Source organism: Sminthopsis crassicaudata, chromosome X (assembly GCF_048593235.1).
Source record: "Sminthopsis crassicaudata isolate SCR6 chromosome X, ASM4859323v1, whole genome shotgun sequence".
NCBI lineage: Eukaryota > Metazoa > Chordata > Mammalia > Dasyuromorphia > Dasyuridae > Sminthopsis > Sminthopsis crassicaudata.
The window spans coordinates 42,920,532-43,042,427 of record NC_133623.1 but is presented as its reverse complement, the minus strand read 5'-3'; the positions used below and the strand labels follow the sequence as shown (position 1 = coordinate 43,042,427).

General features: G+C 37.7%; 1 protein-coding gene across 10 annotated transcripts; it reads right to left on the bottom strand.

Moving 5' to 3' along the window:
• Positions 1 to 6,295: 6,295 nt before the first annotated feature.
• On the bottom strand, positions 6,296 to 86,079 carry MAP7D3 (MAP7 domain containing 3). 10 transcript variants are annotated; one of them, XM_074278456.1, is made up of 19 exons: positions 85,584 to 86,079; positions 66,362 to 66,460; positions 66,186 to 66,266; positions 57,179 to 57,342; positions 53,219 to 53,333; positions 52,502 to 52,597; positions 46,928 to 47,029; positions 42,085 to 42,210; positions 39,264 to 39,409; positions 35,515 to 35,642; positions 34,744 to 35,006; positions 27,923 to 27,989; positions 20,474 to 20,657; positions 18,629 to 18,733; positions 17,200 to 17,253; positions 11,899 to 11,986; positions 10,744 to 10,939; positions 9,204 to 9,487; positions 6,296 to 6,774 (listed from the first exon to the last, which is right to left on the bottom strand). In XM_074278456.1, the coding sequence occupies exons 1-19, from the start codon at positions 85,696 to 85,698 to the stop codon at positions 6,767 to 6,769; spliced, it is 2,421 nt and encodes an 806-aa protein (XP_074134557.1). In that variant the 5' UTR covers positions 85,699 to 86,079; the 3' UTR covers positions 6,296 to 6,766. The 10 variants fall into 10 exon arrangements, with proteins under 10 accessions (XP_074134557.1, XP_074134559.1, XP_074134558.1 ...); XM_074278458.1 differs by having other exon boundaries at positions 39,264 to 39,385; XM_074278457.1 differs by having other exon boundaries at positions 52,514 to 52,597.
• Positions 86,080 to 121,896: the final 35,817 nt, after the last annotated feature.

Here is a 121,896-nt window from a genome sequence, read left to right as displayed (position 1 = left end):
AGTATTAAGCAAGGAGCAATTCTAGGGCAAGAGACAAGGTTATTGTTGGAAAAAGTTCGACTGAAAGGATCGTCAAGGTACAACAGGATCGAAGCGGCTAAAATCTAAACAGAATTTAGAGTCAAGAGAAGGAAAAAAGCTGGGGGGGGGGAATGAAATACAATATAAATCTAACAATTATTATCATAAAGTGGACGAAGTCACTACATAAGAGAATGGCTGGGTTTTACATTTGCCCTCTCATGGCCTTTGTGTGCTAGAGTTTAAAAAAAAAAATAAACAACCCAAAACCATACTGGCTAGCTTCTGGTCATTAGCCTAAGGATAAATGTAAAATCCTGCTTAGGGTTCTTAGAACAGGAAGATCAATGGACTGAGAGAGTAGACATGACATTTCTGGGAGTTTGGGAGAACTTCCAGAGGGGAAACTGGCTCCACTGCTATGGGTCAGCAGCTCGTCTCTGTAACTTAGAATTGCTTGACAAGTAGAAATGATAAGATGCAATGTCTGCTCAAACAGCTAACATATTCAAACTGGGACTTGAACCCAGATCTTCTTGATCATGTGCCTCTTCTCATCAATACAACAGGGATAACAACAAACCACGTACCTCACTCTCGAGGTTGTTGAGAACAAATCATTTTGTGAACTGCAAGTTGATAGATAAAGGTGAACTCGCTATCTGAGCTGGGTCTTGAAGGACATGCCATTTATGGGCATGTTGCCACACTGAGATCTACTTATTTGGAAAATCTCCAAAAACCACTGAAGAGTTATGGGAAACAAAGAGCTGACCCCACATGAAGCTCTGGTTTCTTCATCTTTAAAATAAGAGGGGTGAGCGGGAACAGACGATCTCTAAGGTCCACGATGGACCATCCACAACCTCGGCCTAATGACATAACACTGATAACAATTAACATAAACAGTCTTCTGCCTGTGGATCATCCCAGAGGTCACTATGTCATTTTAATTTTTCTATCTGCCAATACCTAACACAGGGCCTTGCACATATCTGGTGCTCAATGTTTAATTCAATGACCATTTAAAAATCTAGGACTAGCCTTCCATGCCCATCCAGCTTACCGGACATAGGGAAAAAAAGAAATCTGGTGCCCCTACCTACAACTACTCTAACCTAAATGTCTCTTGGTGTCCTTCTCAAACTACCCTCAGATTATGGGAAGGGGAAAATGGAAGAAGAAAATGTGTGTGTCCTGGACCCTGCCTTATCCCAAGTTTAAACAAAGATAGTGTGCAAAGAAAGTTCAATTTTCCTGTCTTTACTTACTCACCGTTCCTGTGTGTTAGGAAAAGCTGATGGTACCTGGTACTCCGGAGTTTTCTTAGTGGTAATCTCTCTGTTACAGGCCTAGGTCTTCTGTGCAATGTCTCTTGGTCACTGCAGGTAAAGGTAAGGCCTATGACTTATGCCACTGGCAATCCCAGAAATCCAATTCCCAAAGCTCCACTTTATTTGATGGCTGCATCTCTCCCCCAGTGCCAAATAGCTTACAGATGTCTTAAGAGCAAAAGAGGCCAAGGGAAAGGAAGACCTTCTCACCAAATATGACTTCTCCCATCTATTCTTCTATCCCTGTTCCAAGTATATTCAGTACTGTTCTGCTTCCACAATGTGTCACTGACTCAGGTCGCTTTATTTAAGGGCTCTAGAGGAAAACCTATCTGGCTCCCAGAGAGGTTAACTGAGTTGCAGAAATGCACTACCCAAAAAATTGTTTCACACCAGTAACAAGTATTTCCTGTTTCAGTTGATTCTAAAAAAATTGGAGTTGCAATTTTGTCATCAGAGAAAAGCAAAAGTAGTAAAGATTCATACTATCTAGAGAGGAACATGGAAATCACATCATATGTAAAAATACCATAGACAATAAAACAATATTATTAAACACACCTCAAATGGCAGAGAATCTAAATTCATAAAGGAAAAGCTAACCATACTATAGAATGCATAGATAGTAACAGTAACTGTAGAATATGTAATACTTACTCTTAGAACTAAATAAGTCGAACAAGAATTCTTAAAAAAGAAAAATATAGAACTGAACATTGTTGGAAAATTTAACTTCTGAATAGAAGCATTAATGAACATACCTATTTCTTAGCATCACATGCTACCTTTACAAAAACAAACCACGTACTAGGACACAGAGAAATTGTCAAACAAAAAACAAAAAAGGACAAAGAGGTAGAAATAATGAATGTGTTTTGTAGTCCATAACGATACAGAAATTAATACAAGGAGTACAAGCAAAAAATACAGACCTAAAAGAAGAATAAAGAAAAACGTTCTGAATAGTGAGTGGGATAAAGAACAAAGCACAGAAACAATCAGGAACTATGCAAAAGAAAATGACGATACAATATTGTAAGATTTGGGGAATGAAGGGTAAAGCAGTCCTCAGAATTAAAGTTATGTATCTTTAGAGATTTAAAGATATTTCACAGTTAAACTAGAAAAAGGGAGAAAGGCTATTAAACTGAGTGTACAATTAAAAAAAAAAAAACAAGAAAAAAAATTTTTTTTTAAAAACCTAAACTAACCCCCCCACCCAAGTCTGACATTGTAAAAGAAAACCAATAGAAATGACCAATATACTAAGAGCTGTTTTTTGAGAAGATGCACAAAATCAAGAAAGTTTAAATGGATCAAAAAGAAAAAAAAAAGGAAATCAAATTACCAAAGTAAAAAAGGAACAAGATGAATTCACAACTAACACAAGAAATATAAACAATTATCAGACAGTGCTACCAAAAATAGGAATTGAAACAGGGCTTTGATTTCATTCATAGGCATCTCAGGGGGTACAGTGGATAAGAAAGCAAGACTTAAGAGTCAAGAAGACCTGAGCTCCAATCCTACCTCAGACAGTCCCTACCTGTGTGCTTCTTCACAAATCAACTTACCCGTTCTGTGTCTCAGTATTCTCATCTGTAAAATGGGGACAGCCTCTACCTCACAGGATTGTGATGAAGAGAAAATTATTTAATCACATTTGTAAAGAATTTTGCAAACCTTAAAACTCTATATGAAAGTACATTATTATTCATTAGTATGGAGAAATTCATTACCAAAGAGGAGTGGAGGGAAGGAAGAAAAGAAACCCTGGTCCAGATGGATCAAGTGAATAATACAAAATATTTAAAGAATAATTAATAATTATGTTAAAGAGTCTCACTATTTAAAAAAGTCAGCCTTCTGTCAAACTCGTTTTATGAAACAAATATAGTACTGCTGCCCATTTGATAGAGCTATAGATCAATGTAACTAACAACCTATGGTATAAATAATTTAAATAAAATCCTGTTCTTATTCAGTCACTTCAATTACATCTGACTCTTTGTGACCCCCTTTGGGGTTTTCTTGGACAAAGATACTAAAGTGTTTTCTCATATCCTTCTCTAGATCGTTATATAGATGAGAAAACTGGGAAAAAATTTAAAAAAAAAAAAAACCAACAACAACCAAACAACAAAAAACCCCAGGGTGAAGTTACTTGCCTGGGGTCAAACAGCTACCAAAAGTGTCTGAAGGTGGATTTGAACTTCCTGATTCCAGCTGAAAAGCCTGTAGATGCTCTATCTAGTTGCCCAGGAAAAATATTATAGAAAAAAAAAATTCAATATGACTCAGATGAATTCATACCACGAATGCAAGGATGGCTCAAAACGTAGGAAAACAATTAGCATAACAATGAACAACAAAAACCATCTGATCAAAAGCTTTTGCTAAAATTTAGTACTATTTATCTCCCTTTAACTTTCTGGATGCCTTCTATTTTATGTGTGTATCCTATATAACCAATTTCTCAAAAAGCTAAGCAAATCTATCAAGTGAGACAAAACAGATAATAATATTTAAGCTATTAACTTTTGATAGCTTAAAAGTACATTAAGATTGTTGAGATACCACATACAATACTGTATATATCCATAGCCTACCACTTCTCTCTCTCTCTCTCTCTTTTTTTTTTTTAAGGGAATTCCTATAAGGGATGAGATTAAGCCCTGGGAAGTGATTACTGTGTAAAAACTAAGCGCATCAATAAATCACATGAACAACATTAAGTCTAATATATTGACATAGGGGCATCAGTCAGAGTTCCTGAGCTCAGCTTTCTGGGTTCACACTTCTGCTCATGAAGATCCTAATCAAACAACCTCAAAGAGAGACTGGCTGACAAGTTAAGGTAGCATGGAAAGAGGGAACATTTTGGACCTGGGACGCTCCTATATTCAAATTGGAATGGAGAAGTTAGAGAGTCAGTTGAAAGAAAAAAAAAACTGAGTTTGTTTTTGGACATATTGCAAGTTTGAAGGTACTTGAAAATTAGTGACATTCCTGTAGGTTAACATGCCTTCTATTCCAAATAAACGTTTATGTGACGCAGAATGGACAGTGAACACCATTACTTTGTCAATAAATAAATAGGCTTGGATGGCAGAAATTCAAATTTCTGTAGTACTTTGAAGGGAACTGCAAGGAGCCTCCTATGTTCTATGCCTACAGTGTCACATTAAAGATATATTTGGATTATTTTGGATTTTAAGCATAAAAAAGATTAAAAACAAAGAATCAAGCTTCTAAAGCAATTTCATCTTTTTCTTTTCCTTGGCAGAGCCCTTCTTCCCCTAGAAAAGGGTACCTAGTAAAAAGAAAGAAAATTTTATCTGACAGTTATGGGAAGTCTAGAGTTGAACTGGAAAAAGCAGGAAAAGTATTAAGGACAACAAAAAGAAAATCCCAGAATCCAGGGGCCAGGAGGGGCTTCAGAGACCAGCTGGTCCAACATATACTTGACCAAGTATCCGATTTCCAACAAAACCCAAATTCAAAGTAGAACGAATATGCAGTTCTATATAGAATCTGATCGTTCATGACTCAAAATGATGCAGCTGAAGCATGAAATATGAATCAGGAGATGGAGAGAACTTCTGGATCTGCTACTTCGCACATTGGGTGTCCTAAAGTCTTCCTCCTCCTCTAAAATGAGGATGGAGGTTCTACCCAGTACCTTTCCAACTCTATTGGATACTAGAATCCTAGCAATGCAAGATACAAACTAAGGAGAATTACAACACTGCATTTTACACCATATTTTGTACAGGAAAGGGTGGGGAAAAAAGCATGGAAAGAGGGAGGGCAAACATCCGATAGTTATAAAACACAATTACCCAAGAAATTTGAGTCTAATTTATTGAATCTTGCTTCTGCACTTGATCATGACTGTTAAGAAGTGGCGCTATTCTCACAGAATAACTATGTTAAATGGTAAAATGATCAATGCCCATATGCAAAGTATAGTGAACATATATATACATATAGTTGTAATGGTTTTTCAACAAATAATCTAGGTGCAGAAAGAAAACCTGTATCTTTTCCCTTCAAAAGATTGTCTCTGCCAGAATGAAAGAGCTAGTATACAAAAGCACACGACTGGCTGACCTACAGCACTGTTCTCACCTCCAACAATTCCTCCGAATTCTGAAGGGCAAAGGTCCCCCCCTCCTCGTTCAAGATTCGAGAGAGGAACACAGTTCAGCCTCAATAAGCTGGTGATTCAACATTAACAGTTAAGATGATTAATTCATACTCAAGTTATCGGGCAATGGTTTAAGTAGGATCAGATGAAGCAACTTTCATAAACCACTTATTCATTATATATGTATAGATAGGATGGTAATGATGAATATATGTGTGTGTGGATGTATTATGGACTTAAGACTATCAGTGAGTTTCTTTGCATCTGTTTCAAAGGAGGCAATCCATCCCTTCATGCTGTAGAAAGGCAGGCAATTTTTGGTTAAATAGCCCTTACTGCAGCTTTTAACAGGTAAGGGAATAGAGCACTGTAAACACAACAAAAAAAATTAAGTCTAGGACCGATGAGAGGTAACAAACCAACATCACGAGGCAATGGCCGTGCTACTGGTTTACATATGGGAAAATAATACTTGTATGTTTGTGAAGACACAAAGATGCAATTTGAAAGGAAAGACTTAAAAAATCACGGCAAATTGTAACCATGTTAGGACGAACACTTCCCCAGATCTCATATTTTGGAAGGTAGAAGGAGGAGTAGGGGGATGGTGTGTGTGTGACGGGGAGGGGGGGTGAGAGGGGAAGGAAGGGGGGCAGAGAGGAGGTACAGACTGCAACGTAACATTTTCCTGAAAGTAAAGATATATAAATTACGGTAAAATATAATATGCCGAACTACGAAACCGCCAAAACAATTGTATTAAACACAAGACAGTGCTCCTGAGAGAGTATTGGGTCATCCAGGATCTAGTAAGCTTGTTCACAACATTGAATCTCTGAGAGTCTAACAGTAAAGGGATGAGTGTTATTTAGGGGTTTTTAACAGGGGCTGGAAGCAGATTCTTTCCTCCTTAATCACAATATTACCAGTGTGTAAGTCAGTTTGGATGCTTCTTTACTACTTTGCATATATCAAGGGGAAAATAAAACAAGCCACAGAAAGCTTAAAGAAAATTATTAAAGGAAACAGAAATAACACTGCCAAGAAATCCTGTCACACTGACAGTTCCACAACCCAAAGGAAAAATAACATACACAATAAGACCCAGGTGACCCCATGAAAGTACCCAAGGTGACCGTGGAGTAGTATCGCCTCTGCTAGGAGCTTGATTTTAACAGGGTTGAACTGGGATAAAGGCAAGAAGCAGCTTCCTGAAGAAAGATCTTTAGATGGGATCCAGTGACTTCCGGGAGCAGAGTGTTTAGAGATCTGGCCAAAGAGAAAACAGTGAGAGGAAAGACTGAGTCTGGAGGGTTCTGGTTACACAGCACCTTGTCTGCCCCTTAATTTTTACTTCAGTACTACTCAAAACCTTTCTCCCTGTCCCCATTGTCCCACCCCCCACTTCTTCACTGCCAAAGCAATACCCCCAAGAAAGAAAACCAAAATTACTTTGGAGAGGGCAAACCGGATATTGAGGGAACCAGGACCCATGGCACCCAAACTGGGTCAGCCAAAGGAAGCAGGGATGTTTAGCCACAAGAGTAGACTTGAGGACCTGAAGAGAGGTTTCAGGGGCTTGAAATATTTTCACCTAGAGAAAGATTTTAACTCTTCCTGCTTGGCCCCAGGGATAAGAAATTTGACATAAGAAATTTCAAACAATTAAAACCATCCAAAAAGAAAATAGGATGCTTCTTTGCTCTCACTGGAGGCATTCAAAGGCAGCTAGCTGGTATAGTGAATAAGGAGCAGGGCCTGGAGTCAGGAAAACCTGAGTACAAATTTGGCCTCACACACTTAAAGGTTGTGTGGCCCTGGCTGAATTACCTTACTTCGGCTTGCCTCAGTTTCCTCATCAGTGAAAAGGAGATAATAATAGCAGCAGCTACTCTTCAGGTTGTGAGGATTAAATTAAATTTGAGAAACGCTTAGTGCACTGGCACACGGTAAGCACTTACAAACTTATTTGATCATTTCCTTCCTTCCTCCTTTTTGTGAAGACACAAAGATGCAATTTGAAAGGAAAGACTTAAAAAATCATGGCAGACATCTGGGAGGGGGGGAAGGAGAGGAAAAATTGGAACAAAGGCTTTGGTAATTGTCAATGCTGTAAAATTACCCATGCATATATCTGGTAAATAAAAACTATAATTAAAAAAAATCATGACAGAAGCAGGATGACTCTGTATTGGGGATACTACATTAGGGGACAGGGAGAGGCCCCGTGATTTCCTTGGTACTGGGAATTCACAGACGAGGAGACTTCTACCACAACCGGCAACAAGTTTTCTGTAACTTCTAAGGCTAAAGAGCTGGGGAAAATCGAGAGGTTCAATTAATTGTGAGGCGATCCACAGCCATAGAGAGGTAGAGACAGCACTTGAACCCAAGTAATCCTGGTTGTGAGCCCACACCTCTGTCCACTAGATTATATTGCCTCTCTCTCTGAGGATGCACCAAAAGGATTACTGCTCCTCAGCCTTTTGGGAATGACCTCTGACAGCTCTGTATAAGATATACCCTAAGAGCTTAGAGGACCACAAGGTACAAGTTGAAAGTTGGGCTAAGAAGCTGCTCAGAATATATACCTGGGTAATGAAGGTGGGAGAGCATACAGAGAATAAGTAAGCTATTTTTAAAAATAGCACCATTGGTATTCCAACAAGCACCAGGGACTTGTGTTTTAGTAAGAACAGACACCCAAAGGAAATCATCTGTAGGTGATGGAGTCTCACCTAGGAGGTGATGGGCCACGAGGGCCTCAATCTTCTCTACCGTGTGCACACTAAACAAGAAAGACCCCAAACACTTTCCAGAAACCAAGCAAATCCATTTTCTATTACCCTTGGCTTTGTTTATTACAAAGCTTTTTCTCTTTCCTGATTTCAATTTTCTTAACTAGACACTTTCAAAGATGTGTTACTTAAAGAGGATACTCCAAAGGCTCATTTTCACTATAATACGTTTACATTCTGTATTTTCATGTTTAACGAATGTACTTAGTTTATTGACAGAAAAGGAATCAAGATATTCCCACAAAACCCTAATGTCCTGAATGAATTGAAGCAATCACCTCACAATCATTTTTCTGTCCTTATTTATGATGCAGAAGCCAGGTGGGGTAGAAAGAGAACTGATAGAACCAGAGTCCTGGCTTCTATTCCTACCTCTGCCACTCATTTCTCATAAGACCTCTGGCAAATAAATTCTCTGGACCTCAGTTTCCTTGTCTGTGCTATCTCAGAGTTGCTATGGCAACCAAATGCGCCAACATACATAAAAGCGCTCAACTTCAAGGATCAATGAGTCCGTCCTGCACTGATGAAGATCACCACCTAGCCACAATGCAGCACATTTTCTTTGGAAGCTGCTGTGGCTGAAAAGATCATTACTCTGTGGCAAACTTGGTCATCAGCCTCTCTCCAAGCTTAGCTGGACTGAGCCTTGGAAAGACAGATGCAAAGTCCATTGCAAGCCTCCCTAGCTTGGTATTCCCTGCCAAAGCTTATGCTTCATAGGCAGTCTTTGAGCACCTAGGCTTCCCTTCCCTCAACACTAGCACCAAAGGACAACTTTTGGGAAAGTTGTATTGGACCCAATACAAACGTAAGCTATCATCATTAAAATACAAAGAGAGAAATCACAAGTGAAAGAGACAAATGATTTAGCTCTATAGAAAGCAGCCTTTGTGTTACCTGTATTGTTTCCTCTAGTTGTGGTCAAAGAATTAATCACTACATCCTCCTCAAAGGCTACCTTGGGACCTGGAGCAAACGTAGCAGCATCGCTTGATTTTTGAGGACGGCTATTGGAAGAAATGTTGCTGTGATTCAATTTGGAAGATTTGGCATTAACTCCACATTCGACAATTTCCTCAAAAGTCCATGTGTTGGATTTTCCATTCAGGTTTGATGTGTGCTCAGTTTCCTCAAGGGCCACAATTTCTGAGTTTGGAGTAACCGTGTCTTTGGCAGAAAAGCTGGAGAAAGATGCTTTGATTAAATGTCTTATCTAGTCAAATATCAATATCTTATTGGGGAAAAAAGCCCTTTGCCCTGTGACTGTATCCCTAATATGACAATCTAAAAATATGAATGTGTGGTCCCATCACAGATGGGCCTCAACTTACAAACAGGACAAACAATGCAATAGATTAATCCCATAAATATTATAAAGGGGAAGGCTGATTTCCAGGCCAACACCCAAAAGCTCATTTAACCCATAATGAAACTGAGCCTTTTCTAACATTGTTTCTATAGGGAAAAGTATCCAGAATTTATTTAGGGATGCCAAAAAGAGATCTCTCCCTTGCCAAAGTCCTAAAGAGGAATTATATGAGAATTCTAAGGGATGCAGCAGCAAAGTAGGCTGGGACTGAGGACAAATCTAGCTTGTCACAGGAATGGGGATGGAGGAAAATGTACGAGATAGGAGCTGGGCCTGGGGAGCTTCTAGCAACTTCCAGGTATTGCTCCATAGGAAAAGAAATAAGCAGAGTGTTCCATAGTGTGTGTGGCAATCCCTCAGCAACTGATTACAATGAAGGTTGTGACATGGGTGAGGGGGGGAGAATTCTGGAGCTGGGAAGGCAAGGGCTATGAAAGACTATCCATTCCAATTTCCACAGCGTCAGTGGCCATTCACTCAGTTTGCTGAGGGAATAAGTAGCCTACTGTCTATTTTAATCTGACTAGAGTAACAAGTATATAATGATATTATACCAAGATACCATTAAATATTCTGAAATCAGAGCAAACTAACCACAAATAGGGAAAAAATGTTTTACGATCAGTGTATATACTATAAAGATGACTTAACCGGCTATGCTAGGGCCTGGGGATCTAAAGCAGAGGGAGTATTTCCTTCTAAGGAGAGCAAGAAGCAAAGGGAAGTTGTGCTTTCCCTGTTTCTGAAAGGCAGGAAAAGAAGCAAAGACTCTATCCCAAATAGAAGCTTCCACAGAAGTATATTTGAGAAAAAAAAACTGCTCAAAACAGAGCTTTCAGAACTGTCTTTAAGAAGTGAAAAGTGTTGCTGTGAACTCTTAACTATTCTCACTGTCTCTGTCAGCAGAAGGCTTTGCAGGAACTCCCTGATAGCCATTACTTACTTTACCACAGTCAAGTCTTTTTATCATTTAAAAAAAAAACCCTCAAATAAGTGAATTAATAATTTCATGAAAAACATCTCCTCCTACATCTCCCCAAAAAGCTCTATTTTCTAAAGGTGACTAACCTACGATCTGTTGCCAGAGTCATATGCAAATAGTCCCTATTTCCTGGCTCTGCGGCCATCTCATCACCATTAGTGACGAGTCCTTCGATCTCATCGCTGGCTGCAGTTTCAGCTTGTTTTGTGTAAGTCAGGTTCTGAGCACGAAGCCCTCTTGAGATCTTGACATCACCAGGTGAATTCATCTCAGTGACCTTGGCTGAGAAGAAAAAAAGATGAACAACATCTCATTTGAGTTTCCAGATCAACTATAATAAGATACTAGGCAGATGGTAGTGTTTTATTAGAAGAGAGGTAAAATAAGGAAGCTGGAGTTGTGCTTAGGAGCAAACAGTACTACCCCAGGGTAGGCCTCTCATCAAATACTGATGTACCCTCTCTAGGTATGCAGCAGTACACGGGACAGAAGACGGTTATTAAAAGCTGCCCTCAAGAACCAAAATATGACAGGGACCAATTATGATCACCGCCTTTCTGATCCCACAAAAGACATCTATGATGGACCTGTCCATTTTCTCCCTTCTGTACAGAATGTGGAAAAAGCCTTCAGGTTTTTTGTGTATGACTACATTTCTTTACACCAAGGGCTCTTAACATGGAGTCCACAGACACTCAAACATCTGTAGATTAAGGGGATCAACAAACTTTATGGGCAAAATGTGTATCTTTTCACTAACCTCTAAATAAAATCTGGGATCCTTTTAGTTAAATTTTTTTTAAGATGTCATTCTGAAAAGGGTTTCCCTATGTGGTTAAAGTGGTCCAGAAGGCAAAGGACCCTGGCTTTTTTCTTGAGATCTCAGAGCCTAAATACTTGCATGGTAAAGAATGAAAAGGAGCTAGTCTTTACTTAACAATCCCCTTCGTCCTCTGGGTAGGCCATACTTAATTTGTCAAACTTTATACAGATACAGTCATGAAAAGCTTTATCTGGTAAAATATAGTCTCTAACCTATTAAATTACTTCAAACTCAGTAATGTACAATTTCCTCATCTGTAAAATGGGAAGTAATAATACCTCCACTTCCAACTACCCTACACGACTTTTGCAATCCTTGAAGCACTTTGCAAACAGAGGTTATGATTACTATGATTACAATCATTCCCCAGCATTCTAAATGATTATTACAGGAGCCAAACAGGTAAATGGAGGCATACCCAGTGGGTCCACTGTTTCCAAACTTCCTTCGTCTGCTTCATCAGCATCGTCCCCGTCAATGGCCTCATTCTTGGACTTCTCTTCACTCTGTAACCAAGTAACACAAGACTGGGCTCAGGAACTTCTTGCTATCAAATTATCTCTGTTACTTCAGTGTTCACCTTTTCTAAGGTAATTGAGCATTTTCTTCATTTAGATTAAAAGCTAATCACCTATGACTTGAAGGAAGCAGGATGTGGCCCACTTAACGAGTCCCAAGAGAGCAGCAGCCAGGGTTCTAGTGACTGGACTACAGGGGTAGTTTCAGTCTGCCAGAATTTTAAGCTCAGCCACAAGCAGAGGGAATAACCCAATAAAGGTATGTATATTGAGACACTAGCCAGGTGGTTTTTCCATGGCAAGAGGGCAGATGCTTTTGTCCTAATGAAAAACACCTGGTCCTCAAAGTTTTTCTGGAAGGTAGTGCTCTTCTACCTGCAATTGTACACAGGTATTGCTTTTCAGAAATAAGCCAGCAGAATGATGGTTGACCATTTTTATGAATTAGAAATGGGGAAAAAGCCAACACATACAAAACTAAGCTACACCGCAAAAAGAGACTTGCAGGTAGAAGAGCAGACAATTCTGCAAGCTCTGTCACTTCCCCATGTTGCAGTCTTATCATCACAACTCCATTCACTAAGAGCGTGAGCATGGTGCAATGGAAAGAAATGCCACAGAATCAAGAGGTCAAGATGTGACTCTCAGGCACATCACTTCTCTGAGCCTCATCTATAAAACAGGGATGATAAGAACAGAGGATTTAGAGCTCAATTTCAATCCAGAGCATCTGACTCCAAAGCCAGTGCCCTTTCTACACCACAATACCTTAGAGACACATTCTCACTATTAATTCACTGATATATAAGGACATTACAAGTGCAGAATGTAACCAACCTATTTTAAGGGAGCATCTTGTGGTGTAATAGAAAATCCAAGAGGCAGGAAGACCTGGATTCAAGTTCCCTCTTGTACAAATCCTGGCCAGATGACCATCCTCTAAGCCAGAGGTTCACCAGACAGGCAGAACCAGATTAAAATATAATTGGGAAATAAGAAAAATACAAATTGTGGTTTTCTAAGTTAATACATGGTCCACAGGATTGATACCGTTCAGTTCAGTTGCCCCTTTTCCATTTAAGTCTGACTCCACTGCTCTAGGGGGCCAACCTACATTAGCAAAAAGAATTCTGGATAGCCAGGGACTCTCTGAGAGTCCAGTGAAATCAGAGATCTAATCCTTAACCTAACTCCCTAAGCATAGGTTAAGAACTTCATTCATCTTACTACAAAGTTAACTTCCGATTTAAAAAAAAAAAAGGCTTTAAATTGTCAAGTTTGCAATGAGAATTCACATTTAGCACGCTAAAACTAATGAAAAGATATTTTGATTTCACTTGCTTTCCCGGATGGCTAGAAAGCCCCCTCCTTCTTCAATACTCTGTCTTTCTGAATAAAAATTGTCCTGATCCAAACTGGGTTAGGTATAAGGATGATCAAAAAGAGAAATCAAGTAAAGCAGAGAAAGACTCCATTGATGTTGAGGTATTTAATGTCTCTTTTAGGAAGAAAAACTGATGACTAAAGAATAGGACCAAATTAGTCAGCCTCACTCTATTTAGAAGCCCGAAATGAGTGATTATAATTAAACCGCCCATCTTACAAAGCACTTTCCCTCTACAGGTATAGTAAAAGAGTCATTATCCCTATTTTCCAAGTGGGGAAACTGAGGCTCAGAGAGGTGAAAGAACTTGCCCTCAATCACATGGCAAGAATTGTGGAAGCTAGGAATCAAAAGACTAGGGCCATTTGTAAGTCTCCAGTCAATATGCACTTATTCAATGCTTCCTATGTGCCAGTTTATTTCCTAAGCACTGGGGATACAAAGAAAGGCAAAAGCAGGGGTCCCTGACCTCAAGAAGATCACATTCTGATGGGAAAAACAATATACGAACAAGTGTTCATACAAGAGAAAGAAGATCAATGAAAGATCATCTGAGGGGAAAGTCACTTGGAACAGGGGAAACTGCAAAAGTTCCTCAGGAGATGGGATTCAAGTTGAGTTCTGAAGGAAGCCAGCGGATAAAGAAGGAGAGCTTTCTGGGCATGGGATACAGTCTGGAAAAACAGTGTTAGGAGGTGTTTTGTTTCTAAAAAGAAGCATAAGGGCCAGTGTCACTGGAATGTAAAGTACATAAAAAGTAGGGGGACTGGAAAGTAGTAAGGGCCCAGAGGAAGATTTGGGAGTCCCAAATGGAATCTATCAAGCAAAGGAAAAAACAGACTTGTGTTTTGGGGATATCACTGGCACCTCAAAGGAGGATGGACTAGAATGGGGAGGGACATGAAACAGGCAGTCCTGCCAGCAATAGTCCACAACCCAAAGAAAGGCCCCAGGCCTGGGATTAACCCCAGCACAGTGCAAACCCCTCCCGGCTTGGCTCTGCAGAAACATCACCCCTGGGATGAGCTTGAGGTTGATTGGAGCCTCAGCCAGAACCACAGAGACTTTCACCTCCCAGATAATATGAAGACTCAGGGTCTGAGTCCTCAACCTCAGCTGATTAGGAATGCCAGGCCCTGCTGTGCCATGCCGAGGCCCTGGGCGGGAAGGGACCAACTGCAAAAGCAGTGGGGCAGGGATGCTTTTGGCTGTGGGCATTTGCAGGAGGGAGGAGCTATTGTTTTGGGGTTCCAGGTCAGAGGAGAAAAATGAAGTGAAGGCAGAAGCACCATCCCCCCTGCACCCCAGGATTAGAAGTGTATATACTAATATGCTCATTAAAAAATAATGATGATGATGATGATAATCAGGCAAAGAAGAAAAAAAACTAACCATAAAAAATTACTACGGGAATATGGAAGATGAGGATTCATCCTCAGAGGAGGACAGTGATGTGAAAAAAGTCTCTTCTATCCCAAAGAGTAATGTTAAATGGCTCCCTGCCCAGAAAGAATTTATAGAAGAATAAAAAAAAAAAAACCACTGTAAAAATAAAATGTGAGACACTGAGGAAAAACTAAAAAAAAATCTAAGAAAAACAAGATTATGAATAAAATAATTAACTATAAAAGAAGAAAGTTGGAATTGGGCAAAGGGAAGCCAGTGAAGTTATGACACAAGAAGAAATATCAAAAACAAAATATAAAGAATGAAAAAAATGGAACATTGTAAAATATAAGAAAAACAACAGATAGGTAGAACAGATCAAGAAGAGAATATATAAGAAAAATTGGACTACCTGAAAGCTGTGACCAAAAAGAGAACGTTGCCACATTAATGCAAGAATATTGTCCTGGAGTGATACAAATAAGGAGAAAGTAAAAATAGAAAAAAAAATCTCCCAATTATCATGTCAGTGATATCATTTGTGGAAAACACATAGGAATATTATTGCTAAATTTCAAAACCCCCAGATTAAAGGGAAAAATTTTCAAGAAACATGAAAAAAAATTCAAATACACTAGAGTTATAACTAGAATTGTAGAGGACTGATCAGCAGTCACAATAAATCGTAAGACTACAGGTCCTGGAATCATATCTACCAACAATCAAAAGTATTAAGCCTGCAGCCAGAAATACCATATCCAGCAAAATTATCTATAATCTTGAACGAGAAAAAAATGGACATTCAATGAACTTGCAGATTTTTAGGACTTTCTTTCAACCAATCCCAAACCCAATAGAAAATTTAACATATAAGAGCCAACATCCAAGATCACTTTCAAGGAACTCAACTGGACAAACTATGTTTTTTACATGGAAATCTATACTATATGCTTAAGATTGACATCAACAATTGGATAGCTCAAAAGAAAGAATGGAACAGAATTAAAGTAAGAATGGCAATTGTGTTATACAAATGAGGTGCAGAAGAATAGACACAGAAACATTAAAGGGGGAAGGAGGGCTCAGCTCTGAAAACCTATTCATATAAGAAATAGGTTCAATAGACAACATTACATTTATACCATGCAAGGTATAGCATCCTCCAAAACCTATAAAGAAATAAGGGGAGAGGTTTGGGCAGAGGGGGAAGCAAAGGGTGAGGGAAGAAGACAGGGGAGGGATCCATGGATGGGGGCAAGATTAAGTAATAGGAAGGCAAGTTAAGGAGCACAATTAAAGTAGAAGAGTTAGCAGGGATTAGAAAGGTGTGTGTGGGTGGGGGGGGGGTGAGGTGGATATGTGTGTGTGTGTGTAAGTATATGTCCATAAATATATTCTTGCTTAACTATATAAAGCCTGCTTGAAGTAGTAAGGAGGATGAAAGGGAAAAAGAAGATAATGTAAAGTTCTGCTGTAAGCAGAGAACAAAAGAGCAACCTACAGGAAGTAAAGAAAAGATGGACCCTCATGAATATAATTTCTTCTACTATTATATATCCTCTCTTGAACTGGTAATTTAATGTTATATATTTTGTATCCTCCCTGATGTTCTCCTGGGCATATGACAGTTTTCTGTTCTGTTTTGTTCTCCTTTTTTAATTCTGTTTTTTAAAATAAAATTTTAAAAAGTTTAAATCAAGGAAAAAAAAAAGGTGAACCTCGAGTACATTTTCAAACTGCTGTCCTTAAGCAATATTGATACAGTTTCCATATGGTAAGACAGCTAAAATTCTAGGGTTGGTATTCTTAACTGAAGATCAATGACTTATTTTTTTTAAATATTCTGATAATTATTTCAATATCATTGGTTTCTTTTGCAATCTGATGTTTTTAACTTTATGCATTTGTAAACATGATTCTGAGAAGGGGCCTATCAATAGGCATCACCAGGTGAATTGCCAAAGGGATCCGGGACCCAAAAAAGGTTCAGACAATGTGCTTGAGAGTCCTCTTGAGTTTCTTTCCCCCAAGTTCTCCTCATTTCATTTCAGTTTAATTCAAAAACTTTTAGTGAGCACTTATTATGTGCTAGGCATATGAAATATAAAGACAAAATTAAGATGTTCCATGTTCATAAACAGCTTCTATCCTACTGGGAAGAAGCAATATGCACACAGACACGAAAATGTCAAATACATAATGATTCTGGGGGAGGGAAGCAGTGTCACCAATCACTTGTGGAACCTGGAAAATGCTCTTCAAGGAGGTAGGAGGTATATGGGGACAAGCAGCACAAATATAGGAGACAGAGGTCACTGATGAAACATACCAAGTAGGTCAAGTTGACCTAAATATCTGGAGCATGTGAATGTGTAATCTGAGTCAGCTGATTGAGAGATAAGAAGATAAATGTAAACAGGAACAGGCTTACCTGCTCCGAATTCTGTTCCACCTTTCTGGTTCTCTTCATAATTTCTTCAATTCTCTGTTAGTAGAAAAAAAAGTACAAGTATACATCTCTGAAACAAAACTATAAAACAGCGATAAAAAATAAACTGGCAGAACTGAAACAGGAGGTTGTTAAACTGATCATCTTTGGCAAGCTGTTTCATCATCCTGTTCTGTCAAATTGATACAAATGACCTAAGAAGCTGGGCCCCTAATTGCCTTTCTTACTGTTCTAATTATACAGCATTCTGAATGCCAATCACTTTGTTTCTCATTTTAATTTAGCAAATCAAATGATAATTTTCACACATAATTTTGCAGAACAGAAAGATCATTATTTAGCATAAGTAAAGATTATTGCCAATAAATAAGAACTGATGTTTTTGAAGTAATCTCAAATTATCTTGCCAGCTACGACATGAATACTAACAATAGTAGCAAAGGGTGAATCAAAAGTTTTAGTGTAGTTTTAAGCTTCAATAATTTTGATCTGCACTGACTTCTGGGACACCCATGATAATGCTTTCAGATTTGCAAAATGTTTCACCTACATTATCTCATTTGATTGATTTTTCACAACCACCATGTTAGGTGGATACTACTACTATACCTATTTTAGAGACAAGATACCTGAAGATGAAAGAGGTTAAATGACTTGTTTGGGTCACATAGCTTATAAATGTCTGAGGCAAGGTTCAAATTCATATCTTTCTGATTTTAAATCTGGCACCTAACTCTAAATTTGGAGCATGCTCTCTTGTGTCATGTATTGCTGAAAGAAATTTTGTTAGCAAATGGAGAACTCATGAAGAAAATGGATAAATGCATTTTAGTACTTGGATCTCTCAGGGTGACACAGCTTCCTTGCCCTCCAAGGTAAGGCTGACTGTGGCCCCCTACTTTCTTAGTCTGTGTAAGGCACTCATTCACCTGCCTAAGGACATAAAGGCCAAGGGAGAGGCCATGGTTCAGGGAATGGCTTTCCTCATCCTCAGGTGACTAGGCCTTGTAAACCCTTGGAATGCTGGGTCCAAGACCTAGCCTGCCCACAAGAAGCCCTTAATTAAGCCAATACCATTGCCTTCTCCTCAGTTGTTATCAAAACTGCCTTTGGGTCAAAGTGCTCAGTTTCCTCAATTCGTTCCAGGACCAAGGCCCTTTTATAAAAAAGAAACTATTTTCAGAGGATCCTATTAGTGGGGATACCACTATAATGACTGTACCTCACCAACTGCACAGGCAGCTACCAATATTCCACCAAGAACAGAGGAGGAAGAAGGGAAGAGAGGAGCATCTTCTGCATAGGGCCATCAAAGGTCCTTGTCAAGAAGGTGGGGAAGGACACAACACTTGCCTGTTGGTCTCAGCAATGATTGTTTCACCAAAGCATTTAGCCTCATCACCTGACTGACCTTTTTTCTCTCCAGACGCTCTTGGACACTCTGCTCCATGATCCTTTCCCGTTCTCGCCTCTGTCTCTCAGCTTCCTCCTGGGCCTTAGCCTCGGCTTCTTCCTTCTATAGTAAGTAGGAAAATGACATCAATGGCACACCATTCCGTTTAGAGAAATCTGATTACAACAGAAGAAGAGCTCTGGGATCTGATCACTCAACAATTTTGGTGATTAGATTACTGTACAAGAACATTACATTCAAACAAATAACACTACGGAGTGCAGTTGGTTCCATGGAACAATGTAGATCCAACCTATGCAATATGGCAGCTGTAAACCAACTGACAGTGGGGTTAGTTGACACTGCTAGAATAAAAGTCCCAAGTCATTATTGTGAACCATCAAACTTGTACTTTGGGTGAGAAGTCAAATGATATGCATATATGTTGGTTATTATAACAAAATGACATTGACTGGTGGGCAGTGTGCTTGTGTACCACATAATGATCTGTACCATTAATTCTATAAAACAATAGAGTATAATAAAATATGACTAACACTGAAATTATACAACTGAATAGAATTTCTTCTTTCTCTAAGATTCCAAATGGAACCTCAGGCACTTGGGAATAGGGTACTAGGATCATCATTAAGAAGATCAGTTATCACAGCATTGTAAGTGTGAAGGAGTGATAGCAAAGTTTAAGTTACTAGAACTCTAGATGAATCAACAAGTTTTATCAAGTTACTGTAAAACTGGAAAATCTTATTACACCAATATGGCAGTTTTGGTAGAAAATACGAGCTCTCCACTAATATGCTAAATCAGAGCCAAAATTCCTACGTCTCCTGGGAGTTTTTAAAAGGTTCTCAATATGACTGTCATTTCCACAATATAGATAATTCTATTTTGCAAGGCTTAAGACCAAGAAGAATAAGTATGAAGTGGATTGTTGGGAACAAAAATCTCTAAGAGCCCATGGGGATGATCCATTATATTCATTCCTATGTGTTTACACTCTGCTCCATTCCAGCCAAACTAGAGTACTCTCTGTTCCCTAAATACAGCCTATACTTCCTTGTCTTTGTGTCTTTGCTCATGCTAAGTGCAGATGAGATGGACGTGGCTCTTTTCAACAATGAGGTGATTCAAGGCAATTCCAATAGAATTGTGATGGAGAGTCATCTGCATCCAGACAGAGAACTATGGAGACTATATGTGGATCAAAGCATAGTATTTTCACCGTTTTTTGTTGTTGTTCATTTACTTTTTTCCTCATTTTTTCCCTGTCTACCTGCTTTTTCTTGGAAAGCATGACATATGGAAATATCTTTAAAAGGATTATACATATTTAACCTACATCAGATTGCTGCCTTAGAGAGGGGAGAAGGAAGGGAGGGAGGGAGAAAAAATTGGAACACACTGTTTTGCAAAGGTGAATGTTGAAAATGATCTTCATATATATTTGGAAAAATAAAAACCTATTAAAAAGAAAGATTATGAGCTTAAGAAAAGAAGCTACTTCTTTCCTTCTTTCTTTCAACAATTACTTCATTATAACACACATCTTCACAAGCACTGGATTTCATGGGCTTGAGACAGTAATTATTACAACTAAAGAATAATTGGAAAAACCGCTGATTTCAGTTTTTTCTTTTAGTCTGGCAGATACAATCTTCGTGAAAACTTCCAAATAGTATTTAATTTTTAAGGCCCCTGGGTAACAAACATATAAAATAATCTAAGCTTACTCACATTGAACATACAAGGGGAAAGAGTATTAGGTAAGATATACACTACAAAAAGGAGACAGGAAGCTTATCAGTAAGCACACATGACACAATAAGCTACTTCCTAAGTCACCTGCTGCTGGAGTTCAGTCAGACGCTCCTGCTCCTGCTCCTGCTCCTGCTCCTGCTCCTCTTCTGTCTTCTTCTGCTGCTGTTCTTCCAGGGACCTCATTTCCTCAAGTCGACAGCGTTCACTTTGCATTTTTGCGACATCTTCAATGGCTTTCTTTTCAATATCTTCTTTTACTTTCCTAATTCTAAAAGCAAAACATTTACAGATTCGCTAATCTTTAAATGGCTTTTATTGGTATTGTCTTTTTCTAAAATATGGTTCCAGAAGTGTTTTTTTTTTTTTTAAACACAGGCAAAAGACTCATTTCAGAATTACTCTACACACTTTGGACCTTTTTTGTAATTTACATTAGTGTCACTAACACTCTCCCCCCCCCACTCTACTACCCCACCCAATCCTTTGCCATGAACAAACTCTGGGACCTTGAACAAGGCCTCATAAGGAAAATGTCTTCATCCACAGACAAGGGATTACATTTGTACTACCTAAAAGGGTAGCTGGAAGATGTACAGAAGAATATATGTGAAAAGCTAAACAAATTATTATTTCCCTACATTCCCAATAGATAACATTTTGCCTGTACCTATTGTTACAAAGGAGAGTTCTACTGTGGAATGAGAAGAGTTAATGAAGGATTGAGAATTTTTTTTTAATGACTGCACACTGTCCCCATTTTTTTCTTCAGGAAAACTGATTTTGCATAGAAGATCAATTCTTATACAAATATTTAATAATAAATGACAGGGCTATGTTTTTGTTCAATCTCTTCAATCACATCTGACTCACTGTGACCTCACATTTGGGGTTTTCCTCACAAGGACAGTAGAGTGATTGGCCATTTCCTTCTCTAGCTCATTTTACAGATGAGAAAACTGAGGCAAATACAGATTACATGATTTGCCTATACAGCTAGTAAAATGTCAAGGATGGATTTAGACTCAAGTTGTAACTCCAGGTTCAGTGCTCTAATTACTGAGTCAGTAGCTGTCTTGACACAGTGCATTAAAAACATGAAGCATCTCATTTGATCCCATAATAACTCTAATGATATAGATGCTATAGTCATTATTCCTATCATACATAAAAAGCTCAGAAAATTTAAATGACTTGCGTATGGTCACACAGCTAAAAAGTGTCAAGAGACTGAATCTGAATCTGGATCTTCCTCTATTAATCTATTCTTTCTCTCAAATTTTATTGTCTACTAATTTAAATTATAGTCTTATGCAACGTTACACATATTCTCATATTTGCCTTTGTAGACGAAGATGCCTTCCCCTTCATCCTTTTTACCTAGGCTTCCAAATCTAGCACAAATCCCTCCTCTTTTCAGAAAGTATTCATTTCTCTCTATAGTTCCAACAATTATACTACACCAATTTAACACAATCATACTCTCCTGTATAGCTGAGTAATTGTTTCTTGTAAATCTTATCCATTCAACAAAATTATCCTCCCTGAAGACAGACTATATGTTGTAATCTTGCTAGCAAATTAGCAAGAAAACTAATGCAATTTTAGGCTACCTTAAGCAAGTTCTAGTGCCTAGGACTTAGAGACCTAACAGTCCTATACTCTGATCCAGGAGAACCACTATCTTGAATATCAAGTTCAGCTTGGGATGCCATATTTTAGGAAGGACATTGACTCAAGGAGTCTTTCAAATTGTGAAAAGGGAGAGATACACAATAACAACTGGATGTCTCTGATATGTGACTTGGTATAGAGACTTCTGTATACATGAAGTATAAGTACTGTTACAATATAAATATAATTTATCATTTAAATGATCAAAATTATACTTGTTTCCCATCAAGGTTGATTTATACTTCCTACAACTTCAAAATCATAAGCCCAAGTAAATGGAAATAAAAAAGCAACCCTGGAAGGACAGTACTAAAATTTAGTACTAAAAGTACTAAAATCAGAGAAGGGAAGCTAGGTGACACTGTCTGGAATCAAGAAAATTCACCTTCCTGAGTTCAAATTTGGTTTTAGACACAGACTAGCTGTGGGACTCTAGGCAAGTCCATTAACCTTTTCTGCCTCAGTTTCTCATCTGTAAGATGATCTGGAGAAAGAAATGGCAAACCACTCCAGTATCTCTGCCAAGAAAACTCCAAACTCCAAATGGGGTCAAGAAGAATGGGACTGACTGAAAAAGACTCAACAACAACAAACAGAACAATTCTAGAAACCTCAAAGCCAAAGAACTAACTTCAAATGATCGGGACGTTTATATCTAGCCTTAGAAAACTATGAGGCTTATGAACCAATATAATAAAAATGACAACTCTACCTAAGTTAATTTACTTATTCAGTGCCATGCCAAACTACCAGAAATTATTTTACAAAGCTAGAAAAAATAAATTTCATCTGGAAGAACAAAAGGTCAAGAATATCAAGAGAATGAATGGAAAAAAAGTAAAGGAAGATGGTCTAGCTGCAACAGATTTCAAACTGTATTATAATGCAGTAATCATCAAAACTATCTGGTACTGGCTAAAAGAGAGACTGTCTGGTACATAGTAGATCCATGGAATACAGTAGGTATACAGTACAAACACAGTAGTAAATAACCATAGTAATTGAGTATTTAATAAACCCAAAGACTCTAGCTTTGGGGGCAAAGCAAAGTCACATTATATATCAAAAACTGCTGGCAAACTGGAAAACAGTAAGGCAGAAACTAGTTATAGACTAACATCTTAAATCAAATACCAAGATAAGGTCAAAATGGATATGATTTAGACATAAAGGGGGATACCAAAGCCAATTAGAAGAGCAAAGAATAGTTTAGCTGTCAGATCTATGGATAAAGAAAGAATTTATGACCAAACAAGAGATAGCATTATGAGATATAAAAGGATAGTACTGATTTTATCAAATTAAAAAGATTTTGCACAAACAAAACCAATGTGAGCAAGATTAGAAAGGAAAGGCATAAATCTGGGAAACAATTTTTAAATCAAGTATCTCTGATACTTTTCTTAAACATATAGAGAACTCGATCAAATTTATAAGAATGCATGCCATTTCCCAATTAATAAATGATCAAAGGATATAAACAGGCAGTTTTCATATGAAGAAATCAAAGTTATAAGAAGGTCATAAGGTCATAAGAAAAAAAATAATCACTATTACAGAGATGCGAATTAAAACAACTCTGAGGTATCACTTCACATCTTACAGGTTGGCTAATAAAAATAAAAGGTAAATGATAAATGTTGGAAAAGATATGGGATAATCAGGACACTAATGCACTGTTTGTTGACAAAATTGTAGACTCATCCAACCATTCTGGAGGGTAATTTGGAACTATGCCCAAAGGGCAATCAAACTGTGCATATATACCACTACTAAACCTGCATCCCAAAATGATCATAAACAAAAGGAAAAAGACCTACATATACAAAAATATTTGTAGCAGTTCTCTTTGTGGTGGCAAAAAAAATTGGAACTTAAGGTAATGCCAATCAATTGGGAAATGGCTGGACAAGTTGTGGCATATGAATGTAATGGAATACTACTATGCTGTAATAAATAAAGGCAGGCAGACTTCAGAAAAATCTGGAAAGACTTTACACAAAATAATAATAATAAATAATAATAATCAGGAGAACATAGTACACTGTAACAGCAAAACTACGTGATGACCAACTAAGAGAGACTTGGTTCTTCTCAAATATACAACAATTCAAGACAATTCCAAAAGATTCATGATGGAAAATGCTATTCACATGCAGAGAAAGAAATGGTGCAGTCTGAATACAGATCAAAGTATACTATTTATACGGTTTTTTTGGAGAGGTTTTTTCCTTTTGCAAAATGCATTTTTTTGATAAACTCTTTCTTCATTCACACCATGACTAATATGGAAATATTTCACGTGATTGCACACATATAACCTATATCATGTTGCCTGCCATCCTGGGGGAAATTAGGAAATTTGTTAAATCATAATTTTATATAAAAGTGAATGTTAAAAATTGTCTTTATGTGTAATTGGAAAAAACAAAATACTATTAAAAAACCAAGAGGTCTAATTATAAAAGCTAAGGAAATAGAATACTTCAATTAGTACTAAAAAAAGTGCTTATGCAAGGTACAGCAGGTCAGCTCACGATACCTTTAGTTCTGACTTGCTACATAGCGGAGTGAGTACAGTACTAGAGAGACACAAGACTTGCAGGGAATTCTCTGTGCTAATTTTAAAAATCCTTCAATATATGTCCCCTCAAATAACTGAAAAGACCAGGGTCCCTGTAGAAAATATTTCTAAGTGCTCAACACCTTTAAAGATGCTTCTTGGGCTGATGCGAGTACTCACATTGAGGTACCTAGGGCTGGCTCTGTTGGCACTTGAGACAAGAAAGGTCCACAATAATCACTTTACTTAATCAAATATGCTGTATTAGTGTTATTTACTACATTGCATGGTGATCCTATTGGTGTGTTGGACCCCTTCCCTTATCCCATGCAGAATGTAACTTCTATGAAGAACTACAGGAAAAATAACATTCACTGCTTCACAGCCAACCTTTTGGTGATCAGTCCCTCTGAAATTAGCTAAGCTAGTCCTTTATCACTCCTCCTGGGTCATGGCCTTTTCATGGTAGAGGGACTTACATACCTGAAGAATGAAGTTAATGGGCCTCAGGAAAGTATCGCTAATAGTGAGCCTAATGAAGAGAATGGAATTCTAGCTGAGCTATTTCAAATCCCCAAAGAGGATGCCATTAAAATGCTGCATTCAACAGGCCAGCCAATCTGGAAAACTCAACAGTGGCCACTGGATTGGAAAACATCAGTTTATATCCCAATCCTAAAGAAGGATAATGTCAAAGGATGTTCAAATTGTACTCATTTCACATGCTAGTAAAGTTATGCTTAGGATTCTGAAAGCTAGGCTTCAGCAATCTATGAACTGAGAATTATTGGAAGAGCAGGCTAATTTTTGAAGAAGCAGAGAAACCAGAGACCAAATTGCTAACATTTGTTGAATTATGAAGAAAGCAAGGGAGTTCCAGAAAAACATCTACTTCTGTTTCATTGACTACATTCAAGTCTTTGAATGGATCACAACAAAACGTGACAAGTCCTCAAAGAGATGGGAATACTAGGTCACCTTGTGTTCCGAGGAACCCAAATGCAGGCTAAGAAGCAACAGTAAGAACTGAACATGGAATAACTGATTGAAACTAAGGTTGCTGAGAAAAATAACAATCACAGATTTGCAGATGATAATGACTCTGAAGAAAGTGAAGAATTAAGAAATCTCTTGAGCAAGGTGAGAAAGGAGAAAGTAAAAGCTGACTTGAAGCTCAACACCAAAAAACCCCCAGTATCTTGGCGACTGGTCCCATCACTTCCTGACAGAGGGAGAAGAAATAGAAAGCAGTGTTAGATTTTATATTCTTGGATTCCAAGATCACTGTAGGTGGTGAAAGCAGTTATGAAATTAGAAGATGTTTGCTCCTTGGAAGGAAAGCTATGTCAAATTTGGACAGCATACTAAAAAGGAGAGATCACCTTGCCAACAAAGGTTTGTATAGTCAAAGCTAGATGGTTTTTCTGGTAGCAATGTATGGCTGTGAGAGTAGAAATATAAGGAAAATTTGTGCACCACAGAAATGACTCTTTTGAATTGTGGTGCCAGAGAAGACTTTTGAGAGTCCCTTGGACAACAAGGAGATCAAATCAGTTAAAACTTAAAAGAAATTAATTCAGGCTAGGTACTGGAAGGTCAAATACTGAAGCAGAAACTTAAAGACTTTGGCCATATAATCAGAAGACAGGAGTCACTGGAAAAGACCTTGATGTTGGAAAAGATGGAAGGCAAATGAAAAAGGAGATGACAGAGGATGAGATGAATAGATAGTGTCATGGAAGCAATGAACATAAACTTGGACAGACTTTGGGAGATAATGGAGGACAGAAGGGCCTGTCATACTATGGTCCATGGGGTCACAAAGAGTCAGACACAACTGATAGCCAAGTCTCTAACTGAAATACACAAAGAATCCATCACCGGGCCTATTCTGAAGTTTTTAAGAACCCAGAAGGCACTTCTGAACAACAGTGAGTTATCAGAGGGAGATCTCAGTGAAAGTTCAATACTGTGTAATTTTGGTTAACAATAAATGATAATAGTTAGTATTTTACTTCTATTCAATTTAAGTTTTCTTTCCATTGAAAAAATTTTCTCTCAGTGCCCTGAAAAAGATGAAAGAGCAATTTTTAAAAGAGTGCTAAAAGTGGAAGCCTGGAAAGCTGAAGGTAAGCGTTCAATACAATTATATCTTGGAGTTAGGTGACAAGAGGGCTACTGAGTACAAAACAAGATGGATCCCTAAACTTAGGACAAGATATCTTAGGTGCCAGGATATCTAAGTCAAGAAATGATGGATGAAGTAAGCTGGTGAGAAGAAATGTTTCTAGAGGTGGTGCTTCCTGTGGGAAGAGTTGAAGCCAGTTTACTAATGAGATTCACATATCTCCTAGTATTCAAGAAGAAGACGACTTCCACATAAAATAACCTATTATCTTGGGAAAAACTGTAATGTGACATATGAATCCTGGTGAACTGAAGGATGGTCACAGGGTAACAGCAAGTTACATTATAAGCTCAAAGAGAAGGGAGACATCTCTAGGGGAACCTAAAAAGGAAGATCTGGAAAATACCAATGCCAGTGGGAAAGTCAGGATCACTAGACCCTAATATTGTGATCTGTGTGGAAGACAGAACCTCTTAAGATGAAGAAAAGCAATTTGGCTACCAGAGCTTTAAGGTCACTCAGCAATCTTTGTTCTGATTCTACCTTCACCAAGTAACCTTCTAATACAATATTAGACAATGCCTCAGCACTGGGAAGGGGGTGCCCAGACCAGGTAATGAACAAATGGCACTTGTATTCCAGGACAAAGCAGTCTTGTGTTAGTTGACTTACCACATGACCCTTTTCCCAGGATAAAGAGACTGCTCAGATTCCACTGAAAGACCAGAGGCTGGACAAGTGGTGATAACATTAAGGCAGAACATCCATGAGGCCCTGCTTGACCAGGCAAGGCTTTCCTATCAATTTGTACTCATTTAAATAACATTCAACACATACAACTATATGCATGAGACAGACAATAATCACGGCTACTAGGAATGTCACTCCCTAGTCCTATCCCAGGACAGCTGAAAGATCCTTTAATTGTTTTAAATGTCAGTGTACTTTTTGTGAAAATATTTGTGTGGACAGGAAAAGTATTCTATGTGTATTTAGGTGGCCTTCTCTTGCCTTCTTAAGTGACTTTTAAATGACTTATTGAAAGTTTTGATCATTTATTGCTTAATTTTTTTTTTTTTTTTTTGAGGAGATGAGATTTTTAAGGTTGACACCTGTACCGGTATTCAAAACAAAAGTTGGCAAGATCTGAGAATAATTGTTTGAGTCTTACCTTTCCTCTTCTTTGTGAGATCTTCCCCATTCTTCACGATGCTTTAGTTCCCGAGCATGGCGTTTCCCTGTCAAAATTTTAGCAGCTTTTTCAGTACTCGTGGTCCCGGGACCAGTTTTACTACTGGGTTCTATTTTTAATAAAAGTTTGCATGATTCAATTGGATTACTACGAAGTACAACCCAAATTAAGAGACTATATACAAAAGGAAGCCTTAAAGGACTTAAAAATACATGCAAGAGAGTAGGACTCATGATTCATGGTATCTGTTCTTGAAACAAAACAAAATCCAAATCCCAGCATCAATTTTTAATAACTTATTCCAAAGTATAATTCGTCTCTAATAAAAACAGCTATTTTGAGATAACTATAAAAGGAAGCTCAAAGTGAAAAGGAAAAAATGCTTGAACAAGGCAGAACAATATGCTAGAGCAGAGAACGATTAGATTTTGTATAAGAAAATCTGGATTTGAAGTTTGGCTCTGCCACTTAGTACCTGTCTGACATGGCTAAGTCATTTCTCTTCTTTGGCCACTTGTTTCCTCATCTACAAAATGATGGGGTTGGCTTCTAAATCCTGGCCAGCTCAAAATGTTAAGAGATGGACGATGGCTGAGTATAGGCAGAATGCTTTGGAAATGGCCAAAACTACAACATGCCAATGTCAGTTGCATTGAGAAAAGCCTGATGTCTAGAAGAAGAGAGGTCATGGTTCCAGTCAAAGCATCTGGAGAGTATTATGTTCAAATATTCGAAGGAGGGCATTGACAAGCTGGAACAATGACTGAGATAATGAGAGGGCTAAATACCATAACCTAAGTAGGAACTAAAGAAGGTTTAGCTTCTTATCTAGAAAAAGAGAAGACTTACATGATCACTGTCTTCACACATTTCAAGTAAAACAGGGATGATGCTTGTTTTGCCTGGCTCCAGAGAAAGAACTTGGCCACAATGATGCAGATTTTGGCACAAATCTCCTAATAATGAAAAGCTGCCCCAAAGTGGAACTGGCTGCCCCATTAATGAAGTTGTTCAGGTAGAAGCTACATGGTCACTAGTGGGCATGCGTGGACAGGATTTCTATTCATGTTGGGGCCAAACAGTTGCAGGTCCCTTCCAACTAGGAAATTTGGGGATTCTAAAGATAAAGCAATTAAAAAGACCTAAGAGAGCAATCCTCTCGTGTCCAGCAGGCTTTATTAATCTTTTTGGATCCTAGGTCAACGTTTTCTTCTCAGAGCAACAGAACTAATCAAACTCCGGGGAATTCTACACAATAAGTACCAGACACACTCAAACTTGCTGTTAAGTGATGACTGCCTCAGGATCCCAGAAGATGACCAAAGCTAGCCACAGTGCAAGTTAATCAGCCACTTCCATACTGTGTGCTGTAGCTCCCTGAGGTTTTTCTGGAATTGGTAACATTTGTTTTTTTCTAAGAAGTGCCAGGCCCATAGTTAAAAACAACAGAAGGGTTATAACAGTACTGCATCCACTGACGTAGGTAACAAATCACAAAGCTTTGTACTCTATTCTACCTCTGATACTATAGAAAAACTCCAAAATAATCAGATAGTTACTTCTATTAACTGCTCCTAATTCTGCCTTCTAGAGACAGAGCAAACCTAATCTGCCTTCTACTCAAACATGCAAAGACATTGGTAATATTAAATTCATCATACCCATGGTGTCCTACACAGAGAAGGCAATAAATGCCTCTTCATGATGATGATGATGACAACACTGGAAGACCTGTGTCAGGAGACCTGTGTTCAAATCCCAGGGGAAACATTTACAAGCTGTGTGACCATGGTAAATTCACTTAACTTTTCAGCCTCAGTTTCCTCATCTGTAAAAATGGGAATAATTAAAGCCTGTATTATTTAGTTTACAGGACTATTGCTAGGGGAGTTTTTTGCAAACTTCCAAGTTATATAAAAATGCGAGTTATCTTTTCTGAGTAAAAAGGACCCAAAATGCAATAGGTTGATGATAATTACATACTTAGTTTAACTTACTATTTCCAAGCTTATAGAGTGACAATATTTTGCTACGTTCACATGCTTGAAATGACCAAATTAAGTTGTGGAGTACAGATGATTAACCACATCTCCAATCTCTCAGTAAAGAGGTGAAGAATTATAGGAGCAGAATGGTGTATATGCTGACAGACACTCATTTTTTTTTTAGCTGATTTTAACTCATTTGTTTTGTTATATGGGGAGGGTTTAATTAAAGAGTTAGAGAGTATATAAAGAAATCATTGGTAAAAGTTAGTTTACCTGTATGTTTAGAGTATTAACATTTCCCCCCACTTATCTTTAAAAGATAGATATTTCCTTTAATCAAATTTAATCAGGATTCTTTTTTTTTCTCTTATGACATGTCAGGACCTAGCCTAGAAATCTACTGACATTATGAGTCATCAGGAAAATGTAAAATGGAAGAAATTCTGATTTAACTGAAAGGAAGAAAAATGAAATCTGCTGTCAAGGTCAATTAAATAGAAAATGTGGCAAAATGGTAATTTTCTGATGTCAGGTAAAAAAAAAACCAACAGAAAATGCAGGCAGTCAGGATAATTTGACAGAGTTTCAAAGTTGCTGGAAAGCCAATTTCAACAAAAATTCACATCTTCATCCAAACAAAAAAGCATTCTACCTGAAAATTGCTCTGTAGGTTTTATAGTTCATTCATTTCAAAATTTAAATAGCAAGCTATATCTTTAATCACAGTTTTAATCTGCAGTTATTTTTTCCTTTTTCTTTTTTCTATTTTGCCACGAAGAAAGAAACAGTGGTTCATGTAGGCAAATGCTTCTATTGCAACTGCAACTCTGCCCACAGAGAATTCTGAGTGTTGGCAGCTAGGAGTGTGATCATCCCTTTAGCTGAAACTCTGAAGGCTTAATCCTAGAATTTATAATTGGAAAGGGCCTTTGAAATCTCCTAAGTAAGCACCCTCATTTCATGGAGAAGGAAACTGAGGTCTAGAGAGAAGTGACTTGCTTAAGGCCAGATAACCTCATTATCTAGGCAGCAATAGGACTAGAACCCAGGTGTCCTGACTCCTAAGTGAAATTCTTTACATTATACTCTGCTACTTCCCTGATAATATCTACAACACTATATCACATCCACCATCTAAAAAATTACCAAATGGCTATTTGCAACCAAAAGAATATAGTTCTCTTTTGTTATATAGAGTCTCTTTTGGGACTATACCTAGAGAAAGTAGATTATTATTGAGAGGTAAGGGAAAAAAGCACAGCAGAAGGTAATCTCTTTGACCTGAAGCATGAGGGCAAGAAAAACTGTCTGTAATGTAATAAATGTAATGTAATAAAGCAAGGAAACTAGTTGGCTTTTTTTGGAGGGAAAGGTTTTCTTATGGTCAGATTTAATAGGGGAGTTCTAAGCATCATACTTTGAAGAGGCAAAGGAACACTCTCACACTTGTCACCCCAATGAAGAAAGATCATATTCTCTTCCATGGATAAAGTTACAAAAGAATCTGGAAGCCAATAGAACTCAATACTTTAATTTCTCAGATGAGAAATCAAAGGCAAAAAAAAGGCTCAGGTCTCTGGTCAGGGGCCTGATGCAACAAAATTTCCCCTAAGGTAGAATTTTTAAACTGGATTTTGTGAACTTTTTAAAAATTATGTTGATAACTATTTTTCAACATAATTGGCTTCTGTTTCATTTAGCCTCTCAGCCTCAGCTTCTTCCTCAATAGAATGGAGATAATTACATCTACTTCAAAGTGTTGTTATGAAGATCGAATGAGATAACTATGTAAAATATTTTTTGAATCTTACAGAACTATGCAAAAATGCTATTATTTGTAATTTGATGCATTTTATTTTATGCATTTAAAAACATGATTTTAAGAAGGGGTCTATAGGCTTCACCAGACTGACCAAGAGGTACAAAACAATACCATCATCAGGACAAAAAGAATTTTGAGAAAGCAGAAATACTAACCAATCAAAATGCCAATAAGATAACTGAATAATGGAATAAGATAAAACAATAACAAAATGTCTATGGAACAAAAGTCATTTATATCAAGGGAAATTATGAAGACTAAAAAAAAGAAAGAAAGAAAAAGGGGGATTTGTATTTCCCCATCTCAAATTGTACTCTAAAGAACCAATTAATTATCAAAACTATCTAAACAACCAAAAGGATCTAAAACACACAACAAAAGATCAAGTTAACTATGACCCATAATCAATGACATACACAGATTAGTTTTTGACACATCAACTGTTTTGCTCCAAAATCCTCAGTGGCTCCCTAATATTTCCATGATTAAAAAAAAAGAAAAGAAAATTCCTCAGCCACAATTTCAAGTTGTTCCTAATCTGGCTCCAACCTACCTTTCTAGACTTATTTTTCATTAGTTCCCTTCCAACACTCTACAAGGCACACAGACCAGCTAGTTGTACCTCAAACTCTACATTCTGTTCTGACATCTCCATGCCTGCTCGGAATTCTTCCTCCTCCCCTTGACCTCTTTGCTTCTGTCAAGGCTCAGTTCTGGTACCATCTACTAAAGGAAACCTTCCTGATGCCCCTGAGAATAAGGGTATGTTCTCTTGCTTCAAATAGCCTTGAATTTACTTATTTAGGTATAAAGGCAAATGCCTTATATAAAGGTATAAAAGTCTTTCATAACTGGGTAGAGGTAAAAAAAACTGTCTAGCTACTGCAAAAACAAGAAATTCTATAATAGTTGAGTTTGATCATATGAAAAGAAATGTATCTAGAAAAATTTTTGAGAAATGTTTTTAATTGAAGTTTGACATCTTTAAGAACTGATCAAAGCAAAAGAACACTGTACACAGCAACAAGATTACCCAGATCAACTGTGATGGACTTGACTGTTTTCAATAATGATGTGATTTAAGGCAATTTCAATAGACCTGTAATGAAAAGAGCCATCTGCATCCAAAGAGAGAATCATGGAGGCTGAATATGGATCAAAGCACAGTATTTTCACCTTTTTTGTTTGATTGGTTTTTTCCTTTCTCATTTTTCCCTCTTTGATCTAGATTTTTCTTGTACAGAATGACAAATATGGAAAATGTTTAGAAGAATTGCACATGTTTAACCTCTATTGGATTATTTGCTGTCTGGGGGAGGGGGAGGAATGGAAGAAGAGAGAGAGAAAAAAATTGGTAACAGTTTTGCAAAGGTGAATGTTGAAAACTATCTTTGCATATATTTGGGAGGGGAAGCTATTATAAAAAAAGAACTGGTCAAAAGATACAAACAAAGATCTCTAAAGAACAAAACACCAATCAACAGCAACATGAAAACTTCCAACTCTTCAAAATAATCAGAAAAAAGCAAATTAAATAATTGTAATCTATCACCTTCTATCCATCAAGTTGTCAAGATTACTTGAAAACAGTAAGATTCAATGTTGACACAGCTGTGGGAAAATCGCCCCACTCCAACACCGATGGTGAAGATTGCAAAGTGGTGCAATCTTTTTGGAGAGCAACAAGCAGTTATACAGTAAGAGACCTACTGCTCATACCTTCAGAACCAGTCAACTCACTACAACTTTGCAAAAGAGAATAGACATATTTTAAAGCAAACTACACACAACAGAAGTTCATAGTTTTCATATTTAATCATTTACTATAATTTAAATCGTTACCATTATTAGAAATAGTCATGTACTAGCACATATTGCTAGAAGACCTCTATGGGAAGACCTTTAGAATATTAGGTGCATATCTGTGAAAGATTTATAAGATTACATGGACACAAGTCACACAAGATAATAATGCATATTTGAGTTGCAATCTGCACTAGAGCAGAGAGTACCCACATCGATAAGATTGGATGCATTCAATCACTGTAATATCTGACATTTATATAGTATGATTTAAGGATTAAAAAAGGATTAAAAAATCCTTTAAATCCAGTATCATTTTCCATTTATTCTTAGGTATGTGTTGGTGATAACCATCCACTTTTGTAATGAGAGAAAACAACAAGAGACTGAACCTCAAAATGGTTCCATGTTTAGGGGTAGACAGAAATTTTTCCATAAAGGGCTTGAAGTTTAGATATAGGTGGTAGAATTCCCTATCTTGATTTAGTACCACAGTCCAGTGAGTGGATTGATTGGATTTGGAGTCAAGAGACATGAGTTCAAATTTTGCCTCAGGAACTTACTAGTTATATCATGGGGTGGTTCTTTAAACTCTCAAAGCCTATTTCCTCATTTGTAAAATGGGGAAAACAGCTGCAATATCTAATTCACAGAATTACCGAGAGGAGAATGTTTTGTAAAACTCAAGGTAGCCAGGCAAGGTAGAACGCACCTATAATTGCTGCCAAGGAGGATGAGACTGGCAGATCTTTAAGCCAATCTTATGTCTACACTAAATCTTGTATCACCTTGGGGACCCCATGGGTACACAGGAGGGGCAAACTGGAAGTCAAAACTCTCATGCTGATCAATGAAACAGGCCTATGAGAAGCCCCTGAACTTTCAGCCTAAACAAGACAGGCTCAAAACAAACCCAAAACTATATATAAACGCTGATATTATTGTTGTTATTATTATTGAAATAATAAATCACAGCCAAGTTCATTAATAATACTAATGATAAACCATAGAGAACATTAAGAGCAAATTCTTTTTAGAACTCAGCATGGCACAAAGAAAATTTTAAATTGGATCAAGATGCTAGGTACCATTCTTCTACTGAGTCCCTGAAATTCAATTAACTAGTTCTAAAACAAGCCAATTAATTGAGGCTCTATCACAAGAAACTTTAAATACTATCATCATACCTTCTTTGGTCTTTCGCGCAGATGGTACCTTTTCTCTCTCTGAAGCTGATGATATACGATGTTCTTGTTTTCTGTCTTCTTCGTATACGTCCTTTGGTTTGCTATCTGTTTCCGGTAGTCTACTCTTTTTGGTAATGTGTATAACAGTTGGTGTGATCAAGGGCCGTTGAATAGGTTTAAAAGCTGGTTTTAAAACAGAAGTGGGCGATGATGGCTGCTGTTTTAATGTGATAGGAGAAGGTGGACGACTTCTTGAAATTAATCTACCAAAGAAAAAGAAACAATATGGGTTTTTTTTTTTTAAAGAAATGTATGTTTATGGATATTAAAGCCCTTCAAAAAGCATGAAACACTAGGCAAGCAATAAGTGGTATTATCATCACTACATTATTCTAAACATAGGCCACATTTTTTCCCCAAATATGGCTGGAGTATAACCTGAACATTACATATAATTGATGATAATTATATATAACTGGTGAACAAATTTATGTTTTCCTTCCAAAGGGACATCATTTTAGGAAGGGCAGCCTATATTCAGATTAATAGAGCAAAATATGCAAGTTTTCATAGTCTAATTAAAAAACAAACAAAAAATGTTCAACTCAATGGCTTCTAAGATCCCTTCTAACTCTAAGATTCTAAAATATCTTTTAAAATGGATTGAACTGAAGCTATTGTATATTCCATTTTATACAATTTCTAAAACAAGGAAATTAACTTATTTTGGCAGAGTATATGACATGGGACAAGTTCATATTAGCTACTTACCTTGATGTAGAAGGAGATGGAGGACGTTTAACATGAGCAGGGGAAGGTGATCTCTTGCGAGCTAACAGAGATGGTGATGGAGCTCGCCTTGCAGTACGAGTTGAAGTATTCTTGTCCACTTCTGACTTCTAAGTGGATAAACAAAATAAAGAATCTCTTAAATCTATGGCTACACTTTGCTTTGATATTAAAAACAATTCTACCTAAGAACAATTTAAATTGCTAGAGAAATATTTAGTGCCTATGGCTGGGCCGAGCTAATATAACAAATATGACAATATTAACAAAGTCTATTTACACTTTTAACACTATATCAATCAAATTACAAAGAGAATATACTTCAAACAACTTGATAAAATAATAGCAAAATTAATTTGAAAAAACAAAAGATGTAGACTATAAAAGGGAAATTATAAAAAGTGGTAGGGACAAAGGGGGAATAATAACACTTCCAGACCTCAAACCACTTTATAAAGTATTAGTCATCAAAACCATCTGGTGGCGATTTTAAAAAGAGGCAGACTCATGGAACAGATTAGATGAGGGAGAATCAGAAACAATGGAACTCAGTAACAGTACTAGAAAAACCAGCAAACACAATATTTAGGAGAGAATTACCTATTTAATTTTTAAAAATCAAATGCTGGGAAAAATGGAAAACAGTTTGACAAAAATTAGGCTTAAACTAATACCTTATACTACTTTTCACAATATATTCTCCATAGATACACCACCTGAATATTAAAGGTCATATTATTAAAAAAATTAGAAGAGAAATAGATCATATGCCTCTCACAGCTATGAGTAAGTGATATATTCTTAAACAAGGGAAAGAGACAATTACAAAAGATAAAATTGGGAACTGATTACATGAAATGGAAAACCTTCTGTAAGAGAAGTGGCCAAATAGAAAATAATCCTTGTTTTAAATTTCTCTGATGAGGTTTGGTTTCCAAAAAACATAAAAAATGAACAAATATACATAAGACTAACACCCATCATCCAACAGATAAAGTGGTCATGGCTGTCAAATAGTTCTTAAAAGAAGAATTATGAAGTATTTACAACTACAGGAAAGAATGGTCCAAAGCAGTTGTAATAAGAGAAATACAAACCAAAAAAACACCGAGATTTTATCTCATACCTTGAATATTGGCAAAGATGACAAAAAAATTGGTAATCTCCAATGGTGGAGAGATGGTAAAATGATAAGCACATTAGTGCATTATTGGTGGAGCGATGAATTGGTAGAACCATTTTGGAAAGTAATTTGATTGGAATCATGCAAATAAAGTGACTAAAGTACCCAGTCACTTTGATCCCTAAACTCTGTTACTGAGCTCATACAAGGAAGCCAATGATAAAAAAGAAAATCCTTCTTATGCACTAAAATATCTGAAGCAGGAATTTTTTGTGATAGCAAAGAATTGGAAACAAAATAGATAAGAAATGATGAATGTAATATATGCAGAGAAGTATGGGAAGATCTATATGAACTGATGTAAAGCCAAGTAAATAGAGCAAGAAAACAATCACATATTGACTACAACAACATAGATGGAAGAACTTCACACATTCACACACAAATCAATGTAGCAAATTAGAGAGATAAAACATGACTTCAATGAAGAGATATGATGAGATGATACCCCATAGTGTTTTTTAAAATACAATTTGTTATATGTGGCAGTTTTTCTAGGATGGGGAGGGATACTGGGAATAATCATGATGATGGGGGAAGGAGGAAATAAAACAAATTCCATTGGCATGAAAAGGCTTCTTAAATGCCCATCCTTTATGATCCTTCACAATATAAGGGTATCTGGTACCAAGACATGATAATGCTGAAAGAATCTTTTATTCGCTTTTAATTTGTTTTTCGATGAGGCAATTGGGATTAAGTGACTTGCCCAGGGTCACACAGCTACTAAGTGTTAAGTAGCTGAGGCTGGATTTGAACTTAGGTCCTCCTGACTCCTGGGCCAATGCTCTATCCACTGTGCTACCCAGCTGTCTCCTTTTATTACTTTTAAAGAGGAAATCTCGATCTTTTTTTAATAGCTTTTTATTTACAAGATATATGCATGGGTAATTTTTCAGCATTGACAATTGCAAAACCTTTTGTTCCAATTTTTCCCCTCCTTCCCCCCCACCCCCTCCCCCAGATGGCAGATTGACCAATACATGTTAAATATGTTAAAGTATAAGTTAAATACAATATATGTATACCTGTCCAAACAGTTATTTTGCTGCACAAAAAAGAATCGGACTTTGAAATAGTGTACAATTAGCCTGTGAAGGAAATCAGAAATGCAGGCGGACAAAAATAGAGGGATTGGGCATTCTATGTAGTGGTTCATAGTCATTTCCCAGAGTTCTTTCACTGGGTGTAGCTGGTTCAATTCATTACTACTCTACTGGAACTAATTTGGTTCATCAAAGAGGAAATCTCTTACTTCCAACAGATACTTATCTTTCTTGCACTGTTTAGTACCTTTAGTCAGTGTATGTGGTTTTATGTTTTCTTTAACTGTGTGATATACTGGCAAAAATAGATCTCACTTTTTAGAAGTTGCATTTATAATATGACTAGCTTGAAGAATGGGTTTTAGTCCAGTAAGGGCCCAATCCAATAAATAATTCAGTCATAATCTATGAAATTGAATAAATGATATTCATTGAAAATCAAGCCCCTGACACTATTTTCTTCAGGTTTTCAAATCTCCCTAAAAAGAACAAAGTTAAAAAAAGTAATATCTTCAAAATACCAAAAATGACTTAAAATGTTTTAATATCTATATTTACATATCAGGTATCTGGAACCAATAATTTTTTCAGATACAATACAAATAGCCTGTTGGCCTAAACCTTTACAATGTATACATCCTGAATTGGGTAAAACCAAAAAAATGCTTCAAGTGCATTTAGATAGGTCTTCACAAACTGAAGCCTTTGGCTTTAAAATGTGGCCACAGCTAAACTTTCCTTGGGCACCAATAGGCCCACTTTGGCCATTAGCCATTGAAGCAAACTCCAAGAGAAATTCACACACCAGACTTCCTATTACTTAAGTGAAAAGCCAGGAAAGATTAACTGGAAGATAAGATAATCCATAAAAGGATGATAGCATGTTAGAAAAATCCCAGGGAAAAATACTGTGTGTGTGTGTGTGTGTGTCACATGTACATATATGCAAACTCTAAAAAGTGACATTAGATACCCAGCTTTTAAGTAAAAAGACTACTGTCGTTAATGTAATTGAGAATGTAAAATCCACTTTCATTTTTCCATGAAGGTAGCCTCTATGAAAATGAGCATTCTGCCAATTCTTGATTCTTCATGGATGAGTATACAATTCATAGATTTTTTCCAACTCCCTAGTTTCTGTCATCATCATTATGGTATCTTTTGATCATTTCACCACTTATTTATTGCCTACCTTTTTCTTCATGCTGCTCCCCCCCACAATTAGTAAGGGGAACTTTAGTTGAAGTCCAAAATGGCCAGCATTTTGAATTTTTGGACAATCTTTTTTTAAAAGTGTTAAGGAATAGGAAAAAGTTTAAACTAAAATGTGAATTATTCACATTCTGTTGCAAAATACCACTGATAACTAAGAATTTACTCTATTTGGAAATCATACTATTCTTTAATATGTATAATAAAGCCACCCCAATAATGATCGATACAAATAAATATTTTAGGAGACAAAAAAAAACATTTTCGATAAAAGGAAATTTATAACAAACCTGAATAGAACCTGTAGCATGTGCTGAAGCGGCTACAATGGAAGTCTTTGGTCTGTCAATGCTGCGGCTGCGCATGGGCATCTTGGGAGCCTGCAGTGGGTAGCCGATAGTACTGGAGGCAGCTGAACGAGGACAGAGGTGAAATTCTACAAAGTTAGGAATTTGACAAGACAAAACAGAGAGCCAAGCACAGTTTAAGAATAGGAAAAGAAAAAAGAAAAAAAGATTGTGCCTATTAGAAACCAGAGAGATCATGCTGTGATAGCATAGGAAGCACATACTGAAAATGTGTCATAAATATGAGACACCATCACTACACAATTAGTCATTCAAAAGCAACACTAAGAATAACAACACCATGAAAGCAACATTCTAATTAGTGTAGATAAAAAATAAGATGCTTTTCCAAAGTCTATGCAATAGTTATTTTTTGCTCAATCACACTGTACTTCAGAATCAGCTTGTCATTAGAAAAATTATTAACTGTCAGTAAATAAAAAATGTTTCAGGAAAATTAATCACAACAAAGAATTAATTCCATGTTTGGCTTAATCTAAAGTTAAACATTTCAATAGTTTACTGTTCTTCAATATTGCAACATTCTGTGGTCATGGCTGTGGGCACAGCATACAAGCCCTCCACACTTTAGTAATTGATTTAATGACCTGTTTTGTCCCAAAGTATTAATCACCTGGTGGCCCTTCTAAATACAGTGAACCTAATCCTCAGATGACAGACTGTTTCAAGCCGGAAGGGACCTGGGAAAACCCAGCACTAGAAGAAACTCTGAGAACCTAAAACCACCATCACGTCACACTTTTTTAAAAAACACAAGTTTGAGCCATTAAATATTCCAAATACTGACAAATCACTTATCTTGGCAAACAAACAAGTAGTGCTAATATTTGAAATTCTTTTTATAAAGACATATTTTAACAGCTTTGAGTTAACTGGTAAGAAAACTAGGAGATATTTTTCTAAGAACATGCAAAGTGTATCTTATATCTAAGTATTGACTAGAACCTCCTTAATGAATGGCATTAAACTATGGCATAAAAAAGCATTACTATGCTTCTTATCCATTACTCAAAACAGTTCAATGTCAACTCAAGGAAACAGAAGATGAAATGTAAGTCAATGTAAGTTTAAAATGTCATAGGTGGCAAGTGAAGTGTTGTCCATCTGTAAGGAGACCTAAAAAACTACCAAGACTGTGTATGTCCTCATTCTCAGTTTTCTGACCGTGATCTCTAAGTAATGCACAAGCTTAGTCATGTTATCTCTCCACCTACAAACTTTTGGTGAATACTGGGGATCCCCTGAATCAGGTCACATCTCCTTTGACTGGCAATGAAAACCTTCCCCAATCTGGGACCACTCTATCTGCCCTTCACGCCTCATAGTTCTCCTCTCACCATCCATTCAATGGTCTGGCCAAACTGTACAACTCTCTGGCCTTCAACATGCCTATGGATTTTTTACCCTTGTGTTTTTGTTGCCTACTGAAAGCCAACTTCCAGGAGATGAGAGGGGCTGTTTTGTTTTTGTCTTTGTCTCTCTGGGGATGCAAATGCCAGGCACGGCACCTTGTCCAGAGTAGACAATTAAGAAATGTTTGCCATGTTTATTTTTCCTGTGAAAAAAGTCTTGACAAAAAGGAAACCTTATTTTTGGACATCAAACTTTTGTGGAGAAAGCATTTTATTTAAATATCTACAAAATTCTACACAAGTAAAATTGTAGTCTTTCTGGCCAACACTTTATGCTAAAACTAAAGGTGCCTGTTGGTATTCCTAAGTACAGTGACTAGCTTTTGACTAGCTATTGAAGCTCAGGTAAATTGTTTAGTTATCTTGGGGATAATGCTAAGTTAAAGCAGAGTTCAAAATATCTAACATTTAAGAGCAAAAAAAAAAAAAAAGATGGTAAGTAGATGCAAAAAAAAAAGTGACCTAAAAATCAAGGACACATAATTGGCTCAAAACAATCTGAAGCATCAGAACAAGTGGGCCAAAGCAAGGCTGAATGAAGCCCAAGCACACCAGCGTAAGCACTAGACTTCTGGGTCCTGACTGGCACCAAAGCAGCAAAAAGCAGAGAGGGTAAGGATAGGGAATAGAAAAGGGAAGTGTGGTTGTAAAGAAGGAAAGAGAAGAGAATCTGGGAGAGCTAAGAGTCAATCAGAACACAAGAACTTAATACACTACATTTTTCACCAGGTATTTTGAGTGGGTTTTAGTCTATACCCAGCTAAGGCTGTAGAGACCACATATTCTAGAACTGAGATAGTTCCAGTAGAATTTCAAGTAGTTCATGGTTCCCAGTCTTTCTCCACTAATTAAAATGATAAAGGGCTGTTTGGTGTATTTCTTTTTTAAGGAAAAATGAAAACTTCCTCCTTTAGACTGTGAACCCCTCAAAAGGTTTACCCTTCTTGGTAACCCCAGTGCTATTATAGCACAATGCCTAGGCACATAGTAGGTGCTTCAATTATTGCTTACTGCCCAAAGCAATGCATTTACATTTCCTCTACAGTTGGCATTATGATAACCTTCTAAATTCCTCTGGATTTATTTACACATAAGCCAACAAACTAGTTTGCTTTTTAAAAGGGTATTAGGGGCCTTATCTATCTACTATTATAAGTTACTCTACTACAGTGGGAGCCATAAAAGAAATCTGTAACTGTATGTTGTGGGAAAATACACCATGCTATGATATAGCAATAGATTCAAAGACTGATGTGGCTAAATTGGGTATTAAATCTCACTTTGTAAGTGCAAACGCTAAAGCTTGCAGGCTTATTCCAAACGCCTGTTACCTGAGGAATCTTTTCCAGCAGCAGATAATACAGCAGCACTTTTGCTTTTAGCTAAAGAAGCTTGTGTAGGGGTGAGAAGGCGATTGATTATACTATTCTCCAGAGCACTGATGTGAAAGCGTCGAGCTGAATAATGAGAACAAATCAAAAAGGATTCAACCAGAATTCTCACACAAATAAAGGCAAAGCAAGAAAGAGCAATACGAATGGCTGCACATGATAAATTTCTTAGCATAAAAACAGAAGTAGTAATGAAAGCAACACATTATATCACAATAGGATTAAACACTGCAATCTGATAAGGTTGCATGGGTTATCCTGGTCTTCAAATACATGCATGTTAATGAAGAGGTTAACTGAAGGCAAAAAAAAGGGAAAAAGTCATAGTATGTCACCAGCACACTAATGAAAGCATTGGGTAATAGGGATGCATGAGCAGGTCCTATAGGGTATAGGAATTCACGTGAACATTATGACTACATACAACATAAGAAATGTTGAAAATAATTTCAAATTTGTTGCTATTTTATGTCATTTTGTGTACAGTTTCTTAAACTACTGATTCATAAGGACTATTTAAACTGCATCACAAAAAAAAAATCAAGGGACTATCGATAATTTTGTAAATATTTAAGTCTGCTGGAATCATCTTCCAATCTGCTTGATACATAGTGTGGTATGACTTTCATATAATGTCTCTGACATTGCCTGAGTGGCCACAGGCAAGCCGTTGAACTTCTTGGGCCTCAATTGCCATCTGTAAAATCAGAACACTAATATCCATAATATCTACTTCACAGGGTTGTCTTGAGGTTCAAAAAAGATAATTTATGTAAATAGCTTTGTCAACTTTCAAGAACTATATGAATGTTGTAGGCCCCAGCTCCTGATATCTGACAAGTTGGGCAGCTTAGCATAAATCACTAAAATCCTTGAGATCCTTTATAAAATGAAGGGCTGAACTAGATGACCTAGAAAGTTCTTTATGTTCTGAATATTTTTCCACAATGACAATAATTGATTGACAATGGATTTTAATAAATGACAATAGGATTTTACCTGTACAAATAAGAGGTGACTATTGTATAAGGATTTTCTTTGGCAAAACAAACAAACAAACAACAAACAAAGCTATTTGAAAGGGAAATGTTAGTTAGGAAAAGAGCATTGAAAAACTGCTAATTTTTTTGATAATAAAATAATTTTTAAAAGGTATGTAGAAAATACTGTTGTCTCATCTTCATAAATACAAAAACATGCACAAAATAAAACAATCTTATTTTCCTAACTATAAGCAAACAGGTTATAAAGGCAACAAAAAGCTTGCCTCAAAATGAAAAAAAAACTAGCCCCTGAGATTTAATTTCTATAATTTGCTAAAAATAAAAATGAAAATGAAGTGCCTAAATCCTCCAACACAACTCTCTCTTTATCCCTTCTATAAACTATCTCCAGCTTAATTCCATACAGGCAAGCCCTACCTCTAAAGATGTCATTTCATGGTAGTGCCATTAACATATTACAATGAATACCACCTCCTTCCCCTATCAATAACATTGGGCCATTTACTCAAGACCCATTTATGCCCATCTTTTCAGTCAGAAGAGAAATCCTTTGGTTTCTAACTTTGAGGATAACTTTTGAAGCAATTAAAATGATCTTTTAGGATATGCCCTTAAATAAATAATTAACCTTTTTTTCCCCTTGCCATTTTATTTAGGTCTGGAGACCAGAGGCATAAAACATGCCAATCCTATGGCATTCCCAAGTGCCACTAGATCACATTAAAATACCAATGGGAAAACTATTAACAAAATAAATAATAAAAATACAATAAAACACAGATAACAGGATATTGTAAAAATGAAGTCATTCTGTGGCCTGCAGGGATCCTTATGTCCCTATCAGAGTCTGACCTCCCTGGTGCAGATTAAGTTGTCTCACTACCAGGTCTCTAGTAAAATATAATCTTTTCCTGCTTGCTCCTCTTAGAAACCAAATGCAAAGGAACATTATTTGAAACAAGCTATTTTAGTAATGGAATTTGGAGTTCATCGTTCAACTTCCTCACACTAGCAATAAACATTTACTACTTTCCATATTTTTCTTACAAATTAGCTATAAGAAAAGTTAAGCTAATTTACCTCCCAAAGCACTGTTAATCAAAAGCATGCATAAAAATACCAACAAGTTATCTTACTTATAGATATTATCAATAAAAATAAATAAAACAATTTTTAAAATGGGAAAGCCAATAGGATTTGAGGGAGTAGTAATAGAGTGTTTAATGACACCAAAGTCTTCCAAATTCAGGAATAAGCATATCATAATTTTTACACAATCTCTTGAGGTCTACTACCATTGTGCTTCAACATCTCCATCCATTATCCAAAATGTTTATCTCCCCCCCATTAGTATTATATGGCCACAAATCTCACGATATGAAAAATCCCAAATGTTTTCTCTGTACTTCCCTAGTTTTACAAGGAAAGCAAAACAAGGGAAAATGAACCATGGCCTAGCTCTTGCTGGGGAGAGGCTGCTCAGAATGCTCAGGGCCCTTCTTTGTTAGGCCAGCTGCTTAAAGTACACCTCCTCTTTTTGGCAGCTGCAAAGTGAAAGTACATATTGGCACATTTATGAAAATAGTACAGAGTCATTTGGAAGTCCCTTTGTCAAACAAAAGATGATCATTAAATCATCTGTTCACATGATAGATATGGAAATATGTTTAAAAGGATTGTAGATATTTAACTTATATCAGATTACCTACTGTCTTAGGAAGAGGGAAGGGAAGGAGAAAAATTTAGAACACAAATTCTTACAAAAATGAATGCTGAAAACTACCTTTACATGTATTTGGAAAAATAAAATACTATTATAAACTTAAAATAAAAGAATCTGGGAAAAAAATTCATGTGTTCAATTCATGAATTTAAAAAATATACTACGAAAACAAAGTGATGAAAAATGTTGACAGTAAATTATTATACATCTTATTTATTTCTGCTACAAGTAGAGGAAAAACAGAAGGCTCTAATCATTCACAGTTTAAAAGAGAAATATTTATAATATCACACATCTGATCATGTAATTTACTTCTGTCTGTAAGAGTCAGAAAGGATTACTCAAAAGAAGACATGGCATATATGTTTATATTACCTTTTAAATTTCATCTCTAACAGTTACTATTTTATGACCTTGAGGTGTAATGGGCAGTGCTAGCCTTATAGTCAAAGCTACAGGTTCAAATCTGGCCTCAGATATTTTACTATTGTGTGATCATTGGCAAATCACTTAACCACATTTGTAAAATGGGGATAATAAAACTTGCTTATACGTTTGTTGGAGAGAAAATATTCGGCAAACCTTAAAGTACTAGGTCAATATGAGTTGTTATTATAGGGGAAAAATCTTATTCCAATTTTATTTCATGACTACCGATAATAATAATAACTTTCTTGCACCAAGGGAAAAAAATCAAGGAAGCTTTAAGTGAATTGAAATCTTTGGGGTTTTACTTTGAGTAAAGAAAATGTTTACCTTTAAAGCCTTATTTTTAAGTGAGTCTCAATTTTTATTTAAGTTGAAAATATTCACAACATATCCAATGAGAACGATAAGCTTGATTATAAAAAATCTCATTCTAAAGACCTGAAAATATCTATAACCTGAGTAGCCACTAAATTTTAAAAGACCTATCACCTCGACATCTAAAAATAAAGAACCCCAAGAAATAGAAATATTGAATTTGTAAGATTTTACACAAAGATCAAATGCTCTAACATGACATAAGGAGTTGAACTACAAGTGGCAATACTCTTCTTCTATAATGGAATCTAGTTGTTAATACATGTAAAGTACCAAAATACAACTAAAAAGAACACTCCCTTCCTTAGATTCTCCCCATTTCCTCAAATGCAGAAGTTACCAAATAATCACTTTGAGGAAAATGGATACCACTCAGAGAGTGAGTGATGCTGTGGTAGTCTCCCATTGCTTTTTCATCTGTATAAACTAAATTCTTCTGGTACTTTCATTTTTTTCTCCTAATTGAATGAAAAATTTGAACTTTCCTGGAGTCCAACATAACCACCAAATGTAATTCACTCAATTAGTAATTATTACTGTGGATAGGAGCCACAACCAACCAGTCTTCCTTAAATATTAATTATGCCAAACAATTGAATGTTAGGGACATGTCTAGATGCACAGCATCAGAGATGCAGAGCTGGAAAGGACCTTAGAGGGCATCAGGTCCAATGCCCCTTCATTTCATAGGTGAAGATAATCGAGGCACAGAGACGTTAAGTGACTTGCCAAAATCAACATAGCTAATAAGTGTCTGAGATAGAATCTAAAGTCACCCAAGTCCAGCACTCAACCACTACACCATCTAGCTACCATTAGTCACAATAAGGAGCTAGCATGTCAACATAATCCCTGGAAAAAAATTTCATTAATAACTTTTAATATAATGCATAACAAAATTATCTAACATGTAAATAGAAAAAAGATAGAAACTTTTAGCCTCGAAACATTCTATAATTAAGTCTGGGTATCTTTTGGTCACAGTAAGTAATAGTTTGAATAACAAACCATGTAATTCAAGCCCAGTAAATCCCTTTGGTAGGATTAATAAAAGAATCATAAACCAAAACTACACGTCAGTGAAAATGACATTGAAGGGATGATGAAAAGTTCCTCTACTTCCAAATACAAAGGAGTGATCATACCAAATAAATTAAAACCTTTAAGAATATGAAGATTAATTTATACAATCAAAAATATGTATAAAGAGTTCATTTTCCTGAACAGAAACTCATGAAATAACCACACTTACTTTTGTCAGAATGCAAGAGAGTTGCTGAAGATGAAGACAAACGTTTATTGATAACGGAATCTGTTTGTTTGGAATTCGCTGCAGATGAAGCATATTTGTTGCCTAAAGGAAAAAATAGCATTTATTATAATCACAGCTCAAATATTTAACCATCATTCTCTGAATCACAAGTGTTTGCTGAAGCATAAGTATTCTATCCTGAAAAGGCATTCTTGTAATTTGGTTCTCATATGAATATACACAATTACATACATGATGTTCAAGATAAGCCATTAATTCTAAGTCACAAACTTGTTTTCGCAAATTTGTGTGGATTTCTATTCTAAGAATGAGGATAATTTATGGAGAGTCAGTAGAAAACACACTTGATCTTGTTTAGTTTATATTCTGTATAGAATAACCTATGAAACTTGGAAAGAGAATAATAAGACAAATAATAATAAACTGTCTTAATTTTTTAAATCTAAAAGACAGTCTTCCATAATTAGACTTCAATATTAAAATTGAAAAAAAACTGATATCATTTACTGGTTGATGTTGAATATGTCATGAAGAAAATGGGAAAACTAAAAAAGTTTTTTATTTCCAACATGAAAAAATTCATAAAACATTATTTTAGTCATCCCCCAAAAGTTTTTTCCCCATCAAATGGATTAGTTCAAGCCAATTCTTCTTCCATATCTTCACTGTCCTAAAATATACAGGCCAAAAGCTAGCAGCAAAAATATTCCCAATTTAAATAACATTTAACAAAGTACTTTTTATAATTAAACTAACATGAATTCAATAATTATTCCAATTTCATATTTACTCAATTTACTTCTGATAGAATCAAATCAGAGCTTTTTCAGAATAGGACACTCTCAGTCCGCAGAAAAAAAGATGCCTATCAACAAACTTCCTTGGTCAAGCAGTAATCAGTTAACATGTGAAATGCAGTTCAAAACAACATAACCAGACATTATAAGAAAGCATATGCAAAGGATATTGTCTGGCAAAATATACTGCATAAGATCACAGCACAGGAAAAACTGATTTCTCATTGGCAATGGCAGAAGAAGCAAACTGTGGCACAGAAGCAATTACTTACCTTAACAGTGAGGTCCTCTTTCTTACCAATTAGTATGGAACCCACAGACTGAAGAAAGCAGACATGAAATAAGGAATCGATGATAAGGCAGCATAGTGGAGTCAGAGGAACTGGTTTCAAATCCTGACTCTGCTGCTTATTCCCTGTTCCATCTCCCTCAAGTCCCTTCCTTTATCTGGCCCTTAACCGGTTTATTTCTCAGTGAACTAAGAGGGCTAAGGCTAACTAACCTACTGCCTTCCTATTCACAATCTAAGATTAAAAGATTTTGATTCAAGTTTCTCATCTGTGCATATTTTATGGAAGTGACATTATAAAATGCACTTATAGCACAGCTAATCAAGGGTGGACAATTCTCCATCTCATCCGGCCTCCCAACTCAAATCTAAGAAGAAAGCTGTGCACTCCCATCAATTCTTGTTTTCTCTAGTATTTCTTTCTGTGTATTTATCGTAGGAGGCTTCTGTTGCAATCTGGTTACTCTAGGTAGGATTAAGGTATATTTTGTGTGTCATGATCAAAACGCCACCTCTCTTCTGTAACAACTTTTACATTCATAATAACAACAACTTATGTCGATTGTGCCATAAGGCTCAGAAAGTGCTGTATACTCATTATTATCTTTGATCCTCACTACCATATTGTGAGGTAGGTGCTAGCATCAAACCCAACTTAAAAATTGATTAAACCAAGGTTTCAAGAGGTCAAGTGACTAACATACACAGCTTCTTTCAACTATGGCTAGCATCAGTATAATGTAATTGTTAATGCACATGAGGACAACTTGTTTTTCCTAAGATGGATATGTTCTTTTCTACTGGTCAACTGAGCCACCCAAGTACTAGCTACAAGAGCCAGCATCTGCTGCTATGACACCATCTCCTGTGCATCTGAAATCTCTCATAGCTCAAGGACCCAGATATGACTTTCCCCCATTTTCAAGGTAAAAGGTTTTGAGGCACATCTCCATTTCCTCTTCTGGAATTTGCCTTTCCCATGGGGAACACAAAGGTCTCTTGGGTTCATGACAAAAATCTATGAGCCTGAAAATATTAACAAATGAGACACTAAAATTTAAAAGCCTTGTCTTGACATTTTAAAAGTCCCAAAGGAAATATAAACATGTTGAAATAGCGATATTTTACATAAAAATAAAATCTTTTCCCCCAATACAAGGATCTGTACTTCAAGGAAGTAGTCAGTCCTACAGTATATTCTCCTACTACAAAGCAAAACAGGAACTAGGAAACTGCATAGCCTTAGATCGTGTCATGCCAGATTGGGGATACAACAGGAGTTCAATGGACATGTCCTTTGGGGCACTCTTTGGCAAGGTTGAATTATTGCTGGGGGGCAGAAAAGGAAATATTTGAATGGCACTGTTCACTATTTTCCAGAAGGTAGCACTTGGCTCTGCAATCCACTGGAAGACTATGCATATAATACAGACACACAACCTAGACTGCTAACCACTAGACCTCAACTGCAGGAACAATGCCAAAGGTCTTGACCAATTAGTCCAACCTAAATTTATCATTCACTCCTGTAAACTGTCACTGTCTACATAATTCATTTGGTATATTTTGACTTCTCATGAAGACTACAAGCTTCTTGAGGGCAGATCCTGTCGCATATACTGTATACTCAGATGCCACAGTATAAAAGAACAGTATCAGGAGTTCCACTAAACTAGCTTTGGGAACTGTGGGTCCATGTTTCCCTAAAAAAGGCCATAGTAGTTAAGGGCCTGATTAAGGCTGTTGCCTTTTAAGTCATACAATCATGATGGCCTAGAAAACTGCCTGAGTGAATTAAATACGGAGTTTATAATTAGTCTGCTGGCTATCATCACAAAGTCAAACTACATGCATATCTGGTGCATGTCAATAATGCAAGACTGGTTTTTGAGGCAGCATGGCACAGTCAGTTGACTAGCATTTATTAAATGCCTATTAGGTACCAGGCAAGCACTGGACTATTGAAAAATGCACAATATGGAATCATTAGAGCCAAGTTCATAAGTAGCATCACAATACAGTGGAAAGTGCTAGATCTGGCATGATAAAGGACCGGGGGTGACATTGTGGCTCTGCCACTTACCACCTGGGTGACCTGGAACAACACCCTTGGCTTCTCTGGGCCTCAGGTTTGCCATCTGGAAAATCAAGGGATTGGACTAGATAGCTTTCTTTCAGATCCTTTCCAACTCTAAAACCAGGAACTTATCATACTTCCCAACTTTGACACTTACTATAGGATTTTAAGCTGAATTTAATGATCCCTAATCCTCAATTTCTTCATCCTCAATATAGGGCTAATAATTCTTGCACTGCCTTTTTTTTTTTTTTTTTTTTTTTTTTTTTTTTGCTAAGCATTCTGTAAACCATAAGGCATTATATCAATGAGGGTTATTTTAATGAAGAATATGATAATAACTGAGAATGATAAAGGCTTTTCTAGCTCTCGGAAGATTAGCCCAGCATAACAACATTATTACTTTGATGATGCACTCTGATCATCACTTTCACTTCCTCCTCACTGGAAACCTGAACTCAATGCTTTGATAGGTCAATCGTGGCCTTATCTTGCTTGCTTCCAGGATATTTCCAGCCATACACATTTCTCAACCTAGTACCCCTTTATGTCATGCCTGTCTCCACTAGTGTGCAAGTGTCTTGAGGACAGGAACTGTCTAGCAGGCATTTATTTGTATCACTAGCACCTATCAAAGTTCCTAACACAGAATAAGCATCTAATAAATTTACTCTGTGTACACCGAGATTTGCTGCCAAAGATTTGTAGATATGGCACACTTAGGGGCTACTTTTTAAATGGGCCAACACCAAGCCAGGTCAAAGAAAAATGGAGGTGAAATGGGGCTGAGACAAACATAAATGCAAATCAATTTACTTAACAGAAATGCTGACTTTTGGCAGGTTGTTTGTTATTTATTATTATTTACAATGTTTCTTAATGAGACTTGGCCCATTTTTCAAAATACTATGTTTTGCTTTTGTAAAGAACGTTTTGTGGCTATTAGGCACACAGGGTTGATGGGTTTTGATAGAAATATTCTCCCTTAGGCCTGTCATTTTAACTACTTTAATCCTAATCTTCCCGGACCCTGCTATTCAGGCCTTTCCAAGGGCCAACCTATCCTATGTTTTATTTCTGGCAAGGCTATGTTGTTTGAATGGCTACTAATCAACCTGAGGTACCTAAAAGTATTCCTGCTATCAATGGCATCTACATTTTAATAGGAAGTTACTGACATCAAAAAAGCCAATCTCAAGCAAATCATCTCTAATAGCCAAATTTCAGGCACCACAAAAGTGACATATACAGTAAGATAAGATAATTTTGGACAGAAAGCCTCTCTGACATCTCTCAAATCACAACATACCAACTGTGTATCCTGGCTCAGGTTGAATTTTTAATACCAAAAAAAATCACTAATTTCAATTAGACCAATTTGGAATCTGTGATCCTTTTGATGGAATGGGCTATTCACTGTTCCTGTTTCCCATGGAAAAAAAAAACTTTCTAAATAAATCAGTTGGGCAAGCACAACACCTGAAGGGGTAACAGTCAACTTTGCAAATAAGCTGTCTTCAACTATTTTAGAAGGTCTAGTTTTTCATATCTGTGTTAATTACAATATTTGAAGGTAACCCCACAAAGAACCTCTATCAAGTCAAAATAACTAACCAATATAAGTTCTTATATGTATTTTGAATATATTGTATTTCTTAGGAAGTATTTTGTATCACAGATCAGTTGAGACTTATGTTGAATGCTAATGTTCAAGTACCACTGAGCCAACTACAACAAGCATTTAGCTTATCACTGCCTAAAAAAATAGGTGACTGATTCCCATCATCTACTGAATAAAGTCTAGGGTTCTTAGCCAAATGATTAGGGCCTTCTGCAACCTTCCTCCCTTTTTATTCCCTCAACTTGCCCTGCCTTTTCCCATTTTTCTGCCTTTAGTTATAGCATCCCTCTCCCTGGAATGCTTGCCACATTTTCATCCTACTCCAGTGCTGCTGCCTCCTCTGTGAGGACTCGTCTAACTTTTTTTTTTTTTCATTCACATGGCATTTTCTTTCTTCCTTTCCTATGACCATACCTTACGTTATTCTCTACTAAATAACTTTCATGTCATGTCCCTCTGATTATACTAAATATAAATTTTATGAAGACAGGGATCTCTGTATCCCCAGTACCTAGCACACATTTCTCCGAGCACAGGAGGTACTTAATACATGTTTGTTAAGTGGAATTAAATTAGTCTGAATGAGTGAAATTTTCCTGTACAAAATCTAAACCATGACTTATATATCTTCTAGGACCCAAAATCCCAATAGCTCTGACTCTATAGCATATTTCCCTTACTTCATCACAACTAATGAAAAGAAAGCTTACAGCAGCATGTTAGTGGAAAGTACATAGTAAGAGCAAGCAAGAATTTTGGAAACAAATACCACTGGATCCACCTTCTTCTGCAGTCTGTGGCTCTGTGGAAGAAGGGAGTTTGTCAACTAAATCTACAGGATTGGGTGAGGAAGCACTCGACAGACCTAAACAGAAAAACAGTTACAATACAGATGGAAAAATGTAGACAGTGGTTTTAACTAAACACCAATAACACTAGTAAAATCACACGTATTCTTAAAACAACCATGAATGATCACAAATGTTTACAGTTAAATGGACATTCATAAATGATGGATGAAAAAACACTAAAAAATAAGGTTTCAAGAAATTCTTGGACTACGGCTTATCCAATACATTAATTTTCAGTAATTTTGAAAAGTCTTTTCTACTTATTATTTTCTCTGATAACTTTATTAACTTAAATCTTAAAAGATTTAAAACTTAATTTTTAAAAGATCCCCTTTTTCTATGAAAAGAAGCTGATAAAATTATTGTCCTTAATAAGCAGTCGCCTGTAACACATAGAGAACTAAATATAAATCTACTATTTTTTAGTAATTAAGGCTACCAAAATGGTCACCTCTTCATTTCAGTATATCAATCTACTGCTAATGCTATGTGGTAAGTCTTATATTACTAATATTTAGCTATAAATTCTAAGAAATCATATAAAATAAACATTCTATTAAAATTGGGTTAATAACATTAAAAAAGTTCTTTGATTTTCTTTTTCACTATAGGGAATCAGTCCTACTAATAATTACCAGATTTGCTGTCTGAATCTGGTGTTACAGAGCCGCCCCATGACCATCTCTTCTGTCGCTGTTCCAGGCGGTTGCTACGTTCCAAAGTACGGTTAACCATTGCCTCATAATGTTCCTATTTAACATTTAAAAATAAATAAGTACCCATTACATTAATATATAGACTATGTATAATTTACACAACTTCCCTCCACCCATATACCCCACACTTGAAGCAAAAATATACAAAGAATTGTGGAAAGATAAATGATCAATTTATCTTCACCTTACAAATAATCAGAGAATCTCAGAACTGGATGCTCTCTCAGAGGCCATCTTTAGGCCAACCTATATCTATATGGAAAGCCCTTCTCTAACATACCTAACCAATCCTTGCACTTAAAATAATACTTAATAAGATCTCTGATGTCTAAAGTACTATATGTAGGATGTTGCTAAGTTCTAAATCTAACTATACCATTGGTTTTTAAAGTTACACTTAATTACCTACATTAAGGAAATATTTAACACTGGGCTGACAAAATGCTAACATCAAGTTAAGGAAACAGGCTGAAAAAAATTAAAATAGATGGTCAGAATAAGATAGTGAAGCAAATAAAATTGGAATGAGAATACCTCTACATTAGTAGTACAATATTACCTGAATAGCTGGAAACCAGAGATTCAATTAACTAATTACTGTGTATGTAAAATGAAAGCAAGAGAAGATGGATATGTAAAGAAGTCAATAATCACTTCCAATTTGCCTTTCTATTCCACAATGCTCAATGTGCATGCATACAAATCAAATAGTTTTTATACTTTCGACAAAATAGTCAATTGAAAAGATTTTTTGAAGAAAAAAAGTTTTGGAGGAAAAAACATCAGAAAATCATGAGACCCCAAACCATGAGTAGAGGTACAGATTTTAAATACTACCTTCTTGCTGTGTTTCTTCTTACTTGTTAAGAACTCAGAGCTACCCTATAATAGGTATAAAAGTGTACCTTGCTTTAAGCAAATCTGATATTTGAAACTATGATTTTATTCAAAAGGTATAAGACTTTCAAGCCATTGCTTTCCTGATAGTCTACATTTATCCCTTTTTCCCCCAGAGCTTTTCATACCAATTCAGCCATTGCTGCTCCTATACATATTTTCTCACAAATGAACGACTCTTCCAAGAAAGGTTAAAATTAAATAATACTGATTCTCAAATCCTGTTACTCATCTGACAGTGGTTTTAAGAAACATTCCAAGCCAAAGTTTGGTCTATACGTTCCTGTCTATCTTGTTGGGAGGTATGATAGACAACACAGACACCTAATGATCCAAAGAAAAGTACTCAAACATTCAAAATACCTATCTATCCTCACCTAAAATAAAAGCAACTTCTGAAACTTCAAAAGGAAAGCAGTATAGGTTTTGGTAGCAATATCAGCCACACACTCCAATGCTCTTGGGGATGTCAATATACAAATAGCCACAAAAATGCAGTAGCCACAGCTCTGATATACAAGACAATTGAATGACCTAAGGAAAAGCACCTCTGACAAAGAATCTTATTTAAGCATGTTATTATTTTATTTAAAGAAACATCTATTCTCATAAAATTAAAAAAAATTTTTTTAAAAAGGAATTTGATGGTTCTGCAGGTGATAAATGAAAGAATGTGATTAATATTTGGGTCTTGCATCTTTGTCAATAATCAGAGAATGAATATAGTATGGAATCTGGAGACAAAAGCCCTGAGTTTAAATCCAGTCCCAGATACTTAGAAAGTCACTTTACCTCATTTTTCCTGTTTCCTCAACTATGAAATGGGGATAATAATAGTATCTGCCTTTCAAACTTGTGAGGGTGAAATATAATATTTGTATAAAGTGTTTAGCTTGACACATTACAGATGTTATATAAATTCTTGTTTCCTTCTGTCTAATCTTTGTCTTTCTTAATGTGATTAAGCATAATTTGATGAAAATTTTATGAGAACAAAATAATTGGTCAATAATGTTGAAGCTCTTTTAAGTTTGCTTTATTTAATTAAAGTATTGTATTTTGCTGGCTAAAAAAAAAACACCCATCTATTCTCATGGTCTTAGCAAAGTGAAAAATGGCTTCCCCTCCCTCAAAAAAAAAAAAAAAAGAGGCAAGTACTTGATTGTACTTATGGTTAAAAAAAGCTAATATAAGTGAAATAGTATGGTTATAGTTGAGTACAAATGATTCACTGTGGGCCACAAACTGAACTAATAGTAACATGACACTAACTAGTCCTCAAATATCAGGAAAATTACTAGGATATATTGTGGAAACAAGTCCATGGAAAGCCTACGAAATCCTTTTCCCCTAACATCTGTCCTGGAAAAGCACTTATTTATTAACCCTAACCTGTTGAGCACTCAAAATGAATGTGGCAAAGCGCTCCACTTATAGAAGAGTTATCACAATTATATTCTGAGCCTATGTACTTATTTCACATACTCAATTTGAATGAGATTGTTTAGCTGGCTTATAAGACCACAGTGAATTAGAAACATCAATTCAGAAGTGAGGCAGGCACAACAACAACACTGAGTAGCAAGAGGAAAGACAGAAAAACTACAAAAAGTCAATAGAGTAACTGTAAAAGCATAGCAGGCAGGGGCAACTTAGTTTGGGAGTAAAGAATCCTACAATGCTGAAACATCTCCTAAAGTCATCATTCTACCTTAAAAAATAGTACAATCAATGATCATAATGATGACCTTAAGGCAAGGTTACACTAAAGTGTGTCTAATATACGCTGTTCAAGAAAGACGATTTTTAAAAAAAATATTTCCATTAAAAAGTTTTTATGTGTTGGTGTGTAAAATATATCTGAAAACTTGGCTATCTAGAAAGACATTCCCTGAGGAATCGAGATCATTTGAGTTTTATGTTTACAACAGGAAAGATTTTAGGGGTACCCCCATTTTTCTGGTCACCCAGGTTCACACCCTAGAAGTCATCCCCAACTCTTCATTCCCACTCACCACCCCTGGATCCAGTCAGATGCCAAGTCTTGCCATTTTGGCCTGTCCAGCATCTTTTACACTGTCTCTTCCTCTGCACTTATCACAAGCACCCTAGTTCAGGCTCTCATCACCATTAGTCTGGGCAACTTCAACAACCCCTAACAGCCAATTTCTCCCCTCTCAACAGGCATTTAATAAATACTTGATCAGAGGCCAGAACTATTGTCATCAAAATCTAGAGCTGTAACTCCAGTAAAACCCTGCTAGGGCTGGGTAACACCATTTGATGCCGAAGTGGGAAAGATTTAGATGAAAGGGACTAGGAGGTTCAGGGCCTGGCTAGAGGGGACAATCTTGTCAAATGAAAAAGTAGAAAGATTCTGGGCAGCCTACACATGGCCAATTAAGAAAAATCAAGGTGAGGATCTTGGGACGAAAGCATGCAGCAATCATAGTTTAGGGCCCTAAGCTAGCCGAGCCCAGCTCTGCTGCCCAAGTAAACACCATAATATAGCAGGCTAACTGCAGCCCCATTCCTTTAGCTGGTCAGGAGTTTACTCTCCAAGCTGAGAAGCACTATTCACGAAGGTTCCAGGCCTCAATATCCCAAGAGACATAACAAGGAAGGGGAAGGAGAGAAGATGCGACAAACCTGGTTTTCCATATGAAAGGCTAGTAAGAGAAAAGATGAGACAAAGAAGAGCACGAGGCTATTAGAAAAATATCCCAGATAAAGGACACAACAGAGGCCTTGAATTATTTGTAACATATTTTTTAAAAAGGAAGGGAATAAACATTCCTACAGCATCTACTATGTGCCAGGGACTGTGCTAAGCACTTCACAGATATTATTAGCTCATTTGATTCTGATGATAATCCTGGGAGGGTAAGATCGATGCTATTATGATCCCCATTTTACAGATGAAGAAACTGAGGCAGACAGGGAAGCGTCTTGCCAGAGTCACCCAACAAACATGTAACACACCTTTTCTTCATCTAACTTTTGCCTTCTTTTCTCTTCGACTGCAGCTCGTCGTTGTTGTTCTCTCTGTTTCTGTTCTTTTATCTTTCGCTGTCTTTCTTCCATCTGTTTTTCATACTGGAGTTTTGCCTTTTTCTCTTTCTCAAGTAACTGTGTTTCTTTAAAAGCTACAATAAATATTCAAAGCGAATTGTTGACAAAAATGAAAGGAAATGAATGTTTTCTTTAGTACACAGAGAAGGAAGAAACGATTCCTAAAACAAAACAACCTACACATTAAGTCAAACTAGGTATCCCTTGTTCTGGGTAACTGAGAATTCATAAATAACACACAGATAACCACCATAGGATCAAGTACATTATGGATTCTCTATCAATTGTACCTGTAGATCTCAATTCAAACAGGATGGCAATTTAGCTTGAACTTAAACTTCACCACATGTATTTATATAAATACTCTAAGTTATGTACCTACCACAAAGTCCTACTCCAATGTTTCATGTGGCTTTTAGGTAACTCTGGGTCCTTAAAAACTATGACAGTGCAAATTTTGGCAGATCCAGCTAGGAAAACTTTGACTATAGTCCCAGATTAAGTTATGATCAGCAGGCTGGCAACGAGGTGCTGAACTGTTTGACTGTGATGAACCATGAAATAGTGACAAATAAAAATGATCATCAGTAGGGCATGTATTCCTTCAACTTGTGTAGCGAAGGGGAAAAGTGGTAGGAAAGGGAGCAGAGGGTGCTAACAATTCCACGGGACAGAATAAAACATCAACTGGAAATCATGGAAAACAGGTGAGGTACCTCTCTTTGGAGACTAGAGAAAGGCAAATGTCCCAATTGAGTAGAGAATAGGACACAATCAGTAAATTCTCTGTCAGTGACCTTGACTTTGATTTCTGGGAAAACTCTGAAATAGGGGTTGGCCAATATCTTTCATTTCATGACAAGATTGTTAGAGTAAATGAGGAGAATGCTTTGGATACAGCTTACTCAGTTTTTAGCATAGTTTTTGATAAAGTATCTCGAACTATTCTTGTAAAGAAGATGGAAAGATTAGACTGATTAGAGAATATAGTCAGAAGTATTCAGACCTGGATGAATGTATGGACTCAAAAGAGAAGAGTGATTCAACCTCAGTGTAATAGAGCTACTGAGGAGTAAGTTCTCCAAGGACTTTTTTTTTGGCAGGTGCAATTTCACTTCTTTATCAATCTTTATCAATAACTTGATTAAAGGCAAGGAAGGCAGGTTCATCACGTTTGCAGATAACCCAATACTGCTAGGGGTAACTAATACAAGAGGATCTTGACTGACTAGAGCATTGGACTGATTATAAGATAAATTTCACCAGAAATAAATGCACTTTTGTATTTGGGTACAAAAAATTTAACTTCCCACATATATAATGAAAGAAACCTGATCCTACAATGTTTGTTCTGAAAAGATGTAGAGTTTTATTGAATGATCAGCCCAGTAAGAGTCAACAGTGATGTGGCAGCCACCCAAACTACTAAGAACTGATATGCATTAAGAGGGACATGGCTTCTAGGAATAAGGAGGTGATAATCCTACTATACTCTTTCCTCATCAGACCTCCTATGGAATATTATGTTGAATTTAAAAGGACAGTGATACACTGTATGGGGGAAGGGAGGGTGATTCAAGCAGGAGGTTAAAGGGATTTGAGTCCACATCATGTGAAAATTAGTTGAAAGAACTAGATTTCTTTAGCCTGGAGGAAAAAAAGAGAAGAGAGACATGATAGGTAGGTATCTTCAAGGACTTGCTGGACTATCATGAGGAGGCGGCATCAAACTTTTTCTATTTGGCCCCAGTAGATACATTTAAGAACAAGGGACAAAGAGGCAACTCTAAGATTGATATCAGAAAAATTTCCTAACAATAATCACTGTCCAAAATTAGAATGAGATGGCTAGAGGGGCACCCCTCCTTGAAGCTCTTCCAGACCACCACTTTCAGGTATGTTATAGTGGAGATTCCTTTAACATATGAGTTCAACCAAATGGTCTCTGAGTTCCCTTCCGACTTTCAAATTCCAGGATTTTATAGTATAGATTTGAAGTGTGTGGAATGGAGAGATAAGGTGAAAAACTTACAGGAATGTTTAAATTCTTTTTCCGTATTTTTTATTATTTCTGTGTCTCTGTGACCTACATAAGTGCAGTATGGGCAAACCAATATTTATTTAAAACCTTAGATATATTTATTTAACCGGAGATGATGACATTTATTCTTGTTCAATGTTATCAATATTTAAGACTATTAGTTTAAATGATGCCAGTTCAGTAATCTGAAGTTTGAAGATCTAATTGATGATTCCTCTCAGAACCAGGGAAACAAAGCATTCTGTTCTAATCTGCCTTTGGCCCCAATGTTTAACATTCAATTAGGGGAGAGGGCACCTATTCTTCAATGCTCCCCAATTTATGATGTAAGCCTTTATAACAGAACCTATAAAAGCTGTATAGCTTTACTAATTCTTTAGTCCTCTTACCACAAGCTTTCTCTTTCTTATCTCACCCTCTGGAGGTTTTAATAAACAACCTTTCTGCTTTCTATTTTGAGTGATCTGAGTAGTCATTTTGGGTAAGGGTCTTCTACATCCCTCACAGTTGGGTGCTTGTCTGGGACGTGGTCTTTGGGGGAAACGGCTGTGTGCACTCTGAACAGGGACAGGTGCCCATGGAGTAGTTTTCTCCATAGTCTCTGGCTCTGGGTGAGCAGCCTCCCTCCCCCTCTTAAACAACCCGAGGCAGGGATACTCAGTGGAAAGCAGAATTGAAGATTGAAGGAAGTAGAGACCTGATGGCCAGCATCGCTGCCTGAAAGATATGTACACATGTAAACTCGAGGTAAGCTCTCAGGAGTCTGGGGGTCTATTGGCTGTAAAGTAAAATTATTTGGGCTTATAGTTAATACTATTTGGGAGTTTTAAAGCTCCACTCTCTGCTGTGCTGAAGGTTGAATTTTAACTACTTATGTTATGTTATAGGTTATGTTCTTGCATTTTTTTCTTCCTATGACTGATTTCTATGATCAGAGCAATGGTCAATAGAAACTGTTAATGCAATTCAATTACATCCTACCTTGCTGTTTCCAATCTGGTTATATATTGGTTATATATATGATCTGATTACCTAATCATTATTTCCTAAATACTTAAGCAAATTCTGGAGAGCAATTTGGAACTATGCTCAAAAAGTGGTCAAATGGTTGACCCAGCAGTGTTACTACTGGGCTTATATCCCAAAGAGAGCTTAAAGAAGGGAAAGGGACCTGTATGTGCAAGAATGTTTGTGGCAGCCCTTTTTGTAGTGGCCAGAAACTGGGGACTAAGTGGATGCCCATCAATTGGATAATGGCTGAATAAATTGTGATATGTGGATATTATGGAATATTATTGTTCTGTAAGAAATGACCAACAGGAGGATTTTAGAGAGGCCTGAACTTACATGAATTGATGCTGAATGAAATGAGCAGGATCAGGAGATCATTATATACTTCAACAACAATACTATATGATGATCAATTCTGATGGATGTGGCCATTTTCAACAATGAGATGAACCAAATCAGTTCCATTTGTTCAATTATGAACAGAACCAGCTACACCCAGCAAAAGAACTCTGGGAGATGAGTGTGAACCACTACATAGAATTTCTAATCCCTCTATTTTTGTCTGCCTGCATTTTTATTTCCTTCACAGGCTAATTGTACACTATCTCAAAGTTCGATTCTTTTTGTACAGCAAAACAACCGTTTGGACAGGTATATATATAGTATTTAATTTATACTTTAACATATTTAACATGTATTGGTCAACCTGCCATCTTGGGGGGGGGCGGAGAGGAGGGGAAAAATTAGAACAAAAGGTTTGGCAATTGTCAGTGTTGTAAAATTACCCATGCATATATCTGGTAAATAAAAACTATTAAAAAAATACTTAGGCAAATGGGTATTTACCCTGGTCATCTGTTACTGGATATTTGTGCCTGTGGATATTCAAGTTTTTTTAAAATGCTTCTAAATAATGAGAGGACAATTAGCACAGTGGTCTGTGAAACCTAACTGCTATTTATTGGGACTATAGCTGTCTGCCTGTCCTGTGAAACAAACTTGTTCCTTCACATAGGAACTGCTGGCCAATCTATACTGGCCTCCCCACATTTTGTAGTAGTTCCAGACTATTCTCAACTATATCTGTTAGATTTGTGTTGTTCCAGATTTTGGTCACATTACAGCTATATTGACCTGCTTTTGGGACCTGGATCAGCCCATTGATCATTATCAGCACACCATATCAATCCCCCTGCTTGGACTGAGAGCAAGTACTTCACTCTTTATCAGCATGAAGCAGTTTTTTAATGAGACCATTGCCCCTGCCAGCTGATATGGGGGACTTGGGAATGATTGATGAATGACTGTTAAACCCCGACTTGGTCATCTATTATTGTGTGTTTAAGATTTGGGATGGAAATTGTTAAAACTGGTAACTGTTGCTATTAAGGAAGTTATGTTTATAATATCTATGTTCACTCCAGAAATTGTTTGAGGGATTTTTTTTTTAGGAAATTCCTCCTGTTATGTACAGGAACTTTAATTCACTCTTGGGATTTATATATGGGATGGTTATTTGACTATTTACTTTTTTTGGATGATCCCTTTCCATTAAGAAAAAAAAGGCAAGGAAGAGATAGGGAATTAGTGAAACTGGTGGATTTTTTCCCAAAATACCTAAAAGAGTGGGAACCCTTAGTTTTCTGTTCACTTTGCCTTAGGTACTTCTGCCTGACCCCCTATCTCACCAGTTCAGCTTGAATTGGAAGTCCTTAAGCAGTCCTTTTTTTGTTTTTACTATGAGATCCCTTATTCTGTTGGAATTGCTCTGGGACTATTCTCTAATTGCCTGTTTTTAGGAAATCTCCAAGATATAGACACCTGCCTTGGGACTGGTAGTCTCCAGCCCTGAAACCCCAGTTCCTTAACTACTATTTCAGCATTCTCAAAGGACATTGCTGTACTGAGATCAAGCCTCTCAAGTTCGAGGTTTGCCTGCCTACATGATCTAATTGTGCATATGCTGCTCAGAAATCCTTTCTGGATCCTAGTAGCAGTTCCTGTTCTATAAGAGGGGACAGGTGGTACTACTCTAGGCCCCACTCTTTCCCTCCTTTGAAATGCCTGACAGACTTGGGGTATCCCTCCTAGCATGGGGCTGTCTTGAGCACTGCTACTCCCTATATAAGCAGAAGTTGAATTAAGTGCACAAAAGACTGAAGACCACCTAACAGTGAACTGTCCATCTCAAATTGATTCTCTGGATGAGATGAGGGCCTTTGTACTGCTGATAACTGGAAAAGACTTTCCCTTGCCGTAAGTCCTTGCATTTTCTAGTTTTTGATTTATTTGCTTCACATTTGGTTGGCCAAAATTATGGTGCTGAGACCTCCCAGGTATCTAGGGGAGGTAATTCAATAATTCAAATATTCAGAAAGGGTGTGTAACGTTGTTCCTCAGTTTCCCTAAATTGTCATCTTTGTTAATTTATCTTGGTATTTTTATGTCTGCCCAATGCCTATCTGTTCTGTGATAACTGTTTCCAAGACAGTTGGTGGAAGCAATTTTTATGGTATGAAGTTATTGCAATCAGTGGTATTATCCTGTTGCCACTATGTCTACCCTGTATTATTACATTAGTAACCAGAATAGTTCAACAGTCCCTATCAAAATATTGCATACAGAAGATGCAATTAAAATGATGATTCCTCAGAGAAAAGGCTGGAATGTATTAGAGAGGGATGATCTTGATGGTGAACTTGATAAACAACATAACTGATTTTGAGCAGTGTGTAAGTTCTTCAAAGAAATACATATTACAAGGGGGAAGTTGTGTGGAATGGAGAGATAAGGTGAATAACTTAAAAGAATGTTTAAATTCTTTTTCTGCATTTTTTATTATTTCTATGTCTCTGTGACCTACATAAGTACACTTTAGAAATATTTAACCAGAGATGATGACATTTATCCTTGTTCAATGCTATCGATATTAGTTTAAATGATGTCAATTCAGGAATCTGAAATTTGAAAGTCTGATTGATGATTCCTCTCAGAACCAGGGAAACAAAGCATTCCGTTCTAATCTGCCTTTGGCATCAATGTTTAACATTTAATTAGGGGAGAGGGCACCTATTCTTCAATGCTCCCCAATTTATGATGTAAACCTTTATAACAGAACCTATAAAAGCTATATAGCTTTACTAATTCTTTAGCCCTCCTACCACAAGCTTTCTATTTCTTATCTTGTGAGGGGACGGCTCATCCTCTGGAGGTTTTAATAAACAACCTTTCTGCTTTCTATTTTGAGTGATCTCTGACTAGTCATTTTGGGTAAGGGTCTTCTACATCCCTCACAGAAGCATATTAGCACTCTCCCTAAACATGAAAAAAGGAAATCTTTAAGGAAACTGAAGCTAACTGGAAGAATGTCTCACAGGTTTCTCCTTAAAAAGGCAAATCAAGGCAATGAAAGAATATGTTTCAATATATGTCCAAAGACAACAATAAGCATCATTCCAGAGGGCAATTGGGCGTTTTATTTTGCACTGTTCATAATGAGCATAAGCAAAAGGAAAACAAAGTAACTTATGTTCTAGTATCTTTTGCAAGGAAGAGAAGGTAAAGAAATTCCAAAAACTCAATCATCAAGTCATTAAATTAAGTCAATATATACCGTAAAACCTAGTGACTTAGACTGAAACATGGTCATGGGGAAAAGGCTAAAGATACATCATAAAATAGAATCTAAGAGGATTAAGAAAAGAAAGAAGCTAAAGACTTGTAGACTTTGTAGAAGACTTTCTCCAAAAAGAGTCAGAAGGGAGAAGCTGAGTAATGTATGCAGTGGATAAAGCACTGGCCCAGGAATCAAGAAGACTAGAGTTCAAATCTGGCCTCAAATACTTGACACTTAATAGCTGCATGATTTTGGGCAAATCACTTAACCCCGAGTGCCTCACCAAAAAAGAGTGAGAAGGAATTGGACAAGTCCTACTCTCATTATTACCACAGAAAATTAAACTATTATAAAGAGAAAGGCAAAAACTTATTATCAATGTGAGAATCATTTCAGAATCAGCTCTCTCTATATAGAGAGACCAAAAACTTAACAGAGCTAAAAATAAAATAAAAAACCAAACCAGTAAGTATATGTATGGTAAACAGACACTTGAAGACAGACAATAGCCTGGGCCCAAAGTGAAATAATAGAATGAGAGCAAGCTGGATGGCTTTTGGCAAAGTAAGCAACTCTTCCCGAGCTGATCCCTGAAACAAAACCCTACTTTTAACATCAATAGTTTTACTAGTGAAGTTATATGACTGTGAATCATGGAAAACTGTGATTTTCCAAGAATCAAAATGGCAATGGAAAGATGTGTCTATGTGGTAGTGATGGTGGTGGGAGCTGATAATTACTTAGCTAAAGTATATTACCAACAATGACCTGAACAGAAGAAGTAGTATATCCAGAAGATGCATTATCAGTAAAGCTTGGGCTAGGAAGACAGGCCAATGGGAAGCCTAAATGCTGTTTAAGAAAAAGGTGTTGACAACATTTAATGGCACACATAAGAAGGTGGCAATGGGTAGTGATCTGCACCACTGAAAGACTTAACTACATATAGATCACAAATAGCATGACTTACTGGAGTATAATACTCATGTTAATTTCAACTGAAGCAAATATACCCAGCCCAGTATATTGTAATTTAAAGAGACTAACTTTCCCTCGCCTGCCTCCCAAAATGGAAATAGAAGGAATTAAAGCTTACTTTCATTAACAAGCACTTTCTAGACTTCACTTTTAAAAATATATTCAGTACTCTAGTTTCTACAGTCATAGAGTAATTCTGATAGTATATCAGACAAAAGCAGAACACATGTTCACAAAGAACATGTTCACAAAATTTCCCACATAAGATGACTAGGTAACATCTGTTCAGTCTGAAAAAAAAAAGTCTTCCACTTTGTTCTAGAGAACTGTTCCATCAAAAAACAGGATAATTTAGAATTCATTTGGATGAAGGCAAATACTAGTTTTCCAAGGTGATTTTGGTAGGAGGTAGAACAGATACTGTAGAAGCTGTTTTCTTCCTGGCTATAAAAGGACTCCTCATTTAGATCCCTAATTCAATACTTCAACGACTGGGACTTCATCTTGGGGGGAGGGCATTGCCATCATCAAGATTTACTCATAATTTCCCTACTGCAGCTTTTGTGGCTTTGGAGGGACTGACTGCAACATGCACTTCATTGCCACAGGCTTTGGAACCCAGAGTTACCCACCTCCATTCTACATCGATGCACTGCCGAAGGACTTTCTAACCCAGGCTTTAAAAGAATAATTTGCATTTATATAGTGCTTATGCTTATGGTGTGTTATACATGAAGATGCTAAGACTTAGAGAGTTTAAGGAGCTTGCTCCTTAAAGTAATTAAGTGTCTGAGCTGGCACTGTAGACCAGACTTTCTGCCTGATGTCAAGGCACTTGCCATATGTTATGCTAATTAATCAGAGGTGGTGCCTTATAACCAAAAAACACTATCTAAAAGCAAGATATTATTTATAAGCAAAGAAATAAAAGAGATATGTATTATCTGTATTAAGCATCTTGGTTACTGTATTTCATTCTTTAAATTAATTGCGCTAGCATTCCATTTCATTAATGTTAAGATTGAAATAATTTTAAAATCTTGGTCTTAAAGTCAAACTTTGCTGTTCTCTCTTCCTTTTCTTTCCCAAAATAGAAATTACTCTTTAAGAAAGTTAAACAATCAAACTTAATCAAACATTTCCCCCTGGGTTTTCAATCTCATAACTTGTAAGACATATTATACAACATGAGCAAAAAGCAAATAAGCCATCCTGGAAATGATCACAGAAATTAATTTTGAATAAGACTATACATGGAAGCTCCAATATACCATGTTGCTTTTCCCGCTCTTCTCTACGCTCTCTTGCCAGTCTTTGTCTTTCATCAGATTTCAAAACGGAGCCATCTATCACTATATAAAAATAAATGGAGAAAGAGTTAACTGAGGATACTGGCATTTAAGAGACAACAATTTGAGAGCTATTACAAACACTGCATGACTTATACCTGGCTTAGTTGATGACTTTATATGCGAAGGTTGGACTGGAATAGTAGTACTGCCACTTTGGTTTCTTCTTTCTTCAGCAACGGCTTGGGCTGCAGCAACTAAAACAGACATCAAGAAGAAAATTGGATTTAATATGTGGACTTTCACTTCATGGAAATCTGTTTGCTTTACTCCATGTACCCAGGACCATTTGTCTTTAGTTACAAGCTAGCCTTGCGGGATAGCCAATGTTAGCATGTAGGTGAGTGACTCTCTGCGGCCAAAGTCCGGCTTGAAAGGTACAGTCCCGTTTCATTTGCCATGTGATTATAGAGCAAAAGAAAACATGCAACATCCAGAGGAAGAAACAAAACTTCTAATGTGCACTACAATGCTCCACAAGTCCATCCTCTACCTACTATAACATCTAGCTAACAAGTCCATCAGTTGCTTTAACTTTTAGTCATAGAACATTAGTGATGGAAAAGAACCTTAGAAATCTCTAATCTAACATTCTTGTTTGTAGAGAGAGAAACAGAGGCCCAGAAAAGGGAACCAATGGGATCTCAGTACCTCAGCAAGTTAGTGCACAGAGCTAGACTCTGGGTCTCCTTCTGGACAGTAGTAGATGAGATAAAATGGAAACCAACAAGATTGGTTACAAGAACAGGCTTCTATTTTTCTTCCTCATCTGTAAGGTTTGATGATGCCCTCCTACTAGACCAATACTTGCTTAAGCAGAATTCTGACCTGATGCCCTTTCTTATTAAAGCCCTACTTGCTTAGAAGAGTTTAGACATACCATAGAAATGAGAATCTTCAATTCTCTTTCACATCTGTCTTTTTAAAAAAAGGTATGAAAATAGCACACCAAAGCAGCAAACACTGTTGTCATTATCTTGTCAGTAGGAGACTGTCCAAACTTGGCAAAGTCAAAAGCTAGTCTTCAAAGCATCTTGCAATATTGTAATGCTTTTGAATACAGTTTCTGACATGCAAAGTGTATGAAGATATTTGAGAAAACTTGTTTTTTTAGGCCTGAGACCAGTAGGGATCCCTCACAGTTAAATGCCTCAACTCCAGATCTGTTCCCTCCTTCTCAATACTCCGTCCCTTACTGCCTTTCCTATAAACTTTCAAACCCCATGAGGTATTTCACTATTTGATTTTCTGGCTAATGCCTAGTGTGTCCCTGACTATCCAGAAATGGAAAACCAATCAGATGGGCCAGACTCAATCAAGGACGAACAGAGGAGAACCATGCTGGAGATAACACAATTTCCAAGGTGTTACAGGATCAATTCTTAAGAAATCTAAAGGAAAGAAAGACAGTAGAAGCATGGGGGGAAGTCATGAACTATATTATTTATTACTAACAACATGGACAAAAAGAATATTAGGACCTACCAACCCTACATTCCTTGTCAAACTTTTATAAGAAAAAAAAATTGAGGATATCATCAACAAAAGAATGAAAATGGAACAGGGGTCCTGGTCACATGACCAATAATAATACTAAAGACTTTCTCCAAGCCTCCCATCTCAAATTTCTCCAAGATGGGAATTATGGGCAAGAGTTTTCAATTTCAACTATCTCCATAGTCTAAGACACTAAGAACCCTGAAGTGATAAGCTAATCATCAGAGAAGGTTAATCCCTAAAACCTAATGGACTCACCCAGTATCCCCCCCCCCCTCAGCCACTCCACTCTGACAGGGATGCACCAGAACTGAATTCCCTGTGCCCCACCCCAATTCTAGGCTGCAGAAAACCCAAAGGCAGAGAAATTTTTTCTGGTTGAGACTACAATATGGCAGCCCTCTGCACTGTAGCAGTACTCTGAGAACTTAGGAAGAAAAGGAACAGGGGCAGAACTGTGGTATAACATTCCAGTAGGTCTGAAGGGAGAAGAGAATGGTGAGAAGGCAGGCCCCTAAATAGGGTCAGTTCTGTCCCCTCAGAAATCAACAGGAACAGAAACTAACACCAAGAAAACTTGAATTCCCCAGCATGGGAAGAAACTGAATCAGTTTTGAGGTCCAGCCCTGGGTAACTACCATCAAAAGTTGAAGGAGTCAGAAAGTGATAGGTTCATATAAAGGAAAAACACTTAGAGTACACCAAAGATTTTAGGTTAAAGATTAAATTACTCCTATAATTATATAAATAAATAATAAATAAATAAATCCAAAGATTCGGATAAAAGACCTTGAATTTAAGCAGATAAGCCAATAGGGAAGATATTAACAGAAGGGAAGATAGCCTCTAGATCATCTAAATACATTCAGACATCTCTGAATAAATAACTGCCAGACAAATAGTTTGAATAGCTTAAGAGATAAATAAGAATCTTGAAAGCAGAATTTATGGCCTATATGGCAAAATGACTGACAAAATATAAAACCTTGAATCAACAGCAACAAACTCACCAAACAGAATACATGTACAGAAAAATAGAAGTGAAGGACAAAACAGAAGAGAACCAAAAAGCAACATTACAAGAAAGGAAGAGGCAAGCTTCTGTAAAGAATAGCCTATGGTAGACCAGAGCATTAGTGTCACAACTGAAAGAAAATAAGTATTTGTTGATTATAAAACAGTATTTGATTGTATAGAGCAAATCAACACCTTAAAGGTTCTCCCTTCCAACGTAGTGTCACCCATCTATATGTCAAAATCATATAAAATTCCTTGAAAAAAGGCTTTATTTAAATGCCAGGCTGGGGATTTTGTATTTTATCCTGGCAATAACAAGGATCCACTGAAGATTTCTGAGTAGAAACATGGTCGAATCTTTATTTTAGACATACTCATTTGGCAGCTCTGTTAAAGGGTGACTGGAAAGGGGGGAAGCCTAAAAGAAGGGAGACTAATTAGGAGGCTATGGAACAGTCCAGAAAAGTAATGATGGAGGCCTAAACTAGCGGAGAAACTCCTTGACTGATGAGAAAGGGACAGATGCAGGAAGTCTTGTGAAGGCAAAAATGACCAAACTTGTCAAGGAGTAAGCCATTAAAACCACAATAAAGTGAATTATAATCAGCCACACCGGACTTTAATTTTTTAAATGTGTGAATCATTCACTTCCACCATTGAGATCATTGATCCACTGAAATAAATCACTCATTTGTCAAGGCCTCCAAGCATACATGAAAGAATGAAAGCAGACAAGTGTGTTCTCTTAGAATACTTACTTGTCTTGGTACCCTTGGGATTCAAACCTCAGGGCTGTTAGCAAAAGATAGCACAAATTTCATTTGTGAGTTTCTTCAGAGAAAGTTAAATCCCAAAATAAGGAAAAGTTCAAATTACATAAAGCCTTACAGATTAAAAATCAAACCCTGAAAATATGCCTGGAAGCAAGTCAGTTGCAAGGGTAGGTTATAGAACCTCTGTTCTGGGTAATCAATGCAGACACACTACTCTATTCTATATAAGCTCACAGTTTTAGAAGGTCAAGGTTAAACCCATGGAAAGCGCTCATTTAAAAGCTTGGTCAACCCACAAAGGATCCATATTTTTGAAAGAGACATTAATCTGTGAGGAAAATGAATTTTTAAAGACACTCCCTATGCCCGAGAACCAAATCCACTGTGAACCAAGAAGCAACCTTATTTTCTACTACAAATATAAAAATAATGTTGCTTCTTAATCCACAGGAGGGTAGGAATTAAAGGAAGAATCTAGATAAAGTGGACTGAATAAAGAATGTAAAAATAGGTTTGGGCAACCTCCTTTCATATAATGAAAATATGACATTGGAAAAATACTTAAAAAAAAACAGACAGTGGCTATGAATATATTAAGTTAGAAAAAACTTGTAAAACTCTCACATGTGTTGGGAAGAAACTTTTTTGAGGAATTGTTTACCTAATAATGTTCAATTTGTATTACAACGAAGAGTTATTGGATTGGAGATCACAATACACAAATTGTCTTTAGAAGCATTTAGTATAGAAAAAAGATGACATGAAAAATCTTTTTTGAACACTGAATCCTCTAAAAATGAAAATCATTAATAGCTAGCAATCAAATGCTAACTCTTTCCCCTCTAAAATGCCCCTCAAACTATCCTACCTAAAGACTTTTCTCTACAGGGTACAATGAAGACAAACAAGCTTGGAAGGAAGATCACTTCTCCATGACAACTAGTTCTATCACAGTAATAATCTCCTAAAACTGTGCCCAGGAACAATCATCTCAAAGAGCTTAATCTCAAGTGATGCCAATGATAAATACTAATCACAATACTTATTCAGCAATTCTAAACTGTCACCCACAGCTGCTCCTGTTCAAGTCAAAGATATAAAATGGGCAGTTATAACTCTATATTAGTTCTCTTCAGAATTCTGTCTACAAAAAGAAAACTAAGAAACCAAAAAAGGAGTATTTTATTCAGTTGCAAAAGGAATAGTGACAAAGATTTAGGATGGAAGTTTTATGAATAAAAATGGAAGAATCATAACTTCAATAAGGTTTTGATAGTATTTACTATCCCAGGAAACTAGTTTGCTTGTTTTTACAGATTAGTTGATTTTATACTTACTCCTGTTTGAATAGCAACAGAAAAATAAATAGCCACCACAAATAAATTTATTCAGCTTCCATGGGGCACAGGGTGCTTGGCTCCAAGAGTGAGTTTATTCTTACTTCAGAGGTGAGGGATTTATTAAACTCCTCCTAAAATACATTTGTGTCACTTTTCACCAGCTGACAAATTTTGAAGTCAATTATATCTTGACTGTATTAAATGTGCTCTAATCAGGCAAAATAAATTAAAAAAGATACACACACACACACACACACACACACACACACACACACACACACACACACACATAGTTGCTATAAAAGGAGGAGCATTTGAAATTCAAGGCTTTAGATTTGTTATGGCTTTTAAAGTATGCTCAACATTTGAGATTTTGGGGGATGTCTGCAGATCTACAAGACAGTTACGCTGCTCCAAATCACTTATTAATTTTCTGACTCAGGCTGTGAGGTCTGTAATGAACCCACAGAACTAGGTAGCACTATCAAGACCACCTGCATTCAACTTCAGACACTCCCTAGCTATGTCACCCTGATCAAGTCATTTACCGAGTCTCAGTTTCTTTAACTGTGAAATGAAGAAAAGAGTAACATCCACCTCCCAGAAAAGATCAAATGAGGTAATAATTATAAAGCACTTAAGCATAGTACCTGGCACATATTAGGTGTTATATAAATGCTAGCTATTATATACTATCAGAACTGGAAGGCACCTTAGGTCAGCTAAGCCGCTGTCTCCTCTTTTTATAGGATAAAATAACTAAGGCCCCAAATAGATAAATAAAATAATTTGTCTGTTGTAGACTAACCAAGCGAGTCACTTAACTGAAAGTTTTAATCTTGGAATTATTAGTTTATACTTACCAACTCAAAAGAACCCATAAGTAGAATTCCCTTAGCTATTCTCTTCCCATATTTCCTGACTTCCTTTACCAGCACCTGTCCATATTCTAATATGTGGACAGAAGGTTTTAAAGGTTTAAAGGTTAATCAAATTTTGGTATGACTTCTCAGAGAGAAAAATTCTGACTTTTTTTTTTCCAAGACAGAGACCTTATTCTAAGTGGTTTGGATGAAGAGGGAGGACTATTTTTAAGGCCTGTTGAGAAAGATGTCCAGACAGGAAGCGGTCAACAGTCTAAGGGCAAAGGGGCTTGGAAAGAGAATCAACTGTAATTATCGGGAAAAGGAAGAGAGGTTGAAAGGGATTTTTCAATTACTCTGCTCATTTCTTTTCTCTACTTGACCAGCGCAAATTTCAAACAAAGTCAGGGTGCAGCTTCCTAATAGAAGTCCACCACAGAAGTAGATTTCTGGATATGAAGTTACATTTACCTAAGTTTTACACAAAACTATGACAATTCTCTTCACTTATTCATATAGAGAGAGCAATTAAATTCCTCAGTAGAGTGGTTTGTAATCCTGGTTTCAAAATACCCTCAGGCATTTCTACCAATCTCAAAGAGTCCTTAAAAATTCTTAAAATCATTTCTCTCAAAGGAAGAAATCCAAAGTATCAACCACCTATATGGTTGATATACCATATGTTCCATATGGAACCATACCATATGGAACCACTGTTCCAACTCACTAATAAGCAGAAAAATGAAAATTAAATCACTTCTGAGGTACTACCTCAAACCCATCAGATAGTCAAAGATGACAAAAATGGAAAAATTGTCTAGGTCATAGTCATTTCCAGATCATGCTGTGTGATTTCCTTATTCAACCAACTCCAAGGCTTCTTGTTGCTCCTAGGATAAAGTATCAACTCTTCTGGTTAGCTTGTAAAGCCTATACAACCTGGCTGCAACCTAATTTTCCATCTATACTGGCCTTCACAGTCTCTCTCATAATTGGAAATCCAGTTTAACTGGGCTCCTCCCAGTCCCCTACACACACCACCAGTCTCCAAGCATTGGCCCCATCCCAGAATACACCCTCATCACTCCTCCACTCCTTATCTTGGCCTGAAGAAGTCCTCACTTCATTTAAGAAGCAGCCCAAGTGCCATCCTCTGCAGAACTTCCTTCCAAATCCTAAATGCCAGTATCCTTCCTCCCAAACTACTTTGAAACTTTATATTTATGCTGTGTCTATACAGGAAGTAGACACGGCATATATATAAAATTAATACAAATAAATCTCAAATAGAAAGAGATTGTTTAGTGAATGTGGTAGAAGAGAGTCTGGGAATAGCATGAAAAACGAGTAGAAGATGGATTCAAGGGAAGGGCAGGGAGACCAGTAAATTGGGACCATAAGAGAAAAAGACCTGGGACCCAAAAGAGAGAAGCAGTGTCAATGTGAGGGAGCTGTGCCTTAAGTGCCAGAAAAATGGAACAAGGGAGAAACCAAGATTTAAGTTGAAAAGAAGTCTGCTGACTAAGGAACAAGTATTCCAAAAGACAGAAAGAATGTGCAGATGTGGAATGGGGCATTAAAGTGGTAGGGAGGCAAACAGTCATGAGGGGGATGGGAACTGAAAGTTCTCAGCTGGGGATTCAGAACTACTGGGACGGGAATTGAAGTATACTGACAATTTAAAAGTGAATCCAGAAAGAGTTACCACTGGTTGGAGAAAAGTCCATTGAAGAAAGAATAAGATTTGACTATGGAAGTTTCTCCCCTGAGTTTCAATCCCCTGGGAAGTGGTAATAGGTCCCATAATATGCCTTACAGCAAGGCACAGATATTTGAGCATGGTCAGAGGCCTAGAAGAAGGACCTGAGAATCAGGCAACAGATGGATTCATCTAGTCTTTAGATGGTATGAGATATGATGAAAAGGACAAATTCAGAAAAATCTAAGAGGATTTGTACAAACTGAAGCAGAATGAAATGTCAAGTGATTAATTTATACAACAATTTACAAGCTACAATAATTAAGACCACCAAAAATAGGATTCCACAATTCTATTGGAGAAGGCTGCTTCCCAACCCTTGGCAGGAGGTGATGGATCAAAGGTGCAGGAGACATATTTTCAGAGCCCGACTATTTATTTGTTGGGGCAGCTAGCTGACTCAATAAGATAAAAGTTCAGGGTATGAAATTAGGAAAACCTGAGTTCAAATCCAGCCTTAAACACTTACTAGCTGTGTGACCCTGGGCAAACAACTTAATTGCCTTCATCTGCTGGAGAAGAAAATGTTAAACCACTCCTGTATATCTGCCAAGAAAACCCCATGGGAAGTGTGGTCCACTTGATTGTGGAGATATGAACATGACATACTTTTTTCTTGAGAGGGGAGGTGGTGATGAGAAAGCTGAGTTTGAGAACACAAGGAAAAAGCAAAGAAAGAAAAGACAGAAAAACAGAAGGCAGAAAGAGAAAAAGAAAGAGAGGAAGGAAGGAAGAGAGGAAAGGAGGGAGGAAGGGAGGGAGAGAGGAAAGGAGGGAGAGAGGGAGGGAGGGAGGGAGGGAGGGAGGGAAGGAAAAGAAAATGTCAATGACTAAAAATACAGAGAAGACAAAGTCATTCAGAAAAACAGACAAGCGGGGTTATTGCTGCTACTATATTAAATTTGAATTAAAAAAAAAAAACTCCAAACAAGTTGTATGTACAAGAAAGAAGTCTCACCTGTTACTCTTTTTTGTTTTTGTTTTGAAATATTCATGTTAAGTTCATAATAAAAAGAAAAAAAATTAAAAATGAGCAAACATAGATATGTTTGCTCATTTTTAATTTTTTTCTTTTTATACTATACAATGAATGCTGTAACATGTATTTCTGTTTTTCAAAGGTACACAGATACTGTGATTAATAATCCAAATTCATTTAAAAGAGTTCAAGTCAAAGTAGTTTTTTTTGCAATGTCTTTTCAATATTATGTGGAGATCCATGAAAAATTTGAATTTCAAAAAGGGTCCGGATACGTGATAAGGTGGAGGAACTCACTGCTGTACACTATTTTTGAATAGTGAACAAGTTCCAAACAAAGTAAACAATGTCCATAAAGAAAAAAACATAGAGCAGCTAGATGGTAGACACAGCGCCAGCCTTGATGTCAGGAACAGAGTTCAAAATCTGCCTCCCACACTTAGCACTTCCTAGCTGTGTGACCTCTGGCAAATCACTTAATCCCAATTGCCCCCCCCCCAAAAAAAAAACCCCGAACAAATAGATAAAGTGAAAGAAGAAAGAAAAAGCTGTAACAAAGTAACATAATACATTTCCGTGCTGGAAACTTTCTCAGAGATAAATACAGTGGGAAGCATGGAGATGTATTACAAAACATCCAGAGCATGGCAGCAAGAAAACACAATAGTGTTTTTAAAACATTAGGTTTCCCCTCAAATTCTAAGTGTGCACATTACATTTCTAGACCTACTTGTTACATACCTAAATAAACCCAGTCCCAGTTAGGAACTTAGCTTCTATGGTAGTATTAAGGACATCTAAAAACTGAGGTGAGGAAAGAAGTGAAGAGAGGACTTCAAAAGGAAAATTTACACATCTCTATCCTATGAACTAAAGAGGAATTGAAACAGATCCTTGTTGGTTTGAGGAATGTTTTGCTTCTGGGCGGGCAGAGAAAGAAGTTAGAGATCCCAAGAAGGACCTTTCATTACTAATCCCTTGGCCTCATTTTCTGAGGGTAGCAGATGGAGATGGACAGTGAGATGAATAAAATCACAGACTGTTAAAGCTGAAAATTATATTAGAGAGCCACTAGTCAAACCCTCTAACTTTTTACATGGAGAAACTGAGACCCAGAGAGGTTAAAAGCCTTGTTCTGGGATTTTCTTTATATGTTTGAAAAAGTTTTTAAAATGGACATATCTGGCATTTGGAGAAGTCATAAAACATGGTCTTTAATCTTTTAGACAAGGGGTCCAATTTATTGGTTACTGCTAACCTAATTAATAAACTGATCATGATTGGGGAAAAAAGTATAACATTTCCAATAAACTAATGTCAGCACATTGAGTCAAGGAGCAAAAAAATTCTCCCATTTCCTTAGCCTGCCCCCAGAACTACTTTTCACCCCTCACTCCTCTTAACACATCAACACAAAACTCTAAAATGAGCTATTCTCTCCTTGCTGTTGATTCATACCCACTGTGGCACAGGGAGAGTGAAGGAATTAAAAATTTTTTTTTAATATTTCTAGGTAGCAGAATGTGGAAACTGAATTCAACTTACTTCCCTTCAAGCTTCCTACTTGGGCCTGCATTCAGCTGATAAAGGGTAAACAAAGGAGATTAAGGTAATTGAAGAGGACATATAGCAGAGTGTTTTCCACTTAGACAAGACTCGGCAGAATTGCCTTGAAAAAGGTGCAGCAGACACAAAATGCAAATAAACTTTTCTCCTTCAAGACAGTGCCAACCAGGGTAGTACCTGGAAAAGGCAGTGTGATGTAGTGGGAAAAACACTGCATTTAGAGTCAGAAGTTCTGGGTTCTAGCTTGGACTCTGCATCTTACAAGCTGCATGACCTTGTCATTTGTTCATCTGTAAAATAAGATGTTGGGTTCAATAATTTTTGAAGTCCTTTCCAGCTTTCAATCTATAATTCTGGGATGCTAAAAATTTGGAAAAATTTAAAACAAATCAAATCAACCACCTTCCTCCATTTATATAGTTAAACCTTTGGCACAATAATTGGAACCATGTACTAAGTATTTGTTCAGATAGATGTGAGGGGTACAGCTTCATCAGTTTCACAGTGAGAGGCTGTTTCCTGGCTCAGCCTCATATGCTTGTTTTCATCTCAAGAGTAGGAATGTTTCTCTTGCCTTTAAATCCTTTTCTTTCTCACCATCAATTGAGGTGCTCCTACCACCGTCCCCCTACACTCAAACAAGCACATAACAAATCCTTTTTAAAAAAAAAAATAACATTGCTGACTAGAACTAGGTCACTTTTTATTTAACCAGTCAATAGATAGTTGTTTTCCTGTGTCTATAAATTTTGGCTACGGTACACAACTCTTACAATTCACAAAGGCTTCCAGAAATAGCTATTTTTTCTTTTTTTTGGTATGTACCAATTGTATAATTAAGTTGAGTCCCAACCTGATTAAAGAGAAAAATTTGGAGTTGTCATCAATTTCAATCCAAATATTTATATAACTTAGTGGCTCTAGGACTTAAATGACATACATCCATTCATTCCCACATTTAAGTAACAACAACTACTACCACCATTACAACCACAACTACTTCCACCTTTAAATACTATATTAAGCTATAGGAGACAGAAATATAAATAAGCCTTGACCCCTTGCAGAAGTATAATTCAACTCAAAGAATATGTGTTAAACATTGTGGACAAGACACTGATAGGCAAAAACCAAAATATAGTTAAAGTGCTAAAAGAATAATGTTATATTCAAGTCACTAGGTAAAGCCATATCACTTCTAAATCAGAACTCAGAGAATACTTTGTAGGGGAAGCCATATTGGCAGTCTTAAGTGATCCCTAGAAGTTCAAGAGACAGAGATGGGGCTAAGGGGGAAGGAAAGATATTTCAGGAAGAGAAGAAAATGAACAAAAGCAATAGGCATTAGATATTTACTGAATAGTGACTGGTCCAGCTCAGATAAATGATGAAGCAGTGATGAGATATATAAGTGAATAAAAAGGCTGCAAAGCTGAGTCAAGACTGACTTTGAAAGGCCTTTAACATCAAGATAAGGAATCTGTAGTGGACTTATACCCCAAAGAGATCTTAAAAAAGGGAAAAATGTGCAAAAATGTTTGTGGCAGCTTTTTGGTAGTGGCTAGAAACTGGAAATTGAATGAATGCCCATCAACTGGAGAATGGCTGAATAAACTGTGGTATATGAATGTTATGGAATATTATTGTTCTGTAAGAAATGACCAGTAGGATGATTTTCAGAAAGGCCATGAACTGATGCTAAGTGAAATGAGCAGGACCAAGAGATCATTATATACTTCAACAAGAATACTATATAATGATCAACTCTGATGGTCGTGGCTCACTTCAACAATGAGATGATCCAAACCAATTCCAATTGTTAAGTAATGAAGAAAACCAGCTACACTATACAAAAAAACTATGGGGAAATGAGTGTGGACCACAACATAGCATTTCCACTCTTTCTGTTACTGTCTGCTTGCATTTTTATTTTCCTTCTCAGATTATTTTTACATCCCTTCTAAATCTGATTTTTTTCCTGTGCAGCAAGATAACTGTGTAAAAATGTATACATTATTATTTAACATATTTACTTTACATATTTTAACATATTTAACATGTATTGGACTGCCTGCCATCTAGGGGAGGAAATGGAGGGAAGAGGGGAAAAGTTGGAACAGAAGGTTTCACAAGGGTCAGTATTGAAAAATTACTCATGCTTACTTTTTGTAAATAAAAAGCTATAATAATAAAAAAAAGATAAGGAGTCTGGAATTTATTCAGTAAGCAGCAGAGAACTACTAAAGGTCTGGGAGACCAACTGAAGGGTTAGTTTCACAGTACTCTGAAGCTCTAAATTTTTCTTTTGTCAGAAAAGGTAGGAACCTATTAATTGGATTAAAAAGTTGTTAATGTGATTAAAGATGTGCATTAGGAGAATCTGACTGGTATGAAAGATGAAATAAAGATTGGTAGAAATAGGAAATAAGCAAACAAGTTAGGTGACTTGCAACAGTCTAAGCAAGAGGTAATGAGAATCTGGATAAGGGCTATAGCAGTGGGAATGGAAAAGATGGGGTGAAATACAGAAATATTGCAGCGGTAGAATTAACAAGATATGGGGAGAGGGTGAAGTTAAGAATGACACAATAAACACATAAGCAATGCTGGAAAATGGTGGTGCCATTGGATGGAAGAGAAGAACTTAGTGGAAAGAAAATAAGATGTACCCATTCCTAATAAAAACACTGGAGAACATAGGAATAAATTGAGTTTTTCTTAAAATGATGAGTAGCATCTGACACCATCAGCAAGCATTACATATAATAGAGATAAGCTAGAAACATTCCCAATAAGATCAAGGGTCAAATAAAGATGCCCATTATCACCACTATTATTCAATATTATATTATAAATGTTAACTTTAGCAATAAGAGAAGAAAAAGAAATTTAAGGAATTACAGTAGGTAATGAGGAAACAAAACTATCACTCTTTGCAGATGTTACAATGGCATATTTAGAAATGCCTACACAATTAACTAAAAAACTTATAGAAACAATTAATTTTCAGGATGCAAAATAAAAAAACCCGGGGAAGCTAGGTGGCGCAGTGAATAGAGCATCAGCCCTGAAGTCAGGAGGACCTGACTTCAAATCTACTCTCAGGCACTTAATACTTCCTAGCTGTGTGACCCTGAGCAAGTCACTTAACTCCAACTGCCTCAGCAAAAAAAAAAAATAAATAAATAAAATAAAATAAAAAATCCACATAAATCATTGGCATTTCTATATATTACCAACAAAGCCCAGTAGCAAGAGATAAAAAGAGAAATCCCATTTACAAATGACTGTGGACAATATGAAATATTTGGAAGTCTACTTGCCAAGACAAACATAGGAACAATATAAACACAATAACAAAACACTTTCCATACAATTAAAGTTAGATTTAAACAACTGGAAAAATATCAATTGCTCACGGGTAGGCCAAGGTAATATAATGACAATTCTATCTAAATCAATCTACTTATTCAGTGCTATACCAATAAAACTGCCAAAAATTGCTTTAGAGAACTAGAAAAAATAATAAAATTCATTTGGAAGAACAAAAGGTCAAGAATATCAAGAGAATTAATGAAAATAATGCAAAGGAAGATAGCCTAGCCATACCAGACATAAAACTATATTATAAAGCAGCAATCATCAAAACCATTTGGTTCTGGCTAATAAACAGAGTAGTAGATCAATGGAAAAGGTTAGGTACACAAGACACAACAACAAGACTATAATAATCTAGCATTTGATAAACCCAAGGACTCTTAAGCTTCTAGAATAAGAACTCACTATTTGACAAAACTTTCTGGGAAAATTGGAAAACAGTATGGCAGAACTTAGGCACTTACCAACATCTAACACCCTAGACCAAGAAAAGGTTAAAATGAGTTCATGATTTAAACATAAGCAAATTAGAAGAGCAAGGGATAGTCTACTTATCAGATCTGTGGAGAAAGGAGGAATTCATGGCCAAACTGCTTCCACAAGTAGGCACAGGATTTTGAACTTTACTCAGTGGGTAATAAGGACCCACAGATGTTTTGGAGAATGACACAACTAGCTCCTTGCATAAGCAGTCATTCACATAAGGACAATAGCTTAAGCCATGGGGCACAGATGAGCTAAGAAGACAGAGAAAAAAAAAACAAGAATAAATGTTTGGGAAGTGTTTACAACATTAATGTTGATTTATGTTTTTTTAATGGGTTTCAAAACTTGGATATTATAGACTAGTCCATCATTCTTGGGCAGTAAGTTACCATAGGAAAAAAATCTCAGATTTAAAAACCTGGTTTTACATCTTGGCTCTGCTACTATCTCCCTTACTTTAGACAAGTGCATAACTCCTTGGGAGCTGAGCTTCAAATATATAACATGAGAGGGTTGGTCCAGACGACCTCTAAAGTCCCATCCTGGACCATCTATGATCTCATGATCCTTATATTATTGTTCCCTCTCTTTTCTCTTAAATTGGCAAATGATGCTAAGCATAAATCAGCTATACTAGTATTGCAGTTTCAGTGTCCCAAAGGACAAACCAAAAGAAAAGTTCCTAATAATTTGTAAGAGCTAAAGCAATGGTTACTAGATGGGAAGGCTTTCACTTTTGGGTCACCTCTTCATTTACCATGCTACTTGTCTCTAAAAGCAGTTGACAAATTTCAATGAAAAGGTAAGGAAAACAAACATACAGTTAAGTCAAGGTCCCTTTTTTCTCCCAATATTCTGTTGATCCACTTATGGGAGGTCTAAAAAGACCTGCATTTTGCTATTTACTGAAGCAAACCTGTTCATTCATCTGCTTCAATCAGCATCTCCAGAACAAAAGGTAATTGTCATCTTACCAATGACTTCACAGCAGGGGTTCTTAATATACTTTGCGTTGTAGATCTTTGGTGACCTGATAAAGCCTAATATTCAAAGAAAATTCTAAAATTAAGCTAATGAAAATAACGATGTGATTTTTTTTTTTTCTATCCAAGTTTGCAAGCCCTTTCCCCCCAGCCTCCAAAGGTTAAGAAGCTCCATTCTAAAGAGTTTTCTAAAGGCAAAAAAGTAATAGCTGTAGATTTTCTAAGTAATTTAACAAAGTTATATAGCACATAATCAGAAATAATAGGAGCTTATTTAGTTCAACATAAGAAGATATATGTCTAATAAGTGAAATTATTTGAACAAGTAAAGGGTTGCTTTGTGAAATACCAAGTTCCAGGCTCTTGATGTGTTCAAACAGAAAAATGGTTAACTCCTTACCAGAGTGGTTGGAGAAAGGATGGATTCTTACATGGATGAAAAGTCAAAACTGTACAGTTCCATCCTCATTATGTTTCTTATATAATGTACTCTGGGAGATAAAAAATGAGATCACAGGCCCTTTAATTAATGAATTTATAGTAATAGAAAAGGCAAACCATCTATAGAGAATTCAAAAAAAGGCAAACCATCTATAGAAACAAAGAGAATACAAAAAAAGGCAAACCATCTATAGAAATAAATATAATACACAGAAAAGGCAAACCATCTATAGAAATAAATATAAGTACCACAAAGACTTCAATAAAAGTTGAGAAGAGAAAGGAAGAAAGACTGCAAGAGAGGTGACGATATTTTAGATGTTGCCTTAAAAGACAGACAGAATTTTGACAAGAAGATAGATTTCTAGAGCAGATGATATTCCAGGTATAGGGAATCGCACATAGGGATAAACTGCTAGAGTAGATACTTAAGGTGAAGGTGAATAGCAAAGGCCAAGGCATCAACCAGGGCATGAGTTGAGTTTGGCTAGGAAATAAGACATGTGAGGAGATATGGCTGAGAGAAGCATCATATAATGAAGAGGGTTGGACTTGAGTGGAAACATTGGGGTTCAGAGCCTGCCACTGATATTTCCTAGATGTGTGACCAAGGACAAGTCATTTAACTGCACGCCAAACTTTAGTTCCATCATCCATAAAATGGAGAAAATAATATTTGCACTAATTTCTTAACCAGATTGTATGAAACTTTTTTTTTTAATTTTTAAAGCTCTATAGATAACCACTTTGTTAAAAAACAATGAATTACTAGAAGGTTGAAAAGGTATATTGGGGTCAAAATTATGAAAGATCCTTAAGGTCAGGCTTTAATCTAGGCATAATTTGGTAGCAATGGGGAGTAATATGATCAGAGATATGCTTTGGAGCCCATGGTAGAATTGGTCCATGGTTTTAGGTTTTTGCTTTTTTTTTTTCCATTTTACTTTGACTTATTTTTCAAAATACAGTTCACTAAAAAGGAGGTGGACTGCCTCTGCCTAGCTCACCACTAGAAGTAATATTTTCAAGTCAACGCTAGCAGCCAATATTTACTCTGCCCTGAACAAGAAAGAACTATAGTATAGCAAAACCAGTCCCCAAATCATTTATAACTGGCTTTGGAATGTTTTTTCACTACATTGACTACTGTCTATAACCCATTAGTTGGCTCGATTCATCAGACCATCCTCTGGATGAGCCTATAGTAATGAGTCCCACCTCTAAGAGAGTAGCTTTGCTTTCATCCATGGCAAGAGACTACCCTCCACCCCATTCATTTATTTTGCTCTCAGTCACAAAGGGAGAAGTGAAAACGTATGGATACCTTTCCCATCACTGTAAAAATAATTCTAAGTATAATCCCAGATAAATAATGCAAGTTAGTAACATTAGATTTACATAGTGAGAAAAGAATTGATACAATGCAATGGTGCTGGCTGATGTTCTGGAAACTCAATGCTCAAGGCAGTGATCCTAAATTATTCTGGATTTCCAATTTTTAAAAGAGACAACCTTTGCTAACTGCAAAATAAACAGATCTTCTGCCATATAAAGGCATACAAAGGGTGGTAGCTATAATTCACTTCAAGATTATGACTCCTATCATGGATAGAGAAAAAAGGAAAAAGTACATTGTCCAAGTTGGGATTTAAACTTTATGGTTACTAATTTTTTTGTTTTGGGTTTTTTCATTTTTTTTTCCTATGCAGACATAAGATAGCACACAAAAAAAGACCTTAAACAAATGATTAATTTACTTAAATTTTGTAGGCATTATTTGTAAAAGAAATATGTTAAAGAATATCAGAAATCTTTGTTTCTAATATTCTTTATTCAATTAGTGGAACCAACAAAAATAGCGTGACATTTTAATTAGTCCTCATGTGTATGTAAAACACCATGATCTTGGAGTCAGAGGACATGGATTTGAATCCAAACTTTTTTTTATTTGCTATCTATAGGACCCTGGATAAGTTATTTTGTAATTCCTTGGACCTCAGTTTCCTCCTGTATAAAATGAAATGGAAGCACAACCTCAATGGTCCCTTCTCAATTTATGATTCTTCTATTAGACAACTAATTTCTATTGACATAATTATTACTTTTAAAATTTATTCACTTGACAAAAATCTCTACTATTACCATTAGTTGACCAGAAGTTGCTGGAACAGACCTTTTACAACAACTATTTTTTTTTTTCTCTTGGAAGCTAAGAGCCAAAAAAACAGAAACTAAGGAGAAAAGGAAGCTCACCGGATGCTAAAAGTTTGTATCATTTTGAAAAGCAAATGTTATCTATCCCCCACACAGAGGAAAGCTAAGTAGAAGGAAAAATTTCCTTTAGTTTAATGTTTACAATGTAGCTCTATTTTTTGGTTTGTATGAAAAGCTATTAATGTCCACAATAACCTCATGGTTAAAAAACAACAACAATAAAACACTATCTTCTTTAAGTATCAAATAAGTGATTTGGGGATAATCCAGACTATTGGCACATTGACTTTGAAATAACCATTTCAGTCATCGAGATACACAAACCAAATGTCAGAGAGCCTGAAGTATCTATCAGTAAATCAAACCTTATTACAAACTAGGTGAACAGACCAAATCCAAAAATGCCTTTCCTTAGTTTTTTTAAGGACACATTCTACTTCTCACTTCTTTCTGAGAGGAATATTCTATCTCCAAAGCATATACAAAACAAAACCCAAATTCTAATAGCTCAATTTCACTAAATTTTGGACCCGCCCAATTAAAATTCTTAAGCAAATAAATACCTTCTAGGATTTTCTATATATTCAAGGAGTCCACCCAAATTCAGATTACAGGCAATTCACAATGACAGTTAAAAGGAACACTAAGCATCACCACCACCACCACACCAGTATGCAGTTCAGCCTCTTAGGGAAAACAGCCTATTCTAGAAAACAGGCAGAAATGCAACTATCAGAATTTCAGAAAAGCCTTCAGGTGTGTGGAGAAATGTTCAGGACCTGAACCACATGGATAATCTGGCTAATGAGCCAGCACGTATTGTATGAGTCTTATGCTGCAGCAGCAAAACAACAACCAAAAAACAAAAAAACAAAAAACAAAAAAACAAAAAAACAATAAAAAACAAAAAAAACACAACCCACTAAGGGGAGCAGAGAATAGTTTTAATCTCAACCCTGGAGTTGCAACAGCACCCACACTCCCTGCAGTTAATACTTTTTAGAACTTTGGGGGGAGGGAGGTAATAGCAGGGTATTAGAAGCTTAAGACACTGAAATGGGAAAGGGACTCTGAAGTCATTCCTTACCTGCCTCATCCCAAAGCTTTTACCTTGATTTATTTCAACTCGGGGGATGGGATGGGGGAGGGATTGTAGGAAGAAGAGGGGAGAGAGGAAGAATGTTGGGAAAGGGGGAAGAAGGGGAACATGGGGAAAAGGAAAGGAGAGGGGAAAGTTGGGGAGAGAGAAAAGTGGGGGGAGAGAGGAGGTGAAACTTGGGGAGAAGGGGGAAGTTGGGGAGGGAAAGTTAGAGGGGAGAGAAAAATTGGGGGAGGAGGAACTTGGGGTGGGAGAGAAGCAAAGTTAGAAAGGAGGGGAAAGTTGGGAGAAGAGGGACTCATCTCTCCCCCCCCCATCCCGTGCCCCAGCGCCTCAGTCGCCGCCGCCCCCCGCACTTTCCCCCGAGTTCTATTGAGAGCGGGCGTCCGGTCCCGCTTCCTCCTCCTCCCTGCCAGCGCCTCCCGGCCAGCATTATAACGGTTTCCAGCAGAGTCCGGCGGCGGCCTCACACAGCCCGCACGCCGGGCCGCCCCCCAGTTCTGTCCCGCCCTAGCGTAAAGGAGAAGCCCGGGAGGGGACGACCGGTAGTTTCCCTCCAACTCGAGAGGGGCATTTCCGCGGACCCCGCCCGAGCAGCCCGTCAGTCAGTCAGCCCGTCTGCCCCGGGCGGCTCCTTCCCCCCCCAACCACCACTCCCGTCCCAGCCCAGCCCCGGCCGTCGTGGCCCCGGGGTGGGGTGGGGGGTGAGGGGAAAGGCGCAGGGGAGCCCGAGGCCGGGGCTGCAGGAGGACAGGGCAGGCGAGGACTTGGCAGGGCTGGGGACCGCAGGAAAAGTTACTTCTCCCTTCTCCCCAGTTGGTGAGAGCGTTCCCGAAACTTCCCGCCACAGAGCCCAGTCCGGGGGAAAGGGAACGGGGAGAATTGGCACTTCTCAGACCGAGCTCGAGGTGCCAGGTTTCCTCACCCAACTGTTCTCGCATCCCTCTAAGGGATGTCCCGCTGCCGCTGCCAACGCTGCCGCCGCTGCCACTGCCGCCGCCGCCGCCGCCGCTGCTGCCGCTCGCGCCGGCGTCCGCCATCTTCGGTCCCGGGAGCCGCAATTGGAGTTGGGCTCCCACTGCGCAGGCTCAAGGCCGCCAGCCGCTTCGGTCCCTAGCGTGCGAAGGGTGGGGGGAGGAGGCTGGGGCGTGGAGGGGGGCGCGAGACGCTGCCGGCTTGTCCTCTGCCGAGACTCAGCCCTCCCGTCTCCCGCCCTGTGTTGCTGCTGTCGTGGCCGCCGCACCTACACCACGAGCTCGCCACTCCAATTGATGCCAGCTCCCAAATCCCCCCTGGCTAGTTGATAATGCCACGGGGGGAGGAGGGGGGTTAGTAAGGTTGTTAGTTGTTGAACATACAAACAGGCACCCATCCTACGGAGTTGTGGGACGGGGCCGCAGCCCACTCTAGATCCTCTGGGACGCGTCCCGTTACCAAGTAGTGAGGGTACACGTCACGTTGGTTAGAACGTGCTCACGTCGGACTATAGAACCCCTGCACTTCAAGAATGTGGCTAGTAAAGGACGGCGGGTGGGGGGAGGGGGGAATACATACGTAGGAACATACATAGATGCATACATGTATACAGATAGGTATAATTATAATTATATATATATAATTATATATATATATATATACATATATATATATACACAAATATATATATAATTACACAAAGAAAGATAAGTAAATATATAGAAAAGGAGGTTGATAGATCCGTATCAGAATCAAAAATAAATCGGTCCATATACTCAAAAAGTTATCAAACTGTGCATACCCTTTGACCCAGCAGTGCTCCTACTGGGCTTATACCCCAAGGAAATACTAAAGAAGGGAAAGGGACCTGTATGTGCCAAAATGTTTGTGGCAGCTCTTTTTGTTGTAGCTAGAAACTGGAAGATGAATGGATGTCCATCAATTGGAGAATGGTTGGGTAAATTGTGGTATATGAAGGTTATGGAATATTATTGCTCGGTAAGAAATGACCAGCAGGAGGAATACAGAGAGGCCTGGAGAGACTTACATCAACTGATGCTGAGTGAAATGAGCAGAACCAGAAGATCGTTGTATACTTCAACAACAATACTGTATGATGATCAATGATGGACGAGGCCTTCTTCAACAATGAGATGAACCAAATCAGTTCCAATAGAGCAGTAATGGACTGAACCTGCTACACCCAGCAAAGAACTCTGGGAGATGACGATGAACCACTACCTAGAATTTCTACTCTTTCTGTTACTGTTTGCTTGCATTTTTGTTTTTCTTCCCAGATTATTTTTACCTTCTTTCTAAATCCTATTTTTCTTGTGCAACAAGATAACTGTATAAATATGTATATATACATTGTATTTAACATATACTTTAACATGGTTAACATGTATGGGACTGGCTGCCATCTAGGGGAGGGGGGTGGGGGGAAGGAGGGGAAAAGTTGGAACAGAAGGTTTTGCAAGGGTCAATGTTGAAAAATTACCCATGCATATGTTTTGTCAATAAAAAGCTATAATTTTTAAAGAGGAACAAATCAGTTCAAGCTATCCAATTCAATTCATACCAACAGTAAATAATCAGTTCTTTGAGGAGTAGTCCACTACCTCAAGAGTCACCAGTTCTTCCACTTTGGGGAAGTTTTTTTTTTTTTTTTTTTTTTTTTTTTCCAGACACCAAACCTGATTTTAAATCTTGGCTGATTTAACCCTAACCTTAACCATTTGAGGACAGACCAACTCAATGCCTCTTCAGAAAGAGTATCCTTCAGAAACTCAGGACAACCCCCACCTACCTACCAGAGAGACCTCCCTTCTGTCATCTCTCATCTTCAGGTCCTTCAGTTGACATTATTTGAAGGCACTTTATATACACACAGTTAGCAAGTGTCTGAACCAGAATTGGAACCCAAAGTAAGTTCCCAGTTTCCTTAACTGATCTTCATATGACATGATCTTAAGGCCCTTCACTATTACAATAAAGATTTGAGAGCCCAAGTCTCCTGAATTCCCCATCAATGGCTCTTTTCCTCTATCAAAAAGATAAAAACTTCTCTCTTTTCCACTTCCCATTCTATAGTGCAACCATCTCAACTATCTCCAAGATTCCCCAATATTCCCTCAGCAATCAAAATCTTTATGGTCCTTTATTCATGAATATATTCTATTGTTATATCCCTATATTAGCACTCAAAAATCTTCATTATCCTATATTGGTATGTTTTATATTCATAAACCTACATTTTATATCTTTCTATCCTGTTCCATTCATCAACATGCTACTTTTGTGACCTTGGGCAGGTCACTTCTCAATGGTCCTCAGTTTTTTCCTGTGTAAAATTAAGAGGATTGAACCAGATGGTTTCCAAGGTCTCCTCCAGCTCTAGAATTAGGAGTTTACGATCTTGGACTCCACTTAACAATATCAGTTGGCAATTGGTTAGACTCTTCATCACAGCCCTTTGAAACTAGGAATGTTTGCAATTACTAAAGCCAGTCATGTGTGAAATTTATGCTAGAAAGAGAAATATGGTAGAAATCTGACAGTGACTATTAATGTGACTGGTTTTAGGCAAGTCATTTGGTCCTTCCCAGCTTGCTTCCTCGTCTTAGAAAATAAGGGTGTTGGGATTATGGCTTCTATCTCTAACATTAAGATTCTGGAAAATTCCATTCATTTCTTACTTGCTTCATCTTTCCTACCACTGAGGTCTACACACTTGCCTCTACTAGGATCACTTGCAAGCTGTTATAACCACTTGTAGGGGAAGCTATAGACTTGAGGGTCTCTGACAACTCTGAAATTCTGTGATTCTTAAAAAAAAGAAAAAAAAAGACCATCCTCTCAAGTTTTATTGCTGTGACTGTCCATGAAATGACTTTCTGTAACTGGAATGACCAAGCCCATTTTACATCCCCTTAATTCTAAGGAAATTTAAATCCTCTCATCTCCTGAGATAGTGTGAGGGTAGTGGATATGCTACATTTTTGGATGGATTGAGCCCAGAACATTTGTTTCTGACATAATGGCCATAGGGAAGTCACTTTCTGAACCTCAAAGGAGATAATGTATTTAAAATACTTTGCAAATATCAAAGCATTATGTAAATATCAGGTTTTTTAATTCTAAATCACTAGTTCAGTATTCATTCCTTTCCTTCAGTAGAAAATATAGTCAGGAGCAGCCAAGTGATACAGAAGATAGAGCACCATTCCTGGAATCTGGTTTAAAGTTGAGTCCAAATCCAGCCTCAGGTACTTGACACTTCCTAACTATATGACCTTGGACAAGCCACTTAACTCCAATTGCATTGCCAAAAAAAAATAGATAGACAATAAGTAGATAGATTGATAGATAAATAGATAAGCAAAATGAGTTCCTTCATACTGTTGGAAATTGTATGTTTCAGTTTTTTCCTTAAATCTGTTACTCCTCTCTCAGAAGGTAAATAGCACATGCTTCACCGAAGGTACTCTGAAATTATGATTGACAATTGCATCGATTGGATTTCTTAAGTCTTTCAAAATAGTTTGTCTTGAAGAAATTAAAGTCAATTCTAGTCATATAAAAATGTTCTAAATCACTATTGATTAGAGGAATGCAAATTAAGACAACTCTGAGGTACCATCTCACATCTCTTATATTGGCTAAAATGACAAGAAAAGATAATGATGGTTGTTGAAGAGGATGTGGGAAAACTGGGACTCTGATGCATTGTTGGTAGAATTGTGAACCATTCTGGAGAACAATTTGGAACTATGCCCAAAAGAGCTATCAAACTGTGCATACCCTTTGACCCAGCAGTGTCTCTACTGGGCCTGTATCCCAAAGAGATCTTAAAGGAGGGAAAGGGACCCACGTGTGCAAAAATGTTTGTGGCAGCCCTCTTTGTAGTGGCAAGAAACTGAAAACTGAGTGCATGCCCATCAGTTGGAGAATCGCTGAATAAGTTATGGTATGTGAATATTATGGAATTCTGTAAAAAAACAATCTACTGATCCATTGATTTCAGATTTCAGAGAGGCCTGGAGAAACTTACATGAACTTATGCTAAGTGAAGTAAGCAGAACCAAGAGAACACTGTACATGTCCCCAACAAGATTATGTGATGATCAACTGTGACTGACATGGCTCTATTCAGCAATGAGGTGATTCAATCCAATTCCAATACATTTGTGATGGAGAGAGTCATCTGCAGCCAGAGAGAAGACTATGAGGACTGAGTGTGGATCACAACATAGGTATGGTCACCTTTTTTGTTATTGTTTGTTTGCTTTTTTTTTCTTATTTTTTTCCTTTTTGATCTGATTTTTCTTGTGCAGTATGATAAATGTAGAAATGTATATAGAATTGTACGTGTTTAACCTATATTGGATTACTTGCTGTCTAGGAGAGGGAGGAGATAGGGAGGGAGGGAGAGAGAAAAAAAACATGGAACACAAGGTTTTGCAAGGGTGAATGTTGAAAATTATCTTTGCATGGATTTTGAAAATAAAAAGCTATTATTAAAAAATAGTTTGTCTTTATATCTTGTTGTAGTAGAAATTGTTCTTCGGGTTCTACATGATTCGCTCCACATGAGTCAGGCCAAAAATCTATATATGTATAGATATACACATACACATGTGTAATATAATATATATCTTCATCTTGCTTTAAGGAACCCTGATGTTCAGCTGTGGCATTTTGTGTCCCGTTTCTGCCCTTACCTCATACCTTTGGGTTTTTCCATGCATGAATACCTCGTCTGTGATCCTTGTGGTAATCTAGACCATCCTAGCTGCTCCCAACCCCATCACAGCAATTATATCAGCAGCAGAATCTTTATTATCAAAGTTAAGACCATTAGGCAATTCTAATTCCTAAACTTCATCTCCTCTTGCTCCTCCCTTTTAAAACTATGAATCATGATTTACTCCTGCTCTTGATTTCTAAGGTACTAACCTGGTTCCTCTTCATGGTTAATAGTCCACTTCCCACTGGTCCCCATCCATTTTCTTGCTTTCTTGGTTCCTTCCTTACTCTAGAAGACCAGGCTAATGCAAGTTTATATGGTGCTAGACCTGGGAAAAAGAAGACTCTGGGTTCATTTCCTGCCCCCGAAAATAAGAAATTGAGAAAAACATGGAAAGATTTTTTAAAACTCATGCAGATTTAAGTGAGTAGAACCTGGAAAAATATGCTATGACTACAATAATGTACTCAAAAAATAATAGCAAAAGATATATGTACTTGAATTCCAATGACTAACATTAATCTCAGAAAAGAGATCATAAAGTATACATCCCTCCTCTCAGTAGATGGAAAATTAAGGTAACAGAATGTTTGACCACTGTCAGGCTGTCATTTTGTTGGTCAGTTTTGCTTTATTATGAGGAAGTTTCAATGGTGTGAGAAGGGCCCCAAAGGTGTTAGAAATGTCTGTAAATTGTTTTGGTATTGCCCAACAGTTGGGGAATGGCTCAACAAAGTATGTTTTATGAATATAATAGTATCTTGATACTGTGCTATAAGAAATAATAAAAAGGACTATTTCAGAGAAACCTGGGAAGATATATTTGGACTGACGCAGAGTGAATCAAGCAGAAACAGGAGAATAGTTACTACTATAAGATATAAAGACAATTTTAAAAGATTTTAAAAATTCAATCGATATAATTACTGATCATGATTTCAGAGAAGCTACAGTGAAACATGTATTATCCCCTCCTGAGACAGGAGTGATAGACTCAGGGAGAAGACTGAAAAGTACATTTTTGAATACCATACGGGAACTCATTTTGCTTAAATGTGCATATTTGCTATAAGGGTTGTGGTTTTCCTTTTCTTTTATCAAAAGAAAGGAGGAAAATGAGAGGGAAAGGAGTAGAAATAGTTCTTCTCCCTCAAGAAAATGAAAACAGATTAGAAGGAAAGTCAAAAATACAGCTTTGAAATTTATATGTTGAAAAAAATACATAAATAAAAGAAATGTACATGTTGAAATAGCTATATTTTAAAGTGTGTGTATTATAGGTACATATTATATATATATGCATTATACATATACATGTAAAAAAAGTAAAAATAGAAATTCAGTTTCGTGTACAATCTTCTCTCCTGTTTTGCAATGTTTGTAGAAATGCTCATTTCATTTGGTGTTTTTTTTTCCCCAGAATAAAAAATACATTAAAAAAAAAGAGTGACATATGCAAAAAACAAAACAAAAACAAACAAACAAATACCATAGTGTAAAAAAAGAAAGCAAGCATTCTTGGCTGTGCTAGATACAGAGAGCTGGCTTCATAGGCAACAAGACTTGGTCTGACTCCCCCCATATCTATATGTCTATATATTCTATATAGTCGATAATATTCTAAATTGTAGAGAAGATGATGATCTTGCATGAGAAGTTTCCTTTTGGGAAGTTCTTTAGTGATTAAAATCACAAATTTGGTCCTATAACAAAAGAAACCAAAGCCTGATAAGACTTAACAACATAGAAGGAGCATCTTGCCTATAGGAAATTTTGCAAGGAGGCCAGACTGCCTAAAGCATGAAAGTTAAAAAGGGAAGACAGTAGCATATTACTTTCACATACATGACTTTCCTTCTTCTATGTGAACTTCAATTTCCTCATCTATAGAATGAAGATAATAACATTTGCATTACCTATATCGTAGGATTTTTTGTGAAGAAAGTTCTTTGTGAGAGATCTTAAAGAAGGGAAAGGGACCCACATGTGCAAAAATGTTTGTGGCGGCCCTCTTTGTAGTGGCAAGAAACTGGAAACTGAGTGGATGCCCATCAGTTGGAGAATGGCTGAATAAATTGTGGTATATGAATACTATGGAATATTGTTCTGTAAGAAACGATCTGAAGGATGATTTCAGAGAGGCTTGGAGTGACTTACAGGAACTGATGCTGAGTGAAGTGAGTAAAACCAAGAGGACATTGTACACATCAACTAGAAAATTATACAATGGTCAATTCTGATGAACGTGGCTCTCTTCAACAATGAGATGATTCAGGCCACTTCCAATGATCTTGTGATGAAAAGAGCCATTAGAACCCAGAGAGAGAACTGTGGGAACTGAGTGTGGATTATAACATAGCATTTTCACCCTTTTAGTTGTGCTTTGCTTGAATTTTATTTTCTTTCTCTCTTTTTTTTTAACTTTTTGATCTGATTTTTTCTTGTGCAGCAAGATAATTGTATAAATATGTATGCCTATATTGCATTTTACATATGTTTTACCATGTTTAACATATATTGGATTACTTGCCATCTAGAGGAGGGGGTGCAGGGAAGAGGGGGAACACAAGGTTTTTCAAAGGTCAATGTTGAAAAAATTATCCTTGCATATGTTTTGAAAATAAAAAAAACTTCAATAAAAAACAATGACAGAACAGAAAAAAAAGTTCTTTGTGAACTTTAAAATTCTTTGTAAAGTTTGAGGGCACGTTGTTAAAGAAGTGGCCACTTGGAACCTGAAGTTCTTCAGCAGGAGCTGGAGAGAAGAGATGGAATTAGGGTTAAATAAATGAAGTCTTGCTAGTAATTCAATTTCTGTTTAAGACTTTCCCACAGATGCTAACAACTAACAAAGGTAACTCTTTCTTCTTGCATTAGAGTTAGACCATGCTATTTTGCAAGAAAAGGCAGCACCCTACCAAACTGTGCATGCCCTTTGATCCAGCAATGTCTCTACTGGGCCTGTATCCCAAAGAGATTTTAAAAGGAGGGAAAGGGACCTCCATGTGCAAAAATGTTTGTTGCTGTCCTCTTTGTAGTGTCAAGGAACTGGAAAATGAGTAGGTGCCCATTAGTTGCTGACTAAGTTATAGTATATGAATGTTATGGAATATTATTGTTCTGTAAGAAATAATCAACAGGATGATCTCAGATAGTCCTGGAGAGACTGACATCAACTGATGCTGAGTGAAGTAAATAGAACCAAGGGAACATTGTACACAGCAACAAGATTATGTGGTGATCAACTGTGATATACTTGTTTCTTTCCAACAATAAGGTGATTCAGGCCAATTCCAATAGACTTGTGATGGAGAGAGCCATCTGCATGCAGAAAAAGGACTATGGGGGCTGAATGTGGATCACAATATAGTATTTTCACTTTTTTGTTGTTGTTGTTTGTTTGTTCTTTCTTATTTTTTTCCTTTTTGATCTGATTTTTCTTGTGCAGCATGATAAATGTGGAGATATGTTTAGAAGAACTGCACATGTTTAACAGATATTATATTACTTGCTGTCTAGAGGAAGAGGTGGGAAGAAGGGCAGGAGAAAAATTTAGAACACAAGGTTTAGCAGGAGTGAATGTTGAAAACTATCTTTGCATGGATTTTGAAAATAAAAAGTTGTTATAAAAAAAAAGAAAAGGCAATACCCATAATTTTACTACCAGCATAATCAGAAGTCTGCATTCCCCTTTTTAACCCTAACCTTCTGTCTTTCTGCCTCTGACTTCTCCTAAACATATTCTTTTCTTCCTTATGTCGTTCCCCAGGCCTTCCACTCCCTCTCTTATCTACCAGTTTATTAGCCCTACTCCTCACCTAACCTTCTTCCCTTCTTAGCCTGGGCCACCTAAGTTGACCAGCTACGTTGTGCACACCTTATTGGACTTCACTGCTGGGCTGCTAAGTTCTGCTGAAGGGAGTCACATAAATTCTAATCTCAGCTTGTCATTGTAAATCTTCTCTCTCTCTCTCTCTCTCTCTCTCTCTCTCTCTCTCTCTCTCTCACTCTCTCTCTCTCTCTGTCTCTCTCTGACTCTCTCTCTCTGTCTCTCTCTGTCTCTCTCTCTCTCTGTCTCTGTCTCTCTCTCTCTCTCTCTCTTTCTCTCTCTCTGTCTCTCTCTGACTCTCTCTCTCTCTCTCTGTCTCTCTCTCTCTCTGTCTCTCTCTCTCTCTCTCTCTCTCTCTCTCTCTGTCTCTCTCTCTCTCTCTCTCTCTCTCTGTCTCTCTCTCTGTCTCTCTCTCTGTAGAGAGTAGTTTAGGAAATCTACATCATCTATCATGAGCTCCCTCTTCTCCCTTGCTCCAAGTCTCAAAACCCTCATTCCCCCATTATCTCTTCCATGGCACTTATCTCTCTACTCTACTCTGTCTGATCTCTGTCCTCTCTGGGAGTATTCTCTTTGATTAGCACTCTCATCTTCAGTCATTCATTATCTATTGGCTCCTCTCTGTACAGATAAATAAGGAGGTCTCATCTAATTTTTAAAAATTTCATTTGACTTTGCCATTCTTTCATGCTGTTCCCTTTTTACCAGCAAACTCCTAGATGACGACATTGTTGCCTCTAGTTCCTGACTTCTCTGAAACTTTTGTAATCTACCTCCTAGATATCTATGTCCCAGCCATGTCATTTGTTATTTCCTTCAGGAAACTGAAGGACCCACTACTGTGACCCTCTTCTCTGAATGGGGAGAATTTTGTCTTCTCTTATCCTGCCTTTGGCCCACTAATCTCTTTCCAGAGCATCTCCATGCCTTGTGGTTGTCCTTGTAACCACTTGCTCACCCAGTTCCTAGCTTTGAGGATGGTAAAAAATAAATATTACCATTCCCTGTAAGGAATTATCAATCAATTATCCAATGACTTCAATCTCCCTGTCTGTTACTTCCAGGTCTTAAAACACTCTTCCCTAACTACCACCCCGCTATATGCATTGTCTTCCACATAACACTAAGATTAGGAATTGTCTTGATTGCTTGTATTTGTACACCAGCAAGTAGCTCAATGCTGGTCACATGTTGTTATTTAGTCGTTTCAATCGACTATTTGTGACCCCATTGGAATTTCCTGGCAGTGTCAAACTCAGTAGGGTCCAAAATTAAACTTTTTAGGTTGTTCCCGTAAACCTCAGCCTCTTCCAAATTTCCCTCCTTCTGTTAAATGCAGCACCATCTTTAACTTTGCCCGGGTTCCCACTTTGGAGGCATCCTTGATTCCTATTTCTCCCTCACCTTCCCTCAGCCAGTATTCATGTCTTTCTGATTCTACATCTCTTGTGTCCATTCCCTTCTTTTCATTCACATAATTACTATCCTAGCCCAGGCAAGTCCTCCTCACCTTTTACAGGAATTGATTGTTTTTCCAATTGTTTTCCCTGCTTCTAATATTGATCTTTTCCAAACCAACTGCCACAATGCTAATAACATAATCTTCCTAAACTGACCATATTATTCCCTTGCTCAAAAATCATCAATGCAATGCATTGTTTATGTAGTTGTAAACTGATCCAACCATTCTGAAGAGCAATATGGAATTATGCTCAAAGGACTATAAAACTGTGCATACTCTTTGACCACCCAATAGTGCCTCTACAGGGTCTATATCTCAAAGAGATTATAAAAGAGAAAAAATAACCTACACATGCAAAAATGTTTGTATCAGATCTTTTTTTTGGTAGTGGCAAGGAACTGGAAACTGAGTGGATGTCCATCAGTTGGGGAATGTCTGAATAAGTTATGGTACATGAATGTTATGAAATATTATTGTTCTGTAAGAAATGACCAGCAGGCTGATTTCAGAAAAGCCTGAAAAGACTTACATGAACTGATGTTGAGTGAAGTGAGCAGAACCAGGAGAACATTGTATACGGGAACTACAAGATTATGTGAGGGTCACCTGTGATGGACTTGACTCTTTTTTAATAATGCAGCGATTCAAGGCAATTCCAATAGCCTTCAAATGGAAAGAGCCATCCGCATCTAGAGAGAGAACTATGGAGACTGAATATAGATTGAAGCATAGTGTTTTCACTTTTTTGCTCTTTATTTGAGGTTTTTTCCTCATGGCTTTTTCCCTTTTGGTCTGATTTTTCTTGCATAATATAACAGATATGGAAATAAGTTTGAAAGAATTGCACATATTTAACCTATATCACATTGTTTGCTGTGTTGGGGAGGGAGGTAAGGAAGGGAGGGAGAAAAATTTAGAACACAAAGTTTTACAAAAATGAATGTTGAAAACTATCTTTACCTGTATTTGAAAAAATAAAGTCCTGTTGGAAAAAAAAAATCACTAGTAGCTGCCTGTTGCCTCCAGGATAAATAAGATCACCACAGTTGGATGTTTAAAGTACTTCACAAATGGCTTCAACTTAATTTTCCACACATATTTCCTACTACTTCCCTTCTCATTCTCTCTGTTCCATGATAAATTATCCTATTAACTGTTCCTTCAACTTGACTTTCTATTTCTATCTCCTTGCTGTCACAGACTAGTCCTTATTGGCTCAATTCAATCCTCCCTCAGTCTCCTCTTAGAATCCTTAGCTTTCTTCATGAGTACAGGGCCATGTACTATAGGAAGCTTTTACTACGCCCAGTTCCCTCCCCTCAAATTACCCCCATTTATGAATGTTACCAGGCTTCCAAACAAATGTGCAACATTCTACATGTTGCTCAGTATGTAGGAGACATGACTCCTACAAGGTGGAGAGAATGTTGAGTGGGACTTCAGGCTGAATGTCTATGTGTAGGATAGAATCAGCATTAGAACTTCTTGGGAAAGAAATAAATGTGGTTTGATACCCTCTTTGGGACAGAGACATATAAAAGGACTGTTTTTTAATTAATTACAGCTTTTTATTTTCAAAATACATGCAAAGATAGTTTTCAACATTCATCCTTGCAAAACCTTGTGTTCCAAATTTTTCCCTCACCCCTTTCCTTAGATGGCAAGTGATCTAATATATGTTAAACATATGCAGTTCTTCTTATCTTGCTGCACAAGGAAAAATCAGATCAAAAATGAAAAAAAAATGAGAAAGAAACAAAATGCAAGCAAACAACAACAGAAAGCGTGAAAATGCTATCTTGTGTTCCACACTCAGTCCCCACAGCCCTCTCTCTGGGTACAGATGTCTGTCTTCATCACAAGACCATTGGAACTGGCCTGAATCATGTCACTGTTGAAGAGAGCCATGTCCATTAAAATGGATCATCATATAGTCTTGCTGTTGCCATGTGCAATGATCTCCTGGTTCTGCTCACTTCACTCAGCATCAATTAATCTAAGTCTCTCCAAGGCTCTCTGGAGCTTGTCTTTTCTTACAGAGCAATACTACATAACATTCACAAACCATAACTTATTCAGCTATTCCCCAACCGAGGGGCTACCCCTCAGTTTCCAGTTCCTTGCACCACAAAAAGGGCCACCACAAACATTTTTGCACATGGGAGTCCTTCTCCCTTTTAAAAAGACTTTGGAAGCAACACCCAGGTAGTCAATCAGTCAATATACATTTATTGGGCATCTATCAGATTCCAGGGATACAAAGAAAGGCCAAAGAAAGACCCTACCCACAAAGAGCTTACAATCTAATCAGGAGACAACATGCAAAGAAGGATACACAAAGAAGCTCCATACAGGATAAACTGGAAATCATTACCAATTCTTTAATGCATCCCCGATTTCCAGCTTGCCTCTGAAGGTTTCAGAGACTTTCTCCCCTGGGGTAAAATCAGGGCCACTTTGTACTTTGAGTTTAGAACTCCTTGCTGCCAGCAAAGAGTTCATTCACTCTATCTTCTGGTAGATTCTAATCTATAGAACTTCTCTCTGTTTGCTATTCTGTTTAAATAAATGGATTTACTCACTTTGAGCTCTTTGTGGTAATCTTTTGTGTAACTAGAGTCAGTGGGGAGAGACAGAGCTGGTGAACTTAAGCTTGATGTTACTCTCCCCCATAAGAGTAAACAGGGAAGTAGCTTTGTTTGGAATCCCCCTCCCCAACTGTACCCCTTGACCAACAACATTTAAGGGGACAGACAGATATAATTCTATAATTCTTGTCCAATGCCCGTCTTGAAGATAGGCAGGGGAATGAGCAAACTCTGAATCACTGCCACTTCTCCTGCTCCCTTTAAGGTAGAAATCACAGTTTTCCTTTCCTTTCCCCAACTGGTCCGTTGGGGTGGACCAACTTCTAGAGATAATTATGGCACCTGTGAAAAACCACATATAAACGTATAGACAACCCACAGAGACATACATATCTTAAATGGGCACATACACCTTATACACATGCACAGACTATGCACTTTCTACCCAGAAGAGCTTCCTGGCTAGTCCCTAAATTTAAAATCCCATCTCCCATCTCTGTCTCTTTATCCAGGCTGCTTCCCTCTGTTGCTCTTCTCTCTCTCCTGACTCATCTTGTATTTTGTGATGCCATGGAAAGGGCATTGGATTGAAAGTCAAGAGATCTAGGTACCAATTTTGGAACTGACAGTGAGCAGCTGGATGACCCCATACCAGTCACTTCATCTCTGTCTCAGTTTCCCCCCTTTGTAAAAGAGGTACATGCTTTATGTGCCTCTCAGGAAAGGCTGAGTATAGCACTATATAAATGGGAGTTGTTATTTTTTTCTTTACCTGTGTACTTATTAGCCTCCCCTCGCCACCACTCCTCAGAATGTAAACTCCCTGAGGACAAGGATCCTTTCATTTTGTCTTTGTAGACCCCCTACCTAACACTATGCACAAGATACAGTAAGCACCTACTAAACATTTTTTTTAACTGAGGCAATTGTGTGACTTGCCCAGGGTCACACAGCTAGGAAGTGTTAAGTGTCTGGAGGGCAGATCTGAACTCAGGTCCTCCTGACTTCAGGGCTGGTGCTCTAGCCACTGTACCACCTAGCTACCTCTTGTAGCTACTAAACATTTGCTGAATTGTCTGGAATAAATAAATCCAGCCTCCTTGGGATGCCCCCAGTAACTAAGCTCTAAGGATGGCAAACATCCACAAGAGCTACCCCAAAGGACAACAGACTGAAGATCTTAATGTTGCCAAGAAGGGGAGAGTTGGAAAATGGAAAACTGTGATCCGAAGAAAGTAAGAAGGATAATGGATCCTTAGGAAATCAAAAAGGGATAAGGGGTTTTCTATATATCTTTTGTGTAACTAGAGTCAGTGGGGAGAGACAGAGCTGGTGAACTTAAGCTTGAGCTTAGTCATCTTGGGAGGAAGCCATTTCTTATACTTCAAGGAACTCAAATCCGCAGGTGCCTCCAGGAGAAAGGTCACAAGTCTGGGGAAGAAGACACTAATAGTGATGGCTGGGAGCTGATTCCCTGCAAAAGACTGCTGTTATGGCTCCTAGTCAAACTGGCAAAGACAATAGCAAGTTCTGCTGTCTTCTCAGGGCACGGACACAGGAAATGACTAAGACTTGTCAAATATAATGTCTAATATCCACACCTCGTGATTCATGGGGGCGTGGGGAAAACGATACTACCAGAAGTAACCGAGAAAGCATTAAGAGGGGTTATGAAGTCTTGGGCAAGAAATTTAAGCTGTTGAGGGCCCAAATGCTATTCTCATCAGGGTTGCTAATGGAAGGCAAAAGCTGCAGAAGAGAAAAGCGGACTTGGAAAGTGAATTATCTGCCAAAGGAGAGAGTATCCAAGAACCACATCAGGCCTTCTGCACCCCGGCTTAAAATATAGGAAGTATGAGCTCTTGGCCACGGAGGAAATGCACCCAACAAAAAGTCGCCCACCCCAAAGTTTGCCAGGGGTCCTGTGAATTTAGGAGTTAAGCCAAAATGAGAAAATGAAAGGAGAAAATACATAGAGAAAGAGATAGAAACAGAGACAGAGAGAGACAGAGAGACAAGAAGAGACAGGAGCATGGCATAGTTGATAGAAAGCCAGTCTCAAAGTCAGGAAGACAGAGCTTCATGCCTGCTTGGCATGGGCAATGGGATCCTTGACAAGTTCTCCAAGTTTTCAGGCCTCTCCATAACTTTCAAAGATTGTACGTGGCAGGGAAGGTACTGAGCTGCTCTGGCTGAGCATTCTGTATTAATGAAATCATAGGTCTCCTTCCTATTTATCTGCCTGTCCATCAGTCCATGTATCTGTGTGTCCCCCTATCTGTCCATAGGTCTGTGTGTCCCTCATCTGTCTGTGTGTCTCCCCTTGTCTACTGTATGTTCCCTGTCTGTTTGTCTGTCCCTCTGTCAGTCTGTGTGTCCCTCCGTCTGTCTGTGTGACCCCCCGTCTGTCCGTGTGTCCCCATCTGTCTGTATGTCCCCCTGTCCATCAATAGAATATTGTAGCCAAATTCCAGAATTACCAGATCAAGGAGAAAATACTGCAAGCCGCCAGAAAGAAACAATTCAAATATTGTGGAGTTATAGTGAGGATTACACGGGACTTAGTAGCTTCTACAGTAAAGGATCAGAGGGTCTGGAATATAATATTCTGGAAGGCAAAGGAGCTTGGATTACGACCAAGAATTAACTACTCAGAAAAGGTGAGCATAATCTTTCAGGGAAAAAGATGGATATTCAATGAAACAGGGAACTTTCCATCATTCCTGTTGAAAAGACCAGAACTGGACACAAATTTCAGTCTTCAAATACAAGATTCAAGATAAGCATAAAAAGGTAAGCAGGAAAGAAAGAAAGAAAAATGTTACTCAATAAAGTTAAACTGTTTTTATCCCTACACAGAAAATACTTGTCACTTTTGAGAACAGAAGGATAGTTAAAATAGACAGAGGGTGTAGATAAAAGTTAACTTTGATGTGATAATATAAAATAAATTAAGGGATTAAAAAAAGGAAAAAGACACATAGATGAGCAGGACAGTGTTCATATAACAATGTTAAATTTAATACATTTTTTAAAAAAAGCTGTAGTTTTACTTGTTCTACTTTTTCAATTTTTTACTATATAAATATGGTCATGTTTGTTCATGATTGCTAAGTTCATATTTTTTTTTAATTTACTGTCCATATAATGTTGCAATGTTTCATGTCTGGCTTAAGGGTCACTCTTCCTCAGGCTGATTTGAACGGAAGAATTTCAGTCTCAGGAGATGTTGTGAGTTCCAGCTAGGTCAGGATTCAAGGGCTGGCATCACACAGGCCGGTGATTGCTGAACTGAATGGCTTCCCTGGGAAGTTGGAGACCTGGCTTTTTCAAGTTCCTGAAGCTGTGGCAATAGCCTACTGTTCTTTTGAACATGGTAATTACCTATCTGTTGACACAGTTTCTCCTATAGTTGGAGGGTACCCTTATTAGGGCACCCCTAGGCAGTCAATTGAGAGCACTCCTGGCCAATCAAGTCAGGACAAGGGGGAACTCTGTTGCCAAATTGAATAGTTGAACTTTACGAGCAGTAGGGCAACAGAATGTATGTGATGTGCTGAGTATAACTCAGTGCCAGCTCATTTCCTTGCCAGCTGATAACTGGCAACGAATGCTATGGGTAACAGAGAAAATTTCTTAAATTATGTCTGGCACAAACATAGTGAGAGGATCAAAGAAGAGAGAAGTCAATTTCTTGTGGGTGGATAAATTAAGATAAGGAAATAGAAGGAGAAGGCTCAAGTATTCTATTCATATTTTGTTTCTGTTTTCCCTGCTAAAGCAAAATTATTTTCAGCAGAGGAAAGACAAAAGAAAAATGCTTAACCTTGAGAGAAAACCCAACCTAAGTGGGGCAATAGAGCATTTAGACATTGTCAAGGAATTCAAGTGACCGGACCCTTGAAAGAAGTGGTGGATGCCAGCTGCTGTATAGTTATAACGACCAACTTTGGCTCCAGAGAACAGATACAGAAATGCACCACCTTACTTTCACGGGAGAGATGGGAACTCAGGATGAGTTGTATATACTGTCTAGTGAAGTTCTTTAGAACACTGTCCCTTGGATTTGCTAAGCTTCTTGAAGGGACTGTTACAGTGAAGTATGGGTAGGGGAAAGGGTTTATTCAGAAATCACAGTGATGAAATAACAGATGGCAACAATAATAGAAGCAAAAGGAAGAAAAGTCCTACATGTGCTTGCTGAGGTATAGTCAGTGCGTGATATTTGAAAAACTGTGAATAATGTGACAGAAGCCATAAGATTGCAGGATGGCAAATGTTGTCTTGATTTTCCGAACAGGAAGGGTTGAAGTGTTCAAATGACAAGCCTCCCTGATGTTTGATGAAATTGTAGAATGTAATATTAAAGAGCCAATTAGTATGCACTTAAAAAAGGAAATGAAGATCTTAAAAGGTAGGTAAGCCCAGCTTCATCAAGACTAACTTCCTTTTATCCTGGGACAGGATTGGTAGACCAGGAGAGATATAGTTGAATGAGGGTATAATTAGGTAGATGTATAACTGGATAAATGACCACAAAAAAACCAGTGTCTTTGATTAGTTGATATCAGTCTGGAGAGAAGTCTGTGTCATCAGTTCAATGCTACTTAATGTTTTAAGTCAACGAAAACATAGATAGTAAAAAATAAAAATAATTTAAAAAGTGATAACACTTGCCAAGCATGTTAGAGGTTACAGAGTGCATGTTATACACTCTTCATTTAATCCCATTTGATGGCATTAGAAGGTAAACATTTTCAAATGACACAAAACTAAGATGCTTATGTATAATCAGCATGTTACATAACACAGTCCCACTCCAAAAAGGCCTCAAGGTGCTACAACTCTGTTATTAGATAAATTCTAATCACATAAAATTTAATAGGGACAAATGTACAGTCCTTTGTTGGAAACAAAACAAAAATAACTACACCAAAGCTAAGGAAAAGAGACAGGATATAAGAGTGACAAAGGCAATGTGTGGCTCAGTGCTGGAACAACCATAGACTTATCTTCTCCAAGCTAAACATTTATATTTAACAAAAATGAGGGGCGGCTAGGTGTCGCAGTGGATAGAGCACCAGCCTTGAATTCAGGAGGACCCTAGTTCAAATCTGGTCTCAGACACTTAACACTTCCTAGCTGTGTGACCCTGGGCGAGTCACTTAACCCCAGCCTCAGGGGGGAAAAATGGTAGCCCCATGACTGGACAACTACTGGAAGACTTAATGTCAACATATTCGAGCATTTCTCCATGCACGAACAGTTTGTTGCTAACTTGAAGGGAAAGCCAAGCAACTGGTTGGCAACAGTGGAGCAGAAAGGGAATGGGCAGTTTTCAGAGATTTGGTGCACAGACCCACATTTACTCATCCAGGCTAGAAGACTGCCAAACATCAGGACTGGTTGGAAGAAAATGATGGGGAAATTCAGAAGCTGTTAAATAAAAAAGGAGAACTTCACAGTGTTTATTAACAGGATAGTTCATCTGTCTCTAAGAAGGCAATCTTGAATTCTATTAAAAGTTGAAGTGAAGCAGTTAATAATTCTGTGAACGACTTAGCCATTCTCAATAATATAATGATGTAAGACAATTCCAAAAGACCTGTGATCAAAAATGTTATCCATATGAATAAAAAGAACAAAGACACACTGAAGGGAAATCAAAGAATATTTTTAAAATTTCTTTGTTTCTTATTTTTTTTTTGCAACATGGCTAATATAGAAATCTGCTTTGCATGATTGCACATGTATAATCAACATAAAATTGCTTCCTTTTTGAAGGAAGGAAGAGGAAAGAATTTGGAACTCAAAATTTAAAAAGATAAATATTTAAACTGTTTTATGTGTAATTGAGAAAAAAATAAAAGAAAAACCCTAATGGAAAAATAAAAAAGGGTAAAGTACAAGTAAGGCTTAGAGAGATGCGGGATTCTTGGCTCAATAAGAGCGAGATAAAATTCAATTGTACATTGAGAGTAACAATCCAAAGCACTTTTATGACTCCCTGAAGGCTATTTATGGGCCAGAGACCTACAATGCATCTCAACCACTCAGTAATGATGGAGCCAGATTGATTAGTGGTAAGAACATGATTCTAGAGAGATGGGCTGAACACTTCCATAGCTTTCTCAACAGACTGTCATCAATCAATGCTGAAGCCACTGACTGTTTACTTTGAGTTGAAGTCAAACCCTCTCTGGCTGAACTTCCAACTGAAGAACAGGTTTTGAATGTCATTAGACTCTTCATGGGGCAACAAACCTGGTGCTGATTCTATTCTGAGATTTACAAGCCAGGCAGGGGTTCTACTGCTCATACAAAAATCGATTGAAATCTTCTGGGTTATATGGCAAGAAGAGGTTGTACCCAGGAGTCAAGGATGTTTTATTTCCATAAGGGAAAAGAAAATATGTTATCCTGTGACAATCACAGGATGAGGGAGGGATCTCTCTATCACTGGCAAGATTTTTGCCAGAGTCCTTCTTAAGAGACTGATCCTTCACATGTGGCTTCAGAAAGGACTGAGAAACACTTGACATGATATTTGCTGCTGCCTGATAACTCCAGGAGAAATGCCAGGAGCAGAACAAATGTCTGTACAGAACATTCATTGATCTGACAAAGGGGTTTCATAGTGTTGGTTGTGAGGGCTTGTGGAAGATCACAGCAAAATTTGGTTGCCCAGAGAAGTTCATTTATATCGTATACGAGTTCCACGATGAAATGTGTGTACACCTTTTGGATAATGGATGATGCTCTTGCACTTTCCTAGTCACTAGTGGAGTGAAACAGAGCTGGGTATTTGCACCTATGCTTATTAGCATGATGTTTTCAGCAATGTTGTCAAAGACCTCCAACAGGGATGAAAATAGCATCAAAGTCAGCTACCACACTGATGGCAAATTATGTAGCTTGAAAGGGCTACAAATCAAGACTGAAATGGAGGGGGAGTTGTTATACAACTATTTATTCACAGATGATTGTAGACTCGATGCTACCTTTGACATTGAGATGCAACAGAGTATGGATAGATCCTCTGCTGCTTGTGCTCCTTTTGGCCTGACAACACCAAGAAAAAAAGAACTTCTCCACAAGTCACGCTATCCATACATGAAACCATTGGTTAGCTACAGCAAATGAAGAGATTCTGTATACTCTGGGATAAGGTCACTTACCTTAGCAATATACTTTTTAGGTACATCCACATAGATGATGAGATTTTCACATGTATTGCCAGAGCCAGTTCAGTGTTTGGGGAGGTTCTAAAGCAAACTGTGAGTAAGAAAAGATATTAAACTAACTACCAAACTGAAGGTCTACAGAGCTGTTGTGCTGACCTCATTGTTATATATGCCTTGAAACCTGGACAGTGTACCGGCACCCTGCCAGGAAACTGAATCACTTCCATTTGAATTGTCTTAGGAAGATTCTGAAGATCACCTGGCAGGAGAAGGTACTGGACACCTGGGTCCTTTTTTAAGAACAGCCAGACATTCAGGCTCTACTGCTGAAAGCATAATTCCAATAGCATTTTATTTTTCTAAAGACAAGCAAAGATAGTTTTCAACATTCATTTCTGTAAGGTTTTGTGTTCTAAATTTTCTCTTCATTCTCCTCTCCCCAGGACACCAAGCAATCTGATGTAGGCTAAATATGTGCAATTCTTTTAAACATATTTCCATATTTTTCATGTTGTGCAAAGAAAAATCGGAGCAAATGGGGGGGGGGGACACAAGAAAGAAAGAAACAAGCAAAAAGGTGAAAATACTATGCTTCCATCCACATTCAGTCTCCATAGCTCTTTTTATGGAAATAGATGGCTCTATCACAAGTCTATTGGAATTGTCCTGAATCATCAAATTGTTGAGAAGAACCAAGTCCATTACAGCTGATTATCACATAATCTTGTTACTGTGTACAATGTTTTCCTGGTTCTGCTCACTTCACTCAGCATCAGTTCATGTCTTTCCAGGCTTTTCTGAAATCAATCTGCTCATCATTTTTATACAAAAATACACCATAACTTATTTAGCCATTCCTCAACTGATGGGCAGCCACTCAGTTTCCAGTTCCTTGCCACTACAAAAAGAGCTGCCACAAACATTTTTGTGCATGTGGGTCCTTTTCCCTTTATTATGATCTCATTGGGATACAGATCCAGTAGTGAAACCGCTGGATCAAAGGATTAACACAGTTTTATAGCTCTTTGGGCATAATTCCAAATAGAGCGCATAATTGTTCGATTGCCAAATGTACGTGTTTGCTAAAAGACTATTTTATGAAGTTAGGAAGAAATGACTGTGAGCTGCCAGATTTGAGATTGATGTTAAGAAAAACTTCCTAGAAGTTAGAATTCTCCCGAAATGGAATCACCTTAAGAGGTGATAGGTTTCCCTTCCCTGGAGATATGCAGGCAGAGTCCAGGTGACCAATTATCAAGTATTATTTTTAAGAGACTCCTTTCCAAATAGGTCGAGATCACATTAGATGGCCATTCAGGTCCCTTCCAACTCAGAGATTCTATGATTCTAAGAGTCCTCTCCATAGGAAGAAAGGTCTTCCTTTCCTCCTATGTAAAAGTGGAAATATATCTGCAAAGGATTGTTACATACATTTACATAAAAGCAAAGTTTACATAAAACCTTGAAAGAAAGGACAAGTCTTGCCAACTGTGTTTCATTGGCTTTTTTTTTTTTTTGAGAAGATTATGGGACTGGTAGATGAGGAGAATGCTATGGGTCTAAATTTATTTAGATTTTAGTGTAACATTTGATAAAGTCTCTCCTCCCAAAATAAAGATCAGAGGGGACAGTGGATAGATCACTGGTCCTGGAGTCAGGAGTTCAAATCCAGTCTCTGACATTTAACATTTACTAGCTCTGTGACCCTATGCAAGTCACTTAACCACAATGGCCTCACAAAAACAAACAAACAAAATAAATATCAGAGTCAAGTAATAGTAGAGTCAGGTAGATTAAAAAGTGTTTATGGGATAGATACCCTGAAGGGGGAGAAGCCTGATACAATAGGAAAAGCACTTGGCCTTGGGTTCAAGTCCTTCCCTCTTTTACTTCCTACCTGAGTAACTCTGACCATGTAAGTCACTTGTCTTCCCTAAGCCAAGGATTCCTCATCCGAAGAAAGAGAGAGCAAGATAAGCTTATTAGATAAGCAAGAAGAAAAAATCAGCACAAGATCATCCTTCAAGTACCAGTACCAAGAAACCATGTAAATGAAATGAAGGAAGAGTCAATCTCAGCATGAACTGGGTGATGTGCTTCTAAGAGACTTGCTTATTACTCAGCAAACAGATTTTCTGCATCTCTTTTCCACTGACTCCCCTCCCATCATCCCCCAGTAGACTCCCATTTATTGAAATGTAAATACTTGCTCCCTTTGGGGAGAGGGTTTGAATGATCATATTTGTTGGTGTAAATGTTTGGAGGTTCAGGAGGTAGTCCAGCCTCCAAGACTTACTAGCTATGGCTCACCCCTCCACCCCCGAGGTGTTTAATCTCTCTCTTCTCTAAAATGGGAACAGTAATAGTACCTATCTTACAGAACTGTGAGAATCAAATGGGATAATTTATGTAAAACACTTTAGAAATCTTAAAGCTTTCTATTTATTAGTTATTATTATTATTATTAATGTCCTAAATTAAAATGTATTATTTACTTCCTGCAAGGATGAAGGACAAGGAAAAATGGGTAATGAATTTCATTAAGAGTGTTGCTTGTATCTCTGCCTAGGCTAAGTAAGAGATCCCAGGACATGGCTGGTCTCCCTCCTGGCAGAGATAGGAAGGAAGCAAAGGGGCTCAAGTAAAATTTCTTCTCTCCCCAGATTGTAGGAGAGACCAAAGTGTTCCTTAAAACAAAAAAATAAAAACAGAAGAAGGACTTTAATGGGAACAGAAAGCAGGAAAAGGACCTAAGGAAGCAGAAAAAAGGGAATCCTGGCTCTCTGTGTTGGAAGATCGGAGGGTGGAAGAATATCACACAGAGAAAAAGGAAATCGAACCACTAAGGGTGAAGGGGTCTACTGTGGAGATGTCAAGCTCTTGACCCACAAAGCATCTAGGTGAGGTCCAAACCAGATTAAAATGTATTTGAGGATTGTTGAACAAAATAAATAAAACACAATGTTGTTGAGTTGTGTCATTCTTTGTGACCCCATTTGGGAGGACCGGACTGAACGACAACAGCAAATAAACCATACTCAAGGATGTATCCACCTGGACTCAGAATAGCCATCCTTCATTCTACAGACTTTGCTATGATTTCCTCTCCTCCCACCCCCACACCCCTTTGCTTTCTTTTTGGATCACCAGGACTTAGTGGTTGGAATGCTGTTGTTGTTGCTTGGTTGTTTTACTCATGTCCAACTTTTTGTGAGATCCCATTGGAGTTTTCTTGGCAGAGATACTAGAGTAGTTTGCCATTTCCTTCTCCAGCTCATTTTACAAATGAGGAAACTGAGGTAAATGAGTACATGACTTGCCCAGAATCACCAAACTAGGAAGTGTTTGAAGTTGGATTTCAACTCGGACCTTCCTGAGTGCCTGGCACTTTATTGACTATGTCACCCAGCTATTCCTTGAATACTACAAGAACCACTGAATATAGTTTCTGAGCTGTTGTCAGTGATCCTCAAAAATTGGAGAGATAACTCTGGATCAGAGAAAAAGGAATGTTGTTCCCTTTTCACATCACAAAAGGGAAGCAAAGAGAATCTGGAAGCCAGAGGTCAAGGAGTTTCCCTTTGATTTCTGACAAAATTCTAAAAGGTATTATTGTAGGGTTGATCTAGAAAAATGAAACAGTCACAAGATTATATTATGCCAATCTGTACTCCAGAAAAGAGATGATGGCGTGCACCTCCCTCCTTTCCTACAGATGTTGGGACTATGTGAGTGAAATGCTGCCATTAGATGCAGCAAAGTGACTTTGACATGCTTGTCGATTGGTTTTGCTTGACCTGGCACCTTGGTGGCACTGGAGATTGCTGGAGCTGGAATCAAGAAACTGTTCAGTGGTTTTCAGTCATGTTCAACTCTTTGTTTTTGGTTTTTTTGGGTTTTTCTTGGCAGATCTACTGGAATGGTTTCCTATTTCCTTCTCCAGTTCTGAGTTCAAATCCAGTTCCAAATACTTTCTAGCTGGATGACCCTGGGCAAGTTACTTAATGACTTATTACCTCTGTTGCCTTGTCAGTAAAATGGGGAAATGCATCTAGAGAGAGAAATGGAGACTGAGTATACAGAAAAACAAAATATTTTCACCTTTTTTTGTAGTTCTTACTGTTTGCTTGGGTTTTTTTTTCTTTCTCATGTTTTTTTCCCCTTTTGATCTGATTTTTCTCGTGTAGTATATCAAATGTGGAAATACATTTAGAGGAATTGCATATGTTTAACCTATAATAGATTTCTTACTGTCTCAGGGAGGAGGAAGAGGGGAGGGAGAAAAAAATTGGAGCATGAGATTTTGCAGGAGTGAATGTTGAAAACTATCTTTGTATTTATTTTGAAAAATACAAAGCTATTATTATTATGAAAAATAAAATGGGGGCAATAATAATAAGAGCTATACGCTAGGGTCATGAGGATCAAAATAAGATAATATTTGCAAAGTGGTTAACACAGTTCCTGGTGCATAGTAGGTGCCATATAAATATTAGTTATTATTATTTGTCATGAAGAAAAGCTGACAGGAGAGAAAAGGGAGGAATATATTAATAAATGGTTGTGATGGAAAAACTAGAGGCATCAGTAAAATCAAAACAAGTAAGGTCTAGGTAGCCAAATCTCTGACTTTTCTTTGACAAGATTGCTGGACTGGAAGATCAGGAGAATGCTAAAGATTGAATTTGTCGAGATCTTACTTTACTCTTTCTGTTTCCTTGGGTTTCAGCAAAGCTTTTGCTGAAATCTCTTTCCTGCTATTCTGATGGAAAACAGAGAGAGATTTGGGCTAGGTGATAGTAAAGTTAGGTGAATTTGAAAGTGGTCCAATGCTTGGATCCAAGGAGGGAGGACCATGAAAAGAGTCCCAGCTTTCTGGTAAGAGGACCCCAGTTCAAATCCTGACTCACCTCTTCCTAGATCTCTCTGCTGATTGGTAAATAAGGGAATAGGACCAAATGATCTCTAGGGTTTCTGTCAACTCTAAAATCTGTTGTCTTATGAACTTGGGAGGAGGTCCCAAGTGGATCTCTCCAGGGACATGAGCTGTTTAACACTTTGTCGATGCTGCTGTTTTTATTGTTTTTATCAATGACTGCTAAAAGCATCACCAGGGCACTTATCACATTTCCTGCGGAGAGAAAGCTGGAGGGAGTTCCTACCATGCTTTATGACTGTCTATTCAAGGATCACATTGCCTCTCTTCTTTAATAGTATTAACTAAAAATAAGTGATATTTCTACAGTAACTAAAGTCTGCAGAGCTTTTCATACATTTGCTCTGTTGAGATTTGAAGGGCCAAGTCTGACCAGTCAGAACGATCCAGAGGCTGCTATTATAGACTTCTACATGCTTTCCCTTAAAAAAAAAAAAAAAACACTGTTATGTGCAGAGGCTTATACAGTAAGGCAGCTGAAACATCATATTGTTGATTCATGTCTGGTTTATAGATATATATTCAGAGAATGTGTACTGCTCCGGGGAAAGGGAAACTGATTACAAAGGGAACTGTGTGCCATTTCTAATTGCAGCCAAAGAACCAAAGGGGGTGTCCTGTTTTCTGGGAGCATTAGGTTTAGCCCAGTGGCCAGGGTACTGAGGACTTAGTTTTCAGGGAAAGTTGCCTGGCCAGGAGGTCCCCAAGGCTCCCTCATCTTTCCCAAGCCTTAACCTCCACCCCAAGAAAGCTACAATGAGCTATCATTATCCCATGGGCCAACCATGAAGTGAACCCTTTCCCTTGGTTCCTGTGGTGCTCAGATAATCCTGACTTTTCTGAACCTTGGGAAAAGGACACGATTTCTGCGAATTGCTGATATCCTGCTATGGATCTTGCTAAATGTTATCCAGCTGGAATTTGACCTATCCCCCTCTTAACATGAAACTTGAAAAGAGACTTCAAAACAAAAGGAGGAGACTGCTGAGTTTTTGAAGGGCCAAAGAGAGAAAGGTTTAACAAGGTTTGTTTGGAGTAGAGTTTATATTATCCTGTAAGCATTTGCTTTTGATACAGTTCTCAATTATCCTCATTTTGCTTGAGAAGGGGAAATGTTGTTCAGAGAAGTTGAGCCACTTTCCCAAGATCCCACAGCTTTTGAATTTTCTTGTGCACGTACTTGTAGCCTGAGGCACAATGAGCAACTAGGGGGCACTGCAATGGATAGAGTTCTGGGTCTAAAGTCAGGAAGACTCCTTCCTGTGTTCAAACCTGATATCAGACACTTAGTAGCTGTGTGACCCTTCACCCTGTTGGATTCAGTTTCCTCATCTGTAAAATGAGCTGGAGAAGGAAATGGCAAACCATTCCAGTATCTTTGCCAAGAAAACCCCAAACGGGATCATAAAGATTCAGACAATAAGAATTCTCTGCTTTCCTGGTATCTAATAATGGGCTTAATAAATATGCTTGTTGAATTGCCATTGGATTGAAAAATTGAAAATCGCTAAGCCCCAGCCCAAGTTTTCCAAGTCCTTGGCAAGTGTTTTTTCAATTCAACGCAAGCATCGTGCTACCTCTCCTGTGGCCCTTACTTACTGGCACACAGTAGACATTCAATGGCCATGGACAAAGATGATATTTATTATTGCATCCCTAGGAACAAGCATGGCTTCATAAACTGAAAGGAAACACACTCAAGAACAGTTTTGTCTTCGGTCTAACTCATCCAAGTCTTTTTTTAAGCAATCAATCAATAAACATTAATTAAGGACCTATACTATGCTCCAGGCACTGTCACATGCTGGAGATACAAAAAAGCAAAAAACAGTCCCCGTCTTTAGGAGCTCACAATCTATGGGGGAGACAGCAGGTCAACAACACATACAAAGCAATTACATACAAGATAAAAAGGAAATAATTAAGAGATTGAAAGCACTAGAATTGACAGGGAGAGAAAAAGGTCTTAAATAATAATAATTCACATCTCTAAAGCACTTGAAGGTTTGCAAAGTATTTTATGTAACTTCTCATATCTGTTCCTCAAAGAAGCAGGGGGAAATTGGTGCCCTTATTATCCTCTATTTACAGAAGAAGCTGAAGTTCAGAGAGATTTGAATTCAACTCTTCATGAGTTCAGGTTCAGCCCTCTCTTGGCTACACCACAACACTGCCTCCTTCATAAGGCACCATACTGTTTCTGGACCTACGTCTATACTGGGAACATTGCCCAGAAGGCTTAACTAAGAAAGCCACAAGAGACAAAAGATAGAATCAGCATCTATCATGACTGCTGTCAAAATATTTGGGAACCCATTAGACTGTGCCTCTGTGATTAACAATGACCTGATGTGCACCATTGACAGGCACATGGGGGTGGACATGGCTGACATATGGTTTTTCCAATATCCTTATGTTGCTTTTCTCTCTTAATCTACAGCATGGAGTTCATACGCTAGTGAAGGGAGAACTCTGGGGCCATTTGGGTTCCTGCTGTCTGCTCAGTCTCCGGAATTCTCACTTTAGCCACGGAGAGCTGGAATTTGGAAGTTTGCTGGCAGGAGTGCCACAGGGCCAGACAATGGAAAAGTCAAAACTTCAAATGACTTTGTTCAATTGGCAGCCAGGGATGGGTTTGCCCTGTTTATAGAAAGGGGGAAAAGCGACCTGGGAGACATGAGACAGGATGGGGTGGGAAAGTAGAAGCAGGGAAGCTTCTCTTCATTTAGGGCTGAGCTGTTCCTTTTCAGGGATACTGAATTATGACAGTCTAAGTCTAAGCTTTACAAATTAGTGATACCAATCTGCTTTACAGTCTGCTACCCAGAAATCTTTGCTGAGCTCTGACAGTTTTAAACAGGCAATTCCCAAATTGTGCCTATCTCTGAGGCAGCTAGATGTCTCAGTGGATAGAACACCCACCCTGGAGGCAGGAGGACCTGAGTTCATCTGGCCTCAGATACTTACTAGTTATGTGATTCTAGGCAAGTCAATTGACCCTGTTTGCCTCAGTTGCTTCATCTGGAAAATGAACTGGAAAACAAAATGGCGAACCACTCCAGTATCTTTGCCAAGAAAACTCCAAATGGGGTCACTGAAGAGTCAACCTTCAGTGAATAAGGAACTCAAGATTGATAGGAACGGAACCAAAAGGAAGCAAGATTCCAAAAACCCAGAGAGGAACGTAAATATCCAAAAGGAGAGAGTGGCCCACAATGTCAAAAGCTGCAGAGAGATCAAGAAGGATAAAGACTAAGAAAAAGCCATTTGATTGGCGACTGAGAATCATGAATAATTGCTACTTATGGAATTCTTTTTAAACTAAATTTATCATTATAGGAGAGATTTACATAGGGGGAAGGATGGTTGATGTCTGTCTCTAGGAAAGCCCTGGGGAAAAGGGAGGAAACTCAGTAAAGGTAGACAAGCCATCATTTCTCGCTATAGTAGGAGGACTAAAGATATTAGGGCTACACCCTTTGACCCAGCAGTGTTTCTACTGGGCTTATATCCCAAAAAGATCTTGAAGAAGGGAAAGGGACCTGTATGTGCAAGAATGTTTGTGGCAGCCCTCTTTGTGGTGGCCAGAAACTGGGGACTAAGTGGATGCCCATCAATTGGAGAATGGCTGAATAAATTGTGATATGTGGATATTATGGAATATTATTGTTCTGTAAGAAATGATCAGGAATATGATTTTAGAGAGCTATGCAGAGATTTATATGAACTGATGCTAAATGAAATGAGAAGGACCAGGAGAACAATCTACACAGCAACATCAATATTATATGACGATCAATTCTGATGAATGTGACTCTTTCCAACAATGAGGTGACTGATACCAGTTCCAATGATCTTGTGAAGAAGAGAGCCATCTATACCCAGAGAGAGGACTGTGGGAACTGAATGTGGATCACAATATAACATTCTCACTCTTTTTGTTGTTATTTGCTTGCATTTTGTTTTCTTATTCATTTACTTTCTTTTTTTTGATCTGGTTTCTCTTGTGCAGCAAGAGAATTATACAAATATGTTTCTACATATTGGATTTAACATATATTTTAACATGTTTAACATCTATTGGATTGCTTGCCACCTAGGGAAGGGGGTGAGGAGAAGGAAGAGAAAATTTGAAACACAAGACTATGCAAGGATCAATGTTGTCAAATTATCCATGCATACATTTTGAAAATTAAAAGTTTTATTTAAAAAAAAGATATTAGGGCTAGTATTCCACAGCATCACAAAAATGTACAAGGGTTCCAGTCTCTGAGTTTGAGAAACCACTGCTCTTTATTTATTCATTCATTCATCTGCTTAGCTTGTGGATGGTTAAACAAGGTCTCTTTCCTCTTTAAAGCAAATGCATAGCTATGAAATAATTTTATCCCATGAGGTAGGTGTGGCAGGGAACCTTATTCCTGTTTTTGTAGATGGAGATGTGGATTAATGGAGTTCTTTGATTTGGATTTGACTGTAGCCTAAAGTGAATCAGTTTGTTTATCTAGGCAGGGTTCTGCTCTATGGCTGGTTTTTTTCAAATTGTGGCTCCTGGGTGGGGAGGCTCCAGGGTTCCTAGGGTACCTAGGAATTATACAGATGGGGGAAGGAGGAGGGGAGAGTGGGTTCGATGGCCTGTGAAGTCTGGAATTCTATGATTCTTCCACAAAAGTTATGATTTCCTGGAGAAGTCATAGAAGAGAATGAATGTATGTATGTAGGAATAAAAGAATAGATAGAGGAATGAATGAATGAAGAGTATTTCTCAAGTCCAGTGTGTTATGCTGTATTAAAGGATGAGGATAAAAATACACAAGTCAGAAATCCTTGTCCTCTGGGAGATGACATTCTAATAATATGTGCCAGAGAATCAGGAAGGTTTTTCTCTATCTTGCTTGCCCAGGACCTCTTGTCTTGACTTAGTCTTTTTACCAACAGTTCAAAGGAGCTCTCAGTTCTAAAGCAATAAAATCAAATCCTACATAAGAGGACATGACAGTGGGTATTGTGTGGGACAACAGCATCCACAAAAACAATCAGCGACTCTCAAAGTAAGAAAAAACAAAAAGGGGTTTATTTCCATCTTGTGAGAAAGGGCATCTCCCATATGTCAAGGTGTTTATCAGTAAAGGAGTAAAGAATAATTGTGGAAAAACTAGATTAAATAGCCTAAATGCAGAAGCCCTGAAGTGCCCCCTCCCAGGCTGGCCTTTTCTCCCATTGTTTGGGGGAGTCTGGACTTACATTCTAATCACCAAAATCTAACCTAGAAACAAAAGAAAACAGGTCAATTATAATAAACTCTTAATTTAAGTTTCTCTAGAGAACTGATATAAGCAGATATAATTCAAAGGCTAAAAGTACTTAAGTGCTAATTAAGAAGTGGTAGGAAAACAGGTAGGCATAATAACTACAACATTTAGCTATAGCTCTATTTGTTATTATAAAGTCTCAAATGACAGTGAAAGTATAGTTTAAAGCTATATTCCCATGAGAGCATCTTCACTCAGTTAATTCCTCTCAGTACTCCTTTGATCCAGTATCCTGGGCCTGTATCCCAAGGAGACCATAAAGGAGGGAACGGGACCCCTATGTGCAAAAATGTTTATAGCAGCCTCTTATGCAGTGACAAGGAACTAGAAACTGAGTGGATGCCCATCAACTTCAGAATGGCTGAGTAAATTATGGTATATGATTATTATGGAATATTATTGTTCTATAAGAAGCGATCAGTGGGATGATTTCAGAGAGGCCTGGGGAGCCTTACATGAACTGATGCTGAATGAAGTAAGCAGAACCAGAAGAACACTGTACACAGTAACAGCAAGATTACTTGAGGATCAACTATGACAGATTTAGCTTTTTTCAGCAACACAGTGATTGAAGATAATTCTAATAGACTTGGGATGGAAAGGCTGAATGTGGATCAAAGCATACTATCTTCACCTTTTTTGTTCATTTGCTTTTTATTTCATGTGGTTTTCCCCCTTCTTGTTCTGATTTTTCTTTCACAATGTGATGAATATGGAAATTTAAAATGAATGTACAAGTATAACCTATATCAAATTATTTGCTGTCTTGGGGAGAAAGGAGTTAAGAGAAGGAGGGAGAAAAAATCTGGAACTCAAAATCTTACAAATATGAATGTTGAAAACTATCTTTACATGAAATTGGAAAAGTAAAATATTATTGAGAAAAAAGATAGTGGATACTTTGCAACCTAACTGCTATAAAATAGGAGGTCGCAGTTGGCTATAAGATTAATTTTTGAAATACAAAGAATAATTTGTGGACCGATCTAACAAAGAAGCTTGTTTGGAAGGAGAGGGGGAGAAGTAAACACTGGGCCCATTCATGTCTTTGCCATCTATTGAAAAAAATACTGCTGTTTCCCAGAATTTCAGAATAGTGAAGAGAAAACAGAGCCTCTCCTTTGTGATCTGGTTTGAATTCATCTGCAACTCCTACCCCCCACCCCAAGTCCCTCCTCTCCAGGGTTAGCGAAGAGAAGGTCCATTTCCGAAGGGACAAAGTCATAGGTCAAAGGCAAATAAGAAAGGGACCTTTGGGGCACCTAGTCCAATTGATTTTACTAAAATCCAGAGAGATGAAATGTCTTTTTTTGGAGGGCAGGGGATCAAGTAACTTTCCCAAGATCATACTGCTATGATAAGGTAGAGCTAAGACTTGAATCCAGACATTCTCTTAGGTTTCTGGGTAAGAGGAAGCAGTAAATATTCATTTAAGGCAGAAGAATGGCAGGAGCTCAGTTGTTAACTTGGATAATTCCTTTACTTCTAGAAAATCAAATTGTATTATATAAAGATAAACTTTTTATGAATAGTAAATCATTCTGGAAAGGAATCCAGAAATGAAAACAGCATCCAATGCCTGATTCTGCAAGAGGAAATTTGAGCCACTATTTTACCATCATACTTTAAGATAGTTATTCAGAAAGGGACCGGCCAAGTGGCAAATTGTGCGTTTGGTTTGACACCTGATGGAGTATGTAATCACGGCCAAGTGATTTAATTTCTCTGAATCTCAGTCATCTGGGACACAATTAACATTTGGACTGTCTGCTCCATGAGATTGTCCTAAGGAAAACACATTGGCAACTGTAAGATGCTTTGCAAATTTAAATTGTTTCTATTGATAATTGATGGTTAAAAAAAAAAGTAATAATTGATGGTAACCACAAATGGAGAGACAATCATTACTTCAGGAAGGCTTGTACTTGGAGGAAATATTCCGTGTTTCATTGTGGGCAGCTCTGAAAATATGAACCTAAAAGATATTTCTGCTCTGTTAAGCTGCCATTGTATGCTCAGCTACATTGTGCAGACCTTCCTCACTGGATTATTAGACTATTGCAGTAGCTCCTGGTGGGCTGCTTGCCTTTCTCTCCACTTCAATCCATCCTCCATTCAGCCACGAAAGTAATTTTCCTAAACTACAGGTCTAATCATATCGCTTTCCCACTTAATAAACTCCATCAATTCCCTATCTCCTCCAGAAGCAAACACAAAATGCCATTTGGCATTGCAAGTTATTATAACCTAGCCTTTCTTCCACTACCACCAACCAAAAGGTATTGACCTTTTCCAGTCTTCTCACATCTTAGTCCCAAACACATATTCTTTGATCCAGTGACCCTGGCCTCCTGGCTGCTCCATGAACAAGCCATGGCATCTCTCGGCTCTGAGCATTTTCTCTAGCTGTCACCCACATGCCTGAAACACTCTCCCTCCTCTGCTCTGATTACTGACCTCCCTGGGCTCCCTTTAGATCCCAACTAAAATTACACCTTTTACCGGAAGCCTTCCCTAATGCCTCTTAATTTCAATGCTGTCCCTCTTTTAATTCTTTTCTTTTTATCATTCATATAGCTTGTAAGCTCCTTGGGGAAAGGGACTATCTTTTGCCTCGACTTGTATCACCAACATTGCACAGTGCTTGCTTGATAAATGTTGATTAAATGAAGATAGGGTCAGCATCTTGGAAAGCCTTAAGCTGTAGTTGGAAGAAAATACATACATATACATATATAAACATACATATGTATGTATATATACACATACAACCAGAGAGATATAGCTATAGCTATGTGTATATACATATATATGGATGTATATATATATACACATACTATATCTGGGGAGAAATATAATAGAATCTATAATTATATGCTAGAGAATGATGAAGGGAGGAGGGTGTCAAACTTTCCCAGACCGTGGACTCCATGTTGGACTTCCCCCTTATATAAATCCAACTGCACTTCAAAGTGGAGAATCAATATTTGAAGGTAGAGCAAGATGGGCAGACCTCCTGGAAGAAAGTGGACATGAGCTGGGTTTCTGTAGGGGTTGGACTGGTGGGGGAGGGAGGATATAATGCAATGATATCCTTATGGATAAGATGGAGATGGGTGGGATACATGATAGTACGATTTAGGCTATTTAAAATAGAATGAATGACCAGATCCGAAGATTAGTCAGTCAGTCAATAACGGGTCATTAATGAGTGCAAGTTAACTTGGAGAGACATTAAACAGTCCCAGGGTTCTATATTTAGCTTGTTCAAATTTTTATTCATGACCTAGATGAAGTCAAAGATGGGATGTTAATGAAATCTGGAAAAAACATGAAGTTCTTCAGAAGAATATGGAGACAGGTAAGTAGAAAAGGAGATGCAATATTACAGGTCAGCTAGGTAGCAGAATAGCACCTGGCCTGAAGTCAGGAAGGCTCATCTTCCTGAGTTCAAATTCAGCCTCAAACTGAGGAGCTATGTGACCCTGGGCAATTCACTTTTCTCTGTCTGCCTCAGTTTCCATATCTGTAAAATGAGCTGGAGAAGGAAATGGCAAAGCACTTCAGTATCTCTTCCAAGAAAACCGCAAATGGAGTCATGAAGAGTTGGACACAACTAAACAGCAACAACAATATATTATACTCAGGAAGTGGTCACTAAGACTTTTCTTGAAGCCCTACAGAGAAGGAGAAGCCAGTATTTCCTGACACAGCCCGTTGTTGCACTTTGGAATAGTTCTAATTTTTAGCAAGTTTTTCTTACTATCAGACCAATATCTCCATTGCCTCTTTGCAACACGATTCCATCTCTCCCGATTCTGCCCTTTGAAGCCAAGCAGAACAATTGTAATTCCTCTCCCATGTTTCAGCCTTTCAGATTCTTGAATACAGCTCTCCTGTCCTTCCAACCTCCTCTTGTCAGAGTTAAACAATTCTGACAGACCATTATACTCTACATGTAGTCTAAGGATGACTTCCATTTTGTTGACTGCCATTTCAAACTATTGACTCATATTGAGCTTGCTGTCCACTGAGACCTGTAGGTCTTCTGGCTGTCTGGCCATACCTAATCTATCTTACCATTTCAAATTTAAGACTTTACATTTGTATCTATCCAATTTCAATTGATAAGGGTCAGCTCATTGGCTTTTTTTTTTTTTGCTTTGTTTTGTTGGGATTAGATAAACTTTGAAGGACAGACATCTTCCCACTAAAGGGGAGGAACTTTAGATTTCCAAGCACTTGCTGTCTTCCTCTTCATTCCACCCTCCAGTTCTGGGTTTGCTAGCCCTCTGGCTTACTTCCTCCTTCTTTTTAGCCCTTTACCCTAAAGTAAAAGTCATGAATCTGGAATGAAAACAAATATTCCATTCTATTACATCAAGGCCTCCTGGTGGTCCAGAGCCCGCAGGCAGAAAAACCTGACCCTCTATCTGGCCTCTAACACTTCCTAGAACGTCATCTAGCTCCTATTTGCTTCAGTTTCTTCAACTGTAAAATGGGGAGAATTATAATACCTATCTCATAGGGTTGTTGTGAGGATTAAATGAGATCATATTTGTAAAAAACACTTAGTACAGGGTCTGGCCTATCGTAGGCACTTAATAAAAGCTCATTCCTTCCCTTGCCTCCCCCCTCCCCATACAGTGAGGTGGTACAGTGGATAGAATGCCAAGACTGAAGTCAGAAAGAATTCTCTTCCTGAGTTCAAATCTGGCCTCAAATACTTCTTAGCTGTGTGACCCTGGGAAAATCCCTTCACCAAGTTTGCCTCAATTTCCCCATCTGTAAAATGAGATTGAGAAGGAACTGGTAAACCCCTCCCAATCCCCAAATCCCAAATGAAATCACAAAGACCTTTAGACCAGACTGAAAAACCGAGCAACAGCTATGTGCCAGAAATTGGGCTAAGTGCTGGGAGTCCAGAGACACCCCCCCAAAAAAAACCCCCACCATTCCCAGACTTTTTATATTTCACTGGAGGAATATGTGCAGGCAAATAATGCGCCAAGTGCATACCAAACAATGTGGAATGATTTTAAGAGTTAGAGTCCTAATAACTAGTGACTATGTCGTTGTCAGTGAAAGCCTGATGTAGCTGACCTCTGAGCTGGCTTTTGAAGGAAGCAAGAGAATCTCAGAGGCAGAGCCCAGGAGGGAATACATGAATCCCAATGATTTGGAGAATGCAGAGCATGTTTTCAACACTAGGGAACATCTGATAAAATAACACATGGGAATCCGAACATCAGAATTGTTGACCCAGTAAAATGTCAAGGATCCACCCTTGAGCTTTCTCCACAACCCAGGAGGTGAAGGGTTTCAGCATTCAGCCAGAGACAGCATGGCCTATTCAGGAAGGAAGGGCATGCTGGGAGAATTGGTCATCACTTGAATGTAAATGTTCTTGCAAAGCAACATCTGTGGAAATCTGGAAGTATTGGAGTCTGCCACTCACGTGGCCATCTCAAAGGCTTGATTCAGCCTAGTGCTTCTGGTTAGCCAGGCGACATAAACCCCAAGCACAGAGACATTCTGAGAAATAGGCCACTGGGCATGCTTACACAATGCTCCTTACAAGAGTGAGATTTCCCCTCTGAACTTTTAAAAATGGAAAAGCAAAAGAAGAGCGATCCCACTGGCCATTCTCAGCGAGCTTGGTAACCTTTGAACATACCTGAAAAAGAAATTCATATCGGATTTGACCAGACGATCTCTAAGGCCCTTTCTAATTGACATCTGTGACTTCTGTAGATTTCCTCTAGATCTCATTCAGTCATTTAAGGGCAAAGGTGGGAGAGATAAATGAGAGAGAAAGTGCCCACTTGGGAAAGCCATTTGTATCTGGGTATATAGGTACATAATTATTCCTGCTTCTTTGCCTCTTATAGGGTTATAAAGGTCTTTCTTCTTCACATCAACCCTGAGAGAAGCTGATTATCCTGACCATGGTGTCAAGGCCCATGTTTAGACCCTAGATCTCCTAAGTCTAGTTGCTTCCCCTCCTTCCTCCACATCCAGCACTTAAGAACTAGAGCAGGGTGGAGAATATTTTTTTTCTGCCACTAGCCATTTGAATATTTATAACATCATTCACGTGGCCATCCAAAATCATCATCTTCTAGGATTCAAGCAGTGGGAGTTTGTTCTACCTAGCTCTCAGCTCATCATCACTTATAGACCTTATATGGCCCATGGGCCA

Bases quoted from the DNA above. Each gene is read 5' to 3' on its own strand.
- MAP7D3 (XM_074278456.1), bottom strand. From the start codon at position 85,698: ATGGCGGACGCCGGCGCGAGCGGCAGCAGCGGCGGCGGCGGCGGCGGC. The intron at 18,734-20,473 runs GTGACTTAGGAA...TACTTACTATAG, and splicing joins TGACTGAACTCCAGCAGCAG to AAGGAAGAAGCCGAGGCTAA. The intron at 10,940-11,898 runs GTATGCCTCCAT...TTTTCTTCTCAG, and splicing joins GGAAACAGTGGACCCACTGG to CCAAGGTCACTGAGATGAAT.